The 143,517-nt window shown below is 39.3% G+C and overlaps 8 protein-coding genes and 1 long non-coding RNA gene across 10 annotated transcripts in view; 3 read left to right on the top strand and 6 right to left on the bottom strand.

The window, feature by feature from the left end:
• Positions 1-27,458: 27,458 nt before the first annotated feature.
• Positions 27,459-58,560, bottom strand: nf2a (NF2, moesin-ezrin-radixin like (MERLIN) tumor suppressor a). The gene is made up of 16 exons (XM_020636652.3): positions 57,675-58,560; positions 56,464-56,589; positions 56,195-56,317; positions 53,337-53,420; positions 45,370-45,438; positions 45,126-45,208; positions 42,874-42,949; positions 42,155-42,289; positions 40,947-41,021; positions 40,602-40,715; positions 39,722-39,844; positions 39,156-39,373; positions 37,662-37,767; positions 36,081-36,199; positions 34,695-34,854; positions 27,459-28,999 (listed from the first exon to the last, which is right to left on the bottom strand). Exons 1-16 carry the CDS (start codon positions 57,786-57,788, stop codon positions 28,949-28,951), a joined length of 1,776 nt encoding a protein of 591 aa, XP_020492308.1. The 5' UTR covers positions 57,789-58,560; the 3' UTR covers positions 27,459-28,948.
• A 184-nt stretch (positions 58,561-58,744) lies between these two features.
• Positions 58,745-65,760, top strand: fbxo21 (F-box protein 21). The gene is made up of 12 exons (XM_020636659.3): positions 58,745-59,005; positions 59,798-59,933; positions 60,240-60,349; positions 60,500-60,621; positions 61,122-61,268; positions 61,565-61,701; positions 61,804-61,940; positions 62,673-62,852; positions 63,045-63,177; positions 63,318-63,508; positions 63,609-63,766; positions 64,665-65,760. Exons 1-12 carry the CDS (start codon positions 58,782-58,784, stop codon positions 64,904-64,906), a joined length of 1,917 nt encoding a protein of 638 aa, XP_020492315.1. The 5' UTR covers positions 58,745-58,781; the 3' UTR covers positions 64,907-65,760.
• Positions 65,761-65,896: 136 nt separating this feature from the next.
• On the top strand, positions 65,897-74,470 carry tesca (tescalcin a). The gene is made up of 8 exons (XM_020636615.2): positions 65,897-66,101; positions 67,411-67,480; positions 67,930-68,010; positions 69,777-69,916; positions 71,557-71,618; positions 73,341-73,448; positions 73,546-73,593; positions 73,693-74,470. Exons 1-8 carry the CDS (start codon positions 66,041-66,043, stop codon positions 73,783-73,785), a joined length of 663 nt encoding a protein of 220 aa, XP_020492271.1. The 5' UTR covers positions 65,897-66,040; the 3' UTR covers positions 73,786-74,470.
• Positions 74,471-74,613: 143 nt separating this feature from the next.
• On the bottom strand, positions 74,614-95,932 carry fbxw8 (F-box and WD repeat domain containing 8). The gene is made up of 11 exons (XM_020636614.3): positions 95,104-95,932; positions 94,891-94,995; positions 93,571-93,735; positions 92,896-92,984; positions 88,858-89,015; positions 88,571-88,767; positions 87,961-88,182; positions 81,329-81,456; positions 76,415-76,588; positions 75,607-75,723; positions 74,614-74,995 (listed from the first exon to the last, which is right to left on the bottom strand). The coding sequence occupies exons 1-11, from the start codon at positions 95,575-95,577 to the stop codon at positions 74,830-74,832; spliced, it is 1,995 nt and encodes a 664-aa protein (XP_020492270.2). The 5' UTR covers positions 95,578-95,932; the 3' UTR covers positions 74,614-74,829.
• Positions 95,933-98,466: 2,534 nt separating this feature from the next.
• Positions 98,467-110,224, bottom strand: rnft2 (ring finger protein, transmembrane 2). 2 transcript variants are annotated; one of them, XM_065948169.1, is made up of 11 exons: positions 110,078-110,224; positions 109,844-109,921; positions 109,137-109,660; positions 108,952-109,028; positions 108,032-108,132; positions 107,549-107,702; positions 107,415-107,453; positions 102,957-103,106; positions 100,018-100,083; positions 99,770-99,871; positions 98,467-99,545 (listed from the first exon to the last, which is right to left on the bottom strand). In XM_065948169.1, the coding sequence occupies exons 2-11, from the start codon at positions 109,888-109,890 to the stop codon at positions 99,411-99,413; spliced, it is 1,395 nt and encodes a 464-aa protein (XP_065804241.1). In that variant the 5' UTR covers positions 109,891-109,921; positions 110,078-110,224; the 3' UTR covers positions 98,467-99,410. The 2 variants fall into 2 exon arrangements, with proteins under 2 accessions (XP_065804241.1, XP_065804245.1); XM_065948173.1 differs by lacking the exon at positions 107,415-107,453 and having other exon boundaries at positions 110,078-110,219.
• Positions 110,225-110,264: 40 nt separating this feature from the next.
• On the top strand, positions 110,265-115,130 carry spring1 (SREBF pathway regulator in golgi 1). Its single transcript, XM_020636613.3, has 5 exons — positions 110,265-110,929; positions 112,534-112,690; positions 112,799-112,950; positions 113,833-113,946; positions 114,583-115,130. The coding sequence occupies exons 1-5, from the start codon at positions 110,834-110,836 to the stop codon at positions 114,664-114,666; spliced, it is 603 nt and encodes a 200-aa protein (XP_020492269.1). The 5' UTR covers positions 110,265-110,833; the 3' UTR covers positions 114,667-115,130.
• A 2,407-nt stretch (positions 115,131-117,537) lies between these two features.
• On the bottom strand, positions 117,538-119,624 carry LOC109986063 (uncharacterized). Its single transcript, XM_020636597.3, has 3 exons — positions 119,494-119,624; positions 119,225-119,379; positions 117,538-118,220 (listed from the first exon to the last, which is right to left on the bottom strand). Exons 1-3 carry the CDS (start codon positions 119,582-119,584, stop codon positions 117,702-117,704), a joined length of 765 nt encoding a protein of 254 aa, XP_020492253.2. The 5' UTR covers positions 119,585-119,624; the 3' UTR covers positions 117,538-117,701.
• Positions 119,625-121,716: 2,092 nt separating this feature from the next.
• On the bottom strand, positions 121,717-126,160 carry LOC136181285 (uncharacterized). Its single transcript, XR_010667642.1, has 3 exons — positions 126,058-126,160; positions 125,526-125,659; positions 121,717-122,745 (listed from the first exon to the last, which is right to left on the bottom strand). It is a non-coding gene; the product is annotated as an uncharacterized lncRNA (long non-coding RNA).
• Positions 126,161-128,149: 1,989 nt separating this feature from the next.
• Positions 128,150-143,517, bottom strand: part of castor1 (cytosolic arginine sensor for mTORC1 subunit 1) — a 21,644-nt gene continuing 6,276 nt past the window's right edge. The window contains exons 2-9 of the mRNA XM_020636593.3: positions 140,232-140,302; positions 136,162-136,355; positions 135,465-135,600; positions 133,981-134,104; positions 133,419-133,535; positions 132,923-133,005; positions 132,169-132,263; positions 128,150-129,262 (exon numbers count right to left, since the gene is read on the bottom strand). Of these exons, the coding sequence (XP_020492249.1) occupies positions 129,191-129,262; positions 132,169-132,263; positions 132,923-133,005; positions 133,419-133,535; positions 133,981-134,104; positions 135,465-135,600; positions 136,162-136,355; positions 140,232-140,302 (892 nt within the window). The 3' untranslated portion in view covers positions 128,150-129,190. The remainder of the gene's footprint in view (positions 129,263-132,168; positions 132,264-132,922; positions 133,006-133,418; positions 133,536-133,980; positions 134,105-135,464; positions 135,601-136,161; positions 136,356-140,231; positions 140,303-143,517) is intronic.

Genomic DNA, 143,517 nt, shown 5'->3' with positions numbered 1-143,517 from the left:
ACCCAAAAAAGACATTCCAACAATTAAGTTGAATAATTAAAACCAAATGGGCAATGCTAGTCAATAATAAAAAGATTTTTCTCAAGTTATTCTGACATAGGAAACCAAAGCTACATGGAGCACGTGTTTTCCTGAACCACTCAAGCCCTAAATACCTGCGTCCTGCTCGTGCTCGCCTGCCAGAAAAAAACACCATGAAGACACAGAACCTGATCATTTTGATGACACAGTTATTGCTATAGTTTGGTTTTCCACAAAGACTTTTAACAAATACGAATGCAAGAGTTGTCTCAAATTTAGAGAAATGTTGTTAAGGCCACATTGTTTTAGGATTAGAAAGCATCTGACTGTTTATGCCTTTGTTACTTGAGGCTCATTGTGGGCAAAGTGGTACTGCTTCACTAAAGGAATGAAAAAGTGCTTGTTTTCAAACATAGGCCAAAGAACCTCTGAATAGATGCATAACTAGATGAATCTCTTCAATTCTCAAGCAGTGTCAAACGTTAGAAACCTGTCTTTTTGTCTTGACTACTTTCTCAACAGGTGCCCCCCTCCCTCCCTCCCTCTCTCTCTCTTTCTCTCTCTCTCTCCACATCTCTGCAGCCCTGCGCTAATTGTCTCTTCCACTTTCGATGTAAACAACATAATATGTAATTATGCAAATTAGCACTTATGAATGGCCTCTCCGTTCAGCAGTGTCAGGGGTTCCTGAATTCCAGCAGTCAAGAAGGAAATGCCAACAAATTCATCAACATGCAGAAGTAGCATTCAGCCTTTTCCTTTCTACTATCACAGCTCTGTCTAATTTACAAGAAGCTAAATCCCTCCCTGGCTGTAGTTTTAATGAGGTCATGGTGGAGCATCTTTGCAACTATTGACAAATAAAAATTTTATCCTTGCATGCATTTATGCGTTGCTTGGTGCACACCAAATTGCACTTTGTCAAGTTTTATAAACTTTTTAAAGCAGATAATCCGCTCCCATGCTGACAAAAAGCACTTCTTTAATTAAGTAATTTCAGTCTGTAGGTTTTTGGGCATATCTTTTAGAAAGTTTTTGAAAAAGAAACACACATACCCTCTATTAACCTCAGCTTATTTGCACTAACAGACGGTTATGACAGATATTGCAACTTGAAATAATTCTGACAAGTTGAAAATACTGTAAAATGTGTCATTTCCATAATGTAAGAGATTTAGACAAATCAGGTAAATTATTCTCAGAGTAGAAGGCCTGAAAAAAAAAACATATATTCTTATTCACAGATAAAAGAAACTATTGTTTGTCTGACAATATATGGGTCCTTGGTGTTGAAGCCAGCATAGGAGACAGGCAGGTGTCGGGACAACTCTCTGAATTATGCATCAAGCCTCCCACAGTTTATTCCACCTCAGCTTGGTAGATCTCTTCACTCCCAGTGTTTTTACTTGCTCTTCAGAGCTGTCCTTCACTTTCATGACTGCATTGTGCAATGTGTGATAGGCATTTATTTTAATCTGCTCAGTTTTAACTAAAAGAAATATCCTCAACTTCTGTAGGTATAAGTCATCTCATATTATTTCATACTTATCATGCTTTTTTCCCCCCTCTGTTTGAATCTGTTATTTCCAGATGTTAGATTGATGCAACCTTTCACCTACAATCACCTCCAGTTTTCATTACATAAGTGCTTTCACACAGAGTTCTTTAGAAACTCTAATCCACATCGAACTGGATCTCCAAACGTTCACTGCCACAGCAGTATCTTGACTCCATTCTACGCCTTAAAATAATGACATTACAAAAGGATTTAATCACAAGTCATTCCACTGATACCTCTACTTATTCTGCTCTTTATAACAAAACTAGAATTACTCTTCAGGCCTCCTGTTTAATTAAGTCTCTGCAAATTCAAAGAACAGTATCTTCCTCTGTCATATCCAGACTAAAGGCAACTCAGCTCTATTTCAGCAACACCCTGCTGCTTATTCCACAGAATCATTGATGTCTTACCTGCAGCAGCTAACAATCCAATGCTCGGTCAGACCTCTTCGCTTACTTTGATCATCTTTACATCTAATCGTACAGGACTAAGTCCTTATGTTTTTCGACCCCCCCCCCCCACACACACACACACACACACACACACACACACACTTTGCTCTTATGTAAAGTGTCTCAACATTACACTTGTTACTAATTGTCGCTTTACAAATAATGATTGATTGAATGATTAAAAAGGATAACACATGCATTAGGGACATTTTTTTTTAAACTTCTTAATATTAATTATGCAAGACATCTAAATTTATGAAGCAATATATTAAGGAAGTACTTGCTCAAAGTAATGTTTTTCAAAGAATGAGAAAAAGGACAAAAATATGAACCATACGCTCTTTTTTTTGTTGCAGAAGATTAACACCCTGTCTCTTTCTAGCCTCCTAAACAAATTTAAGACACCCACCCACACCATGCGATGACAAACATTTCAAGTATGGACACAATATGTTTGTGTGGAACAGCGGATATATTTCCCCACTGTGCCTACCTCTCATTCCTGAAAGTATTGAATAAAATATTGAACAAGTGCGGCAAAAAGAATCAATTTGACCTGACTCTCAGATTGTGGAGTCTCACAGTTCCTTTACTTGACACATTCACTTATGTGCACGCATGTTGGCATGGAAGCAATTCAAAGTGGAATTTGTTTCTGCTCCCTGGTGATAAGGTCCACGGCCTCTGTCCTCTGTCGTATGCCAGCCACACAGCAAAGTTAATGGACTATCAGTTGTAGATAATAAGGTATTGATTTTTAAAAAGGCTATCATTACGTTAGGTATCATATTTTCTTCTGCATAGATCCACAGTTTGTGGAACACCGTGTCTGCTTCAGGGTGCTTTCCCTCCCTAATACATTAATGTGTGTGTGTGTGTGTGTGTGTGTGTGTGTGTGTGTGTGTGTGTGTGTGTGTGTGTGTGTGTGTGTGTGTGTGTGTGTGTGTGTGTGTGTGTGTGTGTGTGTGTGTGTGTGTGTGTTTCCTTTATGTCTGGGGATTTGGATGGAAAATCCCCATATCTGACAGGGTAGTCCATTAAGATTCTGTACAACACACCGGTCGAGGTTTCATTCGGTGCTGGAGGGGGAATTCTCTCACTTTTTCTCCCTCATCTAAGACACACATTTAGTCTCTCTCTCTCACACACACACACACACACACACACACACACACACACACACACAAGCCCACTTGCGCACACATATTAACAGTCACCAGTCATCTCACAGCACCTCCTCTATACCTGTCTCACCTTGAGGCTGCGTTTCTACAGCCTTGCCTTCTTTATCTCCCCGTCTCTTTCTCCCTCTCTCTGCAACACACTTGTTTCCAGTCTGTCAGTTGAGCTGCAATGCTGCTGCGGCAAAGTCCACTTAGAGGAAAGTCTGCGCCTGGAGAGGAGTGTTACCCAGAAGATTCTCCTCTGGCATGACAGTGCTGAAAGGGGAGAATTGGGGGAGCGTTCACCCCAGTAATATGATATTGCATGGTGTTTATCTCTTTGTGCTGCTTCATATTCAGAGTGTGTGCAGAAGCATTTCAGATGTTTTTAGAGTTTCTATTTGCATGACAACTACACCCTTTTTCAGTTGTATATAAATGAAATATGTATCAAAGAACTTCAACACTTATCTTGGAAAGAATTACAAAAGATGACATACCGAGGTGTCATTTTAGCTGTGCTGTTACATCCTGTGTACTTGTTACACCCTAAGTGTGAAATAGAACTTTGAACCTTTTTGAACCAGTATCCTTTAAATGTGAAACCAACAAGACAACATCTGTCCATGGTTTTACCAGGAAGTGGCAAAGTGCCGATGGAAAGATAAACATGTGTTTTGTGTATTTCAGAGTCCACAAACTACACAAGTGCAATCACTGAACTGCTACAGCTTGAAAAGAACACTAACAATTAAATAAAATATAGAAACAGGATGCAATGAAAGGACAAGTTTAAGGCCTTTTTTTGTTCAAAGATACTGCTGTATGGCAATAAGATAAGAAGCTACGGCTGTTCTGTTGCTCTGTTGTGCTGGATTCATTTTCCCCACCCTGCACCAATCAGAACCGTCATGGCTCTGCTCTGGTGTGTAATCTAGACAACATACCCGTGTTGGGTGAGTAAAAGCCATGACATGTAACACTAAAATGTTGGCTTCACCCACAAACACGTTCACAGCTACTGCATGTACCATCCTGACAGCTTCTCACACTAGTGTTGATTTGGCTCTGTAACTACTGCAGCTGCTGGATTAAAGAGCAACAAGACAAAGCCCCAATTCAATCTTCGTTCGGTATGAATGCCCAATTAAGATACAACAGATATAGACCTGCCTTTAACAGGCTGTGTGAAAGAGGCTAAAGTAAGAAATGTATACGGAGTCAGGAGAGCAAACAGGTAAAAAAAAAAAAAAAAAAAAGGAGCAGTAATGTGTTCAAATAAAAACTGAGATTATAAACAGGTAGACAGAATCATGGATAGGGGCTGTGTTTTAGCTCCATTTGCACTGCATGTCGAGGTTTTCATATCCAGATAAAATCTGTATGAGTTTTATTCTGGCCTCATGTAATTCAAGGTCGCCCCTTCCTCGGACCAGATGGTGCAGGTCATGAATCTGAAGCTGTTCGATAACTGCAAAAGATACCAGACCAATTAAGCTATAGTGGTAGCTCTCATCTCTCTGCTGATCTTGTCCTGGATATGCAAAAGTATTCTCAAAAAAAGAATCCACCGCCTGCCAACTTCTAACCGTCTAACATCACTCTTTGTGAACGTTTAGCTCACGTTAGCCTACTTCTCGACAGTGATGGAACTGATCAGGGTCCAAAAAGATTCACCTTCAGCATGGTTTCAGATATGTGTCAAAATCATTGGAGTCTCTTTTTTTTGTGCGCTATCTCTCTTCTCATGTGACGGAGAAATCAACAGCTGATTTTCCGTGTATTTTAGCTGCTCTAACCAGAAAGGACAGACCTGGTGAGTGGGCTTCCCCTGACCCCCTTTTGATTCAACATGTGTCTGAAATCTGAGCAATCAGCTTTCAATGCACCTGGATGCCTCTTGGATGCATTGACATCTAGCTTTTCTGAGATCAGAAAGCTGTCCAATTTACCCAAGATGCATTTAGATGACTAAGTGTAAATCGGTTCACAGTGCAAGGTAGAGAAACCAGCAGAGGGGGAGAGCTACTAGACCATACCAGTTCATACTGGTAATGAAATGTGAAGGGACAAAATGCTGGCAGAAATTAGCTGATGCATTAAAACATGATAATCATAAATGAGGATTTAAATGACTATTTCACGTGTGCAGACTCTGCAGAGGGTGTTACAAAAGGTTTTATGACACGGTAGTTGACAGTATAATTTAGATTTTAGTTGCATTACTACATTTGCTTTTAAGTGTCCCAGAACATACATTTTTTTGTTACATGATCTGTTCTGTCTTTGTGACAATGTGGGGTATTCTTCCCAAATAACTACTTATTATGGTTGTTTATGGCCAGTTATAGGCATACATGCTCGTACTCCTGGTTATTCTAGCTGCTCTTGTTTTTTTTGTCAACACAAAAGAAGTTATTTACATGTATATTTTTTTTAGTTTATTTAGTCTTATTTTGTTCGGTTGATGGTTATAGTTCAAAGTTATTTATTAAATTGTACTTGTGGTGAAGGCAGATATTTTTGGTTAAAGTGGTGGTGGATGGCAGGAGCCGAGAACGCAGCAGGCTGAGGCACAAGACTTGAGATCCCGTAAGTGAGATTATCCTGAGAGAGGGAGAGCAAAGCTAGTTTGCAGGTCAAAAAACACAAGATCCAAAACTTCAGAATAAGAAGCGATAGCACAGTACCACAAGGTGAAGTGAACAATCAGGCGAAGACTGGTGTGTAGAGCCGGGTAGATATACTGCAGGAGCTTGATGAGTGGTTGGGTCCCATGTGTTCAGCAGGAGTGTGATTGAGTGCCACACCCAGACACAGACACATCAACACATACAGGGAGGGGTAAGGGTTAATCAAATCCCCCCAAAACATTTTAGACCATTGATTCAATAATAAACGAATTACCATGCGCCACAACCTTATGTGACCTGGAATCTGTCATTTTAAAATTCATCATCAGATCCTGCAAGTGTCATTGCCTCTACTTTTATGATGCTGGATGCTTATGAATAAGTCAAATCCCAGCTTTCCGTTTTTTGTCGACAACCTCTCACACACAAATCTCAGACTTGTGTGAGAAACAAATTCACGATCAGACAGTTTATTCCCTCCCAGGGTAATAGCGCCTCATCATTCTCAGGGACACAGTTCTTTGATATGAATGTTTCAAGTGACGACTATCCCCTTGTTGCCCCCAAGTTTTATGAAGGGAAATATTTATGACATTAGAAAGGCAGATAGAGAACTCTGGGGTGCCTGTAATTGGTACTAGTGGGTAATCGTTTAAGGGTAATTTTGTCACTGTGTGACGAGCTGCTTTGTTAGGGCCCAGGAGTCCAATTTCAGAAGATTTCCACAGGGATCAGAAGAATGGTAGTAGCTTAGATTAATAAACAAGAGGGCTTTATAATGATACATTTGAAATGGTAATGAAAACATTTAAAATTTAATAGAAAATAAAAATAATGATTCTTCCTTTTGTAAGACAATGATAATCATCCTTATCAGATAGAAATGGATTATAATACTGGAAATATTGTTTTTTGTCATTAGTTAGGCATGTGGAAATGCTTCAAAACCTATAGTCATAGTTTAAAGAAACAGTATTTGTTTCACCCTAATGACTCCAACATTATACCAAGCCACCATCTCACTCTTGTTATGACTCTGTTACTACCTCTGAATGCGGCTCAGGAGCAGAAAGACTTCGCCCCACAACTCTGCGTCTGTGCATTACACAAGACAAGGCGTAACAAGGATGTAAATACCATGCCTTAAACTGGCAATATGTAAACTGGCTTGACACAGTGTAGCGTTTGTGTGCTTTCTAACACACATATGTGTTTTCATATGTACTGTATGTACATTTACCAATGTTTACAACTATTACTCAAGGTTTCATTTTGGCTTAATCCGGGAACCCTTAGCTAAAGGGCTATGCTCTCTGTTTTTTTGGGGCTATCAATTGACCCTTCCACCTTATAAGTATATTTTATTATACAACATCACAAAGAGCATCTGTATTTCACGACTGGAGAAAGTACATGCGCCCATCAGATTTACTGTATGGTTAAACTTCACCATTCTCACCAGCTTTACAAGGGGCAAGATTACTTTTTTTTTTCCAGCAAGAAAAACAAAACAACAGTCTTGTACCGTCCCTAAATTATGAAGTTTGTAATTAGCTAAGGCGCATAGTAAAACATTTTAGCTAAAGGGTCAGGTATTTTCCTTAGAGCCTGATAGAAAATCAAAGCAGCAATTAGAGGACAGTTGCTCTTTCCATTTCTCCAGCAGCAAGAGATTCGCTGTGAATTCTTTTATTTATTTATTTATTTATTGGAACCATACTTTTTAAAGCTAGCTGCAGATTTTATTGCTCATCCTCTAATGCACATTTTTAATCTCTCCCTAGCCACCAATGTTATCCCACAAATATGGAAATCTGCCTTTGTACTTTCTTTCCTTAAAGGTGGTGACCCCACTATTTTAACTAACTACAGGCCCATCTCAAAACTGTCTGTCCTGGCCAATGTTCTGGAAACCCTTGTCAGTAATCAGCTTATGGACTTTTTAAACACTAATAACGTTTCAAACCTTCTTTCGATTTCCTCCTCTCAAGGTACGCAAATCGAGTCTGTTTCGAGCTACAGATATCTTGGCATTTTAATTGATGAGTCTCTTTTTTTTTTATTCCTCACATTCAGCAGGTGGTAAAAAGGTTAAAGCTGAAACTGGGAATCAAATCCTGCCTCTCTTTTGAGTCTAAGAAGAGGCTCGTTGCTGCCACTTTTATGTCTGTGCTGGATTACGGTGATGTTTCATACATGCACGCCTCCTCACAAAGCTTAGATGCTCTGGACACTGTGTATCACGGAGCTCTGAGGTTCATCACTTATTTTAAATCCCTCACTCATCACTGTTTGTTGTATGAACGTGTTGGATGGTGTTGGATGGTGTTAGACTTAAACATTGGCGTACTTTAATCTACAAGTCTATTTTAGGTCCGCTTCCTTCGTACCTTCTGTCCTTCATCAGTCAGAAGAGTACAGGGACTGATAATCTTCAATCTCAGAACCTTTTCTTACTGTCTGTTCCAAAAGTCTGAACTGAACTGGGGAAAAAGGCCTTTAAGTTTGCTGCTCCCTTTAATTGGAACAAATTACAAAAAGAGCTGAAACTTAATGAACTTCTCTCGTTGGATGCCTTCAAGAGGAAGTTAAATGACTTGGAGGCTGATACATCTGGCTGTAGATGTTCCTCCTGATGTATTTGAGGATGATTTTTGCTGTTCGGATTTGTTATTTGTGTCTTTTAATGTCTGATGTATTTTTTATTTGAAAGATTGGCTGCTCGTTGTCCGTGTGAAACTTTGTTAATGTTTTGCTGCCTGTCTTGGCCAGGACACTCTTGAAAAAGAGATTTTTAATCTCAATGAGTTTCTTTCCTAGTTAAATAAAGGTTAAATTAAAAAAAAAGTTTATTCTCCCAATATGCTGACAGGCCTACTGTCTAGTCAAACCAAATCAAAAAGTAGTTTGATCTGTTAGAAAGGAAATTAATTAATAGATCAGATAAATAAATTAAGTTTGATTATTTCAAGGAAGGAAAAGATAAGATTTGAATCGAAACCAGAGGGGGAAGATTAAATTAGTAGTATAAACATTTAGATTAATGTAATAATTAAGTTATGTCATTGAAAGATATTGTTTGCTAAAATTGGAAATAAACGGGTGGTAGAGAGTAGAGTTCAGTTGATAAATAAGTTTTAAAAAATCCAACCTGACCGGAAGGGATCAATCCTCACGGCACCAGAGTCATTAGAGCAAACGCACAGACAGCATGAGAAAGGAGGAGAGGCAGACCGACAGGTAGCTCGCGGAAACAAAAAGAAAACCATCCCAAAGAACTAAATTGTGTGAAATTGATCATCTACGACAAAACCAAGGAGGCAGCCGGTAAGATGCTGTATGAACTTTAAAAAGACTGTTTGCTGACGTGAAAACTGTTTTGTTTTCATCACTATCAGATGCCCCTACATGGCTAAAACATAAATTAGAATTGAGCATTGAAATAAATGTCATACATTGCCATGTCTGCAAAGAGGGCTGTGTCATGTTGCTACATGTAAAACAATGCATTATAAATCATGTTGTATCCACTTCATTGAGCAGGTAATTTGGAGCTTAAGCTTTTAGGCAGATAATCGTGGTTTCAAGGACAGCTGTTGTATAGGTGACCTTAAATATAAAACCAATTACTCATACAATTAACCATCAATGTGTGCACCTCAGAAAACAAATTACTTTTTCTTTTTATAGGGGGTGAGTCCTTCTCCAGATGTGAATGAGGTTTGATTCACGGCACACATATACCATCCCAAGAAAAAGCTTTTATCTTCTCATTCTGTCTCCTGTCAGGAGTCAATGAAAAGAAGCCTCAAGGCCACGTCTGTCTCCCCGATATCACTTTTAATGGCATCATTGTGTCTCTGCAAACATTTCATGGGCCAAATTGTTCTCAACATGTTTGTTTTTTAACGATCAGAACTCATTTGGCAGTCTGCACCGTACTCGAAAAAAGGCCTAAAGAAAGTCCCTCACATTGTTGAAATTATTTTTGCAACAGATGGTAATGGAAACAACTGCTAAGCGGTCTTTAAATGTTTTGCCTGTTTCGTGGTTGTGTTTCCAGGGGATTAATTAGCTATTCTGAATTAGCCAAAGTGACAATTAGGTTTCGAAAACCAGACAAGCTTTTTTTTACATTTTTGCCAAGTATTTACAGAATGAATGAAATGTGACTCAAGTGAATACTAAAGAAGTAAATTCCTAGAATACACCACAGGTCATTGGAGGTTTGTAATGCACCAGTAAAGTTAGTGATGATGTTGGTTTAATTAGCTTTGCCTCCTTGAGCTGGGGGTTTAACAGGAGGAGTGTGTAATAGACGCAAACACACCTTAATTCCTTTCTGATTTAATCACTGTGTTGTTGTCTTTTGTGTATGGCCAATTCACATCTCCTCTAAAACACGCACACATACAGTAAGTCTTGTTTTTGGAACTAGTTACATTTCTCAGGCAACAGTTGCCTGTTTTTGAGAGGTGTAGTGTGGAAGGACGCACAAGGACACTTTGGGCCCACTGTCCTTTTTGGAGAAAAGTCTTTGAAGTGAGGGATGTTCGTTAGTGAGAGGCATGCACGTTCAGTGGATGCTGCAGAAGAAGGCAGGTATCGCACTGACCTTATGTAAGACTCCCAGATGGCTCTGGCTGTATTTGATGGATGTGAGAGAGAGACAACTCTGGAAACAAAATGAACACAGGGCTTGTACGACTGCAGACTGTTTGCTATACTGTCACAGGAAAAAGAAAACGTAAAAGTGTAATATATTATTCAACATATTTGGTTTCTTTTTCAATTCCTCATCAAGGCTGTACAGAGGACATGTGAATGATCATGTAGTTATTCTCCTGCATCAACAAGTATACATACATTTAAACACAGCTTCCACAGAAATAAACAATTTTGACACCAGACTCAACTTCACTCCCTTTAAAAAAAAAAGGAGGCAACTTCAGGGATTTTCTGGTAAAAACACTGCTCGCCTAAGCATGAACGCAGGACAGCAGGAACTCCTTGCAAAACCCCTTTGGCTTTTTCTTCTTCACCACACTTTCTCATTCATCTCACCTTGTTTATTTTCCACTAGTTCTCGGGGTAATGGAAACAGGCAGGAGAGCCAATTGTAGACAAACCAAATGAAATTACCTCAGCAGAACAAGCAAGCGCATCGGCTCCCAGGCCAGCTTTGCCGTGGTATTGGTATCCCCCAGACAAAACTTCTTCTCAATTAAACTCACTCATGTTTAAAAACACCAAGTGTGAGCTAATACCGTCTGTTTTTAGCAGCCATACGGCACACAAGGCCAGAAGAAGGCACAAGGCAGAGTCACCCAGTGCTTTTAAAAAAAAAATTGTATTCCTTTTTTGCCCCTTAAGTTTTAATGAAAGTCTTGGCGAAATAATTGCCTTTTTGTTATTTGTGGCAAGCAGTAAGCATGACTAGAAGCCATTTTCAGGAGACGGAAACAAAAGAGACCTTAAACCACACTTGTAATATGTATTAATGATGCAATTAAAGCAGCTACGCTTGCAAGAAATGTGCCCTTTTATAAATGTGGCTTATAATGTACTTTGTGTTTGCAGACATTTTTCCATTAAGTGATGAATGGTATTTTTCTCCATGCATTTTGTTGTCATTCTTTTTGTGTTTATTATGTTTTAATGAAAATCCCACCAGATCTTTTCCTGCATTTTGGAATTGATAGTAGTTCGTCTTCACAGCCACGGCAACATTTCTCATTTTCAGATGAAAATAGTATATATTTTCATTATGCAGTTGTAATGGGTTATTAGCATAATTATTTCGAATCTGTACAAATAACTGATTGTAATCAGCCTTCTTCTCTGATATCTACATCTGAAATGCTCCTGAGACATTCATACCGGTGAAATTCATTTTAAATTAGTCCAAAGAATAATTAGTGCTCTTTTCCAGTACAATTTACACTCTTTAGCTTGAGACACTCAAATATATTTGCATAATAGCATGAGCTTATGAAAATTTATTAATTCAGCTAATTCATTAATAAGAGCACAAAGGCTTCATCCTGTAACATCTTAAATAATCTGATAGAACTTTTGTGTAGAAGAAGAATTTGGAGGAAGAAATTTAATTATCCCACTGTCTGCAACATTAGCCTGTAGCTCATTTACCAGAAATATACACACACAGAGCTGAACAGTTCAAATCTATCCATGTGTAGATGAGGAAGGTGAAGCAAAAAAAAAAAAAAAAAGAAAAGGAAAGCACCTGCAGAAGCGCTAGAGCTGACTATATGTCAGCAGACAGCTCTTGGCCCTGAGGTGTCTGTGTCTGTTGGAGATGTCAGTCACCTCCAACAGGGTTGTGAGACTCTCACCGACAGGCCAAAAGTCCTGGAGAGTTGCCCGTGGCATCAAATACATGTGGGAACTTGTAAGCACCTGCTTCGGTGCTCGGTGGGCATGAAATCGAATAGAGCAGTGGCTGACGCACTGGCCGTGTTTTTACAAAAAGTGTCGCCTGCAGAGCCTCCACGATCTTGTAACTGTGAATTCCATCTTGACGATGTGCCAGCAATGCAGCAGGACACTCCTTTACAGACTAGTGTTTTGTAAATGCATAGTTGAAGTGGATATAATATGAATGCTGTCTGTGGCTTTGCTAAATACAAATGACTCAACACTTATATCAACAGGTGCTCAGGCGTCTGCTTTTCCAAACTCGTTTTATAGTCTCTTCTCTGTTTTGTACCCACACTCCCTATCTCCTGGAGGTTAAACACATTTCAAGTCTCTTCCACCTGCTCGCAGTTTCAAGCACTCAGCATGGAGGTGTGAAAGCACAGTTACATTACAAGACTAACCAGACTCTTATTCATTTCAAAATGGAAATGCAGTAGTCTCTTAATTGGGGGATTTGTACGATGATGTCAAACCTTGCTGAGAATCCCATGCTTTCTCCTTTCTACAGCAAATAAGATCTACTTTGGAATGCCCAAATGATTAACACAAAGATTAGAAATAAATGACTTGCTGGATATGATGAGACATGGTTAAATGATATCTTGTTAAAACCAAAATTACGGGGCATATATTCAAATCAAGCACAATTATGTTACTGAATCCTACGTTCAATCAAACTCATCAAGAAGGCAGAGATCTGTAGTCGCTCAGTTTAAGAACAGGAATCCTTCGTCTGGCTCTAGAAGTCGGCAGATTTAAAAGCATCCCGGAGGAACACAGACTGTGATTTAGGAGAGGTCCAGAAATGTGTGGAGCACTGATGATGACAGGATGGAACAGTTGTTTCATGTCAAATTTTATAAACTTTCTGTCTCTAAAGCCTGGAAGAAACGTCAGGGTGGTTTAGTTTGTTAGTATTATTATTATTATTATTATTATTATTATTATTAAGTGTCTACTTTTGCTCTCTTTGTCTTAATTATGGTGCATTGTAAGCATCCTTTGGGCTGGGAATATTGTTTATGCATGACACAATCACACAAAAAAATCACATAAGACTATTTTTCATGGCTGGAAAAAATGCTGCAGAAAATCAAACTACAAATGTGTGTCTTACTTTTAGCATTCCATCAACAGAGTTACATTATTTGAGCTAACTTTGAAGATCTCTTTTATTTTCTCACAGCCTCAGCACTCTAACAAAAATGTCTTGTTACAAATCAGTAATATTAAAAGTATTTGGCCAACACACTCCTAGCCATCCTAGCACTTTAATCTTTGTGAAAACTAAAAAGCATTACTTAAGAAGTGTTGCTCCAACACATCTTAATGTCTAAAATTAGACCTAACTGGGAAATCTGAATTCAGCAAATCTTTTATGCTCAATTTTGCTTTTTATATATTGCAAGCTTGTCTAATTAATTTGGTCTTTTGTGCTTTTCCAATATGAATAGCCAGAGGAAAGCCTCCATAAATGAACAACCTCCTTATTAATAAATCAAATGTGCCACTCAGGCACTTATAAGCTGAAATATCACTTTGCCCCCTCTCTCTTTTAATTCTTTGGATGGCTGTGACTATGAGCCAGGGGGTTAATTAATTTCTCATTATATGGTTTTCTAGACTTCACAGGACCGTTATTAACTCTCTCATCACAACCATCATCATCATCATCATCATAAAACAGAGGCACCAAGGCTCTGTAGCATCAACCTGGAAACTGGAACTTATTATAATTCTTCAGCCGTGTCAGTAATGACTTTATCCCCAGACATGACACCATGAAAATAGCATGGATGGATTATTTGCTAAGGTTTGGAATTTCTTCACACTCGCTTACATTGGAGAAGTTTTAAAGGGTTGTTTTATGTTGTTATTTTTCAGCGTTTCATAAAACAAAATAAATGAGCCAAAGTGCAAAAGATTAATAAACCATCTGCTCTAAAGTAAGCTGTGAAGTTAGCATGTCAAGCTTGTTAACGCGGTTACCTAACGCAGCTTTGACTCCGAACTCTAGGCTCAGGAACATCATTAGCTAACTTTGTTAGTTTAAAAGGTCATTTTTAATTGTTTTTATAATGGGATAATTATGGTAAACAGTCCTCTTCCGATGTGTCAGATAAATGAGAGTTCATGCTAACAGTAGCTCATTTTTGAATTTGGGGAAGTTTACCCTCAAAAGCCCAGAAGACTTTACCCAAGGTCCAAAACGCCTTTCTGTTTGAAATCATTAAAAAACTAAATCCAATTGTGTGCAGATAAGTGTGGTAAAGTGAGGTAGTTGTGATGTATAACAAACAAATATGGTTCATTTTGGGGACACTTCTAAAGGGATTGAAGCAGACTTTTATAATGTCTAAGGTAAGTCGTTCTCTTAGCATGTCTTTGGTTTTCTTTGCATTGTGTTGACATGTTGCAAATAGGATTTTAGAAATACTTGAAATAGGTTATCTTTTATGTTAAACTGCTGGCGGTATCATAGATATTTCAGTGTTTTATTTACAAACCACATTTGTGACAAGTAAAAAATATATATAGTAATAGTTAAGAATAAAACTAAAAGTTCAGGGTAATATATTGTGAAACAATGCGTGTGATGATAAAAACTTATTATTTTCATTAGAAATTTTGATGATAAGTGACTAAAATCATTGTCATTTTAAAACTAAAAATCAGTCACATGTTAAAGAGCTGTTAAATATCCAAATAGTGTGTTTGATAGCTTTTGTCCCTGCCAACATAGGTATACCTCAGGGATCTGTGGTGGTTTTCTGTAATACACTATATCATCGAGTATCGCATTAGGGGTTTTGTGAATGGTTAAAGACTACATAGAAGTAGCAACATTTAGACGACAGGGTTGAGCGAGATATGAGTGAGGAGTTGGCTGGAACCTCAGTCTGGATACAATTTGATATAGAAAACCACACACACTAAATAATAAGGTGTCCTTTGTACGGAGTCAGTGCTGACAGCAAAGAGACACCCATGCAAATCAATGATGTCTGAGAGCGAAGAGGTGACAAGCCAGAAAATATTGTCGTTTCTGAACGCAAACAAATAGGTCACACAACCACAACATACAATAAGGAGGAAAGAAGATAGGCTGATGTGATTCATGGGGCAGCAAATAGAGAAAACTGATTTGTAAAATGTGGGACAGACTGTCACTGCTGAGCCTAGTGATGACCGTGACACGATTCTGAATGCTGCTGAAGAAAGATACACTTCACAATATGCAGAGTTAATGTAGTATATTTTGTCAAGGCTGGGTGAGTCATATGGCAGTTTTCCTTTTTTTTTTTCTTTATCTTTCAGGTTTTAAATAATTTCCTTTTTCAGTAGAGAGAATGAGACTGGGAGAAGAGCGAAATAGATCAGCAGAGAAGGAGAAAATACACCAAAAGAAAAGACTGAGATGACAAGAGCAAGGAGTGGGGAAAAAAAAAGATTCTCTGCACTAGTAAAGATTTTAGACAGGGGGGGAATTCTTAAAGCAGAATTGAAATGTGCTGCTTCACTGCAAGCCTTAAAATAGGGACAAGGTAGGAGAATTTCCAGTCCTGACAGTATTTAAACTTTTGTTTCTTTAGCCGTTAAGATCCAGAGAAAGGAGGACAGATAGAAAGTAGAATCCTCTGCCAAGACGGTGTGTGTGTATATGTGTGTGTTTGTGTGTGAATCCTTTACGCACAAGCAGGGATATTGGGATGTCTGCCATCAGGATGTTAAAAAGGATAGCAGCTCGAAGCGAAAGAGATGCACATGAATGAACAATGCAACTGACATCACTGTGCAGCAACACAGCCTTCTGTGCTACATTCTGCCCCAATCCCTGCTTGTTACATAACTCTGTATTACATCCAAATTCCCTAGAGTACAAATAAAACCAGGCTGGCATACTTAGATTCAGAAACAATTTCTTCCTTTTTTTTTTTTTTTTTTTTTTTGACATTTTGACTTTACACAGGACTAGCATTCAACCTTCAAGGGGTTGGTGGGCAATATTTGCATTTTTTTCTTGTCAACAAATCCAAAAATAAATCAAAATCAAAACCAACTGTAATTTTCTCAAAACTTCTTGATGCTGTTCGTGTCTCTCGGACTAAACCTCAAAAATATATTCCTGAGACAGAACATCTAAAAAACATCAGCAAGGCCTGGCACAAGTAAGATGTGCAAGCACATGTAACATACAGTAAGTATGCTTACATTGATAGTTTGAATGAGGCATTTTGTTGCTCCACAGTAACCTTATGCACACTTGTGAACAGCACAGTCAAGACAACTACAGCTATATTCCCTTTATCAGCTCCTAACCAGGCTTGGGTGTGTCTACCCTGCTATCCCGTGTCACTTAAGGGTTTGACTTTGAAGCCAAGCTGGACGCAGAGAATACGTTTTAAACCTCCTGGATTGTTGTGAAAAAAAAAAACAATGAGGCTGCATCATTTACGACCAAGCATTTGCACACCGCTTTGTTTCCCACTCATATTTGAACTGTAGAAATTGCCTTGGCCTCCCATATCCATGTCAATATCCACCTCCTTAAGTTTCATGGTAATAACCTCAGTCATGCTGTCATCAGTTATCCCTGAACATTCCACGAAATCCTCTCTGATTTCTATATTTCTCCCTGTGTTGTAACAAAACACACAATCACTCAAATATTTTCTGTTCTGTCAGTAGTACAATCTAAGATTGTGGAGTAGTATTTGGGTGACCTCACATTCATGTTGAACCTGGGATGCCAGCATTGCTATAATACCCTTTTAAATGTATCCAACTATACAAAGTACATGTGTTTCTTTTGAAGTTATTCCTGCTAATCTTTTCAGGATCGACGTCGTCAAAAAGGCAGATAGTGTCAACTATTTTGAGGAAACCGCCATTGCCATGCTCAAATCATCTATCTGTGCTACCTCGGTGGGTCAGGTTTTGCGTGGCACATTACTCTGACGAGCGTTATCAAGCACTGCAACACATTTTGCCAATGCAAAGTTTTGGCAGCCAGTTTTTTCGTTGATTCTTTTAATCTATTGTGTGTTTCAATGGCAATTTCATATCCAGGTCTTTCTATTTATGAAAATATTTTATAAGCTCAATAGACTTTTCATGGGAGATAAGGATGCTTGAGAAATTTTCCAGTCTTTACCACAGTCTTTTGCCAGAGCTGACTTTTTGTTACCTTCATTGAAGTTTTCAACAGAAAAAACACAACTTCCATGCCTACTGAATATGATATAGGTTGAACTTGGTAATTGTGTATTTTCCCCACCATTACCACAATGCTGCTCTAGGCAATTGCCTAGTTTGCCTATGGGCGCACTGGCACTATTCTCAATTTATGGTATGTTACAAAGAGGCCTCACTCTGGCTGATTAAATAATAATAATAATAATAACTTTATTTATATAGCACCTTTTAAAAACACAGGTTTACAAAGTGCTTTGACAAACAGCAAGAACAAAGCAAACTAAACCAAACACAGAAAAACATAAACAACAGTAAGAATATAACAGATGCAAAATACCAAAAATAATTAAATACAATTCAACAGAAAAGAACCCAAAGTGCAAAGTAGTAAGCCTGAAAAAAAAACAGACTTCTTGTGATTTACTTAAAATTAATGAATTAATATAATAAAATGTAAAAATGCAAGCATTGTGATGTCTGTCCAAACAACTAATGCTTGTTTCTTGAACTGAGGTTAATTCTGATCGCTTCTGATGAATTCCATTAAGTTGGGAAGTCTAAGCCCTGATTGGCTTTTGCCCAAGCAGATTGATCACTCAAGTTGAAATGTTTGATCTAGAACAGAGTTTTAGCTGCACTGGCATGCAGATATCTGTTTTAAAATATAAGTTCATCATCATCATGCAGATGAAAACTGAGAGGTCTTCATTGCAGATTGTTTTCAACTTGCTTTTGCCTGACATACAAACTGTTTTTCCTGCATAAACCAAAGACTGCTGATTTGTGATTGGTCTACAAAAATAACCAGAGCCTAAGTACAGATTATACATCTTTAAGTAGAATCTGTAAATGAGGTTAGCAAACCAGAAGTTTTTAAATGAAGGTTTGATATCAAAACACACCACATGAATAATAAAATGTATTCACTTTAAATCATCTTGAGCACACAAACAAACATATCAAACACATTTGCCATAGAAGAAGAGAGAAAACAAGACTCTTGGTTCTTCTTGGTTTCAGGGCCAGAGGTGGTCCTCTACCAGTAATTTCTTAAAGCCCACCTTCAAAGCCTGCACCAGTACTTCAAGTACAGTCTTGTCTCAAGAGATTCATGAGATACAGAAGTGGAGAGGAGAGACGTGTGTACTGTATATCTCACCATGATCCCCCAGACACTTCTATGTTGCTGCTGTTGCTGTGTTAGGTTAGACATCATAAATCGAGCAGCCAATTAAAGAATCGCCACCGGCTCGAGTTTCTGCACCACTTTGACATCGTGCAATCCATTGATTGGCGCTTGGGATTTGACCTGGTGTTGTTGGGTTCACACTTGGATGGAGTTAAAGGCTTAAGACAAACTGTTTGCAAGACAACCTCTGCATAGTTGCAATGCCTTTATGAGCTTTATCGGTCCAGTGGTTTCTATTCTGTGCTGGAAACACCTTGCAAACAAGGGAGACTCGAAGAAAGCCGTCGTTTTTTTAAGATGTGTTTTTGTATTTGTACCATTGATGAGGAGTGATTGGTCCTGAATCCAGATTAACTTGCCTGTTAAACTTGTCAACAAATAATTTCTCTAATATTTTTGAAAACTGTGGAAGCAAGGTTACTTGGAGAAAACATTTTTGTCTCCATTTTTATAAAGTGGAATCACTTTGGCTGTTTTTCATCAAATACTCCTGTTGAAAATGGATGAATGAATTATCGACAGTCCTCCATCCATCATAATGTATCATTAAAGGTGCACTATGGAGTTTTGCTAGAAAAATGTGAAAGTTGGAGAAATTTACAGATTCTTTGTAATGTTCATAACTCCATACACAAACTGTCCTCAGGAAAATGTGGTCCCTGGAACACTTTTTGAAGATAAAATGCTATGCATGACGTTATGGTGGTGGGCCTGCAAGAGTGAAACCGTAATTCTCCTGGTAGCTTGTTAGCTCCAAACAGAGTTCCAGGGACCCATTTTTTCCTTTAAATAAAGTTTGTGTATTTAGTTCAGAAAATATAGCATAGATTTTTTCTCTTCTCCAACTTTTAAAATTCACTACCAAATGTACATAGTGCAGCTTTAAATTGTTCCTCAGTAAAATCCTCACATTCATTGTTGACAAGGATGAAAACATTTATGTTTATTTCCTTGTCTTCGTTGTACTGTCCTAGTCATTTTGGTTTTGTTTGTTGGTTGTTTTTTCCTTGTCAAAGCATCTTTGAGTGTCCAGAAAAGCACTACATAAAACCAATTTATTATTTATATTTCATTTTTATTTATATTATTTATTTATTATGATATATTTTATAATCTGTGTCCTCATTTACATTTATATATGTGCCCATGTTCAGGTATATGTAACCTTTCTGTTTCCACTTTTAAATCCATCACCGTATACCCGTGACAGATGCTTTGACTACAAAAATTCATCTTCCATGAGTCATTATCTTTTTTTTAACTTTTCCAGCTCTTTCAGGTTCCTTATCATCTTAGCATAAGACCATTCTTGTCCTCTAATCCATACATTTCCATTCCAGGTCCATGTGGCTGTGATCTTTTTTTTTTTTTTGTCCTGGCCTCTCTTGTGATTTCCCCATTCTTTTTTTGTTAAATGTTCCTTTCTGTAAACATTAGTACCTTTCTTTTTTCCTTTATTAATATGTCATTCCTCTGCTTTCTGCTGATGAATCTTGATGATGATAGCTGGTTTGGATTTATTTGCCTTTCTTGGTGATGTATGACAGATATATGTTTCCCCACTTTGACTGTTTATGTTCTTACTGTGCAGATAACCCACCACTTGTTCTAGTGTCAGCAGTTCTTCCTGCGGGGCATCATCTGTTGTATTTGAGTTTGCTGTCGCTCGAGCATCTCTTTCTGTTCTTCTCTGTCAACATGGTTTTTAGTGTTTTCATTTCCTCCATCAATGCGATTGGTCGTTCTTGCTGGGATGTTAACTTTGTCAGCTCAACATTAAGAGATCTTTTAATCTCTCTCCGGTCATCTGCAGTTGTCATGTAATTGCTCCGTATTATCCTTTCTGTTCAGCATTCCTTCTTCTCCAGCCGCTAGCTGCTGGCTGGCAGCTAAACATTACGCAACGCGTTGTTGGGGTTAAATGTTCCCCTAGACTTTTGCTCAGCCCTCTGCCCTCTGCTCCACACATAGCAAGTCCTGCCAAAGTTTGTTAAAGCAGGACAGGAACATTGTTTATTCCTCCTTCTAACCCCAAGCTGTTTTAAGAATGAATGCTACCGCAGCTCAGAGACCGACTAGCTTGATGATCTGCATTTCATGAGGGATATCATGAGAGACCAATAAAGAGCAAGTTTGGGTGAGGTGCTTTAAAGCTAGTACAGAAAGTCAGCCAAAGACAGACCTCATATGCAAATCTCTCCTCCCCAAACACGTCAGATCCTAGATCTACAACACCATGACATATAGCTGCAGAAGTGGGTCAGTATAGCAGGTCTAGATGGATGAACAGGGGAGACACTTTTTTCTTAGGATCTAATAATTAATACCTCCAAGACTTTCCTGAGCTATTTTTTCCCTCCCTGCTCGTATTTGGGTTTGAGACCAGACTGACACCACCAAGCAAGCGGCCAGCGGTCAGACAATTATTCTAATCGGTAAAAAAGGCTGAGCCCCATCTGTCAAGCCACCAGGTGCAATCAGAATGGAGGCTATGTAAATTGAAGCTAATTTGGAAATAACAAGAGATAAATTGCAAGGTAAAGGTGCAATGAACAGCCCCTCGGGGTAGCTGCATGCATAATGAGCTTTTTTTAATGGAGAAGGGGCAAAATAATGAATTCACCATCCATCAAGCCTTAAATAATCACAAATATTTTTTCACAAATATATCTCTTGTTCTATTGTTATAAGTCAATTTCTTATCTATAGTCTCTAGAGGTGCCAAAGGCGCATGCATTTTTTGCCAACATAGAATAACATAAATGTGTAATAAAGACTTGTAAAAAGTAGAAGAATTGATCTGCCTGTCGGTCTCAGCTTCCCTCTTGTCTGTTTTCTCTTGATTCTACTTTTATGAAGTTTTCTTCGATTTCCATTTGGTTCATAAATGCCCAGGGTCATCTTTTACGTAGTTGTGCCATTCATTTAGGTAGAAATCAGTCTCATTGTTGGATGGGAAGCTTGAAAATACACACCTAAAAAAAAATAAGTTTTCCTCAACTGTATTTAACATTGACATGTTTTCATGCTGTAGTAGAAGTCGCATGTTTTTGTTAAAATGGTTACATTTTGTCGAGAAAGAAGAAGAACTCAAGTTTGGTTACCGTTGAACTAATTATGTAAATCAATCCATCTTATTATTATTATTATTTGTATAGCACCAATTTATAAGAAATGCTATCTCAAGACACTTAAGACAGAAAGAGCAGGTCTACACGACCTTACTGTTTGTTAATGGTATCTACAAAGACCCAACATCATGAGCACAGCATTAAGCAACATTTAGCAAAGGTACAGTGGCGAGGAAAACCTGACTTTTAATAGGCAGACACCTCGAGCAGAACAAGTAAAGTTACATGGCCTCATAACTTCATGCCTCTAATTGTCTGGATGTATTGACCTGATATATGTTATGCTGTTTAGCAGACCAACCTTCCAATATCCTCTAAGGCTGAGAAATGTGTAACAGAGAAGTGGAAAAAGGGATAATGATGATGATAACCAAGGACTCCCACAGACCCAGTAGTCCCTGAAGACTGAGAGAAAAGGGAAGCAAGGCAGATAAAGAGAAATAAATGATGCATATGAGCAAAGTAAGAGCGGATATTACTAAAGATAGATCCCTTTTATTGTGAAAGACTCAAGTAGATATTCATAATGTATGGACTGGGACAATTAGAAACACAGCTCATCGTTATCTTGAGGACAGGGTCATATTCAATTTATTCATAGCTCCTCATCAAGCTGTGGAGAGATGGTACCAAAACATGCAGGCAGCAGCCCTTCCTGGAGTCTTGACAAGCTGATTTTATTTTTTTAAGTCCAAAATACCAGACTCAATTCCCTCTTTGCTAACTATAGGCGAGATAATGAACCCAATCATGACGATTTTCCACAGGTATTTCACTCAGAGACATCTGCATCCTGGAATGAAAGAAGATACTAATTTGGCTTGAAGGACTGAGAGGGATTTCATGATTTTGTGTCTGTCAACAGTGTGGGTGCACCAATTTGAGTGAAATACTCGAACGCCAGCAAACTGATGCAGCACTGCAGAGCTTCCAAGTTTTTCAAATCTCATACATCCCCCTGTCTCTATACACCGAGACTGCAGGGAGCGAAAAAAAAATGTAATCACGCAAAACACATGTGCACGGTGAGGTGACACACTATGAAATAAATACGAGCATGAAGAGAAGCAGAAAGGAGAAATGTCATGAGGATTCGTACTGAGTCTCATGGGAATACAAAATATCCCCAAAGGAGCAGGCAGGAATCTTCACCTCACCCCCCCCACACACAGAGAACAGTGGAGGATCACATCTTTGAGGAAATGTTTCATATAAAAGATTCAATGGATTCTTCTGGCAGGACTATTTCTTCCCAACATGCTGATAAATGGTCATATTACTAAGTGTGCATGGACACACATAGTACATTTTGATGTTGTTAGCTTACTTGGTGGTCGTATTCCAAAGTAATGTGCTTATGTGACTACTTAACCCACCTGGAAATGTAAAAAAAAAATTAAAAAATATTGAGGGGGAAAACTTTAAAGTCAACTCCTACATTTAGGTATAAAGCTGCAGAGAATTCCATTTATTAAATCTGCCATGCTTCATTTTTAAGTATTTGTTTGCTATCTATGAAAACAAAGATTTACATCGCTATGGCGGACAGTTCATCTCTTTCTTAAGAAGCATGGAGAATCACTTGAAACTTGGCAAATCTGGAGAGCTAAGATCTACATATGGTATTTTTAGACCCTACTAATGCCTTAATCAGTATCCCACTTCAATTGTGAAGGGGTTTTGACTTGAAGTGCTGGGCATTCAGTACATGTTTTGGTATTCAAAGATGCCTCTCAAAGCAGAGTTCATTAGATCACTGTGGGACAATTTTACCTCAGCCTTTTATAATGACATTGAGGGTCATTCACACATCAAAGATGAGTGGTAGGAGGAGAGACACAACACAAAGGGCTGTGTTTCTTATCAACGAGGGAGAGTGTAAAAACTATACAATCAATAGGATTATGCTTTTGTTTGTTACTATATCTATTGTTTAAAAGCCTTTCAATGACTGTGCTCTAAAGTATCAAAATACAGTTTGTCCAAATGTTTTCTAAGGTAAATGTTGGGCCTGCAGGATCATTTACGGGGCACAGATCTTTACCAGAAGAACTCAAGTATGTTATGATGAATAGATTTCTCGTACCTTTGTTTTGGCCCCCAACTGGCATTATTTCTTCTCATCCAAATCCACTGACTGGACTGGACATCTCCTTTCCTGTTTTTTGCAAACTTTGTCCACATATTCCCAGCTCTCCCAGTAATGAGAGAGTTGATCGAGCTATGAACCCTCTACATCCCACTTCTCCTGGACAAACCCCAACTCTCCTTCCTCACTGATCAGCTTCTGCTGTCAAATCTGCATACCTAAGCCTTTTTCTTTCATACTCTTCCTCCACTGAGTCCTCCCAGGGAATCATCAGTTCTATCAAATTGAAAGTTCTATGAAGGCCTAATTCTCTATTCTTCCCTGGATCTGAGCCAGTCTTTTTTCAAATGTTCTTCTACCTCTTGCTTCGAAGCTATGAGTTGCCCTCATTTCTTGGGGTTGAACATTCCTTTTTAACATGTCCTAATAAAACGCTGCCCTGACTTGTTCCTTCTCCTTTCTCAACCTCCTCAGATATTCTTCCCGTCTGAGGACTGCTAACTGATTTCTTAGGGCGCACTCACACTAGGCAACCCGTACCGTGCCTAAGCACGCTTCACCCCTAAAGTCCAGTTTGTTTGACCAGTGTGAGTGCTCCGATCCTTGCTCAAGCACGGTACACTTCCTTGGTCCTTGCACGCTTTGAAGAGATGTTCCCGTCTACTGTCGTTGTTGGTGCACTGCTCTCTTAACTGTCTCCTCTCCTTAATTCATTTCTCTATTTCTTTCTGTCGTCTAGACCTACATGACGCATTCTTCTCTCCACCCTCTTTCTATCAGTAACTCCAAATCTTTCTGCACTATATGAATAAAGAATGTCTCCAATGCTCTCCAATTTATTTATCGCTTTTCCTATAAGCCCATTTAACATCATTATCAGATCCCTGTCAACGTTTCCCTCACAAATCTTCTCTGGCTGGCAGGCTGGCCTCAGTATTATCTACAACCCCTACTACTACAGTTCCCCCTCCTCCTTAGAGACAGTGTCACATATATCCTGCAAACTGTGGTTTTCTACCTTGCTGGACTTCCGTCGACCAACTTTTTAAGAAGAGCCACACATTTTGTCTTTCCCTGATGCATTCTAATGCGTTTGATTGATGTTACTTTCTATCAGCTACAAGGACAAACCTGGACTTTCCTTTCCTCCCTCTTTTCAGCTCTGTACTCCATTGATGCACTCATCCTACTCATGTGCTGTTCACTCTATGTTTATGTATGTCACCCCACCAAAATCGGCCTATATACCGCACAACATACATTATCTACCAGCAGATATCGAAACACTCATTAATTATTTAATGTGAATACATGTTGTGTTTTTCCAGTGTTACAAAAAAATAGTCAATGAAAGGATCTCTGAGCTGGCATATTTTAAGACAGGTACGGGTGGGAAGAGATTAGCACATGGGAGTAGATTTGAGGAAGCAGTCGATAAGCCCACAGGAAATAGTGAGCTCCAACATAGTGGGTGCAGATAAAACATACAATGGATGGTTTAGTGTATCCAGCTCACAAAGTCAATGGAGGACAAAGCAGATGATGCAGGCAGTAGGAAATAAAAGGAGGCGTCAGAGATGGAGTGGTTGGGTTGGAAACTTATGGTGTGATAAATGGAAGTTGTTTGCTAACAGGTTGTCTTTAAGTTGCTAATATTGAGTATTACTATCACTAAATTGTCCTTTTGTGTGCTGAGCAGAACATGATGAGTATTCTTGTTTCTTAATTCAAAATTTTTGACCCCCGGAAATTGTAATTAAGAAGAGGTCTGAGTGAATTTCCAGGTGAGTGTTGTGCATTAAATTCAGATTTTGCACGAGACATCCCTTTTATATACTATAGTGCAGACTCATTTTTACACTCTAACTGCGCATGGCTGTTAGTGTCAGTGCATGTAAAATAAGAGGTTTTTAAATACGGCCAATTTGCACAGAAAGGGGCCATTTTTTTCTCAAAAGAATAAATATATTCAAATACATGCAAAAAGCACAAAGCCCACAGAGATACTGTCTGCTCTGTGCCACTATTACTAGTGCATAAAACCCTATGTGTGTGGTGTGTGGATTAGACAATGTCTCTTTTAGATTAATTTGCACAGATTTTAGCGGGTGGATAAGCTGCACAATCTTTAGTGAATCGGGCTCAGAGAACGACTACACAAGTCACGAAGAGGCTCTCACTGTTTTGCCTTGAGAACAATTTGGCGTTGAAATCTGTAACAAGCCAGGTTAGTGACCTCGTCAATGGGCTGCTATAGCAAATAGGGTTCAGTCAAGACATGCTAGCTATAGCTATTTATTTACTAATGACTGCTTTCATCTGCTTTTTTTTAATGACTTTTTTGCATCTTGAAAAAGAAGTAGCTGTGCTGGACAAGCGGTATAGATAATAGATGGATAGATGGATGGGTAATGAACTGTTGGTGGTTTGTTCTCCTGAAAAGCAGTGTTTGTCATTTCTTGATATGATAAAACATATAATGTGATACTGTACATTTACTGGAATATTAATTCAATAGCTGATGGTTTGGTTGAATGACCCATTAATCATACTCACTGCAAGATTCCAAGTTAATTTACAATTAAACCATCAGTCATTTCCAGTTTTATGGTCCTACCTCCTTACGTCTGCAAAGTCAAACAAAAAAACATAGTAAAGTGGATTTCACTGGCTTCTGTGCTTGGCCATTTAAAATGTTCCTGTATCATTTCTTTGACGCCTGAATTGTCTCTCTGAACAAAGGCTCCCCTTGGATTATGACAGAGGGTTTTTTCTTTCAATTGTGTGTGCTCGTTCTGCATTCATGCCGCTGGCAGGTGATGTGCAGTCCCCGTCAAGTCCCCTCACCCTGCAGTAAAGTGAGAACCTTTCCCAATCTGCTGCAAGATGCCTGTTTTTGTTTTGCAGGTGTGACGTCAACTGTGATCCACTGAGAATAGATAAATGACAAAAGAGCTGATTCTTCCCACCTCTTCCTTGCTGCCTTGAGACGAGAGCTGAAATAAATGAGAATGTGTGTCTTGTCGGTTTCCCTGATAACCACTGCAGACCCTCCGCCCCGGCTCCTCTGAGATTTACGCCCCTAGGGAGATTTTTCCTCATGAAGACACCGCTTTGTCACAATGCTGACAAGCCAAGGGTGGCCATTCTCCAACTGAGCCCATAGGTGACAGAGCTGTGGAGAAGACCCCTGACCTCCTCGCCACTCACTCTGTCAGAGAGCTGTCAGTCTCGGGGACCAAACACCACAGAAGGAAATCACATTAAGAGGGTTAAATTTGTGGCACACAACAAGCACAGGCACTAAAACAAGTACACAGGGCATGCAGCACACATCACTCACCCACGCATCTGTAAGCACACACACAAAGGTCTTGTCACTCAGGCAAACAGGGTATGTGATCTGACACAAGTTGGAGGGTGCTTATGTAACACCTTCAAAGGTGTAATTGGATTTCGGTTTTGGTTGTGCGGAAAATGCTTCTGGCACCTCAATATCAAAGCTGGCATTCATGGAAGTCTGCTAAATTAATCCAAAATTATTTCCGGATGTACAGAACAACATAAAAAAATTTAAAAAAATTCAGCGCTGATGTTCATTTTAATTTGACATGAAAAAAACATACAAATCTGTCACAACGTTTCTGTAAAAAGGTATTGTCTTGAAATATAAATGCACTGTAACTTCACCCAAAGTTTCACTTTAAATACTGCTCTCAATCCAGATTAAATGCAGACAGAAAAAAGAAAAAAAATGGTTATTTTCTTCACATTCTAATCCCCCCCCAAAAAAATTGCTCTTCGTAAGAAAGAGCACATTAATTCAAAAAGACACATCATTTAGAATAGATAGCAAGTTCATGTTTAAAAAATGGTTGTCTTCATGAGAAAAAGTTAAGATATGACGTGACACGAGCTCACATTTAAAAATCACAGCACCTTCATCCAGTTTAAATTCTAAGAACCATCTGGAACAAATGAGCGTCTCTTCACTTGTAGGAACAGAGGGCAGTGCACCCGGTGGCTTCCCAAAGGGCACTCACAACCATGTGCAGAGCTGGTGTCACATGATGTATCTGAGTAGAAAGATGTAAACGCAGGTCCTGAGGCCTTGTGTACATTCATCTACATTCTTCAGTTGCATAAAAGGCACAACATTAACCAATGTTCTGAGATTACACACTAAACAAAAAAAAAAAAACACACTATACAATGAATACACATAGTTTTATGTCACACAGGTGGGTTTTTGCGCTGTGTTAAGCGTAATATCCACTACAGCCCATCAACTCCTTCTGTCAACAATAAATGGCTGTGCAAGACAAATTCATCTCCTGTTTTTGCTGCTTGATGATTTTGAATTTGCAGGAATGTGTCATTTAAAATAGAAAATAAGGGCAGCATGATGTCATTGAGTAAAAAAAAAAAAAAAAAGTATATATTGGTATTTGTTGGTACAATTGGTAGTTTCATCACATCATCAGTGTAACAGCAGAAGGCAGCCAATAACAAAATAATATATTGCCGCCCACAACAACATTATTGTTCCAAAACGTTGTACTAATACGTCTCCTGTGCATGGTCCCTTAGTGGTCTATTTCCATTTGAATTGCAAGACACTGAAGCAAACAAATGATTAAAATTGCCCCATTTGGAAACGATAATGAAACCATTCCAAATTTTACACACACTGTATCATTGGAGCTAGAGTGGTACAGAAGAAGTCACAAAAACGTTCTTTGTTCTATGATTTTGTTGTAAAATAACAAACATACTTTCACTTTAAATTATTCAAGGAGAATGTTCTGCACACTCTCACTGTAAACACACACTCCATTTTTTATGAATCCCAAGATTCAGTGCAGGAACATTATGCTTTATGAGCATTATGTTTGTTTGTGCGTTCACACGAGGCCCATAGTGTTGGTGCACATCGAGGCAGTGGTCTTTTTTTTTTTTTTCAATCCATAGCATTTCATTGCGCTTCCCCAAGAAGTACAGAATGAAGCTTTGTAGTGTCTCAAACTGGCCAGGAATGTAGTGTCATGACGTTTTGTAGGCAGTCGTGCAGTTCAAAGTTCTTCAAAGAAGGCCACCCTGGACTTGGTGCTCTGTAGTGTTAGCTGTGGAGGAGATAGCAACAGTCCTGATAAGCTTTTTGTTACCTTTTGTAAAAGTAAACAGGAACAGAATATATCGCAGCAGGCAAAACAAGTCACCAAATTGAAATCCTTGCTGAGAACAAATCTCCCTGAAATCATCCCCCTGCCCAATTCCAGCTCCCACAGCCCTTACTAACTGACTGACACACAGGCAAAACCGAGCTGATGTGGGGATGTGATTTTAAATTCATTTTAGGTGGATATGCTTGAAACCCCCAGCACCCTGGATGGGTCTCTGGAGTCTTGGCAGGCTGTGGTTACACTTCAAGACTTCCTAAATTTACTGACTTTTTCATGAGATCCTGCACTTTTTTTTATATATATATATCCCTCAGTGATTTTTTTAACTTGTTTTAAGTGGGTATGGCTCAGTTGAAGAAAAAGTGATGCCAGGGGGTTTAAACAGGTTTCATGAGTAAAATTCAAATTCCTGTGCTTCATTGTTTAATAGGATATTTAACATTTCTAAGAGATACACAGCCAGCTCTCAGATAAGACCCACAGAGTCAAGGGCGGCCTAGAACTTAAGGGTGGGTGTTCTGCGATGTATGGGTCTAATGGGCTGGGTTGAGGTGAGGGGAGCTTATTAAGGACAAGGGGCATGGGGTTTAAATATGTTTGTAAAAAGGAAAAAAAAAAACGAACTAATGTTTTCAACTGCAGTGTATACCCTAGAATTGCTTCAATAAATTAAAAAAAAAAAAAAAGTATTTCATGAAAAACGATAGATTCATTTTCATGCTTATTGTTGGGACAGGTTTGCTGCAATGATATTAGACATTAAGTATCTTAATGAAATTGTTTAGAAGGCTTACAAGAACAGCTGAATCCGCATCAAAACTGTTAAACCTGGTGATTAATAACCAGTGAAAAGTCTGATGCAGATTCAGGTCAAGATCAGAGTCTTTGTAGAGCTCTTTGAACTCAGGATGAGGAGGTGGTGGAGGCTGCTCGCTGAGCTGTTCGAAAACATGGCCGTTATGGATAGGCCTCTATCCAACAAGTTAAAGTACCAATGAGTGAGAAAGCATTGCTTATTCACATTAAAATCATTTTTCTAATAAACTGAGATAAATTTAGACTCTTGCGATGTGTTTATCAGGAGTGCTGATTAATGATGAAGCCAAAAAGGCCCTTTTTAGATCAAATAAAATGGTGATAAAGTCATGAGTTCAGATACTTTGTAAAGGCCTTTCCTCAACTGTGTGTAGGCTTTAGAGGACTCTCTTCTTGAAGTGAATATTAGTTAGGCAGCCATTATAGAAATGACCAAAGTTCTTTATCTCCATGGTTTTAAGCTCAAGTCTGTATAATGGTTGTTTTTTTAATGAATATATGTATTCACTGTTGCATGTTTAATCCACTTCTTCTTACAACAAATCCCAGAGTATAGTCTAATAAGCACAACAAATAGAAGCACATGTGATTTGACTTGCTTCCCCTGACAAAGTGATCACAAGGAGAGAATCATTTGAGAGTCAGTACACTTTAATACGTTTAGTGAACATATACCCCCATGGTTATAATTCTGCTGGTAATGAATCTCTGCTGGCATGGGAAAGCATGCCGCGTTATTGATACATCTACGACTGAAGTGAGAATCACTCTCAGGCAGAGTTTCAAACTGTCCCTCAAAGACAAAGAAATGTGTGTTTTCCAAACGGATTCACTGCAGAGACAATCAAACAAACACGGGAGAGCAGGATGAGAGAGAAGATCAATGCCAGTCAAAGAAAGCTCTGTTGTTAATTGTTTTTCTCTCCAGGTTTAAACGCGCTGGAGATGGATTAATCAAGACCACTGGCTGTGCTTGAACCCCTCGGGACAGCTTACCATTAGCTCATTTGGTACTGCGCAAGTGAGCACGACTTCCAATTGGCTGGGCAAACTTTCCCTCTCTTCAACATCTGTAGGGTAAAGGGAATTAAAGCTGGTTGCCAAAGTAAATAATAGACTGGGGATGGAGGGAGGACAGTTTGTTGGGATATCAAGGTTATTTCTGAGAAATATATGTAGATACAGGGAATTAAGCAAATCCACACAGATAATGTGTGGGAGAGGGATGGATTTGGAGGGTGATGTTTACAGATCACCTTCTTTTGTCACTGCTGACAGGCAGCCAGAACTACACCTGCGAGTGTGAGAGTGTGTGTTTATCGATGTCTTCCTCAGCAGGATTGTACACCACACTGCCCGAACCCTTAATTCAACGTCCCACGGATAAGGCTGTTTGCCAGAGGGGAGGCGAGAAGATTCATTTAGTGGATATGATTACTGACACTCACAGAAAACTTGTCGCTACTTGAATAAAATTGGAGAGCCAACGTTGCGAACAGCAACTGGGCAAATTCAGAGCAGCAAGAAATTCATCATCCAACTGATTTGCACATAGGAGCATTATTTTTCAGTATATTCACGGGGCTTTCTTTTCGTTTGAAGTGAGAATTATTTAAGATAAATATTCTCCCATATTTGTGTGTGTGTGTGTGTGTGTGTGTGTGTGTGTGTGTGTGTGTGTGTGTGTGTATATATATATATATATATATATATATATATATATAAGTTTAGGTTGCTTTGCAAAGAAACAGCCAGATGTCCTTCCTGACTGACATCAGTATAAGAGTAGAATCTCTTCTTCTACTTGAGTAAAGACTGTGTGTACTTTTGCCACCTCTGCAGGTGGGAGACCCCTTGCGTGTTGCCACTTCTCACAGTCTGAATGGACTTCCATAAAAAAAAAGAGCGTTTCCTCTCTTTGTAATTTCACACAGAATCACTGCAGCTCTCTCGAGAGCGAGATCTGCTTGCAGGAGCGGCGCTAACCAAGCAGAACCTGTGACCTGGTAAAGGTGCGAAGGCGCTGGGCCGTGTAAGGGGCTTTTCATTAATCATGCAGAGGGGAGAGGGAGGGGCGGCACAATGGGGAGGGTGTGCCTGAGGGTGAAGCTGGACCTGATACTTTTGGCTCGAAATCTCTTGCTTTTTTTCCCCACATTCCCTCAGCTCGCCTTGCATCCCGCTCTTCTGTGGTCGCCGACTTCATAGCACATTCTCAGTACTTTTCGGTGACTTAGTTTCCCTCAAACTCCTCGTCCTTTGAAGTTTTTTTTTCCCACCTCAGCCTCCCCTAAACTTCTCCACTCATTTGGTAAAGCTGACTTTATAAGAGTACCCCTTTTCCCAACTTCCCTTCCCTTCCCCTTACTAACAAGATGAATGCCAACCACCTCTGGTTCAATTAAACCAACACTCTTAACTAAGCTCCTTCTCCCCCTGAATGCCAGAGCTGCCCTCATCCATCCAGATGACTTATCACCGAGCAAAAATCAATTACCGCTCGCTTAACAAGTGTTGTTACACTGCGAGACAAGAACAGAGGAGGGCTGGGCTTTTTTCTTTCTGTGACATTATGTGCTGACAACTTGGCAAAAAATGTCATTTCACACTTTTATTGAAATAAAAGGAGATACTGGAGTGAGGAGATGAAGAGGAATGAGTCTAATCTGCCAGGTCATCAGAGGATAGTGGAAAGTTATTCTACTTTTTTATAGCTGTTTCATTGCCTCTGACCAATCAATTTAAGAATATCCCTCAAGCCGTCAATCTCTTTATCTCTTCACTTTGATGAAATATCTGTTCTTTTCCTCAGAGTGGACATCTGATGCATACAAAAACCCAGATTTTCATCCAACTTTTTTCAGCACCCCTCAAACCATAATCGCCGCTCACTTTTGGAGGTTATAGTAGAAAATGAATGATCGCTGCTCCTCCCCCGGGGTGGGGGGGGGGCTTCATCAAAGAGCAAATTGAAGGATGAAATATGAACCCGAGGCCAAGTGCTATAAAGTGATGCACAGAGAATCAATACCCCAACTTTAAATAATATGATGGTTGGGCGTGGGTGTTTTACGCGGGAGGACTATCAATTTGATAGTCCTCCCTGGAAGATAATGTAGGATCACTTTTAAAACCATATTCACACTTCAGCACATCATGAGTCTTCGTCTGATGGACGGCTGTTGAAAGGCTGAAAACTGTAAATGTAGCCAAGATGTATTAAGACCGATGGGGCTTTGGATTCCTCAGTTTTGGAAAATGTAATACAAACGTAGCCTAGAGGACCCCCGGCCCTGCCCTGCTGAGTGAATCCTGGCTAGTTAGGTTGTTTTGATTTCAATAGACTGGGCTTTGTTTTCATCCATTTTCCCCTCATAAAAACAAAGCAAACATAGGCTTCTGTATGAAACATCGCAATGCAAAGGTTGGTTCAGCGATCCCATTACAGAAGAAATAAAATAGGGGTTTCTCCCCACAGAGAAAAAACCTGTTCTCATTCACACATGGCACACCGACACATAACCTCACTGGTTTTTTTTAAATCTCTAGACACACCAAACAGAAACCGTCACAAGTTGATTTAATTAACTCTCTGTTTGCCATCAGGTACAGTTTGGCCATATCTTTATTTACTTTTCTCTGCATGCTATTGGACAGTCAGCTCATCTGCATTATTGTTTGTAATTATGTTTTGGCTCTCTTCTATGCATTAATGTTTGTATTTTTTTTTTTTTTTTTTGCACATCTTAGAAAGAGAGAGTTTGAGATGCAGATATTATTGTTGCAAAACAACTTACAGTCTTGAATCTGTTTATGCATTTGTGGATCTATTTACGCATATGCAAATGGTTTTGTATAATATGATTTAATATATATTATAATATCTCCATAGCTTGGTGTCAGTCTCGAATCTAGTCAAGCTCAAGAGGAAGAACATGGCAGACTTTGTCTCAGGGCCTCGCAGGGCTCTCATGGACATACAACCTGATAGAAAAATGATTCATTTGAGGAGTTTGCAATAGTACCTGACCAGCAGGTGGTATAACAGAAATGGCCATGTGCCAGCAAAAGAGGGGAAGAAAAAGACTGCTATCAAGTAGATATGGATGTATATCAAGCCTGGAATCTGATTTGTATGTATATTTAAATTGTTTAAATGTTATAATTTTCATATCTACAATTGATCTCATAAGGTTAGAAAGATGTACTGTATGAGTATATGAACCTGTAGTTAATCAATTCTCGTTGTCTCTAATCTAGCTGCTTCTTTTGGTAACTTCTTATGAGTCATGTAATGTTTGTGGAGATTGTATATTTTATTTTATGTGTAATAGATAAGGATTTTGTTGCACATCTTCTTAAAAAACTACAAATGTTATGCAATTTCATACAATGTTGCAGGGACCCGAAGTAGGTTTGACTTCTGGACATGAAGATAAAGCGAGACAGAGAGTCACATGTATTGAATGTTTTTTTTAACAACAACATCAGGGTCAGATTGTGGTTTTATATCGATGTGTTTGAACCTCTGGCTCCTCCCACAAGGTTACTGATATGTATCAGTTGATGATTACACACGGAGGGGTTAGAAAAACTTGAAGGGTGAGGAGTCATCAGATTTATTTTTATACTACCAGAGATTGATTGAAAAATTCTGTGCCAGTATAAATAAAAATAACCCTGAATGCTTGTCTTAAGATGCTTGAGGTATTGGGAGTTGGGATAATCCCTGAGTGCTCGGGGTATTTTAGAAGAACATACAGATGTTCTATCGCATGTATATCGTGAGCTTAATGCTAGCAGCAGTGCTAATAGCTACCTTTTTAAAGTTGCTCTGCTTGCTGGTCCCCTGCTCGGTGTTCTGGTTGTGAATGATGTCCAGAGGAGTCTCTCTCTCTTTCATCTTCAGACTCTCAATCTCTGTCTTCAGCTCGTTCAGCTGCTCCTGCAGGTGCTTGCTTTTCTCCATGTACTCCACCCTAAACAAGATCAAATGACAGATAAAGGAGACCATTTGAATAGCTTGCATTTTTCTTAACATGCACTTAAATTTTGTGAAAAGTAGGATGCGCTGAATTATTCTGCTCGTCTCCATTCAAAGTTGTGTCCATATCCCCAAACTCAAGCCCTTTATGTTGAAGTTAAATCTAACTTTAATAGCTGGTACTCAAAAAGTCATTAAGAAAAAAACACCTGGATGAACATGTACCGATTAATAAATCCTTTTTTAATACTAGCACAGACTTAAACCTTTTTTAGATTGCCGTTTCGAGCTGCGAGATTTATGTCCCTGTGACGATTCACTTTCAATCTGAATGTTGTGGAGAAGTGATGGGGGGACGAATTGATGCCCCCTCTGTACAGAATTCAGAGTTAGTAAATGAGGTGTTACAGCGGAGAGACGGTATTAGCAGAGCCAGCGGCGCAGCACTGTGTGTATGTCTGACTGTGTGTGTATGTGGAGCGTCCTCTGTGCGGTTCTTCCGCAACAACGAAACGCAATGTGAATTCACAGACCTGGACACCAATATTACTCTGTCACAGAGCTAAGTGATGGCACTTTAACGGAAAAAGCAATCTGAAAGGGCTTTAGTGATACAACATTACCTATTCCACCATAATCCCAAAGCGTTTACTATATCACACTTTAAATCAAATCATGCAAAGAGTGCAAATGTAAAAAAAAATGAATTTTGAACGACATTTCTGAAAAAGAAAATATTTTTGTTTGAAATCTTTCAAGGTTTGAGAACGATTTTTCCAGGAATTCTGGGACCAAAAAAAGGAAATAAACTATTTCAGCATCACTGTATACAAGGTTAAACTGTCTACATGGAATGATGTGGTAGGTTAGTTATTCCTGAGAACGAACATGATATGTTGCTGATCAAATATACGTAGTTGCTGTTGAAAAAGAGAGGTCGGATCTTAAAACACATGCTGGAAGTGACATCGGTGACGGCTGATGCTCAGTGTCAGTGACTCCCCTGAACTCCTGAATCAAATAGTTTATTAAAGAGTACAGTCATGCATTGGTTTAGATCTTTCTATGGCATAGTATGGGTGGATTTAAAATTACAGTAAAATGTATATCTAAATCAATCCTGGAAGCGCTACATCAGACTACACCACATAACGAGAAAATGAAAACTGAACAAGCCTCAGAATACCAGGCGGCATCGGCAGAGAAGGGCTGGCCACTCACTTCTCTTTCTCAATCTCCATGGAGAGGCGTTTCATGTCGGTATCTTTAAAGTCAAAGCTGAGGTTCTCCCTGCTGAAGCTCAGGTCTGGAGGCATGCTGTTAGGCGGCAGTCCAGGAGACTAGGAGGAGAGATAAAGGGAAGAGATTAGAGGAGAGACACCAGTGAGGAAAGGTTGTCAAGAAAAAAAAAGGTTGGCTTGATAAAGACAAGAAAAAGCTAGGAATGGAAAGTTAAACATATAAGAAGGTGGGGTTGGATAGAGGTGACAGCACATATAGGAGGGGAAGATGAGCAATGCATGTATAAGATCTCTGCAAGTAGGACACAATATGGAAGGCGAAGAAACTGGGAGGAAGCAAGACCACTTTGATGGTAACAGACCATGAACACACAGGAATAGATGCTTTTAGGTCCTGACCACATTTGTGAAATGCATTGGCCACATGCATCCTCAGGACCCGGCAGAATAAGAAGTGGACCTAATACACAATATAAATGTAAATCCACTGGTTGGCATGGGAGTCCCGACTACAGAGTGGATACATCCAACCGTCTTGACAGGCCTAAAGGGCGACTTGGAAGGAAATGGCAATTTAAAAATATTGTCTACTTGTGTATGTTTATATGTTTAGACTTCATGTTGATAGGCTGATGCGTGCATTTATTTATTGTGTTCTAGCAGCAACAATTTATTTTGTGTGTAGGAGGCAGCAGCGTGTGTGTGTCTGTGTGTGTGTGTGTGTGTAGGCTCTTCATTCTGAATTCTGAAGTCTACAAGGCAGTAGATCTCTAGCTATGGCCAGAATCTGAATATGCATCTGTGTGTGTGTGTGTGTGTGTGTGTGTGTGTGCGTGCGCACATGTGTGTAAGCAGATTCATATCTTGTGTGTGGGTTTTTAGCATGTTGGGAGCTCTTGCGTAGGCTGCCTTATGTGCTGGCTGCCTGTTCTTATGCAAGTATTTCCTTTTCAGTATGGTTCTGCAGAGGATACAATTATTTGTGTATTTCATCTAGCGAGTGTGTGTGTGTGTGTGTGTGTGTGTGTGTGTGTGTGTGTGTGTGTGTGTGTGTGCGTGTGCGTGTGCGTGTGCGTGTGTGTGTGCGCGCGTGTGTTCTCTCAGTATTCAAGCTAATATGAAACATTTTTTTCAATATCAACAGTTGCAGCTGATAATCACAGTAGGGAATGAAACACTATACTTCTGCAGGCACTGTCAAACTCTATTGGATTTTATTTGTGTTGGTAGATTTGTGTGTGAGGCACATTTTTTATAGTTAACTTTATTTAGGCTTTTATAAATGATAAAAAATAGGACACATGAAAAGCAACAGATAAAGGGAAGTAGAAGAAGAGCAGGCAGAGAGGCCATGCTTTCAATACCGATAACACATTAAGCTCAAATAAATGATCAAGGAATTGATCAATTAGCATCATTTTGGGTGCTCCATTACTTAAGCTTGTGCACACTATCTTCTTCGGCTTGTCTTCTGTCGTGTTTTGAATATACAGTAAATGTACCGTAAGTGCAAACACGTGTGTATGTGTCTGTATGTGTGTGTGGCTACTGGGCCGGTTACCGTATAGACAGCCCTGGTGGTAATCTCCAGCAGCTTGTGCTTTGCCCTGCGCTCTGACTGCCTGGCTTCCTGCAGGTCCTGTTTCAGCTGCTCAGCCTCTTTGGCTCTGAGGAAGAAAACAGACAGACAGACAGATGCAGTTTAAACTTGAATTCACTTTTACTTGAAGGTAAACAGGATCTTACATTATCGGATCATGGGAGCATAATTAAATGGGATTTTTCACTCTGTTTCCCAGTTGATCATTGAATCATCCCAGCAGACACTTATTTCTGACTCCATCGAACTTGCACACAGAGATGCAAGAATGTGATATGAACGTTCTTAAATTTATTTTTATTGTGTTCCTGAACACTCAGCAGTTCCTCATTAATGTGGGGGTCAGCCGTGTGCCTTGAGGGTTTGAGTGGACGTAGCCATTTACATGTTGAGTGGTGCCGGTTTAAATTTCTCTGCTGCAGAAAGTGCTCGTCCACAAATTGCAGTTACAAGTGGTTAATGGTGCACATTTCAAATGATTGGCTTATGAATTGTGAAGGAGAGGCCGTGTAGTGATATTTTTAGTGTCTGTGTTTTCTGTTGTATTGCAGAAATGTCCTTAGTGGGTTGCTGCTTTGGACTTGCACCTATGAAGCTGTACGGAGTGTTTGTCAAGGATCCCTCATCAAATCTCCTTCTCCATCTGACCTCAAAGAAATCAAGATGTAAAGTTGTTTATTTGAACCATTCAAGGATGAATGATAAAAAGACCAAAGCAGAGATCAAATCACAGATCAGTTTCAGCACCTTGGAGCTTCAATGAGCAGTGACAGAGACTTTCTGATCGCTACTCCTAGAATCAATCGATACTACCGCTAACAATTAACTAGCACAAATTAAACCACAGCCTCACAGAGCTGCCGAACAAAAGCGGTCTTTCTTTTGTCTCTGTCTGAAGCAGTGTGGCTGTAGACGGATGATTACCCATGTTTTCAGCTGCAGTGCAAAGAACAAAGGCTTTCAAATTAAATGATTTTAAACAAGCAAGAAGTTCTTATTCTTTGATCGAGTCATTTATATGCAGCCGTGTTACCTGGCTCTGCGCAAGGAGCATATTGACTGACTTCTGTGCTGCTGTGCAGACTGAGCTGCAGCGTTTGTGTTTGTGCACCTTGACATTAAACAGTCAAGTAACTCAGAGAACACTTGGGAGGCTCATGAGTCGAGGTTATTTGGGAACAGCTTTTTTTTTATGCTTTAAAAGAAAGCTTCCTCACTTGGAGGTATTTGAACAAATAAAGAATGAAAACTCTCGGAGGGTAAAAGAGATGTGAGAATTAGTTATTTAGATATCGAAATGCATTGCAGTTTGTGAGACGGATACTAAGACAGGAATAAAGATGATTTATATGTAAGAGACAAAACCGCACTGCAGCGAAACACCTGATCAGAATCAGAATCACTCCAGCATGGATGGCTGTCTTACATTCATCCAAACAGTCCTCCCTTCCCCACCTTCTTTCCGATTCCTCAGCCATCTTGAGGGCCAGCATCTCTGTCTCCAGCATCTTCTGCTCCATGAGCCTCCTCTCCTCCTGGCCGCGGATGGCAGTCACTTTGATGCGCTGCATCTCCGTCTCAGCCTCGGCAGCTTTCTGGGCCAGCAGCTTGGCCTCCTCCTCCGCGATCTGGGCCTTTTCAGCCAGCAGGTCCGCCGTCTGCTCTGATCGCAGCTGGTGAGGAGCATGAAGAGGAGGACAGAGGGCAAAAGCAAGAAAAAGGGGGAATAGGGGGAAGAAAAGTTGAGTATAGGAGAGAACGAGGATGAGCATAACAACATAGAGACAGAGGTGAAAATATCATGCAGAGAAAATGAGGACAGAATGAGAAGGGATAAATTAAGATGAAAATGGGAATAGGACAGAAGAAAGAGATGGACCATACAAGACATACAAAATTGAACTATGGAAAGAAAAGAAGTGAAGAGCTGGATTTTTTGTTTTGGAAACCTGGGATATATATTTGGCAAATCCCCCCTCCAAGAAATGATTTTGGGTTAAGCCATCCAGCCTGAAGCTTACCAGCGCCTCGTTGGCCATGTGAGCCTCATCCTGCAGCTGAATCAGCCTCCTCTCCAGCTCGTCCCTGGCTCTCTCGGCGTCCTCCCGCAGTTGCTTCTCTCTATGCAGACGCTGCCTCTCCATCTTAACAACAATGACAGGTGGGATGTGGAAAGAAGAAAAGAGGATGTGAAGAGACAAAATGAGTTGAAATGTGGATAAAGGAAGAAACAAAGGACGGAATATAAATGCGAATAAGACAGACAAAGCAAACCTTGGAACAGAGAGGATCACAAAACAGGTGAATCAAAAAAGGATTTAGAGGACAAACAATTAAGGGAATCCATAAACAACTAAAGTTGAATAAACACTTTAGGTGGATGGGCAGAAAGTGTTTCTGTGTATCTAAGTGCTTTCCATGCTCCTGTTTTTGAGTGCATTCTCAATTTGTTTGAGATGAACATGTTCACGTACAAATGTTCCTCCAAACATGCTTAATTCATCAAGTCTGTCAGTCTCCACTACTCGGGGGAGGCAGTAGCTCAGTCTGTAGGGACTTGGGTTGGGAACTGGAGGGTCGCCGGTAAGGATCAAATCTGGAAGTTGGTCTGGTAGCTGGAGAGGTGCCAGTTCACTTCACAGAGGTGCCCTTTAGCAAGGCACCAATGCCCGTCCCCCACATCATGCAATCCACACTGTGTCCCATCATTGCAGGTGTAACATAGACCGTTTAATAACATGAATGTGCCCTCTTCTTTACCAATGGTTTGATAACTTTCTTTTATACTGGCTTTATAGAATGTATGAAAAACAGGATATGATCGAAACATTTTGTCAAAACCTTCAGTACATTTGAACTACTACTTGAACTACAAGTACAACCTTGTCACACTTTCAGTACCTGTTTCCTGGCCCTCTCCTCTCTGGCCTGAGCCTTCATCTGCTGCACTTCGATTGAGTCGATGCGCCGCCTGCGCATGAACAGGTCATGGTTCCCTATACACAACTGGAGGATCTGTACAAGAAATCAAAAAAACGAGTGTTTGTTACAGCAACACTTCACAATACGTCGTAAATGTTGCTACCTCCAAGAACTCTTATTCACAAGTTTCTTGTATTATCTTCCATGTATACTCAGATGAACAGTTGAAAATGACAGCTCCCACGCCTTCATGAGCCGCTGGTTGAAAAAAAAAAAAAAGTATTTAGAAGCCGAAACAATTTCTACCAACTCAGCAGAACTCACCAGCTTGTTGACTCTGAGCCGTGAAGAGTTGAACTTGAAAACGTTGGTTTTCTTGTCCAGAGGCTTGATGGTGAACTAAACATGGAGAAAAATAGAAAACTCAAAATATAGAATTCAATATGTCACAAAGGGCCTATCATTAACTAGCATAAAGTGTCTTGACGCACAGCGCAAATCTTTTTTTTCCCAGTTTTCCATCTGTGCCACCGTTGTGTATATAAATATCAGTGAGATGCCCACGTTAGGGCACCATGGGTGCTTAGACTGTGGTTTTAGTCCTGTTTTCCACAAACACACCTTTGTTTAATCCAGGGACTTAATCGAACTTCTATGCGCCCTGCGCCTTATTTAAGGCCCAGATTGTGCGCTGCATAACAAGCAAAATGTAGTCAGACATCCCTATATCACTTTGTGCCTCACACTTTGGACAGGACTCTATGCCGTCAAAATATAAAAAGCTGTCATGACCTTTGAAGTTCTTAAATTGTTCAAACATAAAGTTTCTGTCAGTTTATATTATATATTCGCACAACACAGGATGTAATCCCTTAAAAAATAACGGATCCAGGTATGATTCTCAATTACAGACTATTCATATCTCTCTCTTTTTCTTTTTTTTTTTAAAATGTTTTAATAATCCTGTGTCACCACTGTTATCTGAATTAGCCATTAGGCGTCAGAGCTCTCGTAGGGTAGTCACACGAGCCTCCATCAGCGGTGATTGTCTTGTTCCAATGTACAAGACATCTCTTGTCCAGTCTGCTTTCTCTGCAAAGGGGGCAAAACATGGGAACTCTCTGCCCACTGGCATAAAATTAGAGAGCAACAGTAATGCTTTTAACAGAGGACTCAAACAATGGCTAAAATCAAAACAAACAGTGCTTACATGAATAGCTTCTGACTGGTTTATTGTTTGATCATGCTGCCTTTGCTCTACAGTTCTATTTATTTATTCTCCCATTATTGTTTTCTCTGTTTTATCGCTTTTCTCCCTATCTTAATTGTTTTCTTTTCAAAAGCCTCCTGTGGACAGGTGTTGAGAACTAGCATGCTTGCTAAAACACTTAAACAATGCATCTGGTTCATCCAATGTATCTGTGATGTCCATGCCAAATAAAGTCTACTATTATTATTATATTTAAGTTTCACCCACATTTAATAGACTCAAACTTTTTGCCATGGTGTAGTACAATCACAGATTCTTTCACCTCTTTGTCGCTGTAGGAGATGTTACGGATCTCGTTCCAAGGAAAGGAGCACTTTGGCGTCAGTCTGTTGTCCGGCTCGTAGATGTGCAGACCCAGGGCGTCTACTCCCAGAAGAAGATCTGTTCCCTTTTTATTCTGAAGCACAGCAGCCCAAAATAAAGACACACTCTTCCTCTTATTTGTCTTTTAAAGGATACTAGCAAGCGGTTGATTGAGTGCATTTCCAGCCCAAAATGTATTTGTGTTTGCTTTTGACATTGTGCGAGCTGTGCTTGGCAAAACTGTTTGTTCAATCTGAGCTGAACAATGCCCAGTTGTGAGAAGTGTATGCACTCTGGGCTTGTTTTCCTTAAAAACAACGCTACAGTGAATTACTTAAGCTGACGTTGACTTGCTGCTGGTATTTTAAAATGTCTCGGCCTTTTAGAGAACGCATTGATCAAGGCCAGAGGCACCTCAAGTAAATTCATTTTTTTGTTATGACTCACATGGGAAAGATACACTGCCACACAGAAACTGATCCTTTGCTCAAAATAACTACTTTGTTCAAAAAGAAAAAGAAAAAAAGAAGCCCAATCTTCAAATAACAAAGTCGGTTGAAGGACAGCAGAGTCAGACTGCGTCCCCTCCACTTCATTTCATTACACCATGGTGACACGCCCCCTCATCTCCCACATTGGCTAACTTTGTAAAGATATAGTGTAACAGCATTGGCTCACCCTGATTAAAAAGTAATTGACGCCGTACATGTCCAGGTCCTGAGCTATTTTTAGATACTCCATCTCAGCTTCATCCCTGGTTCAAAGACAGGCAGAGAAAAGAGGGGGAGGAGATTTAGAGGGATCCAAGGGAATGAAGAAGAGAGGTAGGGGGAGAGAAGAGGAGAGGAGGCGGAGAAAAAAGGGGATCAGACCTTGTTTCCTTGGCTTTTGTGTGTAGCATCTGTCGCGCTGTGTGATCTACAAAAACTCTGCCACATCACTCTTGCGAGGTTGAAAACAGAAGCACAGTGCTGACACGAAATGCAACCGTAGTTCGCTAACAGGCTTAAGAGGTTATGCTTGATGGAACGACTTATTTTGATGCCCTCAAGACACTTAAGAGTCACTGCAGAAACTACATCTATCAAACTCTTTTCTTCCTCTTTATGCAGCTGGGTTAGCAGATCCGCTGTGTTTCAGGTTTAACTGAACAAAAAGGAACATCAGCACACTCTGACAGAAATCAGGGCATGAATCTGAATTCACTTTTAATAACGTGCTGTTTGATACGGGTGGTGGTGGTTGGGGAAATTGATGACTTAAGCTTCATAAAAGTTTAAACGAGCAGGATACAGTCTGCCAAGGAGACAAATCTTAACTAGGTTGGACCGGGTACAGTCTGACTTGAGAGTGGGTCGAGTGAGATTTAAAAGCTAATGCTTGATTAACACTGTGGGAATGTGCAGCTTTAAAGTTGTAAATCATTTTGCACATGGCAAGCAGGTCGGTTTCTATGACGAGCTGTTAAATATCAATGTCATTCAAGTTTGTGAAATTAAGATTGACTTCATAGGAAACGGTGAATGAATAATGTTTTACCTTGAAACTATTCCATTTGAAAATGTGTCCAAAATGTGGGTTCAGATTCATAATTCTGTTTGAATTTATAGGATGCATTACTCATACCATGTCCTGCATGACTCTTTCTGTCCTGACACAGATAACTGGTCGTCTGGAAGTGCTCAGTCCAATGTCAGTGGTGAATCTTTCAAGCTGTGTGCCTCACTGTGTTGAAGACACTGGGGTCATTTTGTTAGGTTCAAAATACCGTCAGGCTCGACTGAGATAAATGTTACAACTTTGCATTTATTGAAAGTCTGAAACTTTGTTGGCGTATCAATTTAAAAATACCAAAACAACTGACACTGACGCTGCTTGCATGCAGACTGGGAAGCTCCCTGCTTCTTTCTTTGAGTAAATTAATGTCCAGACAGCTGCTCATGCATGATGTGGGAGGAGCATATAGAAGTAGACCTCTATACCTATATACACCAAACTATTTGAGTCATGACATAGTTGTTGTGCTTAAACAGCAATTTTCCCTTGACAACTTTAAATGTATGTCCAATTAAATGTAACATTAATGGAGAATAACTCAGCCAGTTCAACATCCATGACTCTTTGAGGGAGTAGTTAGGCTCCCTTGTGCTTTGGGTTTCATTCCAACATTCCCACATTCAATATAATAATTATAATGTATTTGTACTTTTCAATACATGTACTGTTTTATGTTTTTTAACAGATCTCAAGTCAACCACGTTAGTTTAGCATATCGGTGACCACATTTGCTATTAATACTTAACAATTAAGAATGATATTGATCCAACTGTTATTAGTTTTGGAGGAACACTGTCAAATGATCTTTGGAATCCATTTTTAAAAAGTGTTATTGAAACCCATCAGCTGGCCAGCGGTCTCCCCACTATACCCCCAAACTACACTGCATTACTTTCTAAACAAAATGCAAGGTGTGATAATCGGCAGCCCCATGGCTCTGCTGGAGCTGAAGAGGGGATACATCAGCAGCAGTGACTCAGTTATCACCTCTCTGGGTGCTTTGGTTTGCTTGCTTTCAGAACTCTCTCTCTCTCTCTCTCCCCAGTTCTGACTTTCCCTGCCTGCTGGAGTTTTAAGACACTCCACATCCCTAAAACCTTCTCCCAATCCCATTCTCAACCTAGTTCAGAGTAGAAGCAACTTTACTAAATGATTTTCTTTTGAAAAATGGCTACATTGATTGTCTTTACCTTGTGAAAATACATGTAATTACTCATAACTGACAACCATGGGAGGCTTGGAGTTTGTGTATTTTCTTGGCTATTTGTTAAAAAAATAACTTCCAAACAGAAACAAATGTATGCGACACTTTCTTACTGCCAAAATGATCTGCAGTATTGCAGTGTGGTACATTTTAGTGCAGCAGAGTTTACCTCGTCCGGCCCCGGTGCTCAGCATAGCACGCAGTGATCCTCTCCTCCCACATTTCTGCAGTCATCTGATACAAGTTAATCACCTGGAATGGAGAGAGAGAGGTTTAAATATGCATTTGCTTGTAGAGAATACAGTACATACTGGGATGCTCAAATAATGCAGGTACTGGCCCAGATAACTACAGTACATAAATATGTCAACATCTTGAATGAATAACAACAGGTGGAGACAGCTGTCACTCACCCTCTTAGGCAGCAGTTCCTCCTCGGCCAAGAAGCCAGGTTTGTGTACGTTTGGGTCGTAGTCTCCATACTGTAAAATAAAGCAAAAGTGCCAAAAGGATTAAAATCCCTCCAAACTAATGGCCTCTCTCCTCCTTCCATCCAATAACAGGCACGACTATTCCTTCTCCTGGGAGCTGTTCAAGATGAAAACTACAGCACCTGTTAAGAAAGAAAAAAAGGGTGTCTGTGGAATAAATGGAGGCTGGTGAGGCGTCAGGTCATTAACGTGCACTACACACCGAGTGGCCCAGTTGTTGGGAGTACGGTGTAAATTATGCTATTAGGCTATATCTCCGAGAGCCTGATCGGTTATCATCTCAGAGCCGGGATACAAATGATATCATGGATGTTTTGAGGGGCGATATGGATGGATTAGGCATGACTAAGTGGTGGTGCAGGGGAATTCCTCTGGGCTGCTGTGGAACTGGTGGTAGGATATGAATTAAACATGGTGGGCTATGACTGAAGATTTATGTAAATAGGTTAACCTGCACATTTACCTTTATCTGTGCATTGCTTTAAGCTCTGAGATTTTTTTGCAAACCCGGTGGTATATTTCTTTGGCACTGGGATTATTTTTGATTGGTTATGATGTTTTAAAAACAATATGTTACAAGAGATGATCAAGGAGGGGAATCTTGTTTCTATCTATAATCCTTTTCAGACTGCTTTTTTCACAAAAGCGCAGAAACTAAGCGCAGCCGCCATCGCTTCTTTGTACATTAATATTGATTTTTTTTGCGACAGCGTAATATTGTTGTCCCAGTTCTGTAAATCCACATTGCAGAAGCTCCACATACACAAACAGTCAGACATGCACACACACCGCGCTGCGCTCCACCCGCTGGTTCAGCTGATCTCGTATCGCTCCTGTAACAAATCGGTTACTATCTCTGAAGACGGTACAGAAGGGGAGATCACTTCCTCCCCCCATCAGCCCTCTCTGACATTCAGATTGGATCCAAAATGTCACATTGACGTCAATATTGTGAAGAGCAAACAGGTATTTAAGAGAAATGTTTGTGTATACATTATCGAGATAATGTGCACATATTATTGAAAATCCAACTCCATCAAGGGTTGTTGGTACTGATGAGACATTTCAGACTGTTAAACTTGTGATTCTAGTCTTCATTCTTCACCGCAGCTCTCATCACGATCTGATATAATGTTATTTGCATTTACAATACATGTTTGTTCATATCACAAAGCCATGTTACAATTTTGATTCAACACAAATCAGAACCCTACATCAGTATGAAATGACGTCATAGGCCTATTGAATTCTTTAATGTTAACTCGCGCAAAATATACAATATAATAAGAATGTTTTCTTACCAAACTCCCCAAGTGATATAATAAAAACTGAAACTCCATCCTTTTCATTATAAAGAAAAAAATGGAGAACTTCTGTTATTTATCAACATGGAGAGGATAAATACATGAGTCAGCATTGTTGATTCATAATTGCAGAAAAACACATTTTGTTTTTGGAATTTTTCAAGAATTTAGGACATCCATGAAATAAGTGCTTAAGCTAAAGTGTGAGAGGACTGGAGTCACAAAAGTTTTCAGAGACTCTTTGTCCTTGACTTTGAGAGGCCACTAAAGAAAAGTGGCATCTTCTCTTTCTTTCTTTCTCATGAATTTTAGGAGGCAAAAAAGCAAAAAAAAAAAAAAAAAAAAAAAAAAAAAAAAGACTCATTCCCTACAAGTAGACTGAGAGTAACAAAACAATCTAATAACACCATTGAGGTTTCACATTGCTACACACCCCACTGCTTCTCAAGTGGCTTTGCAATTTTGCTTCAATTTAATTGTAAGCAGGCCAATACCTGAAGGAATAGAAAAATACTCTCAACAAAGTGATTCCCTTTGAGAGCAAGGGAAAGGACAGCCCCAAAATCACCTATCTGACTGATAGACTGAGTCTTAAAACAAAGACAGCAGATCAAATGTAGATGTAATTGAGATAACATTGATGTTTTTTTGGTGGACTTTTGCAACCCTTGCACACAATCAATCTCTGACCACTAATGTTGCTCTACTCAACAAACTTATTCCACTCGTTTATGTGAAGATGAGGAGACGATGCACTTAGATTCATTACTGTTGATAGTTAAATGACTCACCACTGCATTCTGCTTGATAAGGTACGTTGGCTCTCTGACTGACGAAATAACTACCGGAAAGCTACCATCATATATCACCTCCTTGTTGCATTTGAACCCCGGTCCATGTTTAACTCGCTAGAGTGAGCGACTGGTTCACCAGGTTCCCCATGCCAGGACTGACCGAGGACAAACTGCTTTCAGTGTTAGTGCAGCGAACTCTTGGAATATTTTTACAACATGACCTGAAATGGAGCTCTTTTATCCCTTTTGGACACTTTGAGAATATTCTTTTTAATTGCCCAATACCTCCCTGTAACTGTTTTATTTGATTTTAATTGTTGACTAATTATTGAAGTCATTTCACGCTTTTAAAATTATTTTATTTGTATGTATTTATCCTATTTTCTGTGGTAGCTTTAACTCATTATGTTTGTCATCTATGTGTGTATTTCTCGGCATCATTGTAAATGAGGGTCATCCTCAATGATCTCTCCGAGAACTGAAGAAAAGGTTGATGATGATTTTCTTAATTCTTTCCATAATGCAAAAGTATATTCTAAACATGTTTATAAACCGTACTTTCATTTGTCTTTGATAGTTGTGTAAAGCAGTTTTACAATAATATGTATTAATTTAGAGGACAAACATGTCTGAGTGGTTTAATTTATCTTTTGATTTAAATACAGACACCATTTTCATTATAGGAAAAGAATAAATGAGTTGTGTCTATACGGGTTAGGGTTGGGTCTTTCCTATTTATTATAGTTTTGCTCAAAAAGAAAAGAAAAACCTGATGCTGATTCCCATTTAAAATGTGTCTGAATTTATAACAAGGTGTACCTTCGTACGTTTCTCCCTGAAGGTATCAATAATTAGATTTTAAAGTGGTGTTTTGTTCTGTGTCTCTGCCGTTATTGTTGGGTTTAATGGGGAGCTCTTTTTGTGCAAACTGGTCTGAAAAAAGTAATAAACAGACTTGAATTTAAAGTCTGGACCACTGGTGAAGTGGCTAACAGTGCTGAGAAGCTAAGGGCTGTGTGATGAGATCCCTTCCCTTCAGTTCCTCACCTGTTTGTTTGTGACTGCTTCGTAATTGATGACACGTAAGACTTCTAGAGTTATTATTGAGCCAGCTGGGCTTCAGCTCAGCTACAGTACGTTTTGACAGAGCCAGTGCTCGCAGATTCTTTTATCATTACACACCTTACTTCCAATTATTTTTAACCTCCCGAAAACTGACAGAAATACATTCTAGGGGGTCGATTACGTGTCCATTTTTTTTAACTTTACAATCATCACCAGCAGCAAAGCGGTGATCACTGACTAGTGGATAAGCTGTGTTCAGTTGAGCTTAGTTCTAAATTTAGGAAATGTATGATTCACATGTTGAAAGCACATCGAGGAAAATCAATTTACAGTACGATACTGAGAAAAGCAGGCTTCCAATATCTAGCCTTCATGGATGGCTATAAACCAAAGGTAAGGGTCTAATATATGTCAAAGGTCATGCCATGGCTCTTTTCTGATCCCCTGACTGGTCCTCTTGAAGCATTTCTCAGGGAAAATAACCTCAAACATTTGATGGGTTAAAATGATGGTACAGACATTTATATCCCTCTCAGGAAACATTCAATTGTGATCACTTATTTTCCATATAGTAACTATCAATTCGATTTAGTTTTATTTTTTGGTATGACTTGTTATCTTCTTCCATGTGAATCATATCAGATGATTCTTGGTATTAACGATGCATGATGACATCCTTATAGGAGCACGTACAGTAAGTACGCTGGTGTTAGTAATAAGAGTTAAAAGTGCTATCATGCTTAATTAAATGTGCTATTAACTGAAAGTGACCAACTATCACCCATTTCTCTGTAAGAACACTCTTGCAATGTATTTAATCTTCTCATGTACACTACATGGCTGCAAATTGTGACCAAATTTGAGAAGTCTCAAGGGTAGTAAAATTGTCTTCCTCCTTTTCTTTCCATCTAAACATTAGACTCACTAAAGCTGAGGTGGGCTGTAACATCATGTCAAGACAGCAGGTCAGGTGAGTGAGACACGATTTACATAATCTCAAGGCAAAGCTGACATCAAGTATCAATTAAGATATTTTTGGTTCAGAAACTGCAGACAGCAATTCGTTTTAGCTTTGTCCATTTACACGGATTATAAATCATCGTATCAGTGTCACATGCTGCGAGGTCAAAACCAGTCAGGAAAATAATCTACAAAGAGAGTCAAAGAAAGAGGTCTCGTTTATTTTTCAGAAATGTAGTGAAGATAGTGTGTCATCATTCATGCTTTATGTTTATCACATTCCTCTCCACTTTGCTAGATATGTATCTCTCGCCCTCTGTGGGGTTGTGGCAGAGAGAAATCTAAACCTCACTCCCGACTCAAACTCCATGCCAAACTAACTCCCTTTCGCCTTTTTCCGTATTGACAGCTTCCTGAAATTCCCTGCAGGTACCTTTTTGTAGCATCGCACCAACTCAGAATACAAAGCAGGAGGCACGGGAGCCTCTGTGGAAGAACGGAGGTGTGATGTCGGTTCACAGAGCAAAAAGAACACAAAAATACAGTAGAGTAGCTATGATTCTTAAAACATGACTCAGAAGATCTGAATTCATTCAGACTTTCTTATATCAAGCTAATTTGATGTCTTAAAGAGTGATGAAAAAAAATCTGAACACCTTAACAGTTAAATTCATAAAGCTTTGCTTTTTTGAAAAACATTGTTCTGCATGAAGAACTTTGAACCAGTGCAAACGCTGATCAATGAAGAGAGCATGCTAAAGTTTGATATCAGGTATAGAACACATTATTGTGTTGTTGAACAACAATCAATCAGTCAGTCCTTCGTCAAGCAAAAGTTACTCAAAAGACTCTGATTACAAACTGGATGTTTTTAAGGTTTGGCAAATGAGTAAGAAACAAGTTATTTGCCGAAAATCCAACATGTCCATTTGTCCTTTTGAAAGATTACAGATGTTTTAGAAAGAAGAACATGTTAATTTAATTTTAGAACGACTCTCATGTTCATTTCCCCCTAATAGGGGGAGGGGGGGAGGGGGGGATTAACATGTTGCAACAGCTCAAAGGACAACAACATAAATGTAATTATTTGTCATTGACATTAATTAGAAATAATGTACACCTGATTTTGTTTTGAATTATATTTAAATATATATTATATATTTAAATGCCCATAAAAGTGATTGCACAACATATAGAAAGTTATTTCATGGTATAATATACATTTATACATATGGTGCATATGCATGCATGCACTATACACATGTATATTTGATTATATACGTCTACATTTTTTATGAGTATGTGGAAATTTACGGGGGAAATCAGCTCATAATGTACAATCTGTTTATACAGACAATTCATGGTCAAGACTCGTAATCAATCAGAAAGGCAGATCAGTTTATGGTTATTAAGTGAACATAAAAAATATAGCATTATTATAAAAATATATTAAAAAATATATCACAAGAACGTAAATATGGAAGTTGGATTTAATATGGCTGATAAAGTACAGATGACTGTTCAGATTTGTGTCTGTGATGATATAGGAGCCTTAATAAGGTGATCATGTCATAGATGGTCACATGATTTATAATCACTGATTTATAAAAGTTGTTCATCTTGTGATTGACACTCTTACACCTTGCTGTGTTAGGTTACATACACAAAGGTGAATAGCTGTAAAGAAACCAGTCAGAGCAGTTTTGAAGCATCTCTGTTATTTTTACCTTTATTATTCTCTCTTTTTACAAACTGTCTGTAACATAAACAAGGAATAGTCGCTTTGATGGCTTTTTTCTGTGATTGTCACAGATTTAATGCCCCTTTTCACTCCAACTGGAAACAGATGAAAAACAGAGAATTCTAGTAAACCTCCATGTACCTGAGCAGAGCTGTGATTCACATCATTTTGAAAAAAATCCCTTCAAAGCATTGATGCCATCTTGGAGTACAAGATGGCATTCTTTCAAATTTCAGGCAGGCACTGTCATGATTAGAGATGAGCGACGTTACCAAATTTGATCCCACTGTGTTATATTCTCAACCTCATGGGTGGTTCTACAAAAAAAAAAAAAAAAAAAAAAAACAGCTCACGATGAGAGAGAAGGAGAGGGGGGAAAAAAAAAGTCTGCCAAACAGCTCTCAGCAGCTGCTAAACAAGTACCTGTCTCCCCATTACGACGACAACTACCTCATACCGGCTCTAATCAAAGAGGACCGCTGATTAAAGGACAACAGATTGTGGTCCCGTATTGTCTGGTGCTTCCAGATCGTGGGGCGCTGACAGCAGGGGGCAAAAGTCTCAAGCTCATTTGCTGACTTTTCCGTATCCTCACACCCTCTTTAAACCTATACCGGGATTAAATTGGCATGGGATATGCGAGTCTCTGAAGGCTCTTGGACAAACCTTTGAGGTAAAGCTCCGGTCTCACTAGACCTTGTCCGCCTGTCAAAAAGCTGCACCTCACTCTCCCTATTTTTTTTTTTTCTCTGTGTGGATTTCAGTGAGATGGGATCTTTCAACCAAGACGACTCAGATCGCTCTAGGTTTATTAAGGGAGCTTCTACCTGTAGAGTGATTTTCCATTGACGTCAGGTGAACATGTGAGTCAATAACTTCACAGCAGACCTTTTTGATACAGAACAATCCAGTTTGATACCGCCTGCAAAATAAGCTAATTTTAGACACTTCGACCTCAACGTCATATTTTCCTACAGTCGATATCCAGAGTTCTTTGCTAGAACTGAGGGGTTGAACATACTTGACATCATACTGACAGATAAAACAGTTTGGTGCGATGTACACTCTACTGCAGCAGTTATTGCTTTGTAGCCTTCAGGAAAACTGACAACTTTCCTTTTCTCAGCAGTTACACTTCATCCATAGACAGCATAGTTAATACAGGACATTTTCCTGATAGCTGCAGATCTGTCGGGACGCAAAGGTTTCGACCCTGAAAGGTATTTCATGCAGTGACTCTTTGATCACTCCCAGACAGATAATTCCTCTTATTTTTCCTTTATTGACATTTTTTGTTTTCACAGCAATAATGCATGCAAAGCTTAGCAGGGCATTGAGTGTGAGTGCTATCAGAAGGAATCCCCTCCCACTTGGGGAGGTTTCCTACTTCCATTGCAAAATTTGCAGATTTTGAGGCAATGCTGTGGTTTAAAGTTTATCAGCTGTTGGGGGGGGCAAACAGCACCTCTGTCCATAGTAATCAATGCAACAGTGAAGTGATTTTAAAGGACCTTTTACAAAACTAGCTTAAGACAGAACTTCAGCTGTGTTGTGTGCTGATTTGTGACGGCTTAGACGGATTAGTTCTAAACAATTGAAGTTCTATTATGTTTCCTGGATTTAGTTATTGTTTTAACTTGTTTCAAAAGTAGCTCCTCTGCTTGGATGGGACCCAAATCCTCTGAATGATGTCAAGTATCTACGTCTACACTGCTTTTCTATCAAACTATTGCACTCTTCATTGCAGTGACAGAAAGTTGATATTTGTAGCTAATGATTAACATCACTTGTGAAATGATGAGAGGCATTCAAAATAATAAGATACAATACAGTTTGATAGGATACAAAAAAAAAAAATCATGAATACATAAACAGGCCTAAGCAGTTGGAGTTTTACGGTCATTCCAGTTATTAATAAAAGTAAAATAAACTAATATACAATGCACAGAGGAGTGGATGGATGTTTGTCCTGACCTCATCTGAATATAACTGACAATAACATCATGAGTAAAAACCAGCACTTACCTTAGCATGGACGGCGTAGGAGGCCAGCAGCACAGAGGCCTCGGGTGGACAGTGAATCTCCTCCTCCAGGATCTTCCTCTTCACCTGAGGATAACCAAATATAATCATCTTTGAGGCCCGGCTATTTTTGCTATGCATGCATCCGTCTAAATAGCAGAACCCTCTTGATTGCAGCAAGCCTTTCTAACACACAAAAACAAAATCATTTCTCAATAGAAAAAAGACTGGCAAATGTATATTCTGTGTCATATCAGTATTTGTTAAATAAGTGGAGAATGGGTTTTTCTTTCCAACTGAAGAAAGATCCAGTTAGGCTGTGTTTGAGAGGAATTTATGATCACTGATATAAATCAGGAAAACTAATTTTTGTCTTCAGTTTGAGCGTCAAATCTCTTTGAATCTGATTGACAGCTGATCCCACTTGACTCAAACACAATGAAAAGAAGAGAGAAAAGTGACACCCAGCTTTGCTTCTGATATCCTGAACTTTTGGCAGCCTGTGTGTTTGTTAAAGCTCAGCATTCAGGTTCTAGCTTTTGGAAGCCACAACTTCTTGTTAATAAATAATGATAATAATAAAATACAAAATTTGGAGCGCTGTCCTTATCGTTTTTCTTTTTAAAAAAATTAAACATAAACTTCTAGCTACTTCTTAAACTGTGTGCTGGTACTTTCACTTTTCAGAGAGGTCCTGGAACTGGGCAAACTCTGCTGAATAAATACTGTTGGACTTGGGTATCATAGCCACACAGGGACCTATTAAATGCAGAGCCAGAAGCTCTACAGTAACCCAAGTCAACATTAGTTCACATGATCGTTAAGCTGCTCCATGCCTGCAAGTCAGCAGAGCATAATAACATGACAGAAATGTGTGAGACCGAGAAAAGCCCCAAATCATAATTAAAGTGGAGCGCCACCCATTCCTATATAATTCATGTTTCTTTTTCTGTACCCGCAGGACAGCTGACTCTATGTGTGTGAATCTGCGTGAGTCAGAAAGACTGACAAATTCCAGGTTTGGGCCTCCAGTTTATAGGTTTTGGAGAAAAAGGGGCTTGATGCTCAGCCAGTTGACTCAACTGTCACGGATCACAGAAATAACATGAATCCCTAAAAAGAAAGTGGCAATCCCCTTAAACAAGCTCCCTGCAGATTAAAGGGCTACGTCTCACCAGAGCTCACTCACCTGCCAAACTTGCCGAAACGACATGCAGAGCAAAACGCCAGATAGTAAGGTTAGACCGTGAAAACACGCTTACAGCCCAAGCATGGAAGAGGGCAATTTAATGTGTTATAAACTTTAGTATTTGCAAAGCCAGTCGTGCTATCTTCTCTTGTTTTGAACCAACAAAGGTGTGGAGCCAAAAGGTGACAGCCCCTAACTGTGGCGACTGCCGAGCTGCAATCAGGTTTACAAATGAGACCATGTCGCTGCCAAGATTTCAAATGAAGAAGACGTGCATGTGTGTGTTGGTGTAAGTGGGGGCTTTGTGTGTGCGTATATGTGTGTTGTGTGTGTGTGTGTGTGTGTGTGTGTGTGTATCCGGGTCGGTGATCATTTCTGATAAGCACTAATCCAGCTGTCATGCCGGTGACATTATCTGAACAGAGGCCAGCTCCAGACATTATGTGAATTAATGAGAGCAGAGTAATAAGGAGACAGGCGATGCGAGGTGCTGCACATTTGTATTCTTCTCCCCTTGTCGCTGTGTACCACTTTAACTGAGTCATTTGTCGGCCTTACTCTTCTTCTTTTTTTTTTTATAGCAAGGTTTCCTCCTGAGATGAAGAATTACTTGGACTAGTCCTAAATGGATTAGGGACACGGAGAGACTTTTTTCTAAGTATTAAGTAGATAAGTGTCTCTATCCAAATGTTGGGGTCCACTAGCTCTGTCTACAGCCATATCACTAAAGCAGCCACAATGGGACGGATGTGACAGGAGACAAGAATCCCATGGAGAATATGTCATTAACTGGGCCAATAACTGAGCCCCTTAAAGCCTAATTGGTAATTGATAAATGTGGCTTGCAGCAATGAACGATGCCAGCACACGGTAACAAATCTCATCTCTTGAGTGGTGCGGTCGCCTCGGCAAGAATTCCCCGCGGAGTATTAACCGGAGAGAAAGGGCAGCGGTAATATGTTGTGCATTGATTCCACATGGCTGCACACAATGAGGCCAGGGCACAAGTGTATTAGAGAGCGCTCTGCCTGGACAACTCGTCACAATGTCTGTGGTTGCGTGCCCCCTGTTGGCACTGGATCAGATTTGTCAGAAAGACGCAGTTGCAGCCAATCGGCCCCCACTGAGCCGCGAGCGAGGGCAATTTGGTGTTTTTAAATTCACACCGCATTTTAAAAGACTTTCAAGTAAAATATGTCAGCACATAATCGTTTTTTTTAAGCCTTAACTTTGACTCGTCTTTTTCTCGTTCATATCATGTTGCTACTCCACACATACTTAGAATTTCTTTTTTAAAGTCTTAAGAGATGCTCATCAACAAAACAGGTTTAAAATAAACAAAAAGCTGTAAATTAGCAGGAGAGTAATCTGAAGCTTCTTCAGAGAGGCATGTTGAATTTCAGGTCTACCTGCCCCCCCCCCCCCTTCAAACTTTCAACATGCAGCAGAAAGAATGTGTCAGTCAGTACGGTATAAGTGCACTTCTTAAGTTGCATATGGCATCATAGGTATAACTGAAAGAGAAGGTCAAATCTCTAGAGTTGTCCAGAGCCTAAAGAACAATCTAGAGTTGTAGATTTCAGTGGATGCAGTGATTCAAGCCTTTTAAGCTGGGAATAGAAAGAAAAAACTCTTCCATGAGCTCAGTGACAAAACAGCTGATTATTATTACCTGTAAGAAGAAGAGATGCTGTGTGATGTCTTGCACTAGCTCCTCTTCAGCATTTTCAGGGTAAAACTTGGCTAGGAAGTAAAGTGTGATTGGTTCCTCCTTCGGTACCTCCTGATCCAGAACCTGTGATAAATAAACCAAAGAAATCCACATTCATACAGCCGGAAAATGACATTTCCCTTTTCACTTCTGAATTCAACTTTTTGACATGGCTTTCACATTTTCATGACTGTTTCAAAAACAGAATATTATGAGGACCAACCACACACCTTTTTTTCCATCTTGAGCCAAGCAACCGTATCTTTGATGCTGTACTGGAGCCCGAAAAACCAAGTCTCCCTGAGTCCCAGAGTCCGGCACACTTGGTCAAAAAGGTCTTTTCCTTTCCACTTGACCTGAAACGCCAGAAATGTTTCGCTCACCATCAAAACAGAGAGCTTAATAATTCATTGTAAATCATCACTAACTGCTGATAATGTGTATAAATCTGCCAAAGATAAGCACTTTATTCTTTTTTAGGTTTAATATTAATACCCATTTATTACCTTCTTGGTCTACTGCATTCTGTCAACATTTCCAGCTTATACTCAGCCACTGCTTAAAAGCATAATGCATATTTTCCTATTGCAGCTGACGCCTATCAAACACATGTATCCAATATCTTATCATTGCCAACTTCTAGTTTAAGATTAGAGACCTTGCAAGAACTTGAGTTTCTATCTTGCACGTAAAATGACAACTAGAACCAAGCCATTTTGTCTATACAATCAAGTGCCCTTAAATGTTATTTACAAAAAAAAAAAAAACATAATTGATAACAATTACCACCCAGCACAGAAATTAGAAACCAGCATCCAACAATATGCTGCACTGTGTAATTACCACTGCAAACTTTAGAGGGTTCCTCCCCATTAAATACAGATGTGGTGTCTGCAAGGAACTGCACGCCTTTTAGTTGTGGTAAAGCATCAACCAAGTCATATACTTACCCAAACGGACTAGGAGACAGCTAAAAATACCACATGTATAATGATAACATAATACATCAGTGTGGTGTTTATAGTCTATTCACACAGCAATCGTCAAGTTCTGTAGTGTTTTCAGATGTGCCACTGATTCCACTTCAATATGAGACAGATAGAAATTATAATAGTGAAAATCTGTAGAGTAGACTAACCACACCAATAGAGTCTGTACATTGTTACCTGCTGCCATCTTGTGTAGAAAAAATGAAACTCTCACAGCCTGTCTTCTGTGCAATCTGTACTTTTCGCCTGAATAATATTTTATGCAAATATTTCAGAGATCATTGCAGATAACGATCAGTTCGTATTTGCATTACAAAGAAATGGCAATTAATGACACGTTCAATACGAGAACTCCTGCGTGCATCTGATGGTGCGTTCAAGGCCAGTGCAATTTTGAAAAACTTAATTAACAGAGATGTAAATGTGCAGTTTTCTCAGATACACATACACACCTCGCAGCTGAACTCCATGTCTGACTCCATCGTGCAGATCCTGACGTTAAAGGTCCTGGCTTGTCGTCGCAACAGTGAGTTAAATCCCATTTTTGCTGCTAAGGCACTTGCCATGGTGAATAGTGTTGTAAACTCACTTTTTTTTTTTTTTAAACCAGACAAAGTCGTCAATTCCTACAAACTGTGTGTAGCATCAAAGCATTGTGACAACTTTACCCTGTGGCGTAGATTGTGGTATAGTTTAGTTGTCAAACGAAAAAAGAAAAAGGTGCATGTGATTGCCCAGCACTGTTTACTATCGATGGACAGATGTGCAAGAGGAAGCTCCATGAAAGTTAACGAGGAGGCTAACATCTGTTTAAGGATATGTCATGCACTTAATTTATCATATGGCAGTCTTTGTAATTTTCACACAGCCACATACAGAATTAACAAATACTGAGAGCATGAGCAGATACAAAAGTGTCCTGTTGCTGGCTTCCTGCCAACGTGAACTTGCATTAAGTTAACTAGAGACTGAGTGGGCTAACAAAAACATACAGAATAACATAAACCATTGTCTGCTGTTAAAGTAATAGCATTACGTGTGTACATCGCAATATCCGTCTCCGCGTCAGGTTCCTCTAAAAGAGCTGAAAACTCTGAAGTTGTTGTACAAACACTTTCCTGAGAAAGAAACGCTTGCTAACTGGCTGCTAACCATTTGTTGCCTTGTTATCTCAACTGGGAAAGCGATGCTGCATTCACGTTCTGTCCATAAAATTGTAATAACACTATTATAAGATTAACTTTTTTTTTTTTTTTTACGATTATTGAAAAATCAAATCGTCTCCGACATAGAACTTATTTCTAGTTTCCGACTATTTTAACTGATGAAGAACCTACGGTGTACCTCTTTTGTAAAGTAATGTAACCTATACCTTAAACTATGAAGTTAAAAAAAAAAAATGTTCCCAAGAACCTGAAGGCAGCATAGCGTCCTTTCCCCTCATGACCCAACAACCAATCGCACTGCACTCCAGCTCCTTAGCCCCGCCCTCAGCTCTGCCCCCTGCGCCATAAAGGGGCGGGGCCCGAGCAATGAGGTAATCGGGGTAAACAGTAAAAATGGCGACGTCGGTAGCCGGAGAGGGGCAACCAAGTCTAAACGGAATTAATACCAACCCCCAAACTAAAAATCTAACAGACCTGCCAACCGAGTTGCTCGAACACATCTTGTGCTTCCCTGTCCTCCAACATGTCGACATTTGTAACGTGTCCTGTTGCTGCAAGCGGCTGCACGACGTGTGCCATGGAAGGGGAAAGGTCTGGGGACACCAGTACAAACTCAGGTGCTATGATTTTTCTTGTGGTATTTCGGAGTTTTGGCATCTGTGTGTTTTCGCATCACTATCAGCAAGATCGGCGTTTCTTTAAATGACTGTGGTTTATAACCCTGTGCCGCTCTATGTGTACCTAAGGGTTGGTTGGTTAAGTGCGAACGCATCGCCCTGTCAACCATTGCAATCTGCTGATGCACCAAATGCATCATTACACCAGGCCAGTGGCGAGCTTCTGCTCTGCACAGAAGTCTGAGGCTTGAAGATCTCTGCGTGTAATACATCTCTCACAGGTTGAAACTTATCCTCCAATTTACACAGGACAGCCATAAATGAATCCGGTGTGACCTTGAATGTTTCATGTAGCCTGTGAACTACAGGAGAGTGCAGCTCTTGCCAAAGCCTGAGCCCTCCTCCTGGCTTGTTTTGGCTATTTTTTTTTTTCTCTCCTGCTTACTATTAAATGTGGAAAGAGAAAACCGTCAGGATTATGGATTGTTTGATAGACATTGTTTGCATTCACAGCTCGGGGCCACAGGCTGTAAAACTAAAAGGAGTCATGTGAGGAAAAAATGGCTTGCAGCAGTTGTTGCAGAGCCGTCTTGGCATATAGATCTTTTTTTTAGAATAAAACATGTCTAGTCTGTTTGATGCACACACACTGATTTCAAACATATTTTTACTGAAAAATGTTTTTTATGCTCATTTCCAAATCATATTGCAGTGGCCATAACAGTTAAAATAATCACTGTATGTTTGCAATATGTAACTAATGTACTATTTTTTTATCGCCTTCATTAACAGATGGCCAAGACTGCAGAGGTTTTACCGCCAGAACGAGTGCTGTGACTGGCTCAGAGAATACAAAACACGCCATAGAGTTGGTATACAAATACAAAGGACTGTGGAGTCAATCTCAAAGAGATTTTTCACTGAAGTTGTAAGTAGTTGGCTAGTTGTCAAGGATATGTTGTTGTTATTGTAATAATAACCTGGACATAACATGAAATAGATGTGACAGAATAATAACATTATTGTTTAGTTATTTGAATAAGTTAAATACACATTTTCTTATAGAGATGTACCATTTGGAAAAAGAAAAAAAAAAACTATCTGTGTGGTATAACTGACCTTTTGTGTGTACTATCCTTTAATGTGTTTGTGGTCTGTGTGTGTGGGAGGGATTCAGTGCAGGAAAATGTGAGCTTTCTATGTTCCAAAACTAACCCCGAGATCTGTAAATCAGCCTTGCGTTGGCCAGGTGCTTGGAGACAGCTTTGCAGAGATTGAGTCACTCGGAATGCCGGAGCACTTCTGTGAAGACGAGCTCCTCTTCATCCTCAACTCAGATAAGAGGTGAGAGCAACATTGTGCCCACCTTGATTAAACCTCCAGTACCGGACTCTCGACGTGTTTTGCAGTCATCGACAGGTTAGTGATTATAAGAGCTCATGTTGTGTTGCACAGCAGTTAATGATTCTCTCCTCTGTTGTGTTTCATCATTAGGAAAAGCCTGACGCTGAAGTACTATGCAAAGAAAATCCTTTACTTCCTGAGACAGCAGAACATCCTGAAGAGTTTGAAGAGCTTCCTGGAGCAGCCTGTGGAGCAGCAATCTGCTTTAGGGGGTGAGAAAGGACTAGGCCTCAGGTCAAAACACTCATGTAACACTATGCTATGTTACTGCATAAAGCTCCAGCAACACTTGTAGTTGGAATAAAGTTGATCTTGGAGCACTACAAGTGCTCGAGCTTTTTAACCTCTTCAAGCCTTTCACTCTTCATGCACCTTGGTAGTTGGCGAAGTTGTGCCAGAAAAATTCCCACTCTGATACTTAATACACATCTTTTAGGTTTCAGACTGGATTTTTTTTGTACAAAGGAAGTGATTTAGAGATTTCACTTTAGCCTCTGGGAAGTTGTTACCAGCACATTTCCTCTGAAACAATACTTAGAATCATGTCAAAAAAAATCATTAAAGGGAAAGTAAGCATCAGCCCTGAACACTGTGTATTTTGTGCTCTTAAGTGTTCATTCTAATTTGTTTCTACAGTCATTTGAAATCATAAGTACATACAAGCAGGTTCATATTATGAATTCCTTTCTCTCGGTCTTGTCCACTCCTCCAGGTGCTGTTCTGGTGGATCAGTATTGTAACCCTCTGACTGATGTAACAGTGAGCAGCATATCGGCCCAGCTGGATGAGATTGCAGACAAAGTGAAGAAGATGCTGAGAATCAAGAACTCCTCTCACCCCAGCCTACGCATCGCTCAAGGTGGGCTGTCAAACCAACGAAAACCTTATTGTAAAGGTCTTCTTTTTTTTTTTTTTTTTTTTTTTTTGCATATGTTGTATTTTATTTTCTCATCTTTTAAAAAGTTTTTCTCCAAAATGCATCAGCACTACAGTAGATACTTAAAGCCAAAAGGCATGGGGTACTATTCCCAGCACAGTTTGAAAACGATCTATACTCGTACATTTTGGCCTGGATGGAAAATATGGCTCTTGTGCTGTTGACACATTGTCCCGTGCCGCGTTTCTCTGAAGTGTGATTTCTTGTGTATGACTTAGGTGACTGTTTAGTAGTGGAGGACTTTGAGCTCCAGAGGCAGGTGGTGTGTGCGCTGAACTCTGTCTTGTATGAGCAGCTTCAGTTCAAAGGCAACGAGTTTGACTACTACAACCCCCTCAATTCATACATCCACCAGGTAGATCTTCTTTAAAATTCTGTATTTAAGTCACAAACCTTTTCAATAATTTACATTATTTCTATTTCAGACATTTACCATTTATTCCTTTCTTTCATTCAGGTGCTACAACGCCGTACAGGCATTCCCATCAGCCTCTCTGTTCTCTACATGACATTAGCCATGAAGCTGGGTGTTCAGCTGGAACCTGTCAACTTCCCCAATCATTTTCTGCTGCGTTGGTGCCAAAAGCCAAGAGGGTAAAACCTTTTTTCTTAAAGTCTCTTTGGGCTGTCTTAGAGTTGAGCTGTTTTTTTCCTCATAGCTCCTCATTTCAGGAGGAGAAAAGTTCAACTTGAATTATTAGTTAGCAACTATTCCAATAATCTCACTGTTTTACGTCATTGTATCAATTTGATGCACGTTATAGATTGAGATCATAACTGACTGCTGGCATTATTAATCACACATTCAATTCAATTAAAGGTTATTTTAAAATGAAAGTTTAAGTGGCAAAAACAAAAGTATAAAGTGGAGAAATATACAACTATATACAAAAAGAGAAATATTAGTGACACTTCCACATTTACATTCTGTCTTATAAGCTCATAATGAACATTTAAAGACCATGACTCCTCCCTCCTAAGATTTAATTTTCAAGTGGTATTCAAACAAGTTCTGCTCTCAGTGTCCATTATGATGAAATCCTTTCTCTGATTGTAAAACCAAAATTGTTTCAAACTGAATGCAGGGTAGATTTTTTTGTTGCTATAACTCTTTTAATAATGTATTGAGTTTGTACTTTTGGTAAAGGATCAAAAAAGAATATTTGTATTTTACATGTTTAATTTAAATGCCCTCTGTTTGCATTGTATTTGTTTGAATTTTGATGCAGTACGCCTTATCCGGTCTTTCTCATTAAAACAGGCCAATGCGATGGATAACTGTTGAATATATTCAAATGTGACTTTAATTGAACTCTGCTCCCGCAGGAGTGAGGACATCTATGACTTTGTCTACATCGATGCCTTTGGTAAAGGCAAACAGTTGACAGCCAAGGAGTGTGAGTATCTCATTGGCCACCAGGTGACAGCAGACTACTACAGTGCCATCAGCACCTCAGAGGTGCTGCTAAGGATGGTGGGAAACCTGCTGAACATCGGCAAAAGAGGGTGAGAGATACTGCACATGTGACTCTCACAACTTACAACAGTGAATGGTTTAGGCATGGGAATGTTGTTGTGTTTTCTAAAAAATGTAATCAATAGAATTTGAATGCATTAAATGGTTGATACAATTAAATGTGTACATGAATGTAATGCTCTCTTTTAATAACATCATCTGTCCTGTTTTGTTTCTCTCAGGGAGGGGAACGAGAAATCCTACCAGCTGCTGAGAGACTCTCTGGATCTCTACCTCACTATCAATCCAGATAATGTGCAGTACCTGCTGTTGCAGGCTCGCCTCTACTTCCACCTGGGCATCTGGCCAGAAAAGGTCAGATCACACAAAGGCTTTCTTCTTGCGCTCAAATGGGATTCAATTCATAAAGACTTAATAATTACACAGTACAAGGCCCTCACTGTTCAGCCCTCTTAAATTAGCACATTGTCTGTTGATGTAATCCTCTCTCTCAGGTGTTAGACATCTTGCAGCACATCCAGGCATTGGATCCGTCCCAGCATGGGGCCGTGGGTTACCTGGTGCAGCACACGCTGGAGCACATTCAGCACAAGAAACATCCCGTCACACCTGAGGTGAAGAAGCGGAGTGTTCCAGACCACCTGGAAGTCCAGTATTCAGTGGGCCTCATCATGAAACACAAGAGGTAGGTCAGGCTAGCATGCACTACAGTGGTTCTTTTCTCAGTTAATACAACCATCCTTAAGAATCCTCATAAATCTCTCTTGTTCTGTCTCCTTCATCAGGTCAGGTTACAACTGTGTGATCTACGGCTGGGACCCAAAGTGCACCATGAGCCAGGAGTGGATCACCACCATGAGGGTCCACCAGCTGTCCAATGGGGCCAACCAGCCTTTCTACAACGTCCTCGTCCAGGACGGAACGTGTCGCTATGCAGCACAGGGTTAGTTTGATGATAATATATAAGATATCTCAATGGTTGTCGAATGTGTCTGGTTGTGTGACCACACAGTCTAAAAAAACATCCCAAATACGGGCAATCATTTATAATTGCATCCTCCAGGCACAATACTGAAATAAATCAAGATACAGAAAATTAAATAATCACTTGTCAGAGTCACAAACTTCATAATAATGTTTGCTGCAATCTCACAGAAAACTAGATACAAGTTCACAATCCTAGGAATGCTAGGAAACACTTTTATGGTGCAATAAACTTTATATGTACATTTTTGATTAACCTACATGTCGTCACTCAGGGGTAAAATCCTTCCAGTTTTCCCCATCACACTTGGTTTCGTTTACATTTGTATGTTCAAACTTTTTTTTTATTGAATACTACTTAAATATACAACATTTGATAACATTTAGTTTGGGGCTAGGGTATCACATCTTTCAAGTCAAAAAGTTTGCAATGAACTCTGGGTAAGTCCCTCTGGAAAGTCTGCAGAAATATGGACCCTCATAAAATACATAATTTGTCGTTGTAGAGTCTTCGTAAGAGCCCAGGTGTACTTGATGGTTTGGGTGGGACAGCACGAGGCGCTCACACACACTTAGTGGAAACACCTCAAACTCTGAGAGTCTGAGAGAGTTTGGAATTTGGCCTCAGTCTACTGATCCTGCTACTTCTGCTTTTATTGAACTCTAATGCATCAGTAAATAACATTTTACACATCATTATAAACTTAGCATCAGTAGTGTATGTTCAATAATAATGGCAGGGAGTGTAATGTATAAAAAAAAAAATCCCTTCTTCCTCTCCTCAGTCGAACTTATTTATGTAAACTAGACTTCATCATCTCTGATCAGTGTCACACTTCTCCATCGTTGTTCCTCAGAGAACCTGGAGCCCCACTCAGCCCCCCTGGAGATCGGCCACCCGGAGGTGGGACGTTACTTCTCAGAGTTCGCCGACACCCACTACGCTGCCAACGAAGAGCTGCAGACACGATACCCCGAGGACATGGTTGAGACTTTGGGCACGGTGCAGGAGCTTTACCACAGACTCACACCTGGCTGCGTGGACCAGGACCAGGCTTCGGCCACAGACCAAAACGACCACCAAGCCATGCCCATGTAGCAAAGCAGTTGTGCCCCAACACCCAGACTAACAAATCACTGCTCATCCATTCTCAATTCACTATCCGACTTGGCTAAGTGGCTCTGAGAGTTTTTGAGCAAATTACCCAGGAAGCAGTATTTTCCAGCAAATGAAGGAAGTATTCACAAATCACCTAAGCCGTGCTCCTGCGCAGGAGTGGAAGGATTTCATTTAATATTTCCATGCTTGGAAAAGTCCAGAAACATGCAGTAAATTTGACTACTGCATCAATATAAATACCACATTGTATTTGTTGTGAAAACAAAGCAGAAACTACGGAATGGCATAGCTAGTTGACAGTATTTTAACAACGATGCAGGACCTTCACATCCCTTCACAAAGCTGAGTTTGGAAAGTGAAACATAATTTTGAGAAGAGCAGACTGCAAGGAAAATAACAGAGAATTCCCGAATTAAAGAGTCAAGTCGAAGAGTGAGTTCAGAATGGGTGTTCAGGTGCTGTAAATCTATCTCCCTTTACCTGAAACTAACAATACCCTGCACACAGCACTAGACAAACAAGCCCCTCAGCATATAGTCCAAAACCCCTCAAATACAGTAACAGTGCCACATAAAAGACTATGATGAAAAAATCTTTGTATATTTGCTTTTATTCCTCCATCTTTTAAAGTTCCATGCACTTATAAAGTCCAGCGTTCACAGTTGTAGATAATCTTGTTTTTTTGTTTCTTTTTCTGTACATTTACAAGTGAAACATGTAGGATGTCAAAGCTCTTCAGTGTTGTTCAAGGAAAATACTGAAGAACACTGCTGACTTGAAACGGAAATGACCCTAACTTACAAAAAAAATAAAAATAAAGCGTTTCAAGTTTTTTTTTTTTTTTTTTCTAGCTTGTTTCATTACTTATGAGCGCATTGGTTCCTTATTGTGATGTAACATATTAACCACGATTTACAGCAGTTAAACCGGAGACGGAGCAGGTAATTTCTCCACAGCCTCTGTAAGGATTTAGGACCTTGAGGATGCCAGATGTTTCCAGGGACGCAGGCAGACTACAGTTGCGTCGACCTGCTGATAGGAGCGCAAGTAAGTGAAGGAAAGTAGAGCCGGTTGAACCAGATTGTGTGTCCTGACGCGCAGGCAGCAGCAGCGATGGGAGCTTCGCAGACGCGCTCCGTGCACAAGTACCAGGACCTGGTGGACAGGACGGGATGTAAGTAGGGAAAAGTAACAGGGATTTTTTTTTTTTTTTTTTTTGACTATGAGGAACCTCTTGATGTTAAATCGCTTAGTTTGGAGGCGCACGTGCGGTGGTGTGTGGAGTAGTTTAAGAGAAATGAAAGACAAACTAGAAACATTTAAATCTTTCCGGATAACACCGGAATATGTTTTTTTCCTTATGGATAATTAATTGATAATCAAGTCTGACAATAATGCAGTAATTTACAGCCACACATTTTATGAACAAGCAGCACCAAAGTTTGAGTTAACGTTATCTAATAATACTTCTTCACTTTGCGGACTGCGTGTTGAGTTTATATCTGTGCTGTGGTTTGGTCCAACTGCTGTAAACACTTTGTTGGTCGTACACTGACCATAACCCCCCCCCCCCCCCCCCCCCCCCCTCTCTATTCTGTTAACTCTTGGATGTGGAACAGTTTGATAAAGAAATGAAACAAAAGTCAGAGTGAAACAGCAGAAGGGTTTATTAAGAAGAGCAGCAGGGTCTTCATGTGAAACTTTTGTATGCAGAGTAATGCAGACAGAAATGTTTGAATCCCAGGCTGAACACAATTGTATTGATATTGTATTGGTGAGACTTTGAACTGTGTCATCACCTTTATTGTTCACTGAAGGCGCAGCGTTGACCTTATTTATCCGTAGGCGTAGTTTGAGGTTTTTTGAACATGAATGTTCTGAGGCACTCTGGTGAAATGTGTCATTGCCTTTAGACACTTTTATTGTTAGAGGAGCACAGAATCTGATGTTTTTTTTGTTGATCTGGATAATATACCTGAGTTATTTTAGTACATTTTGTATTAAATCTGTATCTGGTCCTATAACACAACAGCCCACTTGTTTCTGCATGCTTAAATCCTCCTCTGAATATTCTTGACCCCATGTTCAGCAACTGCTGTTGCTAGTGCAAACATCCACTTGGCAGCTTCTGAGAAAGGGGTAAAAATAAAAAATATACACAGCTGTTTGTGGAAACACTTGAAAATGTCAAATCTATCTTTATATGGGACCAGGAAGGACTATGATGTTTTTATCTTTCAGCACACGGTCACAAGTCTATACAGTTAGTTAATGATTTAAGGAACCCTCCTTAAATGGCATAAAAAAAAGTCAATGCTACTACTGCGCAGAGTGTGATCTTTTCCATTCAACTGCGAGCATTCATTATGTTGGGCTTCCATTATAAACAACAGGAGGAGTGCAGGAGGCCGGTTTATGGGTGTGGACTAATAACAGGTGTACACTGTATACTTTAATGTTGTTGTTTGTGTTTCGCTTCTCAGTTTCACTGGAGCAGATTAAAAACCTTCACAAAAGATTCCAGCACCTGAGTGGAAATGAAGAAACGATAAGGTAAAATATGTTTGTGTGTCAAATCTCTGCTGGACAGGTGAATGTTTGTTGTTGTTTTTTTTTCTTAAGAAAAACCATTCAGTCATTGCACTGAAGATGAAATACTCCCTGCATGCATGGTGGCTGGAGTGATGAATTGTGGGTATTTCTGGTATCTCTGGCACCGACACAAGCAAGCAACATGTGGTGACATGGGCAAATACAATATGTCGATCCACCATGCACACACGCGCACACACACACACAACTGCCAAAATGTCAAGCTGTTTGTGATCGATGATCAGTTCCTTCCCTTTAAAAAGAAACAAGGAACAAATGTTGAACATTGCACTTATTTCTTCGGGTAGTGTTACTGTTCATGTAACTTCCCATAAATAACAGTCTGTTGAACATGCTGACTCTGCACTATGTGCTGTGTACTAAAGGACACTGTTTTTTCTTCACTGCAGTAAGGAAAACTTGGACAGAATACCAGCCCTCGCCAACAATCCAATCAAAAAGCAGATAGTTTACGCTTTCTTCGATAAAAGGTGGGTATAGTTTTAATGCGCCTCATATTATCAATCAATTGGTCAATGTTTGTATAGCGCCAATTTATAACAAGTGTTATCTCGAGACGCTTTACAAAAGAGCATTATGGGATAAAATGCAGGAAGGATTTCTCCTTTGTATTCCTCGCGTTCCTGTTGTCCACACTGTCCACGCCGCTGAGGTGAAGGTCGGAGCAGGCCGTGCATGAATGACGACGGCGGTGGTTTTGGTGACGAGACGGACTCGATGGTGGTGGCTGGACGTCAGCTGTCTGTCAGTGTCAATGTTGTTCAACTGTTCAAACAAGCTGTTATAATGTAATACTAACACTTTTTTAAAACTGAGCCCTTACTATATGATTTGTCTCAAAGTATTTCCAGCATACATAATTCATCAACAGTCAGTCTGGCTTAGCAAGGACATTTCTCAACCTCAAATAGCAGGTCAATATTTATGTTTGATAGAAGATATGGACCTTAGTGTTTCTGTCGATATATCAGAGGGCTTTTTTTGTTTCCTTCTAACAGAGTCAGACTACCTGCTGCCAGTCTGAGTGCAAAGATAAGATGACTGTAATCTAGCTGTGGGTTCACCTAACTTGGTGGTTCACTTTATATTTACCTTACAGGCGGGAGCAGATCCTGACTTTTTTTTTTTTTTTTTTTTTTTTTTTTTTTAACTGCGCTGGCCCAACTGGGGCACTGATCATATCTACTTAAACTCCTAACATTGAGGTATCCCTTCAAAAAGTACCACAACAGAGTGTCAACATTTAAATCTTCTAAACTCAATTCTTTAAGGACCAAAAAAGAAGATGGTTGTCACAATTCAAGTACTGACAAAATAAAAGGCACTAGATGCATATGCAACGTGGCTAATAAACATTGGTGTAGTCATAGGGACATCACCCATTGGTTCTCTAATACTGACTCTTGAAGCCAAATGATGGTGGTCGTCATATTAAAAATGCTGGCTCAAACAAACTTTTAGTCAACTACCACTTGGCAAAAGCAAGGAGCTGAGTTGGGCCTGAAGTCTCCTGGCTACAACGCACCCTCCTGTCAGTCAACTCAGCCACGCCCCTTCTTAAGCATAACTCTCATATTCAAAACAGATAAGTTATATGAAAATTCATCCCCTGTAAACTGTGCCATTAAAGACATGAGCTATGTAGACCCAAATGTTTATGTCTGCTGTATTAAAATGCACATTTTAATTTGGGTGTGTGTGAGACTTCAGGGGCTTTTGGAGCCAGCCACCCAGGCTCCGAAACGATTCCATTTAATCACATTCATTAGAAAATTCTTGATTGCCTTTAGAAGGCTGGTAATGTGGTTTTCAGTCCATGTCCAACACAAATGCAGTGCAGTTTGTTAAAACAAAAAAAGGAAATTATCCATCATTAACTCAAGTCAATAATAGTTTAGATTTTAAAGCTTTAAAGACACTTTTTAAAAGTTGCATTTCCTCTTACTTTGGAAAGGCTTGCTTAACAGAGTTAACCACAATCAGACTTACAAGTACACTCGTCATGTACACAGTGGGAGGCTGAAGTGAAAGATCAGTAAAACATGTTATCAATGTTTTTGGGCCAAAATTTCCCTTTTCCTAAATCTACACTACAAATTGTTCAATGAAGATTCCAAGTATTGTGTAAAGCGAGGATTATGCTTTAAAATGTGTGAGGTGTAGACTGTAAAAAAAAAAAAAAAAAAAAAAAAAAGCCACATTAGCTGAACTTTGATTTCTTCTGTCTGCCATCCAGAAACCAGCATCAGGATGAGGTGGGCTCCTTCGAGGAGATCGGCTTCGAGCAGTTCCTCATGGTCATGTCCCACTTCCGCCCTCCAACCTTGAAGACGACAGAGGAAGAGAAGGAAGCTCTGAGGAAGGAGAAGCTTCGCTGTAAGACACCTTAATTAATTTTGAAACTGAAAAAGAATAGAAACAAGAGAACCAGAAATACTTGTTGGTTAAGATCAACATGCTCAGAGATCCAGCTGGGGATTTAGGACCAAGTATTTATCTTCTGTTTCTTCCTTGTTGTGTGTTTCAACAGAAAAATACCAGAAAAATATTCTGCTGATGTGAGTTTTTTTTTTTTTTCAAACCAACCCTTACATGCCACAAAGAGCAAAGCTGCTTGTATGAACACTGGATTCATTGCTACCTTAGAGAGGTTTAAAAGTGATCACTAAAAGAACAACAGCTTCACAAACCCAACAAGATAATTTCAGCCATCAATCTGGAATCTAAATTCAGTCAAAGATGGTATTGTTACGTACGATCATAAGAACCTTCAACTTAAGTTTAAGAGCTCTACCTTCTTCCGCTCAGCCTTCTTTGTGAGATTTGTTTCTTCCTACATTTCCCAGAATAACTCTTACAATCTCCAGAGAAAGAGCGCCAAATTGAGGCTGATGGAAATCTTCTGTTAGCAGGGCTGGATTTAAAACAGTATCTGTCTGGGGAATGTGTCCCCTAAGGGACCTCTTAGGTAGTTGGTAAAACAAATTCTAAGCACAAAATCATCATAAATGTATTCATAAGTAAAACTATAAAGGTCTTGGAAGGGGGCCTGCATGGCATCTTGTTCATGAGGCCTTATTGTGGAGAGGAATCTAACTCAAGACTTGTTAAGACTCTGGCCACACTGAACAACACATTTCTTGTTAGTCAAATTGAAGCATATTTACTGAAGCAGCGTGAGGCTATTGCTTCTGTTGCGTTTAGATAATATTAAGGTGTGTCCTCAGTTGTCCAATAAAAAGCTGTAGATGATATGCAAACAAGTTGGATTGCTTTGTTTTAGTCATGCAGAGAGCTTCACTGAACCTGTACAGTATAATAATATGTAAATAGTTCAGGTCTGCTCTTGAGAGCCAACAATGGACAAAAGTTATAACGGGACAAACTCCCCTCACTCCCACAGAAACAGGAAATGTGTACAAACAGGATTTTTTGCCTCTCAAATAACAAGATGTCCTCATGAATATCATTCAGCAGACTTATTAAAAACCCTCCACAATATAAGTCTCTGTTAACATAAAACACATAAATCAAATAAACACTGGTTGTGTTTTCAAGACTAGAAAATTATCATTTAAAACCTGATTAAGAGGAAATGTTTTGATTTTGAGATTTGTATGATACTAATATTTTGATATTATTTAAAGGCAATATGTATGGAGCCCGTCCTATAATGAACAATAAAAAGTGTTGCACCTGTGCAGTATTGGAGGTTTTGAAAAGCACTCTTTTCAAGCAAAAAAAGCACTTCTACCGAAGAGACCTGAAATGAAACTCGGGAATTTTTGTTCAACTACCCAATGATGTGAAATAATCCTATAATTTATAAAAGAAAAAGGATTAAGCTCTTAGGAGCCCCTAGTTATTCTACTCTTTTATCTCTGCATCTTTCTAAACATTCCTCTAATCACGACTTCCTCTGCTCCTCAGTAACATCCTGCCCTGTTTTGAAATGATGAGAGAAAGGTCCTTCGAAATCAGACCTACCACTAAAGCCTTCTGTTCTTTCTCTCTAGTCCTGTTCAACATGCACGACACAGACAATGATGGCACCATCACCCTGGAGGAGTACAGGAAGGTAGGAAAACTGTAACCATGTTATGTCTTAGATGCTGTAAATCAGACGCAGCCTTTGTGTTTGTCTGTTTCTTTTGTGGTTTTTTTTGTTCATTTATGTAAATTGTCTATTATTTTTAGTTATAGAAGAAATGTTGTGGAATGTTTGTGTAGTGTGAAAAGAATAATATATAATATGAATTTGTAAAATGTAGATTAGCTTCTCGTTAGGATCCAAATAAAACAAAACAGTAAATGAGGGGGTTTTCAGACTTCACTATACGGTGACGGTGGATAGAGATCAGGTAGAGAGATAGTAAGGAACGTCATGCGCAAAAGGAGCCACAGGTCGGATTTGAACCTGAGCCGCTCGCCTAGAGGACTGAAGTCTCTGCACATGCGCTGCGGGATTTAAACCACTAGGCCAGTGGTTCTCAACTAGTCTAGCCTCGGGACCCACCACCAACTCCTCCCTGAAAAAAAAGCGAACCAAATTTTGGATATTTTTAAACCAATCAGATTTATTTAATGCATTAATGCAAAATGGTGCAGTTTGCAGCTTCCATCAAATGTTTTTATTTATTTTTTTACCTCAGACGATGCAAAACATCTGACGGAAAGTAACACGATTTGAAAAGCGCTAGACAGAATGTCAGGTTTTTTTCAGTCACATGCTCATGACCCACTGATGACACTTCCGCAACCCCATTTTGGCCCCACCAGTTGAGAACCACTGCACTAGGCCACCAGCGCCCCGACTAGTGATTATTTTAGATGAACCTTTCTAATTGTATGATCCATATCATTTTTCATTTACACATAAACTGACCATTTGTTCTGGCCAATCTAAATTGGATCAGGATAATTTGAAAAATACTAATAAACACATGTCAATAATCTTATTGTCTTAATATAAATGCAATCTTATATACTTGACTGCTTTTCTAACTGATGATTTTGCTGAGGTTGAGGTATGCTCCAGATACAATCACAATGAGGAGGTTCATGTTGTCACACCTGAACAGGTGTAAACAGTATTTTGCACAGTGAATCAGACAGTCTGTGAACGACCATACAAAGACATCATTAGCCTAAATGAGTGCAGTGGATCTTGCCGGTGTAATTAGCTGGCAATTAAAGCACAACAACAAGCTGACAGACTGTGATTTTCTGTCTTATAAATATATAATTAGAATAAGAATATAAGCGGTGCATTTGTGAAACTAAGAACTGTTGTTAACTGCTCAACAACATCCAAAAACTAGCCTTTCAGTGTTCAGATGATCTAATGCCACTTTGTACTCACTCAGACACAGCACAGTAATTACTAGTGTGGACCTTTTATAATTTGAAATTAAGCAAAGTTGTCAAAGAATATTTGCATTTAAGGATATCTGCATCGGCAAATGGCCAAAATGAGTTGGAAAATATCTGAAGATTGGATATCATGAAATATCCAATACTGTTTAAAAAACTTGATTTCACCTTTACAAAGACCTAAAGATGAATCAAGACTTTAATTTCTAACTGATTAATTGATTTAGCACTTGCTTTGTTTGCCTGAAGTCATCAAAGAGTTGAAAAATCTGAACGTATGTACGCTGTACATGCACAGTTCACTAATACAGATATTTTTGAGTTTTGATTATTACCCCTCTTGCTGTCGACCTCCTGTAGCTGAGGTTTGACGTTTCCTCGACTCTGATCAGCGTAATAAGACTTGAATCCTTTTTCCCCGTCCAAGGTGGTGGAGGAGCTTCTGTCTAAAAGCGGCGCCATGGGCCTGGAAGCTGCCAAAGCTATAGCAGATGCTGCCATGTTGGAAGTGGCGAGCACAAACGTTCCCCACATGGTAATGGATCCAAGCAGAACTAAAACTGTTACGATAAAAAAAATTCTCACATCTCTGCTGCACAGTAACCGATGAATCCGTCTCTCTGTCGTTGCAGGCTCCAGATGATTTCTATGAAGGAATTACATTTGAGCATTTTGAGCAGGTTTGCACTTTTAACAACTTTTTGGTCGACCGCTTCAAAAAACATCAACTTTTTTTTTTCTTCATCTCTTACTTAAAACATGTTGTTCTCTTCCATTAGATCTTAAAAGGACTAGAAATGGAGTCTAGGATGCACATTCGCTTTCTGGATGTAGATACCACGACAATGCGCTGTGGGAAATCGACCTCTTGAAGGAGCTGCTCTTGTAAAAAGATGTTTATGTTGCTGCTGTTTTTAGCAGAAACTCTCCAGCCCTTAAACGGATCAAAACCAAACACTCTGATATGCACTAATATATTTTTAGATGGAGGAAAATAATCATTAATCTAATACTGTAATGGTATTTTTATACTAATAAGGGCTGTAATCTCCTCATACAGTGGAACTTTTGGCAAGATGGTGCTCAATGAAGGAGTTGGTGTCCCATGTTTCAAACACATCTGTTTCTCATTTAATCAGGTTTCAAACTAACACACTACCTCTCTGATTTCTCCTCCTTTTCTACAAAACTTAATGTGTAACCAGCTTGTTTTGTGAAAGACTCTTTATACTCTAGTGAAGAGGTTCACGATTCACATGCAGCCAGTCATCGTCAGTGGCAGCTCTGGCATTCATGGGTCATCTGTTATGGCCGACATCCAGAGTGGAGACTGGGGCGCATACCATTCCTCTGCAGCTCTAGAATAGTTGTAAGGTTTACTTCACTGTTCCTCTGAGACTCAAAACAGTCAACTGTTCTGGGAAAAAAAAAAAAAAATGTTCCTATAATTTTTCAGCACTATCGGGGAATTTAAACACACATCTTCCCTTACACTAATTTCTGTTTTGCACTGAATTGTTTAAAGTAATAAAATAAATAAACATGATTTAAAGAGCAGATGTAAGTTTTTTTTTTTTTTTCTTTTTGGTAGAAAGTCTTCACAAAGGTACGATGAATTGTCTTTTTTGGAGTCGTGGTAGGAATATGACTTTTTCTTGCTGTGCAACAGCAACACTGATTCAAATCCAAGAAGCCAAACATCATTTAAAAACGTCATCATTTTACTGTTTTGGTGCGTTGTGCATCATTTACCTTAAAAATAATTACAGAAAACATCCATACACTGACAGCGTGATTTGTTTGGAATACCAAAAGGGAAAGCAGAAAGATAAAAAAGTATACAGTTTGGAGCATGAAACCGATCGCTAGTCAACAATTTCTATTGTCCGTTCAGCTGCAGTTTGTAAACCTGCGAGTCAGTGCGATGGATGGGAGCCGGACAGACTGTCGTAAGGAACGGCCAGGCCGATGTTGTAGTTGTATCCGTGTGACTCTGTGTAGTCCGACCTGCAGATGGGTAGGACGTGATCCTGAGATAATGCCTCCTCAGAGAAGTCATAATGGCAGATTACTCCCCGATGTCTGCAGGAGAAAAACAGTATCAGCAACCAAAGAGATTTTACTTGATTCACCTTTTGAAAACTTGTCCAAATAGATGCTTGAAAAGATGGGATGATCAGTATAACCATCATCCTATTAGCAACATTACTGTAAAAACTTTGGCAAAAAAAAAACAAACATGTTATATGTTGTATTCTGATTTGTACGTTAAGAGTTCGGGGAGAAGACTTAAGCAGCTCTACTTTCAAAGTCAAAGCTCAAGTTGGTTAGCTAGAATACCTCTTAATGCCTATGTGCAAAGCTAGAGCTGACTCATCACTAATTCACATCTAGTTTGTCTTATTATTATTATTATGTGCCAAACTATTTATTTGCCAGAATGAGTGCACTGTTGAAGTTCTGGTCGGCAGATTTGGTCAGTTTTATGCTAAATTAAGATAACTATATGCTAGCTATATCTTCATATTACTTTACAGACATACTGTAAGTGGTACAGTGTTTGGGAAATTAACTTTCCCATAATAAAAAGCACATTTCCTTGAATATAAAACTTGTTCTAAGAATGCATTGAATTATAAAACCGAGAAGAGAAGAGAAGAAAAGAGGATGAGTGTGGGAGGATGATCAGTGACCTGCGGTGAGCTGTAAGGTCATCGTCTGTGATGCAGGCGCCCCGTGGTGACTTGTCATCAGGGATGTTGGCTGTTACCAGGGTGCTGGTGTTGAAGCGTACGTGGCGCACAGGATGCCTGCAGCAGAAAAAAACACCCTCAGTTTAAAAAAAATCGTACATTTTAGACATGTTTTTTTATCCCTACTTTAAACGCTTGGAAGGTTCCTGGAGAAAATGTGAAAATGTTACAAACTGCACTGAGTCTTCCCTCTAATGTTACATGGAGTTTAAGTTTTGAAATCAATGAACAACCGTAAACAGAGAAAAGTGACATTTTCCTTCATTTGGATGATGTAGATGTGAACTAAATTGGCTCCTAAACCTGTCTTTGTTGCCGTGTAACAACGTTCTTCTTTATTTGGATTATTTGCATTTTGACAAAACATTTGACAATACATTACACGCCCCCTTGGTGTGTGTAATGTATTGTCAAATGTTGAAATCAAATCAATTGTGTGTATTTCAGACAAATACACACAAAAAGCAAATTGCCCCTCTGGGATAATTAAGTTTACCTTGAATTTGGAAAAATGAGACACCAAAAATAAGAAGGAACAAATCTACAATCCCTGTCTTTGTGTTGTTGTTAGTGTTTTAATTGACTTAAATCCTAAAGGCACACTTCACAGCAATGTGTGAGAGGTTCCATTACAAAAACAGATGTAACACCTTTACAAAAAAAAAAAAAGCATGCTTCACATGTTTCCTGTGTTGCTCTGAGTTCACATTTCCTCTCAGAGGATCAGAGGGAAGAAAGAAAATCCCACCTGTTGTGCATCTCCCACAGCTTGGCTCCCATCCTCATCTCCCACACACACACCAATCCTTCGCCTCCGCCGCTCACAATCTTCCAGTCATCCGCCTGCACCGAGGTCACACCCAGGTGGTGGGCGTACAGGGACGCCACGGAAGAGCCAGCTCGTAGGTCAAACACCCGCACCCTGAATCAGAGCCAGGATGAGAATAAGATACATGTTTATATAGCTGTATCGTAAAAATGAGGAAGGTCAGTTGAGAAGTAAAGAGGCGTTGTTGTTGTGTGTGAAGGCCAGAGGTGTGTTATAAACTTAAGAAGTTATATATTTACAGTTGAGTGTGTCTAACAATCGGGTTGTAGTTCCAATAAAAGACAAGTGAACAAACTGAGTACAATAGTACTCGGTCACTTTGGATTTTTGTTCCTGTTTACAGAGGAGGAGGACTCCAAGGCCGCACAACAGAGGGAGTGCAGTCAGTCAAAGAACGCTTTCATTAGCAGACAAAAGGACACTATTCTCACATTTGCAGGAACTTATCAACATCCAAGCCAAGAGTCCAAATACGAACGGAGGCGCATGTGCTGAAAGATTTAGCTCCAGCTTTATTTGCGACGAGGATTAACCCAGACACTTCATTATGCCATCTACTGTTACCCCACAGCCACTTACAACATGATATAGCACCTTTACTTGATCATGCCCGTGTCAGATTCATACTCTTAAAACAATGGCGAGAAAAATTAAAATAATGAGCCGTGAAAATCCTGGGATCACTTACAACAACGGATCAGAGAAAGGGCCATAAAAAAAACAGTATAATAGAATTAAGAGCAGATGAACTAATGATAAACATGAAGAGGCTTAAAATGTAGACTCAGGAGAATACGGAACAAAGCTTGTATTTAGAACAACGTGTATGTAAGTTTTCTCTTTCTCTCCTCAACATACTGATCCTCCTGTTTGATCCAGTTTGTCTAATTCCATCCATACGGTTTGTAGGTTTCACTTTTAGATCCTTCTTTGTCATTTGTTTGTAAATGTGTCTAATAGAAAAAAAGACCCCAGCCAGTTGCTCCTTGTGGGATGATACAAATTGTTTGATATTATAAATGATTAAGGGCTGTCAGCTGTTAGATTTTGTTATAAGTTTCATTCTCCGTAGTTAAGTTATTGTCATAACCTTCAAACTACCAAAAGGTTCTTACTTTATTTCAAAATAAAAGCAGGGTTGAATTCAGCAAGTTAAGTATTCTCAGCTGTAAAATTAGAAAATAAAAGCCCAATTATTATTTTATTTTTTTATAAAAATAGTTGGGCTTGTTTAAAATAATCTTATTTTAAACATGCAATTAAAAAAAACAATTATACAGATTAACTATTGAAATATTGAGATTAACTGCAATTCAAAAATGTAATGGTTTAACAGCCTTTATACAACAGATATTTGGTTTAAATAAGGGCAACAAAAAAATAAAAAAAGGTTTAAAAGTTTTTTTAAGGAAAGAAAGACTGCATAACACTGAGCATATAATGTATCATATTGAGATCATTGTTCACTCCACCAGACTCCATGATTTGTTAAAACGTAGTATTTAATGAATGAATAAATGGCTCTGTGCATTTGTCTGATTTGAATTGCTCTTGCATGTTTCAATCATTTTTTCTACTCACTTTATAATTCTTCTATCATTATTATAGTCGGCAAATTATGATCATCACCATCAGTATTGTAATGATTCTCTTTATTATTATTATTATTATTATTATTATCGTAGTGTATGAATAATTTCTTTTACTGGATAAATGGCAGAATGAGCTGGTTTGTGCTCCCTGGGTTTCAGGAGCAGCAGCAGCCCAGGGGACCAGCAGCTCCATCTGTTGTCTTTGTGGCTTTATTGCAGCTGAAAGCATCCAGGACATGACTGCATCCAGCCTCAACCTTCTCCAAGACCTCATTACCATAATCAAATCCACTTTGGGGACTCAGGCAGATTCCATTTCTGCTTCCAAACTGTGCTAGTTAAATGACTAAACGGGCACTGTGGACTTGTTGTCCACAGTTACTTCTGTCTGCTTGGTGGCATTACGTGATTGAAGCACACGTTTAAACAATAAGGACTGAGCGTAAGTGGCAGATCGCAGGAAGCCATAAATCTACTACTGGAGGCAACTCTGTCTTCAGTGAGCTGTCAGTGGGCAGACTCCTCTTCATTAATCAGCAGCAGCTCAGGGAGGGAGAGGCTCCGAGAAGTGTGGCCCCCTAATGCAGGACCAGACATGAATCATTATACATGCAGGGTGATGTCTGATGAAAACCTAACTCTAGTCATACAAAGTTGTCTGGTTTCATTTTCTACCTGAACAGATAACTTCAACGTGTCGAAAACATTTAGGCTGTTTAAAGTGTTTTTCAAAACTTTGCTGCAGGTTATGAGTCCAGGAGGAGTTCATTTACAACTTGTTGAGTAAGACCACCTGTATCTTTCTCTACTCCACGATCACACGTAGATCGAGTCCAGAATGTGTCAACAAACTTAATCTAAAAAAGTTGAATCATGAGTGTAATCCAAAGGCTCATAAAAACTAAAAAAAAAAAAGCAAATAATGTGGCCAACCCACAACGTGATTGAATACAATGAAATACAAATATGACTCAATTCTCTTTAGAGATTCTGCACAAGAGGAGTTTATACAGTCTTTGTACATTCTTGCATTTTCCTCGTGTCAGCGTATTAACAAGTTTGTGACTCGTGACAGGATAATACGTTTGCAGTGGATTTCTTCTAGAGATTTAGTTTTTCTTTAATTAATAAAACACTTTATGACGTGTTTTTGACTATTTTCTTACTATAATTTTGTTTTTATGGATGAGAGCTACAAATTTGTTTGAATTTGTTTTTGTACTTTCAGGTCAGCATCCATCATACTCTGAAAAAGTTATTATTATAGCAAAACACACCAGTTCTTGATAAAAAAAAAAAAAAGAAATCATAGAGACAACAACAGTCAGTAGGTTTCATCTTCTGAGGATCACTAAACCCAAGAACATAACCTAGCCGCAGCACAAAGTTCCTGACACTCTGACCTGGTCCCTTCACACCGGAGCTCTTGTATTAAAAAAAAAAAAAAAAAAAGCTCAGCAGCGGATGCACTTTCTGCGCCGGATGAAGAGAGCACACCTCTCCCCACCTTTTCACAGAGGCGCTATAGAGAGCATCCTGACAAACTGCATCCCTGTCTGGTCCGGAGCCTCCAGTGCCTCCGACTGCAGGGGCTGGTGAGGACGGCGGAGAAGATCATCAAGACTTTACTTCCTCCCATCGAGGAGATTGCAAAAAATAAAATAAACGCTGCCTGACCAGGGCTCAGAAAATCAGCAGAGACACCTCCCACCCCCACCGTGGACTGTTCTCGCTGCTGGACTCTGGAAAGAGGTTCCGCAGCCTTCGAAGCAGAACATCCAGGTTCTGTAACAGCTTCTTCCCACAGGCCATAAGACTTTTGAACACCAAAAAATAATCCCTCCATTCCCCCATCAAACCCCAACACAGGACTACCTCACTGGACTGTACAATACAATATAACATTACAAATGTGCAATATATTTATCCTTATAGTAATTTTATACATAGCCTTTCTTTTATACCTATTACTATCTGCACCTTATTTTTCATGTAAATACTTACCCTGCACTACAACGAGCGTAATGCAACAAAATGTTGTTCTGATCTGCACTGTAAAGTAAAGTAAAGTAAAGTGGACTTGTTATTAAAGTGATCAGCAGCCACAGGTGTCTCTTCTTCCTCTTACTTTATTCACTTGGCTTTCTCCTGTTTGCACAAATGTGGCTGTCTTCCAAACTGCCCTTACCAGGAGCCCTCATTTGCTCCCTGGATCTCACAAAAAAAATCATTTGGACAAAAAAGGAAGGGATGCATTAGGCTTTGGCCTTAAGCCACCCTGTAAGAGGGCCAAGATCACCGACTGTCCCTCAGTCTCCATCATTTCCACTGGAAACTGAATGCCCTGAGCACACAGTGGCATCTCACTGAACAAAAACTACTCATCTGTCAGAGAGCAAAGAACAAAAGTAAAAAGCTGAAATGAAATTGGAACTCCCAAATGCTTTGGCAGAGAGCGAAAAAATACATCTTTCAATTCTTCAACCAAAACAAATGTTGAACATTTTTCTGCATCCACTTGACGGAACATTTCGAACAGTGAATTTTTGATGGTTGCTAACAGCGAAGTTTCTAAGAAGACAGAACCTTAACAATATGACACGGTCCATCTTTTCCCTTTTAGCCAACCACTTAACAGCCAGATGGATTTGGTGCTGAATAGAAACAGCAGGGGCAGCTTTGGACGAGGAAGCACCAGAGATTTTTGTCTCCCTGCCAGCTTGTTCTCCGCGGCAGCTGCTAACAAGTGCAGAATAGATGAGAATGGCCTCTTTTATGCTTCTTTTCCTCATCTGGAGAGCCAGGTTAGGGATGTGGCAAGCGTGTGCAAATGCATGCGTGCGTGGCCAGATGTCTTTCTTGTACAGTTTCCCAGGTAATAGAAGAGACAGACGGAAAGACATCTCCATTCAGCACAAAGAGCACCTCACATCTAAGTATTTCTTCTTCTTTCTTTTTTTTTTTTCACAACAGATTTAGCAGCTTTCTGACTGAGACTGGAACGTGTGAATAATGCACTGATTTGAATGGAGCCTGGCCTTCTTGAACACTACGTAAACACCGTTTTTTCACTTGAAGTACCTCCATCGTCAGGTGTCTCTGGAGGGAAAAAAACTTGAGCTCCTGGCTCAGTTTCAACTCTCTGCGATGTTTGAAATAATAGGCACCGACTATCCGTTTTCAGAAGATTCTCCTTTCTGTGTTTGTGTGTGTTCTCCATTGGTGTGAGGGTTTGTTCTACCTCCTATCTTTGTTTCCACAGACCAGCAGGTGAGGAGGGCTGTCTCTCAGGTTGATGCAGGAGAAATCTCCAAGTGAGTCGCCCACAGTGGCCACCAGTTTGCCCGTTTCAAGGCTGTAGACGTGGATCTGAAACGCAGTCATTGAAAACATGTATTATTCAGTCCAACTTCAATCAGCACAACACTCATCAAGAACAAATGTCGGACATCGGTAAAGGATTGCAACCACATGCAAAATGATGACTACTTCAAACTTGTCCAACTCATTTATGCTCCTAAAATAAGGTGACTGTTCTGTAAGTGAGAACTTTTTCCATCACAATCCATTTTGATGGCGAGTCACTCGAGCAAAAATGTCCAATACTCTAAGCATAGAGGGCATATTAGAAGTGGACATGTCCTCTAGTTTTAAAAAAATGATGCCAAAGCATGAGAACCTGCTAATTCTCTGCACATTACACTCGTAGCTGACTTTGCTGCACATCATGTATCATACAAAGGACAAGCTCAGCTCACTGTGATTCGTTGCCAGTTAATTAAAAGCAAAGCAACATTTAAGAGTTAAATATGAGAAGAGAGTAAATCTTGCCTTGGGGCATTCTTCAGTTTACAGACAGATATGAAGACCACTGCCTCCGGCTCCATCGCAGCACTAAACTTTCTTCACTCAACTTACAATGATGTCATTTGGAGCTGGCCTAATTGGTCAATTAGAGGCTGGTGTTTTCTCGTCCAAATGAGACTGAACAAACAGGATAACCGCCAGGCAAAATTGACTTTGAATAATTAAAACGCTAAAGAAATTAAACAGAAGGAGGGACGCGGGGAGAGCAGGAAGAGACAGAAGGTAGGAGAGAAAAGGAGAGACAGAAAGAGAGCGAGATGGAGAGACAACAGCAAAGATAAAGAAGTTTAAAGGGAGGGAGGGAGGGGGAGGCATGATGTAAGCCTTAAGGAGATGCCAGCAGTTTTGTGTGTGTCCCTTATTCTGGCCAAGCAGAGCTTTAATTGTGCACCACCCAGGGGCAAAACCTAAATCACAACGGACTTTGAAATGACAGCTTGATAGGATTTGGACAGTAGAGAAGAGGGGGGGGGGGGGGGGGGGGGGGGGAGAGAATGGAGGGATGCAGAAATGAGGTTCAGCAGGCTGTTGTCCATGAATCATTACGGTGTCAGGAAGATATTTTTTTTATTAAGCATCCTCCCACTAAAATGAAGAACTGCCGCTCAGGGAGGCAGAAGAGCTGCTTTGTGATGATATTTGGGGGCCTGTTTACAGGCTGTAGCAGTACGTTTGGAGGAAGAATAATCATGAGGATGACTATGGAAGAACTGTTAGTTTAATGCACTTGCTGGATCCCCGGTGAGGCTTGCACACACAAAAGAATCTCTAATGGCAGCTTGCACCGGGATGTTAATGTCAGTACTCTCTCTGCTTTTTAAAAAGATGACAACATTTGGCAATTATTGCTGCGTTTTTGAAAAAGTCAATTTGTGTTGCTGCTGTTGGTACAATGGGATGAATATGATGCATACAATAAATTGATTCATTATTTTGGGCAATATGATGAATATGAATATGACAAAAAGTGGTTGAAGATGGCTATCTCATGTGCCAAGAGTCTAAATGATATCTTGAATTAGCTTCTTTGTCAAACCAACAGTTCAAAGCCTGCAGCTTATTATTTTATATATCGCCTGAAGTATTTTATTTAGTGATAGATGTCCCTTCAATCGGTTTTCCTTTCCCGATATGCTAGTTGGGATTTTATTAGAGTTGAATACCATCATTCAGGAGTGAAAACCATAAAGGGTTACATGTCTCCAACCAGCAGAACCAGCCGGGTTCAATGCGTCATCAATTCAAAGGAGAAACTTGCAAATTAAATGAGGTCTGAAGTTTGAATGAAATCTGCAGATTTTGGGCTCATACTCATCCATGATTCTCCGTCTGTGTCTTACATAAACACCAACATCTGAAACAAAACTGGATTCAGAGCCACACTGGGTTTAGACACCATGTGAACAAACACAGATTAGCTCACTGGACCTGGTACAAGGGTTTGTATGTCCAGCTCATCTCACAGGACAGAACCCAGTTTAAAACCGACAGCAACATGGCTCAATCAAGAAATACTGACATCATATTATATCAGAATAAGGTTGTGTGCAATGAGAATTCAGAGCCTGAGATTAAAATAAGTCTGCAAGTTTGTTCAGGCAGAAATCTCAAACATGCTGCAACTCTCACGTGACGATTCTGTTCACTGTAAAAGTCTGTAGACATTTTAAACCAACTCTGTGTGATAACTTTAAATAAATGGTTATATTGCACGAGTCCATGATACATTGGGGGATATGTTGATGCTTGCCGTGTGTCCAGTCCTCCTGACATTAAACCTCCCTGTGTCCATTTGTTGATATCAACTATGCTGCTACTGCACTATGCTCCTGCTGAAACTCTGCTGTAATAGCTCAGATACTCTTAGTAACCTCTCCTCCATCCCAGCATCCACCTGCAGGCTTTGACTCCATATTTTCAAAGCAGGATGTCTTCTTTCCTTCAACTCTGACGTGCAGATTGTGTTACTTATCCTGTAGTATACATGTGAGTTAGATGACTGAAATCACCAACTATTCTTTCGGGTAGGGCTCGGTGATTGCAATTTTAAAGATTTTCAATAACTCAAATTGAGATTACCTCTTCAATTTTGCTCCCTCTGGGCTCCCGTAGTTCACGTCCTCCAGCCTTGTTTTCTTCCTACAGAGTAGCTGGGTGGCCCCAGGTATGTACCACCCAGTATTTTCATCTGTACTTTTACTGTACCCTAAAACTTCACAGTGAACTTTTGTCAAGCTGTTAAGACAAGTTAACAGCTTGTATTTCAAACATCAGAAGAGAAATTCAAGCGACTTTACTGATCCTGAAAGGGAAATTCAGTTTGCTTTTGTTGAATGTTATTGATAAAATAAAAGCAGAACTTTTTTATTGTCATTTCTTTGTCATTTATGGATATAATATATTTATTAGACGTGGAAATCTGTTTTTTTTTTTTGTTTTTGTTTTTTGCCATATTGTCCAGTCCTGCTTTAGTCCAGAGTAAAATGACCCTAATGAACTACTGTGTATCAATGGTCCATGAGTGTATCTACTGACTCTACATAAGAAAAGACAAAACATCACAACTTGAATTCAGCCTTTAAGCATTCGACCAGCCCTCTCAACTTAAGGCAGTGAGAGGCTGACAGGTTTTCAGACAGCACTCGCGCTCTGTGGTAGATGGACGGCAGTAGACAGATAGATTGCCAGTGGAGATGCCAGCTTGTATTAAATGCCCAGCCACGAGCTGGGTGTCTGCCTGGGTGCCCCTCAGTCCACTGGCAAGAGGGCGGCACGTAGTAATGAGGATCTGGAGACTGGCTCCGACCACACATGCATGCACGCACACACACACACACACCACTAAAAAAGACAAAGCCACCAGCTCAATAATAACGATGCCAAATGTGGCAAATTATGATAAAGAATGCCGTACAGTGGGAACAGAGCTGCTTTTGTACTTTAACTTGTCAGAGTTTGAAACAAAACATCATCAAACTCAATGATTAGCATTGAGTTTTCAGGATCAGGCATCAAGTGTAACAACGTGCTTTTTTTTTTCATGCACGTCAAGATGTTGAAAGTGAAAACGTTTCACTCTTCATGTGAAGTTAAAAGGTGTGAGACGACTTTCTCGGATGCCACCTCCATGAAATTTGACAGATTTTAATTAAGCATATGTTTTCTGGATGAAGTCTGGGAAAAAGATTGTTGCGGCCAAAATGAAGTCTTTGTCTTCCTTGCAGGCTTGAAAACTGCGGTTAGAGGAGTGACAGAAGGTTAATTCAATTTGTGAAATGTTCTAATTAGTAAGAGCGTAGTGCTAATAATAACTTTGCAAAGCCCACTTTGGAAAACAGCAACATCTTTGAGACTTTCTGTGCCGAAGTACTGAAAATAAATACATTTAAATCAAACATGCTACGCTTACACAAAACTTGACCTACAGCTTTGATCTTTTACTTTTAATTATTAGTACGCAGCTCAGACGGATTTGGATGATGTCATATGCCCTGGTTATAAATTAAACACACGCATTTATGGTACAACATCAGCAGCAATTTGCAAAGCCAGCTTTATGTAGAAAGGCTCAAAGTATTTTTGATATCAGATTTGACAGCAGAGTCAAGAAAATCTGGAATAATCGATCAATACAAAAATAAATGCCAATGATCTTTTCATCATGTTTTTTTCCAGGCATTTTTCACCTACTGTACCTACTCATTATCCCACATTTAATTACACAAGACAAAAAAATATATAATTAATTAATTACAAATAATAAGAGAAAGATGGAATGGGAAGAAGATTTTTGTTGTATTAATGATAAAATTACAAGTTTTCTATCTTTCTAGTGCCTAATTTATGAGCCATATAATACTGCACAAACTTCTATCTAACTATCTCTCTTTCTATCCATAGCCCGTTGTATCCCTCACTGCTGCTCTCCGGCTGGTCCACTATGTGGTGCTTTAGTGCTGTTACTGAATCAGTGCTTCAGTGTTTCAGTTCTTCTTTTTTTCTTTTTTTTTTAAAGTGGATGATGTCAGTGAAGAAGCTTTGCCAAAAAACTGTCAATCACAAGCAAAGTGCTGCAAACACACAATATGATCGGGTGCTGCTTGCTGTTTTAAATCGAGCAGATGTCCAGTCTCTATGGCAACTAACATCTGAGTTTTTTTAATCTAATTATAATTCGTTTTACTACAACAAACATTGATTAAAAAAAAAAAAAAAAAAAAAAAAAAAAAAAAAACAACTGAAGTGAACTTGAAAGCATATTGCCTGCTGCATATATCTGCCTCCTGATCCCAGCAGAATAGTTTGTCTCCTGGCTCGGTCTACTTTCGGAGTAAAGGCTTAAGAGTCAATTAGGAGCACAGGGTCATTAAAACACAACATTATTAGAAGCAAACAAAGGCAGCTCAGGGAACATCAGTTTATCAAAGCGCCCTTATAGGCTGGAGCAATTAGAAGCGAGGCCCAATGAGGTCTTGTGGCTATTTAAGAGAGCTATTTGTACTATAAACAAAACCCCTCCAGGTACATCACCTTCAATTCTGAGGGGAGTCAAGTGGTCTGAAGAGACACAGAGTAATAGTGATCACACTGTCCAGAGACAGAGTTTACATTTACACAGATGAGACGTAATGCCGAGAATGATCTTTGATATTCTGCAATTAAAAAACAAATCAGATTCAAGTGCAGACCAGACTTGATGTGGATAATAAACGTGTGCTTCACATTGAGAAGGTAATATTTCCTCCTAAAGAGTTTGACTCATTAAAGAGGCCGCAGAGACGACAGTGGCTGAATCCCTCTCCTCTCTCATATGGTTTACAACGCCATTTCTATAATACTCCATCTGATCAACTATATTATTTTTCCTTTCTTTTAGCTTCCAATATTCATTATGCACCTTTTGAGTGCACGTGTCCTCTAGTGGAAACCCTTTTTTTTATTCTAATCACTGATGTCTGGGATCCATTTTTAGGAGATATTATCTAAAATCAAGGAACAAAAGAAAGAGACCTTGATCCGGCTCCACCAGTCCCATTAACATGCAAACACTAAATCATTATCCCGCATGGATTTGAAGGTGCTGTCCACGTGAAGGTGGCTCTCAAACAACACTGTGTCTCTTTACAAAGATGTAGACTGACTAAGGTACCATTACAAGGCCATCATTAAAAACACTGAGAGCGTCATAATAATTGAACTGTTCCACATTTCTTTTTTGTTTTGATTGTGCTTTGTTTAATGGTTCACTCTGATTTGAAATCGTTTCGTGAACTTGTCCTGCCCTTTAAAGGTATTGACGTGTGATCAAACATCTAGATATGCTTCCTATATTGGTGATTTCATGAAAACACAAATATATCATGTGCAGCAGCCATCAAGAAAAGCACAATGACAGTTAAAGATTTCATGTATTGGTGTTTGTGTTCCAAATGAGTGGTTTATATTGTCCTGTTTAGGGTCATGGGGGGGGAGCCGATCCCAGCTGTCATTGGCCGTGAGGCTGAATACACCCTGGTCTGGTTGCCAGTCAATCACAGGGCTGACTTTTAGAGACAGACAAACTTTTTATGCTCACACCAACACCTATGGGCAATTTAGAGTCCCCAATTCACCCAAAAAGCATGTTTTCTGACTGTGGGGGGGAAGCCGGAGGAAACCCACACAAGTACGAGGGGAACATGCAAACTCCACACAGAAAGGCCCTGCTCAACGGGGGATTCAAACTAGGAACCTTTTTGCTGTGAGCAATAGCTAACCTCTGCACCACCATGCAGCCTTAGAAAAAATGTCTATAAAAATAAGAGTCCCATTCTCAAATGTTAGTATGCCAGACTCAAAAGCATAATGATTAAACATGTGCTGTTGGTTGCTTCAAGTTTCAAACACCCTGTTTGTTCTCATTTCAACAGAAAATGTCTGTAACCAGAGTGGGGTGAATTCCACGCTCATAGCTGATTTTAAATTGTATGTGTTTATTGACAGCTATTGTACAGAGACTGAACTCACCTTGTTCCCTCCATCGTGCATTGCCCATCCTGTGCGCTTCACTCCAAGTGCAACATGGGAGTCTGACGCATCCAGGCAGGTAACAGGGTGACCGTAGACCGAGTGGAGCATCTGTGGCTCCTCCTCACGGGGGTCCAACAGGTACACGGCATCTCCTGCTGAGAGGGCTGCAAGCGGGCGCTGCTGCTGCCCCCTGCCTGGTACCACGACCAGGCTTTCCACCTGTGAAGAAGCCGATATACCGACACTTTACTTTCAGAATACAGTAATGTGTAGAGTACCTTCTTCAGAGATTTAACTCCATTTAACTGTTTTTAGGTAATAGAAGAGTTAGCTGAATTTCAAATAAAAAAGCACTTAGCCCCACGTGCTATTGACCTCGACACAGCTGACCTCCCAATATTTCATTTTTCTCTTCAGCTGTCCCATCCAATAAAAGGCAAAAATAACCCCCAAAAAACTAACATTTCCAGAACCCTAACCCTAAATGTTTATATTATTATTTCACACACAAAAAGAAAGCAATGTCTGAGGGGCATCATTTATTTAAACACAACACATCAGTATGGAGCATTTCACACATATAAAGGTATCAAACATTTGAACTCACTGGCTTGGGTAGCTGAGTCCGGCAGAGTGTCCTCCAGTAGCCGTGATCATCGGCAGCATCTATCCGAACGTCAGGCCCTGCCGCCCAGCACAGGATGGGGCTGTCCGAGCTCAGGGCCAGGACCTGGATCCTCCCTGGGGTCTGGTAGTGGCGGATGGGCTCTCCGCCTGTCTCTGTGCTCCATAGGTCCACACAACCTGCAGTGAAACACAGTTTTGTAGTTTATATATAATAATACATTATTTAAACCCAAAGAATTCCCTTAGGATGTAAGGAAAAGTGCTCACCGTCTTCGTACGCAGCAGCAGCCACTGTGCTGTTGACCTGCACATGACTAACAAAAGGTCTGGGTTCAGAGTTAGCCGACAGGCTGTTGATCTTCAGGAAAGAGGCCGATGAGTCCCAGTGCAGAGTATCCCACAGCCTCACATCGCCAGACGTGTACCTGACATACAAACGAGCACAGTGCATCAAACATGAATAATTATGAATATATCAGGCCGGATGGAAAATGGCTGGACGCACTCAATGAACTTTCAGTTTTTCGAGAACACCTGACGTCACCTTCTCTCACCACTGAATCATTTTCCCTCTCACACGTTCCCGACTTGTTATTTTGTTTTCAAAAGTCTTTGTTACGTGATCGTTCCAGGATTACAGGGGTGTTGTTTGGGCGGAACGACGTGGGACATTGCATCCATAAAACTTGTCACAACAGCAGGATGTGAAGGTTATGCTACCAAAACATTCACTGTAGAGTAGAGCTCCAGGTTTAGATTACTCATACAACAGTGAAGAATCTATATATTAATTTACTCCTTTACGACAATCTATTGAGCTTTAATGTCTCTTTCAGCACTGATGTGTGGGGGGAAACAAGACATTAACACTTGTCATCTAGGACTTTGCAAAACAATAGGATTGTCTGTTTTTGCCATTTTTGGACATTTTATGGACATTGTTACGGCTGTATGTTTCCCTGTGCTGTTTGTCCCTTCTCCCCTCCTGTTGTCTTCAGCTCTGCCCAGGGGAAACTACTGATTACCTAACGAGGTGCACCTGGCTTGTATTCACACCTACCTTGTTTAGTTTGCTTGAAACAAACTAAAAGCCTGGTGCAGTTCTTTTGGGCAGGTGCGAATACAAACCATCGAACTCGGATGCGCACCAAACAGCTGAACCGAGACCAAGCCGAAGAGGTGATTTCTGTACAAATTCTGGGCCTCTTGCCAAAAGTAAAATGTGAAAACGAACCGCACCAAACCAAAAAAGAAACATTGTATTTGGTCCGGACCAAAGAACGCAAACTAAAGGACTTTCCTGGTGTGAATACACCCTAAAAGTCCAGTGCTGGCTAAAAGGAGGAGAGAGGCCACTGCTGTCAGGGATAATGTGTTTTCTTGTTGAATTAGTTTGTGAGTTGATCTTTGTGTTGGTTTTGACTTTGGTAAGGTGTATGATGCGTTTTATTGGGTCAATTTGTGGGTGGTTGTAAGCCTCATAGGGCCGCCTTATGATGGGGTGTAACAGACATAATTATTGGTTAATGAATTTATTAATAAATAGAAGTTTAATCAATGAAGAAAAAGAGTTATTTGCAGCTCTATACTAAAGAAAAAGATGACTTTTCTTAACCGTAGAAACACATTTAGACTATTTAGACTATAACCTTAGACTGTTTTTTTTTTGTGATTCAACAAACTAAAAGCTTTGCTATCTCAATGTCAAGTTTATTTATATAGCACATTTAATACGACAGGTGTAGACTCAATGAGGCCCTTCCTGTGCCTTGACAGTTAAAAAAAATCCATCCAGTGGAGAGATCACGAGAGGGTGGCAATCTCCTCAGTTGTTATTAAGTTTGCATTAACAACTACACAAATGCATAAAACCTTCTGATGAAGATGTACGGCTCTTGCTGCGCTGGTGGCCGATTGAAATTCAACTTGTGGCTCCTTTCCTGCATTTCTTTCCCCACTCTCTCTCTCTCTCTCCCATTTCAGACTCTATCCACTGTCATATCTCTCCAATAAAGGCATAAAAAGCCCCAAAACAATTCTTTAAAAAAGGTTTATGGGATCTTGAAATACAATATGTAGCACCCAAAATGTCAAGTCTAATACACCAACCATTCAGAGAGACTGCAATTGTTCCTTCTTGTGCTCTCCAACCCATTATTTTTCTTTTTAGCTCTTCACCAACGCAGCCCTGCCTTCACCTCTCATTCCCAAGTAACAACAAAGTCCCTCTCATTGGAACAAAGCTACAGCTCTGTTGACTTCACTCTTATCCCGAGTCAACGAGCTCTCACTGTGGGAGACAACAAACTGTCAGAGTTCCCACCTCCACAGATACCATCATGTCTGAGCAAGTCCTCTCCTCACAGCCAGAGTGTGTGACACAGTGACAGCAAGTGTGACAGAGGGTGTACATGTGTGCGTCCGCTTGTGTGTGTGTGTGTGTGTGCACACTACATCGCAGGGTTTGGCAGGCAATCAGTAATAGGAAAACACACTTTCAATTAGTTGGTACATCAACTCAACAGGATTATGACACTGAATGTAGTCCAAGAAATTTGTCAAAACTTTTACACGTAGGAAACTTTCCAAACTGAAACCTGCATGTGTGTGTGTCTTGACAGATTTGGCCTTTCATGTCGCTGTTTGACTCCGAGAAGTTGTTGGGTTAATGAAGCGATGTCTCATGTTGCCTTGAAACGCCAAATCTCACTCCAGCGCTTTTCTAACAAGATTTTGTGGATGCAATTGTATCACTTTCGATTTCTCTTTATGTACATTGATTCTTTTCTTGTTAACCAAATTCAAGGACTTTCGTTTACCTAAATGCTCTTTTAAGTACAAATAATGGGGAAAATATTGATGCTGTGAAATCGCTAATAGCAGTGGTAATAAAATAAGGATTTAAGAGTATTTTATTCACATTAAGAAAAGTGTTGTTTTTTTTCATGTCTGGACTGTTTTCCTTAGGCATGCCCTATATCTGCTCACCTGACTAGATAAAAACACACTGTCTTCTTCTCCGATGAGACACAGCAGGACTGAAGGGAATCTAATCACATCGCTCCCTTGAGACTCTGCACACATCCTCATGGACTGTTCAACCAGCTCCTGTGGTTCATCACAATACATCACTGTCTCAGTTATTTCAAGGCAAGATTTGTTTAGTTAAGCTGCAATTTATGTCCTCCTCCCTCATGAACTACCACCATCATTCGGTACATTGGTTTTGCAGCCAGCAGGACAGTGACATCCATCATGACACAACAATTACAGAACAGGTGTAACAAGAGACAACATAGAGGAGAGAAGGAACAACTTGATAAAAACATGATTAAAAAAAGCGCTTGAAAGTGCTCACAGTTCCACCATTCAGGGCATATAGGAGAGAGACAATATTGTATGATGATTAGTGAAGTCATCAGTAGAAGTATACAGTATATTGATTTTAAAATGTGCTGAGAATTTAAACCTCATACAAAAAAGATTCCATCATTAATGATTCCCATAAGGTACTAAATGTTGCTGATGCTATCATTTTTTAAACCGGGGACCTTCTGTTGTTTTAACTACCCGCCTGTAAGTATTGATTTGCTCATAATGTTAAAAAAAAAAAAAACTGTTGCTCGTTCCTTACCTAGCACTTCTTCTTTTGTTGACTATAATGTAGATGAAGCTTGCTTGCAAAAGCATGCATTATTTTTTAATAAAGATATATTTTTAAAAAAAAAGCATTTTGCACTGAATCATATAGACCTGACTTGAACAGATTGTACTTATTTTTAGTTCCTCTGAAGGATTAAAGTAAGTTGAGGGAGTTTTGTTCCATCTGCTAGTTACTTTCTCTCTTTATTTATTACATTGGGAGTGTGATACATTATGAGGTGCTGTGATATGACGTATGTTTGGTTTAGTGTTTGTCAACCAAATGACAATTAAACATCTTGTGTACCAAGTTTAGCGCCATTTTTTTCTATTATTTTTTCTAGATTCTGTAGGTAGCAGGTATTTCTTTCTAAAAGTAACAACTGTTGCTCTCATCACAAAGTTCTTTGTACATAATGAGGCAACGCTTGCTGCATGTGTCCCTGTTAAATAAATACAAATAAATTCAGTTAAGTTCAGATGTCCATCGCTAATCCATCAAATCAGTGATAATTAACATTCAATAACTAAATGTAATGTTTATTTTTTATGAAGCACCCAGTCATGTATCTAAATATTTGTACGAGTATGAGTCTACTTATATGAGAGGACGAACGTCTGCTGTCAGAAGTGAGCTTCATGTTTGAAGTTCTTGTAACTCACCCAGCCAAGACAAAGTTGTCACAGAAGCTGACGTCACATAGAACCTTCCCCAACTCAAACTGCAGCTGGCTGATGGATCCCACTCGGTTCTGCACAGAAAATAACATTTCTTAACTAAACACAAAATACCACAATAGAAAATGTCGACTATCTAACAGCTAAAGAAGGAGTACAATGATTTAACTATATATTACTTGGCTGTGGGTTTTTTTTCAATCATTGCCTATCTTCATTTAAACTCATATAATAATAATAAACTTTATTTTTATAGCACTTTTCAAAACAGGGTTACAAAGTGCTTAAAAAAATAAAAATAAAATAGAGAAATGTTAGCAGACAATGATTAATAATAGGAAGCAAAATAGTGAGAGGTTATACAACAGGAGTTCCACAAATTATAGAAATAAAAAGGAAATAAAACAATCTAAAACCAGTAAGGAACCACAGAAGAAACGGAAAAAGACAATGTTAAACCACAAAAAGATAAAAGATTCAAATGAAGGAAGCCGATTTAAAAGCATAAAAGTATAAAAGATCAGGGAGATAAGAGGTAAAAGAGATTAATATTACATTAGATTCAAACTATAAATTACAAGAATGATATGCAAATAAAGCCCCTCTGAATAAGAATGGTTGAAAACAAGTATTCCCCACGATGAGACAGCAGAGGCTCACCTTCCAGTTGGAGCACACAGTCTTGGCTGAGTTCCTGCAGTCTCGCAGCGTGCTCTTCCAGCAGGGGGAGTCGGACACGCTGGCCTCCTGGTGAAAACCAGCCTTTGTGCACATCCTGAACCACAAAACTGAGTCCTCTGCAAGGACTCTCCATGCCCTGCTCACCTGGGAGGAGATTGGACCGTGTTACAGCCGATTGAGTCAGCATACATTACCAGCTTGCATCACTTGATTTATCTGTGCTTGATGAGCCCGGCTGACTGCCAAATGGACATATGCACCATGTGCTGTAGTCCTGCCAAACAGAATGTAATTTACTAATCTATACCCATTTGGGTCAAATAAGGCGATAAAGCTTGCCTCAGCAGTTCTGCAAGTGGAAGGTAAGAGTAGCTGTAAGGACTTTAACCGCGAGCTGTAAAAGCTGAAATCAGCAAGCGAAGTGTGACCGCTCTACAAAAAGAATGACAAATAGAAAGACAAAAAGAATCAGCACAGGCTGCCTTACAGTTTTTTGTCTTTGTCATTTTCTCACATGCATTGAAATACTTCTAGTCAGTGACTAAGTGAGGAAGAAGGTATGCCCGCACACCCGCTCAAATGCCACAAGAAGTTAATATTCCATCAGAGAGATCCTCAGGGATTGTGATGGTATCAAAATGTTTTTGTGGCATTTGAAGTTTGCAACATACCTTCTTTCTTTCAGTCTGCTGTTTTTGCACCTACATGATGTGTGTATTACTACGACCTTTTTCTCTTGAACTAAGCGAGGACACCTACACCAGACATCCAGGCTGCAAGCTTAGGTCATCCCAGCTTATTTCTTGGTTTGTTACTAACACTAGAACTAAAGCTAAATTCAACAAAAACTAATTGACTCAGTCGGAAATTGTTGGTCTTACTTTGTTAATATCTTTTTTTTGGTTTGTGACCCCTGAGCCGTCTTTCTATAGCCTAACCTGAACAGCTTCATAAGTGATTTGTATTTAATTGAAGTGTGATTTTTCCTTTGTTGGAAAAATAACCCTATTAAGGGTAAAAATGTATATCGTTTTGTTTTTATATTTTTTATATATATTTTTCACCACACACACACACACACACACACGCACACACGCACACACGCACACACGCACACACACACACACAGGGACCCTATCTTAAGCATGCTTTAAAGACTGAGGAGGCAAGGACTGTATGTCTACAGATCTTTTTGTCCAACTCTTTCACAGGAATATCATTGCACATAAAACAAGGTCGGGTTGGAATTTATTTTTTGGCTTTTAAGGCTCAAATGGTTTGACAGCTGCAGCAGCTTACCTGTGCACATCTGCCGAGCTCAGTGCAGTTGAGGTGTTGGAATATCTTCAAGGCTAACTCGTACGGCAGTTCAATATCAAAGAAAGGAATGTCATTGACTTCATTCTGTAGAAGAAAGAACAACAACAGACTTGATATGGTGAACTCATTCAAATAAACTACAATCACCGTCGCCCCCCCCTCCTTCCCCTTCCCCCCCTTCCCCCCTCTCACCAGGTCCTGGATGAGTTGATCCACCAGCTCCCTGTCTGTCTTCAGCTTTCTCTGTGGCTGCTGCTGCTGCTGCTGCAGGGAGGTTCTGCAGCCACCAGTGATGTTGTGATACTGTCTCTTTCTCCTGCTTCTCTCCTCCTGAATCCTGTCCAGCAGCGGACTGGTCCTCCCATCAAGTAACCCGTGTGCAATGGACACATACTGAGGCTGATCCTTGGACACAGCAGCAGCTTGTCCTCCTCCTCCACCAACACGCCTCCCCTCCTCCTCTGGTTTCGAAGGACTGCTGGTTTTGTTGCGACTTTTTAAGTTTTCAAAATACCCCTTCTTTGAGTCGTCTTTGCTTGACTGACCAAGAGCATCGCAGGGAGGGAGAGGGGCAGAGTTAAGTCGCTGCTCCTCTTGTTTACCTGTCAACTCTTGTTCCCAGCTCTTCCTAAACGCAGCAAGTTCGTCCTCGGCCATATCCGCCATTCATTGTTGTCAAAATATGACCCCAAAGTGTCTTGTATTTTTTGGGGGGGGGTTATTTTAACCGGTTGAAAGGAGCCATAGCTTCAGACCACAACAAAAACAAGCATGTGTCCAACGCTATAAACAGTCCGACTACGGACAAAGTCGTGCTTTACATAGTTTCCGGGAGTTTTTTAATTCCGCAGTTGTATTTTTGATGCGGCTATCTAATGGAAGATATTAAATGTGTTGTACATTTAACTTGCATTTGTCCTGAATATACATGCAGCCGTATCGTTTCCATGGCAGTGAGGTTTTAGTGCTTGCAAATAGCTACAACATGCTTTTCACAGAGTTTAAAAAACAAGGGGGAGAACACAATGTCCCAGAAACCCCTGTGACAAAACAATCCTAAATTCAAAGCTGACAGGAGAGATTCAAGACTTAACCATTTCATGTCTCTTTTGGGAGAGGATGATGTAAACCAAACACCATGTGACACCGCAATGAATAATACAGTAGACAGAGGGGAGGGGAGGGGGGCAAAGGGGGGGGGGGGGGTAGGCAAGCAGAGTTAAGGTTTGATGACAGAAGAGAAGGAGGGTCATATATCCTCACGACTTAAAGAGAGAAGGCTGGTTTGTTCTGTCAGAGAAGATGTGCTGGCTGCCAATAGACCAGCCTTTGCTCCTGCCCGGTGACGCCACCTGCAGCGCCCGCAGACACTCGCCATGCACCGCGGCTCAGCTGCTTGCCTCGCGCCTGCGGAGGATCGGGGACGAGCTGGAGAAGAGCTGGACGGTCGGGGAGACGGACAGCGGCTTCAGCTGCGGAGGAAGCGGGACGGGGGCGGCGGCGGCGGCGGCGGCGGCGACCGGGACAGGCCACCTGAAGAGCTTCCTGCGCACAGCGTTACGCTTCACTGCGCTCGTGCTGGTCGTCACAAGGCGACACCTGTAGGGCGCGAGGCGGCACACACCAGCAACAGGTGCGATGACAGTGTCACATCACAGTGGCAGCGTTTGAGTGAAACTTTGATCTACATTCGTGATAAGAAGGGTACATATGGTTAGCTATGAGATAATGTGGGCTGTGTGGTAATGTAGGTGTGTATGCATTGTGTTAATGTAGCTCTGTTGAATAATGGTGTTATAATGTTTTATACATGAGAACTTCATGTTAATTTAAGATTTAAGTGTTGGATTAAATTAATTGGTAAGACAATGTTACTTCCACATGTATTCCTTTAGTGAACTTGTGATTTATACTTCGCTCGTCAGGTATTTTCTTTGTAGTTCATATTATTGAATGATTCAAAAAAAACATGCACAGGTGTAAAGAAAGTATGTTTCCTAGCAGGGCTGAAAAAAAACTTCATATGATTGATCTTCATGCAAGAGAACGCCACATACTTACAGTTTAGCAGCTTATCTTTTATTTGCTTGATTCTTAGAGTTATCCAATTATTATTAATACTAGTGAGGTTTTTTGTTTTTTTTTAAACACAATTTATTGTCACACATTGTAAACATTTGACCAGTTTAACTTTCATACGGGCCTATCACAAGTTGTGAATAAAAAATAAAACAATATAGGCGGAGAGTAAAAGTAGTGTTACAGTGACTTGATTCACCTTTATTTTTTCACGTGGAATAAGTGTGTATCTTTAAAAGGCATCATTATTTTCGCAATGAATCATATATTTTGAGTTTCTTAAAATACCCTTAATGTGTATCTTTCTTTGACCAGTTAATTCGCCAATTTTGACCAGGTTTCTGTTTGGAAAAAGGTAGTTCATCTCCCTGATATGACGGTTCATTCAATAGTGTTGTCATAGGTCCTATAGGTTAAAATCTTCTTCTTTGTTTTAACAGCGTTGCCATTATTCGTCTAACATTTATTATAATTCATTTTATGTGGGCCTTAACCAATTAAGATCATACATTTTATGTTATACAGGAGGTGCCTTCAGGACCATGCACGAGGAAGGGGCTCATATTATTTGCACTATGAGATGGAGATGCGGAAGAGCCGGAGGATGCGACGCAAGAGGCGGTGTGCAGCAAAGAAAGGCCGAGCGATGAGGAAGAGGAATCGGGATTAAATGCACGTTTCAGGTTCAGGACTCTACGTCTGAATAAACTTCAAGTGTCACGAAGACCAGCTCAGGCTTGATGTGGATGCACTGAGTTGCGTAAAGAGCTAACACACTGAACCCCAGCAGCCCTGCAGTCAGTCCGCTGCACGTTCTGCCCCCTGCGTGACTCTCTCATTCTGTCATCCCAGTTACAAAACGGTGATGTAATCCTCCCCTGGTAGAGTGGAGGGGAAAGCTTACTAATAGGACTGCTTTGAATTTTCACCTCCCACAATGTGAGTGCGTCAATCGCAAAGGAGTTTAAACTGATTTGACCTACAAGTGCATCCAAAATGCACTTACATAGACCCGGTTTTAAGCTTCTCAATGCACTGTACTTTTATTTTTTACATAAGCTATAGTGTACAAATGTCAATGATGGGAGGATGAATGTTTTCTAGATGTTTTCTACAGTGTTTAGATGATGTTTACACATTGTCCTGTGCTTGAGCATTCTTTGTTGGGGGCAGTGTTAAGGTGCTTTTGAAACATAAATATGATACAGGACCTGTGCATAGGAAGCTATGCTGTTAATGCTGTCTGTGATTTCTGGAAATAAGCTTTGTTTTATATATCCAGTGTAATGTGAGCCGGATTAATGCAACTGTCTTTTTTAAAGTTTGTGCTATTTATACTGATTAAATATTTCAAATGGCTTTTAGTATTTGGAATTTAAAAAAAAAACAAAAAACTTTCTGAAATAAATTATTAACAAAGAAACACACTTTTATAAAGTGAGCTGAAGTGCTTTAATTTACACTAGGTGACATCACTGCACTTTGAAGTCGTTCTTTATTAGTATGCAACCCAAAATGAAATAATTCTAAAAGAAATAATTCATGATACCCTTAATAGGAAACAAATTTAACACATTTTGCATAATTGAAGATAAGCAAATGTACGCACAGGCAAAACTAACAATTTCTGCACCAGTCATGATACAAAACTACAAAATGGGTTTTGCTTGTGGTGCCTGGATCTCACAATAAACATTATAACAGGATGTGCTGTTTACAGAATGGATGAAGTTACACACCAACTTACTTTTATCACTCAATATTTAAATCACATTATTCATTTCTAAACGACTTGTTTGCACTTTGAAAATATGTTTGGACTGATTTTTTTGACTTCCTGATATTTTGTTTGATCAACGTCAGAGTAACCCATTTTCAAATACATAAATAAAAAAAATGTTCAATACTCATTGAAAAAAAAAAAGATTATATACACAACCATGAAAATACCATAAATAATATCATACAAAGTACGGCACTTACCTCAAGGAGAGTGAATGCGGTCAGTATTTGATCATAAACTCACTTTAAGTAACTTTGTCTTAGAATGTTTCCTGTTGAATCACAGTTTACAACAGTGGCTAAGTCTACAGGTAAACAAAATGTGACTGTTGGCATGACTGTGTGTCAAGAATCTAATAGTTAAACTGACTTTAGTCCAGATTTATGTTTCCTATTCAAACGAATACCATGTTGATAATAAGGCTGTGAATGAGACCTTAAATAATGCTCCATTTGTCCACAGAGAAAAATAATGTGATTCGTTTTTCTCTTCTAATCGTTTGAAAAGCCTCTGCATAATTATGCTTAACCTTATTGAGTTACCAAACAAAGATAAACCGGAATAAATAATCCAAGATACATATAACCAGCATTAATCACATCACATCTTTCTTTGTCTGATGATTTGTTGTCAAAGCTTAGTAGATCTGGAAGTGAGCCGAGGTTGTGCCGTCTTTCCAGCATCTCAGGGTCTCAACGACGGTGGAGCGGCACAGCGGGCATGTTCTCTCCCGGTCGAACCACAAACACAGGCACTCCTCGCAGAAAACATGCTGCAGAGGGACATAATGCACGCCATCGACCGATAAGCACAGTGGAAGTGTGAAAAGGAGACACATGCTGGTTGTGATCAAAAGGTTAGGCAGACTTCAAATTGAAACAAGAGAGGGCAGCAAACACTGTTTTTCAGTCTAGAAACTCGTTAGATTAGAATCTGTTCCTTTGTAATACACACAGATTTATTAACCCTTTATAAAATAATTTGAGGAATCCTTACCTGACAGAGTAGGGCGATGGGTTCTCTGAAATCAGCCTGACAGATTGCACAAACATCCCCTGCTTCGCTGCACTGCTGACTGCCTGCTCTGACTCCATAACTCTGGAGGAGGCAGTAAAAGAGTGACATATAAAGGATATACTACTTCCCGAGATTCATTCTGAATTCTCAATGCACATATGCAAATTTGCACAAATCTGTTTGTGTTTTCAGACGTGTGAAAAAAGAAGGTTAAATCTAAATCTGACCTGGGAGCTGCAGAGCATGACCAAGGCCTTTCGTATGGCGGATACTCGTCCACAGATGTCAAAGGACTGCAACACAATGGAGAGGAAGCACATCAGTTTTTATGAGTCTAATCATGTTCCTGTATTCTGAAATGTTGTTCTCTCTAAACATTTGTTCAATAGCAGTATACATCCATGCTAGAGGCCAAGGAGTGGGGGTTCTGGGATGCAGGGTTTATCTGTTAAGCCTCACACGGGGGTCTTGACAAAATACCAATGAAGGGAGGATCTGACTTGACGACCCTGGTGATGTCCTGGCTCTTGCTGCCCATCTATCAACACGATTGGGTGGTGGGGGGCATTAGAGGCCATGTGGTAGACTAGGTAGTAGTATCAACATTGTCACTAATACCTGCCTGGCTAGCATGATAAACAGAGCCCGGTTCTGTAGAAGTTTGCAGTGCTGTTTGGGTTGTGGTGTCTGTTTATGCCCATGAGGTAAAATACAGCTCACATAAGCGGAGCGCTGGGTCTATCGAAGGGGGCCAGACTGTTTGCGTAGTGATCGCCACTAAGGGACTATGTGGTAGGTTAGGTCGGTGATTCCCAACGTGGGGGTCAGGAGGACCCCATGGGGTGTCGCCAGATGTCATCCAAATACAAATAAAGATCTGAAAATGATTTGAAATTGCATTTTTTTTTGTACCCATTATTGATAAAATACAGACAAAAGAGTAGTTACTTAGGGAATCCCTGGGTTAGGCGATGGATCTGCAGGGCATAAAGGGGGTCCCTACTGCACTCTTATTTTATGTATTAGGGCACAAGTATCTCATGTTTTATTTCAAGTCAAAAACAATTCTTTCATTAGGAATGGTCAGAATTTAAGGTGATATAATACAGTATATAGTTTCAGGTGTGGTACCACTCTGAAAGCATTTTAAGTTCTAAAATATTCTTTATATGTGGTAGTATGAAAGACTGATGTTTAGCACATTTAGCAGTGTGACCAGCATAGTAGGGTTAGGGTTAGCATGAATCAAAACAGATGACCTGATGATGACCTGGATGAAAAGCTCTTAAAAAAGACATTAATAAACTGAACCACATCAATGCCACAGCTGTGCAGACATTGACTTAAAACCACACAACCCACAGGGACACTAAATGTCAAGTCAAGGAATTAACAAAGTCGGTAGAATTAAAATAGTATGCAACATGCAACATCATTAAGCAGAACTTTATAGCGTTTTTCAAAACTCCAAAACAGCAACAGGATAGCACATTCTCAATAGAAGAGAGAAATTGCTAATGAATGGACCATCTCTGATCTCATTAATGGTTTTCTAATAAAGCATCTGGGATTGATCCTTTCCACTTGTCCCACATTCCTGATTTCGTAGAATTCACAAATGTTATCATTTCCTTTAAAGGAAAGCATGTTCCTCTCACCACCACCAGACTGTAACCGTGTTGTGACACAGCAGCATGACGTGAATCGACAACTGATGCACATCCGGCACATCAGCTGATTTCAATATTGACGCACAGCTGATATGAGCTGATCTTGGAAAACACCAGTGTGCTGCACCTCTGTACACACACACACACCCCGGAAACTGTCCAGTTAAAAGCAGTTCCTTTATCAATGGTAAGATGCGCTTACTCACCGATGTTTTAAAAGAAACTTGGGCTATATTTGTAACACGCAACACTAGTGAGTACATAATTCACCATTGCATCATTCAGACTTCTGCCAAGTTTCACTATTTTAACATCCCACTTAACGTTGTTACTAAACTACTACTTTAAAACTGACTCATGTCTCTACACATATTTATTTTAAACAACCCACAACTTCCTGTTCAAAAGTCTAACTGTCTGACTTCTGTAGAATACCACCAGCTTTACTTGAAGTGGCAGAAAAAGTGCCCAGACTTTGCTTAGCTGGTTTACCATGAACAATGGGTATTCTAAAGAGTTATACCCTTCTTTTAAAAGGAGTCTGACCTAATGCTAATGTTGCTATGCAAACATGCCAGAAGGTATCATGACTACCACCTAGTACCGTGCGATTAGGGAACAAATGAGGTTGATGGGAGGGACTTTAGTTCTGTAAAATTAACTCAATATTGGCTAGATTAAGGTTATCTAGAGGAGTCAGGAGTCAAATCAGGGACTCACTGAAGATTTTAAGGATTCATCCAGAGGGAAACATGATTTGTTTTGTACCAAATTTCATGGCAGTTCATCCAACAATTACTCATGTCATTTCGAAACAACAAAATAAATGTTAGTTTCATGGCTGTACTACAGGAAAAGTCATGGGCTCATCGTCTGGGGACCAGAAATGGCTGAGAAAAACACTATGGCTGCCCCTTCAATCGTTTCTGAGACATTTATGGTCTTGTCAGAAGTGGTAGGCCAACCAGAAGGAAGCTGATACTGCCGGTCCTTAAACACATGCTGCTACAGGTGCTAAAATTCTTAAACAAATCTTACAGCTGTAATATTTTCAGCATGGGCTCCTGCTCCCCAGTGGATGGGCCCTAATTAATGTTAAATAACCCATGGAGTTAACTCTAGCGCAAACAAGGAGCCAAAATGTTAACAGTAAAATATCTGATGTAAATGAATAATCTCTCAATAATAATATTGCTATGAAACTTTTTGCAAACATTCATGTCCCAAATAAGATATTATTTTCACCTGAATGACCCAGTGAGCTTCAGCCTAGCATCACTATCACAACAAACTTTAAAGGCCTCATAATTCCTTCAGAGCAATCATCAATAACATCATCATGATGTTGCCACTTCTATCAAACAGTTTCATATTGTAGGGTTTATATGCTATAGGGGGATTTAGACCAGTGTTTCCCCCCTAATATAATGGTAGGGGAAACACTGTAGACTATATTTGCAGATTGCTTGTTATTTTGATACTCTGGCACATGTTACCTTGCAAAGGCTGTAGATAATGATTAGAGTGGCTCCCAGGAAGTAACTGTTGGACGGGTCTTCTCCCATGATGTACTTGTACCACAGCTGGATAGGTACCAGGGCCCTGAACAGCTGGCTCAGCTCCTCGATCAGCAGGTAGAACTTTCCCTGGATAGACAAACACAATTGAGGACCACAATAGCAGAGGAGACCTGTTTAGATGCTTCAATCAAACTTTTTTTTTTTTTTTTAAATGCTTACAACACTGACTGTGAAAGTGCCTGTTAAGTACTTTCAGAGCTTAAGTAAAAGAAGGTTATTGTCATTAACACAACAATGATATCATTCATTCCCAAGCTCCTGCAACAGTGCTTGAACATTAGGTCATTAAGGACTCACAAAAAAAAACCACAAAATAATTTAAATACCAAAATATTCATATTTGCAAAGATCAACAAAACAAAAAGCAATGATACCACTCTTAAGAAAAAAACAGCTTTGAGGAACTTTATGCGTTGATTTTGGAAGCCCCAACAATACTGACTTGGTGGCGGTGGCATCTATATGAAAAAAGTCCATCTTCTTCACATTGGTCCCGTTTCTTTTGTATGTCATATAGAGGCATCAGTATAATTTGTTTTTCATAACCAGTCAAAACAAAATAAAGATTTCTAAATTAAGACTGTATTCTGTCTTTGATCGAATAACTTACTGTCCAAAAAGCAGAAAGAGCTTGACGGCTTCAGGGGACTCTTCTATCTAGTCAAGAGCATTGCGGTATTAAAAGCTTAAACCAGCATGCCTCCAGCCCAAACATGGCTGCCATCCAGAGCTCCACAGTTTCACAGCAGTACAGGCAATTTCCCCACACTGCAAGGGAAACTGGCAGCGGCTCTTTCCACCTGCTACCCAGTGCCCACATTAAACCCAGCCCTGCGGGGGCTTACTAGCTGCTTTTAACCCCCCCCCCCCCCCCCTCCTCTCTCATCACAGAGAAGAAATGAACTTCTGAGTTCCCACTGTCACAAAAAGCGTAAAGTGAATTGGGGATGGCTAAAAACAGAGGTGACCAAAATGGAGGCAGACTTGATTCCCTGATGGCCCCAATGGCATCCCAGCTTGCATAATGACTTCCTGGATGTTGGCTGACAAAGATTGATGACTGTGGATAAAGAGCCTCGAGCATCCAGGTTGGTAGGGGAGGAAGACCTCTGCTAGTGGCTAATTCATCTTCCTTATTGTCCCCACAGCCTCATATCCCACAGTGCCCATCACGCCCACGCAAAAACTGTCAAATTTAAAGTTTGGACAGAAGCCAACGACTTTGAGTAAGCTCTACTGCAGGCCTTGTTGGAGTAGTTTCCTGCTTGGTTTCATTACTTTGTCTGATCTCTTTATCGACTCAAGGACTCCACACACAAGCAGAAACACACATACATAACTTTACATGTTAATCTGCAAGACTGTTATTAGTGCAACTTTATTTATTTTCCTTGGGGGGGGAGGGGGGGTAACTGTAAGGATACATTTGTTTTACTTTGGACATTTAAATCGTTTTCTGCTGCATTATCCCAAAACTAGCTGTGATCCAAACCACATCACATCTATTTTACTGGACAATCTTTAAAAGGTTGGAAGAGACGTTTTGTTGTCGACAAACAAAAGTTATGTATAGTTACTCCTACAAAAGATTACAAAAGAAATCTCACTGCTAGGTTTGTTTGTGCTTGACCTACTGCTTATCTGGGGAACTAACATTAAGATATGAAATGTGATGCGTCCTGCTCCTTCACTACTGTTTATCTAGGTTCCATTTATTGTCTGATCGATATTGACCAATTAGCAAAACAAAAGAAGTGAAGAAGTTTATTGATGTTGATTTTAGTTCATCTATCTAAAACAGATATTTATGTATTAATGTGATAACATTTGAGTTGTACATCATGTCATTTCTATAATCCAACTCCGTTTTTGCATGTAAAGTTGAAAGTCAGACCGGCCCAGATATCTGTAGCTAGTTATCCTGATATCCACTGGCCCTTCCAGAAGCCAAGAAACATACTATAGCAAGAGGTTGAGGACCAAATGTGTTCTGAGATGGTCCATATTCAAAACAAATCCTTCAATTCTGATAATATTAGAAATTAACATGACTGTTGTGATGCAAATGATCAGTTTAGTATGCATGATCATGATTTGTTCCATAATCTCTGTTTGTTTTGAATATATATATATATATATATATATATATATATATATATATATATGTATATGTTGTATATGTATAATATATATGTTTTGGATGGTTGTTAAACAAAACTGCAAATTTAAAGATAAAACATTAAACTCTCAAAACATGTGAGAGCCATTTTTCACTTTTTTGATATTTTTGGAACAATTATCAGGTTTAACAATCACAGTGCCTTTAAACCCTGTTCAAGGCCAAAGTTAAAAAAAAAAAAGAAAAAAAACACAAAGAGCAACATCAACAGAACAATGAATACACCAGAGATCAATTTGACCAAATTGAGGAACTACTGCAGGTGTCAAAAGACTCAGATGCTTGCAAAACTACAATGACAATACTCACAGGTAACTTGTGACAGGCATCACACAAATGCACAAGCAGTTATTATGATCTTTCTTCAAACATGCTGCCATTGAACCTCTGTATGTGACCCTGCTATCGCTTGTGCAGACTTGCACTGATTATGTAGGCTCATTAGTGTGTCTGCCATTGGAGGCTTTAACGAAGTGCACAAGCTGATGATATGACTTCATAGGAGTTCAGAATAGATATGACTGTTAGGCCTAAATGAAACAAGTGAAAGATAGCAATGATTCAATCTGAGAGTGTGTAAACTCAACATGTGTCCCATCAAAGCTGTCAAACCCTGCATGTTGGTTTAGTTTCTGTGTGTGTATGTTTGCGTGGATGAGCGGAGGTTGCAGGTAATGGTTCAGCTCCAGGGAAGGATGACCTCACTCTTGTAAACCCCTCGAGGGCAAATGAGCTCAGTTGCTGTCCGCCGTGGTTCTGACAGGCCTGTAGGTCTGTTTATCAGTGGAAAATGTAATCCTAATACTTTGTAACCCCCCCCCCCACCTCTCTAGACACACAAGCACACATACACGCACACACCAGGAATACTAGCTTAAAACTGCACCTGTATTGAAATCAAACTCTATCTGTGTTGTGTGTGTGTGTGTGTGTGTGTGTGTGTGTGTGTGTGTGTGTGTGTGTGTGTGTGTGTGTGTGTGTGTGTTTTTGCAGTCATATTCTGTAGCCTCAGGCGAGACTGAGCTTCCACACAGACTCCCAAATGCACAGGCTCACGTAAGGAGGACCATTTAAAACCTTATGAATACAAAACAGTTTCACACTGTGACCCTTTAGCGCTTTCTTCACCCAGTGAAGTATTTCATCATAGTTTAGCATAGCTTCTTTTTTTTTTTTTTTTTCAACAAAGTTTCCCAACTTTGACAGTGAACTTCCTCCAACCTAATCACTGTCGTTGCCACGTTATGGATACACGTGAATGTGGTAGAGAACAATAAGCTTAAACTCAGTTTCAAAGCAATTTCAGGTAAGCCAATATTAGATTTTCCTGGTCTACACATTCAGTAACATGTTTAAAATCATCTTTATGTGTTTTGATAGCGTTACTGTGAAGCAGCTGCAAGAAGTAGAAGAGTTATAGCCACATGAGAAAATCTTATTTAGATCAAACTTTATTTTGGCACGATTAGACAGGAACTGTATGTGCAAAAAGCCACAATCATCATTGTAGTTTGGAAACATAAATGTATTAAATTAACAACAATCTTTATTATGAATTAAGATGATTGATATTATTTGGATGTTGTTATTTTTTTCAAGATTTATTCTTTTAGCTTTTAGCCTTCATTTGAAAGGACAAAGTGGATAGAGGATGAAATCAGAGACAGAGTGGGGAAGACCCATGCCGGACCTGAACCCGGGTTTCCCACTTGAAGGACTACAGCCTCCTTACATGGGGCACAACCTAACCGCTAGGCCATCTGCGGCCCGTTCATTTGGATGTTTTAAAGGTTATAATTAAAGTGCCAATAAAATGACAGACATCACAAGAGCACTAAGTGATGTTCGGGGCTCTGGGTTTTGTAGAAGCTCAGTTATGAGCTTAGAAAATAACTCACAGAAAAGTGTGTTTATTTGTATGTTACTATAAAACAAAAGATATCTGGATATCGTCCAATTCGGGGAGCTAGAACCGGATATTATCTTTGAACCAAGTGGCTCACAAAAAAACTTCATTAGGATCTCTCTTTAATATTCCCTTGTAAAGGCTTGGGAATTTGTATATTTGGTTTAATATATATATATATATATATACACACAACACTTTGTTACAATGTGATAAAAGTAATATAAGTGAAATTATTATTAATATTTTGAATGGTGGTATTATTGAGTTGTTTAAAAAAGGAACTTACTGAGCAATCTTTGTAGCCCGACACACATTCAATGAATGTCTAATGTGTGTGAAAGAGATTGAAAATGGAAATATTGAAGGTTACATCTTCTTTATGTGTATTAAGGCTCACAGGAATTACTGTTGATCTCTTACCCTGGATTTGAAGGCAAGGAGAATCTTGGGAAGAAAGAGAACCAAACATTTCAGGCCGATGGTGAAGTACTTCAGGACAAAGTCAGTGATGCCCACGGCCCAGATCAGATCAAAGAAGTCAAAGCTGTTAAGGTTGGGCTTGGCAAACATGAGGCTAGAAGAAGGAAATAAGAACAGTGGATGACTTATTATTGGCAGGTTTGCTTCTTTCTCTCTCTCTCTCAGGATGATAGAACCACAAGCAATGCAAATGATTTCAGGACAATGTAACAAACAAAATAATGAAATGAACACAAAATACTCACAGGACAAAACCAAACAAGAACAGGAGCGCTCCCTAAAAGAAAATTAATGTAAAAATGAAAGGGCTTACACACACGTTCAAAAATAATGGGGAAAAAAATACATGAAGGTAACCATAAATCAAAGATGGCAGGCAAAGAAACACACGGCTACAACAAGAATTACGTGTTTGTACACTACCTGTTGTGTAGCTCCTCTTGACTAAAAGTGAAGTAAATGTAAACTATATTCCCCGTGAGGAACATCAGGATCCACAGAGCAACAAATACAGAACGTTCCTCCTGGTAAAAAACAAAACAACAACTATTAAGACAAAGACAGCAAAGTCAGCAACAGTACAATACATATGTACCCAAAATTATACTTAATACCATTGTGTTGCCCTCAATTCTTATTAGTCTTAATTAACTCAAGCCTCAAAGACGTAAGCCTTAGAGCCCTATTCAAACAATCAACGGGTAGGTGCGAGGTACAAAATGTTTTTTTTAGAATGTATGAATTAAACCAATCACAGTGTAAACTCAGAACCACAAGATTGGCTTGGGCAGGAGTTTTTGGTTAGAGCAGGGCAATAGTAGGAGATAGTTCACTGTCTCCTATTCCTCTATCCCATCAACAACCCAACCTGAAAATGCACCCATTTTTAACTGAGGTGTAGGAGAAGTGCGGCATAGCCCTGTATTTAACAGTGGACACTGTATGAATAATGAGGCCTTTAAATATAATTAAAATAATACACCTTTAACTTAGACCATGCTTTTATTGGTCAGTGATATTATCTCCTCAGAATGGCACTGCATTGCCAATGCAACTATCTACACTTTATTTGAAGACCTAAACATCCTTTGGGGCAAAGATGGGCACAAGTACATCAGCTAAACACAAAAAAAAGTCGTTTCTAAGTGAGAAATGGAATATTCACTGTTGAGAAACTGGCTAATACAGTTGCTTGGATGTGATATAGGGCTCTTACTGTGTATAAGCATACGCCTGGGTTTGAGCAAACATTTGAAATGTTCAAAATGTGTCATTTATTTCAAAACCTGAGCACAGTATTTAATACAGTCTAGGTTTTTTTTTTGTTTGTTTTGTTTTTTTACCCGTAGCGAAACCTGGTGCCTGAATGTTGAATTGGCATAGGCAAATGTGCTGGCCATGCCAACACACACAGCAATCCCTGCAGAACAGAGGTTAAAACACAATCACTATACCAGGCCTCATCATGCTTGTAATATTTTTGTGTAAATATTTACCATGAACACTATGACTCTACAAGCTGGCATACCTAGCTTATGCTGAAAGCAGACTTTAGCCAGCAGAATGAGGATGAAGGGGAAGCCTCTCTGCAGCCATGTTACCACTGCCTTTAACTCAGACAGGGCCGGAGCAGGGTTTGACGGGTCCTCCTGGGTCTCCTCCCTGGAGCTGTGCCTCTCTGAGGCGGCCCCTGTGGTGGCCTGCTGGAGCAGTGAGGAGGTCCTGTGCTGAAGGGGCTGGTGGTGGAAGTGGTGGTGATGTTGATGATGATGGTGGTGGTGTGGGGGCGGTCGAGGAAGAAAAGGTCCACCCTCTGTACGATGAGGGCCACCTTCTTCCCTGGACGATGCAGTCATCTGGATAAAAACTTCAGGGGGAGAGCCCAGAACTAAGCCAGCTGCCTGGAACTGGGCAGAGGAGACTGAGCTGGAGGGGACACCTACCAGGCCTGAGAACATCTGCTGGGGTGAAGCGGGCGAGTCGGGCTTCAGGCAGTCGAACACGCCACCCTCATCCAGACTGCTCTCTGATCCCAAAGTTTGGCTTCGGCTCCTGAGTTGGGAAAAGGAGGGAGATTGTTTAATTTACAGTAGAGCTGCAGCTTTCTTTCCCATGAAAAACAATCCAACAGACTGTGCTGTTGCCTTTGTTCCTTTGGGCAGGGTACCCACCTACTTTGGGCAATTTGTTGTGAGAAGGCAGTAAAAACGCTTATTTAAGAGCTTATTTTCTCACCTGTCAGAGGGCATGCCATCCGTGTTGCTACTGTGTCTCCTCTGCATGGCATACCGCTCCTCACCACATGGTTCAACCCTGCTAATGCAAATAAGCGTTAGCATTGAGAGCCTGGCACAGAGGCCAGCTTACGGTATATCTTATCTTCAGCTACGTTTTGGTCGCGTTTCATGTTTATTTTATTATTATTTTTTTTTTTTAAGTTAAGCTGGATAACAATTTATAATAATGTACCTGAACACGTCCTGTGAATTGCCCTGCAGGCTTTGCCATTATTTGGTTGCAGCTGATGTTGCTTGCAAAAGATGCTCCGACGGTCCGCGGTAAGCAGCAGGTAGGAAGGGAAAAACTTCCTGTATGACGTCACCGAGAGCTGCCTATCCACCAACCAGCGTCCTCCGTCCAACCCCACCACATCCGTGTTGGATATTTGTTTTGCTTGTGCTGGATGTCAGGTTTGGTAGGATTAATTAACAAATTTGCTGCTGTTTTTTTTCCTCGTTATTTAAGCAGTTTCTTTAACGACGACGTCCCGTGTGACTATAATGTGTTACTACACTGCAGTAGAGTAAACGAGTATTTTTATCCAGCTTATCCTAGACAGAAAGCTAAGGCTAGGCTAACAAAGCAGACAAAATATCGATAGCCTGCATGTCCACTGGTTTACCGTCTTTAGCTGTGGTGGACCGCAATTGTTTTTTGGGTTTTTTTTTTTTGCAGCCAGTGCTGGATAAGCATATTTGTGAGTAAAATAAATCTGCAGGATGGGTTAACTTGGCTCTGAATTCTGCACGGAAAGCTCCTGCTTGGTGTAATTGTGACATCTCTTAATAAAGCTTAGTTAAAGTCAAACATACGGTTTGCATTGTAATCTCCAAAACAAACAAAAAAAATACACAAATCATTAGATATTTCCTGAAATCGATGTGCGTGGAGGTTTGATGTGTTGGACCGTCGCTGTGAGCGGAGCCTCCCACAGAGAGTCATGTTATGATGGTGCTGCGCAGGTTACTGAGGAAGCGCTGGGTGCTGGGAGTCGTCTTCGGACTGTCTCTCATCTACTTCCTCACCAGCACACTCAAACAGGTACAGCACACTCACACCGCAAAGACATCTTTACTCTCTAAACCAAGCAAAAAAACACTTTTAAGAGATTATGTTTTAAAATATCATGAAATTTGGCACCTGAACAAGTCGTGGTGGACCTTCTAGGTCAGGGGGGGGGGGGGCATCTTTTGGTCACAGCATGGGGGCCACATTCGTTTAATTGTCACTGCCAGAGGGGCCAAATTGTAGAATACAAAAAACGATTACAGTCGATTATGTCTCAAATTTATCTTAACATATACTCAGTTGGCGAATATTATTCTGGACATATTTCTGATTTTCGTGATTTCATGGCAGGTTTTGTCATGTTTTCTAAATGTTTCCAATTAATTGGTATGTAAAAAAAATGACCTGAGGGCCACGTTTAAGGGTTGATGCAGTTGCCCACCCCTGTTCTAGGTGCATAAAATCCAGTTGACCCATTTTTGCACTTAAGTAACCCTGTCCATTAGTTTGCAATATTGCCCTCAATGGCTCAATATATAAAATGATTAAAGACAGGTTAATATAAATTGTAAAAACCCTTGTTATTGAAAAATCTCCAGTTAAGGGAGAAATATTCAACAGGCTGAAATAGTGTTGGCATTTAGTGGATAAATAATCTATATCACTTGTTGGAGCCTGATCTTAGTGCTGCAGATAAAGATTTTTGTTACTGAATAGCTATGGGAAGCGTTAGGTGATGTTCTCTACATTTATAAATGGCACTGTGTAATCAACGTTATTTAAACCCTTTTACACCCAGTCACAAAAATCCCAAATTGATACCGATGCTTGCCAAGTATATTGAAGGGACTTATAAGATTAGGATTTTGGTCCCGTAAAAGCCACAGCTCCCATTAATCCTAAATTAGACAGTTAAAATGCTTAAAAAATGTGAAGCCTAAAACACTACTTAGACAAATTCTTGTACAGTTGAGACAACATTTAACATGCAAGAGCTTATACTTCATTAAAGGCTGAGATAAAAGATTAGTTGTATTGTCAATTGAGCTGGGTTATTTTTTGTTTTATAATGGAAAAGTTCTTTGATCTAGAAATGGAAAGAAATTGTAAAGAAAAACGTTAAAACCTAACCCTTTCCCAAAGGCCAAGATTGCTTTCTTAAATGTGTTGTAGAAAAATGTTTTTCTATCACCCAAAAAATATTCAGACAACCATCATTGAAATGTAAAGCAACCAAATACATTTCACACTAAATGTAATCAATGGAATCAGCTATTTTCACCTTTTTTAACTCTAAATTACTCAAAACACTATATCACTGTTTTAATCTATATCAATGATTAAAACTGATGCCAATCAATTTAACTGAGGACAAATACTGTTTTGTTGCAGCTCTAATATTTTGTATGCAATGAAAAGGGTTGTGAGGCGAATTGTATAACTTCTGGAAACACTTCTGTTTCAACAATAGAGTTTCAGTTTTGTAAGTTTCAGAATTATAATGTGTACCAAAAAAAAAAATCACTTTTTTAAGGCCATACATATCGCTTGATTTAAGAGTAAAGTATGTCTGCATTATATCGTCTGAATGAAGTCATAATTGGTTTTAATTCATGACCTTCCATGTGATTCTGCAGGAGGAGCGGACCATACGGGACCGCACACTCTTGGAGGCCAAAGATTCAGACCACCGCATCCCCTGGAAAGTCCGTTTTAACCTGGGCAACAGCAGCCGGCAGATGACTCAGTGCAGAAACTCCATTCAGGGCAAGACGCTGCTCACAGACGAACTGGGTAAGAGACGAAGCGATTACTCAGAGCTGTACAGTGATGATGACAGGTTAGCTCTGAGTTGCCTTTTAATCAACGCTGCACAAGCTTATCTGTGCTAATGTTTTACAGGTTATGTCTGTGACAGAAAAGACTTGCTGATTAACGGCTGCTGTAACGTCAACGCTCCCAGCACCAGACAGTACATCTGTAAGAGCTGCCTAGCCAACGGCTGCTGTAGCATCTATGAGTACTGCGTGTCTTGCTGCCTCCAGCCCGATAAGGTAATGTGTCACATCAAGGATGTTCTGGGGCTTGGTTTATTGCTTTCAGTAGAAACAGCTTGACCGGGAATATCAAGGTCATTATTGTAAATTAAAACTAAAGAGAAAACTAAATAAGCAAGAATATCACATTTATAATATTTAAATGAACACGGGTAACGCATGCTGTTTTTATAATAGCATAATAAAAAATTATATCCTGATTATTTTTTTGGCATGTTTGTTGAAAACCAATACATCTTTTTCACAGAACACTGTCATTTTCATTCTGTTGAAGAAATCCCCCCTTTTTTTAGATGATCTAGATGGATTATTATCTGTTTAAATGTTGATTGCGGGGGAGAAAGAGAGATCACTGCTGGTGGGGCTACGCTGTGCGAAATGCAACACACTGCGCTCTCTGTTCATGAGCTTGTCTCAACAGAAACACTGTGTAATATATATATTTGTATCATTGTATGAAGTTTGTTTTTTCTGGCCCTTTTGGCTCTTGCCCTGACAAGTATCCCATTTAAAAAAAACAACAACAAAAAAAACAACTAAACTAAAGGTATGCATTTTCACAAAATGATAAAACAGCATTAAAATCTAATTAAAACTAAACTGAATTTAAAAACAAAAAGGCCAAACCAAATAAAAACTGATGCAAAATCACAACCTACTGTAACCTTATTATGCTGCACCTGTCAAGGTCATGGCATACATTTTGAAAACTGACCTTTTAATGCAGTAGGTCAGAGACTACAGGTCTCATAGTTGAACAGTGGTTTTGCATTTCATGTAAAAGTGATCGAAGAGGACAAGAAAAAAGTTCAAAAGATTGAAATCTATACTTGTGTGTTGAGCAATCTCTGAGCCTCTTATCTGTGTTCTTCTCCTCAGCAACTTTTACTTGAGCGCTTCCTGAATCGTGCAGCCGAAGGCTTCCAGAATCTCTTCACTGCTGTGGAGGATCATTTTGAGCTGTGCCTGGCCAAATGTAGGACATCTTCACAAGTATGTATGAGATTCAAAAAAGAAAAAAAAAGTCTAACCGTCACCTCTGATGGACCACAATCACAACTTTCCCAACAGATAATTCTCAAACGTAACCATAACTAATGTCATTTCTAAACTTTATCTTGGTTGATGAAAATGCTTTTCTCACAGATTCACAACCTCACATCCTGCCCTTTGTTCACCATTGAACTTGACTCAGCAGTGAAAGCCAGATAGATGATATGCGCTTATTGGCTAATAAACTGTAAAGTGGCCCTTCTGTTAATGATTATTATTATTTGAGTTTTATTCTCTTAGACTGACTCTCTAGACCTGAAAAGAGACATTAACACTAATTCTGCATTGTCTCGACCTTTGCTCAAAACTCAAAAATTGGTCATACAAATGAGAGATTTTACCTTAGTGTGAGTTGTTTTCTAGGCTGAAGGATTATTTCAATTTATAACATTGCTGCTTCTTGTTTAACTCGATTACAATCAAGTCCACGAGTGTTTTGGTTTTCTACTTGATAAACTTTTTATAGGTTAATTTCAATGTAGCAGCAATTTTCTTTTATATATATATATATATATATATATATATATATATATACACTATAAATTGTTAACCTGGTTATCTTCCACTTTCATGCAGAGCGTTCAACACGAGAACACGTACAGAAATCCTCAAGCAAAGTACTGCTACGGAGAGAGTCCTCCAGAGCTCCTTCCTGTGTGAGTGTCGGCCTTCATTCTCTGAATAAGGAAGAACAGGAACAACAGTGGGACAATAAAGCATCCCTCTTTGGACACAAATGGTGCTTGGAGAAGAGATTCTCAAAAAAAAACGGTTATTTTGGACATGTTTGCATTATAGTGGCAAAGATATTTAGATAACCAGGATCAAACTCAAACTGGACAAATGCTGTACCTGATTTGATTATTTTACACTTCATAAGTGCATTGACGCGTCATACATTCATCCCTGATGATCATCAGGTCTACATAGCTGGCAGCTCAACCCCAAGAACTTACTTCAAACCAGTCCAAGTCATGGCTTCATCCACAGTAAAGGAAGGAAACAGCTATTGTATGTTTAATGTGACATTTTTAAAAGCCGCTAAGAATGTGTCATTACTTCTTTGTCTTAGTGCATGTCTGTGAAACTATTTAATACAAAATAAACGTGACTGTGAAATGATATTGATTGATTACATATGTTATGAATGTTGATTCATGTTTGTATTTTCTATCAAATTTGTTGTCTTATTGGTGTAATGGGAAATTCAATTCTGCTGTATGTGTTGGGTATTTAAAGGGTCTGGAAGCCTAACAATTGTTAAAGGCAGGGTTGGTAATTTTCAAAAACTAGCATGATTTTGAAAGTAGCATTCCCTCAGTGCTGTGTCTACACCCAACCCCTCCCCTCCACGCCCCCTCACTTCCATGCACGAGCGTCATTGCTCCAGAAGCTGACCTCAGCTCATCTCTTGCATTGTGTAGAAACTACGACGTCTCATTCAGCGTTAAGTAAACACTAAACTTTATCAAAACAAAAAAAGTGACTTTTTCACTACTCAGGGCCAATGAAAAACTCACAGTATAAACTCTGTCAGCGCGAAGGGTAGTACAAGCAGGGAGACAGGAGGCCTGATTGGTTCATCAGATTGGTACCTGTGGCAGACAGTTTTTACATCCTTACAACTGCTACAGCTGATGGATTTTCTTTGTTTCCTTGTTCAACATGAGTTATTAATTTCTGTCAGGACCTAAAGACAATTTCAACCAAAATCTTAAAAAGTCTATCCTGAGAAAATACCAACCTTGCCTTTAAGGGATGACAAATAACTTGATTTAATGGTTGTTGAAAAGTTACAGCTTTGATGTGCTACAGAAGAAGATAACGCCGCATGATCAAGCCAAACCATACAGAAGAGGAAATTAATATATTTTTTTACAATATAAAAATACAATCAAACGGTACGAAAAGCTGTGTTTTGTTTAAAACAAGGAAAGACATTTGAGTGAAGATTTTCCCCGTCTCACAACTCCTGTCATAGATGTGTAGCAAATGAAGACAATTTCAGGAAAACATCTGTGATCTCAAAAGTTTGTGAAATTTCAGACATTTTTGCGGATTTTCTTTAACATTGTGCCTCATTTAAAACTTTCCGATCCATTGCACAAAACTTGAATTGTATTTAATTGATCACATAATTTGAGAAGGACAAGGCTCTCATTAATCTTTTTCACAGTGTTGTTCTCCTGTATGTCTTTGATGGGAGTTTGACACATATCTGCCTCCGTGCACTGTCCATCTGTCCACAAATTGACTGTGGAGTACAGTGATTGGAGTCCAGTCCTGGTGGTGGCTCTCTGAATGTGATTTTTATCAGCTTCTTTTACTACCTCAGGCGATGGAGCCTGCTCACAAGGGATGGATGGCCAGAGTAAACAATTAATCATTGTGAAGGCTGAGCAAACAAACTATCGTAATTAAGAAATGTATTAGAGCCCCTTTTCATTGCCGCTTTGGCAGGTTGATTAATTACTGTCACATGGGAACCATATCAGCTGGTGGAAAGTAGCACATTTAATGAACATAGTAATATTTTTATGCAGTCTAGAGGGTTGGTTTGATGTTTTTTTTTTGTCTCAAAGCCTTGCAAAATCTGCTTGAAATAGTAAAAATGTGTACTCAAGTGTGGAATCTCATTAAGTATCTCATAAAACTGAAGAAATGTGAATAACTGTTAAGAAACCTAGCTCAAATAACAGTTTTGACGTTAACACAGTAGATGAAGACCGCATATTTTGAAGCCCTAAGCGGTATCTTAAGACCTTGGAGTCAAAATCAGGGGAGACAGTAGAAGCTTTCTCATCCTTGTTTCACTTGGTCACTAATGGTGTTTTTCAAATGGCTTAGCTTTCCATTTCATATTACCCATTAACATACACGTTACATACACTAGTTGCTGTTGACAATAACCTGAGAAACTTGCACTGATGTGAACAGTCGACAACAGTGAAAATATCAAAGCTAAGCACGCAAATATCAAGAATACTCATAGAAACTTAAATTACATTATTTCCAATTGGTTTTGAAGCTCATTTCTAATAACTTCAGCTGCTTATTATAACGTATGTAGGGCTCTTAATTATATAGTTTTAAAGCTGAAGTGGTTTTGGATTTCCAGTGGCTTTAGCATCGATATGAAGCTAGCTTGTTAGCCTGCCTAACTTAATAGCCAGACTGGACTCGGTTTAACATTTTAAAAAGGCCATCTATAATATTATTTATTGAATCAATCAAAAACTGGATAGTTTTACTAGCTGTTTTTTTAACTAATGGGATATGACTTGTGAGTTAATACACTTTGGGAGAATATTTCATTAAGCTTGAATTTGTAAGTTTTTGTACGGCATTAGGTTACTGTCTCCATACTTTATGCTAATCTATGCTTAAAGCTAAGCAGCTGCTAGCTGTAGCCATACATGTAAAGACATCAGAGTGGGACATAGGCTATTGGCAGCAGGATCATAGTTTCTTATACCAACCAATCAGAAATGTTGTTGTGCTTATCATCTGAAATTGAACAAGCAAACCAAATGTATTCTTGTATTTTATTTTAAAAAGGTAAACATTTTCATAGCTCCATTTCCTCAGTATGATGCATGTCAACAAATAATACATCTTATAAAAAATATGTTCTTTTAAAACAGCTGCCATAATTCGTAACAAATTTTGCAATCCAAACTGAGATCAAGGGGAAACTACAAGAGGTATCCACTCCCCTCCAAGTAGTCCTGACGGGTTCCCTCAGCAACTTTACGTCTCATCTTGTACTTTCCTTTGATTGTTGCTCTGGTATGTAGATGTTTAATCTTCTTTTTCTCGTTGACTGTTGAAATGTGCACCTCAATCTTATCCTCAAGCCAGTCCAGATAGTCCTTGGCAGTCTTCAGCAGAGTGTGACTCCACTGCTTCCTCGCATACACATGCTTGGGCATTACGGGCAGGGGTGGAACCGGGAAGCACTCTCCTCCGAGGGTTTGGTTCATACACACTGCAAGCATGTTGACCCTGGAGATGGTTTCTCTGAGCTTCTTGTGAAGTGGACTATCTTCAGGATTCAGGTTGCTCTTTTGGTCCTCCAGGACTTTCTCCATCCCTTGAGCAATGAATATGAGGCTGCACTGAACCTTTGGACCATGGAGAAAAGAGTTTATATTGACCTGTAGCTCAGGGAAGCCCGGAGACCAAGTGCCGAGGTGCTTCCCATTGGCTTCGTCCTGAGAGAGAGAGAGAGAGAATACAAACTGAGTGAAATATAAAATCTGAAATGCCTGTAAATTCAATAAAAAAAAACAAGTTTGAAATGAAAATGTCACAATAGCTTGAATTGAAAAGCTTGTTTCATTGAATATTTATTTGTGCATTGATTTGAAATAGTAGGAGCTCTGTTCTCAGCTTTGTTCTAATTAGACTTACATCTTAAATAAAATATAGACACAAATAGTTATTTTCTAAATTTCTTATATTAATTGTATTACAACTTAGCCTTTAACAATACAATAAATTAACTCATAGTTCACAGTTTGTCAGTAATTAAAAAACAGACATTTGCACCAGTGTTTCCAGGAACATGAGGAATACCTTGTGTCACTTATTGTGGGCTGAATGATACATTTTTCTTTACAGCTATACAATTATTTACATTTAAAATGTTTATAACATCTCAGTCAAAGCTGTTAAAGAGATGTATTTCTATAGAAAACATCTATTCCAGTCCATATCTTATTTTCTGTCTGTAACATAAAGTGGATTCAGTTTTATGACAAATTCCCAAAACTGCAACATAATTATACAGACTATTTTATTGAATCAGTTTGAGGCTTTACTAGTGTTATTTACTAAATATCCTATTTAACACTGACATGAGCCATTCTTCATAATACTACTTGTACTTTTGAGACTTAAATATGTCATCAAGTATTACTAAACACACATTTTAAAGCAGAAGTAATACTGTAAACTTCTGTAATACAATTGTGATATTGTCACTTTTATGTAGGTAAAAAGTATTTATAACCCTTCTTACTATTCTTCTTTAGCCTGCAAATCGATTGAGAAACGTCACACAGAACGAGCTTTAAAAAATACTTAATACATGCTTATCATTGTGCAAACTTGAGGTAAAAATGTCAGGGTCCTGAATGTGTTGTACTGATTCAGGCTGTGACAAATGAATCACTTTGAAACAGCCTGTCGAACAGCACAGTTAAACATTACTTACAAAACGTTTCAAGCTCTCTTCCATTACAGCCTTGGTAAGGGCAGTCATTGCTTTCGGCATGCATGGAACTCCTGCAGGAAGTTCCTTTTGTGCATGTCCTGCATCCAAGCCGTGCATCAAAACCAACAACCAGGCGAACACAACTTTCAGAAAACCTGCAAATCAAATTGCAAAAAACATATGAAGTTCAAAGTTGGACAGAGTTTCCTCTCTGATATTCTTGAATGACCAAAAAAAAGAAGAAAAGTAAGCTACATAGCATACTTTACCTGTTCTATAGATCATTCTGACTCCTCTCAAGTTTTCAAATGAGATGAGCAGTGACTCCGTTAGTAATGTAACACAATAACACAAGAGCATTATTACATTTGCTCAACTCTCATCAGAGGCGTGTGAAAGCAAAGAAGATAAACTCGCCTTATCTCCAACTTCAGCAATAAGTTTTGATGAAGAAAAAATGAAGTGCAAATCTGATCAAGATAAGGGTTCATTTGACAAGTCATCACCTTGTGCTGTGCTCTCTGTCACTTCCAGCTGAGAAAATGCTGCAAATGCTAAAGATAAGAGCGACAAAGTAGACTTTTTATTAAACACCGCTGTCCTGAAGGTTTACAAGAACAAAAACAGTGATCGTTCTGCAAAAGAATGACATTTAGGTGAAAATATAATGTAAATATCGAACGCTAGGGGTTATTTAGCATTCACAATGTACATAAACTGTGACTTAAATGAATAAATAAACTTTCATTATTTCTATTGACTCACTGCCAAAAAAAAAACCCCACTGTACTCTTGACATCTTTTCATTTTAAACTCTTAATCTGAACAATTTGAATGTACGTCAGCTGTTCATCACATCATTTTGACCACACATACCTACGTTATACGCTGAGTCATTCCTCTCAGATCCCTCTCACACATTTACTTTCTCTGCGTAAATGTGACACTAACCACAACTCAACAATATCCTTTGATGTCAGCCCAGTTCAGTGTGTGACCTTTCAACTAATTTCATGTCCCTATAAGAGTGGTTGAGAATGTGTTTTCTGTTCATATTGTCTGGATACGATTGATATTAAATGGTCTGATCATTGACATAAAAGTTATATAAAGTTACATAATTTATTAATCCCTGAGGGAAAGCCAGGTTTACACTCTGTTATGGAGAGACATGCTTCTCACACACATAGGCCCGAAATAAACACATGGACAAACAGGACCTGTGGACATGCATTAGTGGAGAGATGTCAGAGTGGGGCTGCTACACACTGCTATGCAGGGGGCGCACCAGAGCTGTTAGAGACTTGGTGCCTTGCTCAAGGGCACTTCAGCAGTGCTGGGGACGTGACCTGGCACCTCTCCAGCTATACCAGACCAACTTTCATATTTTTTGGACCGGCGACCCTCCGGTTCCCTACAGACTGAGCTGCATGCCACCCCAAAAGAATAATCATAATCAAGTCCAGTCCAGTCATTATTTGTAAAGTACATTTCATTCACAGGGCTACACAATGTGATTTATATAAAATAAAAACATTTAATCCCAGTAGTGGTAAGTGTAATTGCAGAAATTCAACAGGTTTATTGACAATTTTTCAAAAAGTCATTATAGACAAGGCAAGATTATTTATAGAGCACCATTCATACTTAGAGCAGTCCAAAGTGCTTTACACAGTTAAAATGCAAAGAAAGAAAGAAATAGGACATCAACGATTTAAATACCAGACACCTGACAACAGTCTTACCTTCCCGATAGACACACATTTACCTAATTGGTCTTGCCTAATTTAAATGGATTCTGTAAAAACAACCCACCCCAAAAAAAAGTCATCACGATGATTTGGGCTCACAGTTTGCTCTGTCTGTGCTGGATACAGTATGAAGCTGCCCCGGAAACCCCCCGCAGGGCTGCTGTGATGGCGAAACCAATTCATAGTCTCTATAATAACTTATTTTTTTCAAGGTTTCAATACATTTTATTTGAAAAAATGTAAGGTCAATTAAAAAATATATATAGGAGTCACACAATTCAAGTTATTCAAGTTATTATGGTAATCCTCAGAGTACTGTTTTTCTCCTGGAGTTGTATACTAATGAAATTATTGTTGTATTTAAAAATATTTTTTGTACTTGTGATGTCTATGCATAGGTCATTTGGCCCTTTAAATATGAAGGTTTTGCATAGCTTACATTGTATGTTGATGTTGGTTTTGGTGACCTTGGGGGTTGTGTGTATATATATATATGTGTGAAGGTGTGTCCATTTCACTTGTTCATGTTGGATGAAGTGTGAGGGCCTGAAAAGTTACAGGTGGTCATTTTTCTATTAAATTAAATCTAATTGGAGCAGCTCCTGGTGTGCGGACTATTTTTTCTACTTTTGGATGTTTTTCTGTTCAGCACCTAGTCCTTTAGTTTTCGGATGTGCATGCTGTTTGATGTGCTGTATAGCATTGAATAACTTCAGTCAGTCTTCAGCAGTCAGGAGTCAGTATAAAACGTACATTTATTACACAATAAAAAGGAATGCAACAAGCAAAAATGATCACCAGAATGCAAAATAAAACACACATTGAAAACAGCATTCCTTTTACATACTTTGATGTATTTACACTTGTACTTTTACTGTTCCCTGCCAAGTCTATTAAAGTGAATATTCTGTTATTAAATTAAACTTAACATTGTCCATATAAAGTGCTGTGTTCAGTCATAATAATATAAATACAAAAAAAATATGAAATATTAAATAGTATTATCAATACTTAACCTCAAGAAAAGTGTAGGTATTAAATAAATATATCATATATATATATATAACAGTCTTTTTCACAAAGATTTAATACACAATACACAACATTTTATGTTTAAAAAATCCATACTTCGTGGTTTATAAATGTATATAAAAATGGTAAATGTGTATTTTACTATTGTGCAAAAGTAGCCTATTCATTCCAATGTGCAGAGTAGCTGCACTAGCTATACAGATGGCTTCCTATGCTCTGCTTTTCCACCACGTTTAGCATCTTAAGCTTTGCAGAGTACACCAGAGAGGAAGGGGAAACCAGGTGACATCATCAGGGTTATTCAAAAATCCCAGCTGATTACTCGTAACATACTTCCTTTCCCATGTCAAGTACCTGAGCCACCTGTGAAAGCCAGTACTTTACTCTGTCTATAACATGCCAGCCATACTTTTTCTTTTCATAGTCTTGATCATGGTCAAACGTCAAAGCCGTTGGTTTTGCCGGCAAAGGAGTGTCTGGGTGCAGCGTTGTGAGACTATGCTGTAATCTTTTCGAAAGGTCAGTGAGTCTGTCCTTGAAACGTGGCAGGAGCTTATTAATAGGTTTTTCATTTCTAAAAAGGTCCTGCACATATTCATCTACCTTCAAAAAGTGCAAAGAAAAAAGTTCGCTCTTGATGTAGATGTCCTGAAGCTTCTCATAGAACTTCATACCGGATAATGTGGAATCAATGACAGCGTCTGGAGTTGAATCACTAAAGGGCTCAGGATATTCCATCTAGAAGAAAGAATATGTTTTAAATACATTTTCCACAATTATACATTGAAGTAAAGGCAAAGATTTTTAGCTCATACAACTTCACGAAGATCACACTCGTTTGTTTTTGAGAAGAAAAAAGATAAAGTTTTTTTATTTTAACGCAGCAATTCATCTCTGGATTAAAATCCATTCTTAAACCCTCCGGTAGGTAGAGATAAAGGGAAGTAAGGACAGGTGTAATGTGGTCTTTTTACTTGCTATGAGTTTAAAGCCTGACAGCAGCATTTTTGAACGTGATGCTTGCTAATTCCTGAGTAGAGTGCATTGAAATAATCGAGTCTGGAAGAGATGAATGCACAGATCACTTTTTTTAAGTCAGGAGGAAGAAGGAATGAAATTATTTTGGTATACTGTCTCAGTTGAGCAAAGCAGCATAACTTTGGTCACCTGGGTATCAAAAGGTAGGTCTGAATCAAGAATGACCCCTTGGTTGCAGGTCTATCTACAAACATTACTGTAATACAATTGGATAGATATTACCAATATAGCTAGTACTGGGGCCTGAGGGAGTAATAACAAGCACCTTGGATTTTGAGTAGTTGATAATAGTGCAGTTTATGTAGAGCAGTAACCAGGGGTGTGACAAAATCAGAAACCAATCAAGAAAGATAAGGTTTATGGGGCGCTGGTGGCGCAATGGTTAGTGCGTGCGTCCCATATATTGAGGCTATAGTCCTCAACGCGGGCGTCCCAGGTTCAAATCCAATCTGTGGCTCCTTTCCCGCATGTCAATCCCCACTCTCTCTCTCCCTGATTTCCATCTCTGTCCACTGTCCTATCTCTCCAATAAAGGCACAAACAGCTCAAAAATCAAAATCAAAAGGAAAGAAAGATAAGGTTTATGACTTCAGCATTTGGTGAAGCTTTAACTTTTCTTTCATAGAAATGAGGTGAAATATTTTTGGATTAAGAGGAATTTACACATTTTTCTGATTTAGCAGGAATTGAATGTACTGCCATTTTAGTACACGAGCAACTGCTCTGGAGTCTCATTTATAACCATTGCCTACGCACAAAACGGGGTCTGAAACTGGCGCACGCCTTTTCCCACGCAAAGTTTGTGATCTATAAAAACAAACCTGACGGTAAAATGTGCGCACCGGTAAGCAAACTCTGACCCAGGCGTACGTTCATTTTGGAGGCAGGGGAAATTGGCGACACAGACGGCGAAGTGGTGAATTGAAGCCTGCAGATACATATTGATGTCCACATTTTATTTCACTAAATATCAAACTTTACTGACAGATCCACGTCATCATGATCATTCAAACCGATGGTTTTATTTAGGCTATAATCGCGCATGTAGTGAGCCGTTTCCGATAAGTAACTTTCATTATGACAATATATAAACAAATAAAAACAAAAAATAAAAGTCCGTCACATGCATATTTCATCAGCGCCGTCTCGCCTTCATCATCCCAGACGGACCTCAGAGGACCGGACTTGTACACTAATGTAATCACTGATTACAGTTAAACATTAGACTAACAAAGACCATAGAGCCACCAGTTTTCATTAATATCTTTCAATATCGTGCATTTATCATCAAGTGTGGTTTTTAGTTTTAATAAAGATACCTGCGTCAAGACGCACAGAGCGCACAGAGACAGAGCGCACCTCCTCCAGACTCAGCACATCTTCATCAGCTGCACGTATTTATTCTGTAAATAATTCTAGTGTGGACATTAAGTCGGGGCATCTCTGAAACGATCATTAGGTCTATATATCCTCATAATCAGTCACAGTGCAGACGGAGATGCCCACGAAAATATGTGGCCAACAATCAAACGTTTTTGTTCGTTGATCAAACCTTTGATTAATAATATTAAACAGTGAGGGAGACTGCTGACTGACGTGACCTCTCTGCCACTATATGAAGAAGTCAGTGTGGGTCCCGTAAACATGTAAACATTGCAGAAATACTCGTGCGTAATAATGAACGGTGGATGTTTTGGCACATAGGACAGGGTGAATGCAGCAGCGACGTGGTGTCATTCTCGGATTTTTCTTCAGCTTGTGATCCTCCTGCTGCAGCAAACTACCGATATGTCCATTTTAACCTTCACTTCATTCACAAACTCCTCTGTTTCTGGGTCAGAAAGTTTCGTTTCTTTGTCTAAACTTTCGGGTTTCGCCGCGATCCAGCGCTGGAAACCTTTGCTCCGCCCCCTCGTTTGTATGCATTTTCATTCAGGAGCTGCTTTGCATTGACCGTTTATGGTTGGTAGAGGGCGGAACATGGGACTAAGTTACGTGCGCACATTTCCAGGTGGATCGTGATTTATAAAGGGAACATTGCGTGCAGGCGTGCGTATGAACGGTTTTATAAATCTGAATCATTTTGTGCGCACGCCATTTCCGGGGTTTTGGCGCACGCACATTGTCAAACATTTCATTGCCGGAATTACTAAAGCCCCTCAAGTCACATTCAAAATCTATGGAAGCCATCACGAAACGCAATTCACATAAAGACAACCTCTGAATTAACTCTGATTTTAGACTTCAGATCTTACTGTACACTGAAATCTGTGCAAGGAACCTAAGATCATAAATAAGGTTTTGATCAAGAAACTTACTGATCAAAGACCAGTGGATACATTTGAAAGTTTTGCACCAGCTACAGAAAGTCCATCTAAAATGTGTGCATGGTTACAGTAACAATCCGAAAGGCAAAAATACCAAACTTGGAAAACCTGCATGACAAAATCACTGTACTGTACTTACAGTACATAGCTTACCAGTAGATTTGTTGCTTCCAATTCCAATAGTTCTGCAAAAGACTTCAAGTTGTCCAGGTCTTCATAACATCTTGAGTTAAGTGGAGCTGGAAACACTGGCCTCCAGTGGACCTCCAGCAGTATCAAGGCCAGAACTAAGAAACGGTCATGAGGATACAGGTGACTCAATGTGTAACAGAGCATAAAAAGAATTCTGTGTTTTTAAGGGTGATTTAGCTTTTTCAATTATTTTTGTTAAGGAGAGACATTAGCTCGTTTTTAAGGTGAACAAGTAGATAAACTGAAGAGCCTTAAGAGCCTATGCCTCATAGTTGGTTCTTTAACACAAATAAATTCCAACCATCCCACTACACATGAAATCATCGTGAATACTTCTTTGAACACGGCTACAGTACAATAAACTATATATTTTACACACTGTAATATGATTAACCCAAGCACTGGATTAATCCACAGCCTTGTTACAAGATGTAACCATGTTTTAATTTGAACATTTTTAACGTATAAGATTAAATATTTTAAATATACTTACTATAGTGACTTAAGAGTCCATTGAGTTTTGAATCCATAGTCAAAGTTGTCAGTAATTCACCTTATCCTCTGTTGTTGTTTATAATACATCCACGTTAAAACAGCAAGGTGTTATATTACAAGACTTTTCATCACTTCTCTGGCCTATATATACAGCATTAAACCCACCCACACTTACACACACTACATGGAATGACAATTTCCATGATGACATGACAGAGGTGTGACTTGAATAGTTTTATGTGCTCCTAAGATATGATCTTGCAAACAGGCTTGTCACTTCAAATGACAAAATATCAGCAGATCAAATGAGACACCATTTTTAGGTATTTGAGTGTGAACCGAGAAACTCCCCCGTCGGAGTAATAACCCAGACTAAATTGATTCCACAAAAAAAAGGTTATAGGACGAATTGAATAGATCATGATGAAGTTAATGGAATACGTAAGAAACCAAACTGCACAAATGGGCTTCTATGATTCAAATCATGCTTTATATTTTGGTATATGTGACTTTTCTATAATCATGGCTGTTTTGTTGTCAAAATGGCATTCTATTATTCCTAAGCACTTGTAAGAGAAGTTCAAATTTAACTAGCTGAAAAGAGGAAATCAAATATAGGTTTAAAAATACTTATATTATCCTGGGACAAGGTGTCAGAATAAAACATTGCTTTATTTTTTTTAGTGGAAATAAGTAACCTGGTTATGAAACACTGAAAGTAAAATGTATGCCCCTGGAAGGCCTAGAAAAGCAAGCAAGACCATCAGCAACAGACTGATTAGTTATAGTTACACTTGTAACAACTGCTGCAGAGTTAAAGGACACTTCAGAAACAGACTGTTGACATTTTTTTCCAATAATAACTAATAAAAGCTGTACAGGACAAGATAAGCAAAGAGAAAATGGTTCCCTTTTAGTCATTCTACATTCTGTTTTCTCATCTTTCCAACCAGAGTTGCGATCATTTGCATTCTACTGTTGAAGGTTTAATGTATGTAGTTGGGCCCAATTAGTACCCACGACACCTAGAGTTTCAGATGACAGACACGATAAGTCGTTCTTCAGTTTCTCCTTGACACTTGTTTTCCATATATTCCACTCAGAGTATTTAATCATTCATCTTATGTGTATCAATCATACTGTGGTCTTTCATTCACAGCTCCCTACAGTTTGTATCACCATACTTTTTCTATTTTTAAATGTCTTACCTGAATTAAACAACCAACAGGACTTAAAATGTATGCAGCAAGGTTTCAAAGCTCTGGTCCGACAGGGGCTTTTGCATGGTCTCCTCTGCATGTGTTGGTTCCCTCCAGGTACTCGCACTTCCTCCCATAGACCAAAGACATACTCGATAGATTAATTGTGCACTCTTAATTGCCTATAGGTGACTTGTTTTTTATTTTTTTAAATTTTGTGCCAGCACTGTGATTGATTGGCGTCCTGTCCAGAATGTACTCCACCTCTCGCTCAATGACAGCTGGGATCAGCTCCGGTGTAAGTCATTTTAATTTACACTTGGTTTGCTGGTGTTATGCTCTGGATCCTGTTTTATTTGCCTTGTTAACAAAACAAAAAATCATGAGTTTAGAAGTACAATCTATCTCTAAATAAATGACGTTTAGGTTACATTTTATTAGAGCTAGAGTATCAAAACACTGTGTTATATAATAGGTTTTAGCTTTTTACTACCTCGTCAAGTAACCTTTATACTTGTTTTTACCATTTAAAAAGCTACTCTGAGCACCATGGTACAATCAAGAGTTATTAGGAGTTTCTTTAATGCAAGGCTTGATAGACCTTACCTCAGTCTCAAAACCACAAGGATTACACCTTTGAGATGGTGTTGCAAGATTTCCCTTAAAAACTGGGACGATGTGAGCATCACAAGAAGTTCCCTATACGTCACCCCTTTTATCATTATAAACTCCTCACTCACTTCCATTCCTGTAAAAGCAAAAATAACTCTTTATTTTAACTTCATCTGACTCAGAAGTTGAGAATGCACTTTCTGTCATAAAGACTGAGTCAAAAATTGTTTGTACATCCCTCAAGATTTCAACTGGATAGTTCCAAGCAGTCAACAACAATTATTTTTCAATACTATTTATTTAATGAAGCAGCACACACAAAAAAATAATTGTACAGAATAATTTGACTTCAAATTGTACAAAATGTGGATGTACCAAGAAATACGAGTGACCTTGACTAAATGAAAGTTTATTGTGCAAATAACAAAAAATAATACATAGTGTTATTGACCTTGAGTAATACTATGGTTAAGAAATGACCTCTCTCTCTCAAACAACAAACAAACACTGACTAAGCTTGCTTAACTGATTCACAGCATTTGTACTAGTCCTAATACATAATAACTAACTACCGATAACTCTTCTCAAACCAAAATGAGTGAGCCCTCTAGTCAAAAAACAGAAATTCTGTTTTCTTTTCATGAAAATTTTTGCCACATCAATGATTTAACAACAGCCTTGCATTTCAAGCGTCACACTTTCAGTTCCACAAAAAATTGCAGTAAAAATTGCACTTCTTGAAAGTGGCCGCTGATAAAAATGAATTTAAAAATAGAAAAAAGAAAAAACTGTTGTTTTGAACCATGGCATCATCAAATAAACATTACTGGAAGACTAAGTTTTGTGTTTATCACTTCATAGCGCTAGTGAAATGTATGCAAGAATATGAACAATTTAACTTCCAGAGTCCTATGTTAGAGGCAAAAAGACTCTGTCACACTGTTCACATGTCTTACTTTGTGCTTTTATTCTGTATGTTCAAGTGTGTGTGTGTGTGTGTGTGTGTGTGCGTGTGGATATGTTGATGTTTTAGGATTATTGTGCATGTTGATGTGCCTATGTGAGCTTGTGGGCCTCCTGGGACTCAGTGCATCCTGCCTCAGATAGGTAAGACAGGAGGCCTCACAGACAAACTGTGCAAGAAGCGCTTCCGGTGGTCTTGGCAAGTCCGTAGTTATTAATACTGCTGGTGAAGCAGTGCTAGTCTAGGCACAGTTTAGCCTCCATCTCCTGCTGGTCTGCCACCTCAGGCCACTGGAGCTGGAGTGAAGGATGGCATACTGAGCTGGCATGATTCAGCTCAGACTGGACTTCAGAAAATCAACTTGTTGCTTGTTCTTTCCTCTGATACTGGAGCATGTCCTTCACGCTCATGATGTCCTCCTCAGGGACCTACAAAAAAAAAGTCAAGTTAAAGCGGTATTAGTTCTTTTTTTGCCCAGGCCACTTAGAGGTAGCAGAAAAAAATCTTTATGCAGGGTATTTACCGCAATACAACTTCTTGTAAAAATTGATAAAATGTTAGCAAGTATATTGCAATTTATATGTGTGTGTGTGTGTGTGTGTGTGTATATATATATATATGCAAAATAACCAGTATATTCAAGACCAAAAAGGATTTGTCCTTGCGCTAAACCAAAGGGAACAGAAAGTAATCGGTGTGCCATATGGAACAAAAAAAAACAGAGTAAACCCTTTTAAATGTATTTAAATTTACCTTAATCATATATTTTGTCTTATTTGAACAGATGTTAAAACAGATGCAACATAAAACAACCAAATGTAAAACTGAATTAAGAAAAATAGATAAGAAGGGTTTTGCTATCTTGCCAACAAGAGGCTTCACTTTTTACCATCCCTAGCAAGGTTTCAGTTCCTTGGTCGAAGGGAGCGTATTTTTGTATTCCCCATGGTTGGCCTTGTCATTTGTGGACAACTTATTCAAATCACCAAACTCCAAGCAAATTAAATTCTGACTTATCTCTGAGATTCTCACTTTAAACACAATCTTGCATGTATGCGTGTGTTGACAGGACAATATTTGCTACATCCAGGAGTTTCCATAAAATTCATTAGAATTAACTGGAATTTCCCTGGGTCTTTATTAAAAGACAGAATGATCCTGACTACTCCCATCAAGTATGAGCCAAAGAGTGTCCTGCCCATCAGCCCGTACTGTATGCACACTCTCTGTCTCGTGTTAGTGACTTTGCTTTGGAAAATGTCCTCAACAAATTCTGTTATTGCGACTTCTTGATCAACAGCTCTCTAAATGACCCTCCATCATTTTCACAATTCCACTTCACAAAAATGATGCTGTTAAATTTCCTAATAAATTCGGGATGATGAAAAGAGCCCAAATCACAACCCCTCTGATTAATGAATCATTGTCTGCTGATAGACAGTCTCATCACCTATCATTGCTAAAAAGAGACTAATGAATCTAAGAAAAAAAAAAACAGCAACAAAATAATGTTTAGATTTGTATTATAAAGTTCTTAAAGTATTTGTGTTTCATTCCACTAACGTCAATGAAACATCTCCTCTGCAGTTTTGATGACACGGAAAACATTTTAATTATTATTATTATGACTTATAAAAGGAAGTGGTGAATTCCTTCCGATTCGTCTTCTCCACTGCATAATAAAATCACCAGACGACCATGGTTGCAAAGCATTTATCAGAAACACACGAACGGAAGCAGTGAGTGATGCAATAGCCGTTTAGTTGAATGGAGTTTGCTATTGTTAGGCCAGCTTGTGGTTTTACTTGAGTCCCACTCAAGTTTACAATGTTTATGTCGAAATAGATTCTATGAGCAAGACTGCGTGCAATGGATTTCTATGACACCTTCAGAGCTATATTCAGCCCGGTGACATGCATCGTGTGCATAATACAGCTGTTTCAGTCATTTATACACTCATCTCCAAAACATGTTTAAAGTAGGACTGAAAAGAATGAACGCTTGAATACAGTACTTGTGGAATACCCTGAGATCATGACAGTGCTCACCTTTTTTTTTTTTTTTTATATCCTCCTCTTGGCTCACCTTTGGAAGAATTTGGTGACTAGGTGTAATTATCTCAGATGAAAGATTGTACAAATGTATTGTGATGCAAAGACTTGTGAAATACTCACCAGTGCATACTTGCTACTGAAGAATTTTATGTTTTATTCCAACCCTATTTCTTTAGGGAAGCCCTTTCCCATTAGTCTTTATCTGTTAAATGTTAGGAGATTGCTTCTAGAAAAAGGGACAACGCCATATGTTTAGGGCTTTGAGAGCAGATTACAACCATATTAACAAGTCAAGGTGAAAAACAACTCTTCATTAGTATCATCTGGCAGAGATGAGTGTGTGGAAAACGTTGTAAGAACTTTATAGAGGAGTGAGTAAGAGTGCCGCTTAGCTTCTTTAAAATTGCTCTGAACCTACAGGATGTGCATTTAACCACCCTTCTTTAAGAAGCCAGAGTGAAACCAAAGAAATAGTCTCAATGACCAGTATTTCTGATCATCTGAAGAGATTACATTCTTGTCCATTAATGCGTCTGAACAATTCATGGATCACACTGATGTAGGAGGGAGATCAGGCTTGTCTGATTAACTAGCTGAGTCACACTCTTTAAGATAAGTTTCTGTGTAAAAGCAAACACTGAGATAATATCTTTCTTCTTGGTAATTTGGTGCCATTGAACTCAACCATCCATTTAAGAAGTTAAATGAGAAGACCACACCAATACTGGGTTCAGAAAATCACACAGCAACTGATAGAAGTTACACATATTAAGGCCTGTGAATTTATGCATTGTTTACAAAAACACTGTTTCACATTGATCTAGAATGTCTTTGCTTAGACTCTAGGTTCAGACTATAAACACACTTTTAAGAAAGAAAGGAAAAAAAAGGAACGATTTTTAAAAAGTCGTTTTTTTTTATGACTTTGTCAGCCAAATAGAACTCATCAACTATTCTATATTTTAACAAACAAATTAAACTTCAAATTGCTTCATTATTAAAATGTCTTCCACACTTATATGGCTGTAATTTGATGGTTATACAAGTTCATAAATTTGGTTTGGTCAGCAAAAACTCCCACAAACGGACAAACAGGTGTGAAATAAACTGCAGAGATGAGACGTATGTTTGGTGACGTCTGTTTACGCCCTTTACCCAGACCTGAAATCTTTCATATCTGACCTCAAATTAAGCGTTAGTGAGTCTCATATGTAATGACTGTCAAGCTTGGAAAAACAATTGCATTGGCCTTACTAATGATGCAGAACTATTTGACTCACCAGAGCATGGTCGAAGCTGAAGGTGCTTATGTAATAGGCAGAAATGTCGCTGTCAGCCAGAGGCTGAGATATCTGGGCAACTATACCACATTCATCTAAAACAACAGAAAGACAGACAAAATGAGAAAAAAATCCACAAATATTACCATAAAAAATCTGAACATTTGCTGCTCTTTTACTGTATAAACATTTACATCAGACAGTAAGTTGCTGCTCTTTTGTATTGAGTCTGTTCTTTATTTATTCATATAGAGCAGTTAACATGAATTGTACAACACGCTGCAGAGCATCCTAATTGTCCGATTCACATGTTTTTTTTTACAAAAGCTTCTCAATCCCTTAAATAATTGAAGCTCAGTTTAGAGAGTAATATTTATCACGATGACAACTCAGCAAGAAGAAAACAAACACATTTGAGAGTTGGCATCAATATAATGAATGTAAATACAATTGCAATTAAGTTCTGAAAAGGAAAAATCCCCTAAAAAAATTTTTTTTTCCAGTGTTACAGTCACTCTGAGTTATTTCTACAGTTTCATAGAGCCGGCTGTCACAGGCTATCTTCACTGTTTCACGAGAAGACGCTGCATTACAAAACATTTAGACGTTGCTATCCTCAGTGTGCTTTGTCTGATAACAAGCAGTCTTTATCAAGATTTAAAACAAAAATCAGACGACTATTGAGCTTTAAACTTGATTTGAACTACATTCATACAATCAAATGTACGGCCATTTAAAAGTAGGGTGTCCTTACCAAAGCCCAGCGGTTGTCCCCCTATCCGAACCATTCTCCACAGCTCCCCAGAGGAGCTGGTGAAGAGTAGATCAGCAGGAAACCTGCAGCACAAAGATCATGCACTGAGTTCTACCAGGCAACCAGACCATTTCAAAGATGGACAGGGAAAGACCCACTTAAGAGATGTTGACAAATAAATGCATAGAAAAAAACAGACAGGACAACTCCCATAAAGTAATTAACCAGCAACAACAGAGAAAGGAATGAGGTGAGTTAAAGTAAGTGCCTGTATAAGGGCTAAAATTAAATGGTTCAATAAAGCAGAATGAAATTAAAAGGCTGTTGTGGATCAATGCAAAATGTTTTAATCTTCCAGTTAAAATGAATCATCTAATATACATATACATAATATACATATATATTTAAACGTATCATGTAAATAAATTGTTTATGAAGCTCTAATGTGTAAGCATCTCCAGTGTTTAATGATGTAGACTGTAGAGTGTAGTCTTACTGTCTCTGAGCCTCAGTGTCCATCACCAGTGAGATGTAGCCATCAATGAGGGAGAACGAGAAGAACTTGATACAGTCCATGTCCTGGCTGGGAGAGGACTGTGCGTCCCCTTTTGGACTAAAGAGGAGACACATGTGTGAGACATTAGATCATTACATGAAGTCAGCAGAAAGTAATTAAAAAAAAAAAATCATATATAAAATAAATAATACATAATTAGTTACCTGTCAGAAAAAACAGAAGATAAAATAAAGTCATCAGTTATTCCAAACGAGTAAAAACAATTTATTTTTACTAATTTGGTATAATGTGGAAGTTACTGAACTTCATAATAGTACACATTATGCTTATGTTACCTAAGATGCAATAAAAATGACTTAGTGGTTGGTGAAGTCTGGTTTGCATCATGTGCTGCCACCTTGTGTTTCACAAAGGTACTAAAGTAAACTACGGCTGTATTTTCAATGCACATTTCATTCACTGAGGTAAATAAATCTGCTTTCTAGACTAATGAAATGTAACGAACAACACCGATTTTCATTATGAGTTCACATTATCTCACCTGCTGGAATAAAATAGCACGTCAATGAGCGTGGTGGCGATGGACGGCAGTGTGTCTGGGTCCAGAGACATGACACAGAACTGGTTCTGGGGGATCAGCACTGGGTGAACTGTAGGCTGGATGGCTGGAAGAAAGCAATGACAGGATTTGGATGTAACAAGGAAATAGCAACAGATCCACTGTAATATTCTTTCATACAAAACCCCTTTGACACTTGAGACACTGAGACATGTTTTTCCTGATTTAGATGGAAGTCTGTTTCAAATGAATTTATTCTGCTTTAAATCATGGTAGAGAAACTTCAGAGAACCACAAAGGGGAGGGGGATCCAGGTTTTCTGAACAATTTGTAAATTTCAATAAATCATCTGGCATTTTTCCCATTCAATTCAAATTTTATACAAATTTCTAGTTTTACCAAAGTGTAAGCATAGAAAATATCATGGCTGAAAAAAGCTTAAAAATGTCAATCTTCTGCTGGATCAGAGGTTCAAAAGACTGAAACTCTGTCTAACATCAGGGTTATCTAAGTTCATATATCCTTTGCATTTTGGCAAATTAGCCCCGACTGAGTTAAGTCCCTTTTTGTTTTCACCTGAACGCACATATTCAGTTCACCCTATGCAGTATATTTGCACCATTCAATTCCCCACCAGACCCCCTGCTGAGGAACGAATTTGAATTCTAGTTCATACTGTATGAACTAGTGTTGACACCAAGTCGAGTTCCTCTCTAATGCAAGAACATTTTTCTATCTCCTCTTTCCATCATGCAGATTAAAGTAGGGAAGTCAGAGCTGCGTTCAGGTCATTACAGTGAGTCGGAGTAACTTCCAAGCAAAGCATTGCTGGTTGGTGAAAAGTGTCTTTATTAAAGTGTTGAGTTGAAAAAAAGAAAACAACGCAAAGAAATAAAAGAATGTGAAACGGGTGGACACATTTTACAGAATATTCTGCCCTCACCGTACAGCATGTCCTGTTATGGTTACAGTAAAAAATAACTTCCTGTATAGGACACAGTAAGTCAACATAGTTGAAACGTTCCTTTATGTTTGATACGTCGTGCGGAACCAGCCTGTTTGCACTGTTGCATTCTATAACGTCGTACAGCATGCTGTTTGCTGAAGTGGAAGAGAAGTTTGGAACAAAATGTGTCTTTGAACAGCACGTTCTGTGTGATGTAAATAAATTTTTTCCCTTTCAGCCTTTACTGGCACAATTGAGTGAGTTAATGGAAAAAGCCGGCCTTGAACACGATTCATCACCTGTCATGATCTCTTCTTTCTGGAACTCAATTTACCGTGCATTATTCAAATCCGACCCCCCCCCCCCCCCCCCCCCCGGATTTGTGACCCGTTTGTCTCAAGATAATCTCTATGTGATAACTACTGTATGTCTCTCTTCTTCCCATGAAGAACCAAAGGGTGATGCTAGAGGAACGTATCTTCAGAATTCATACTGAAGTGGACAGGACTGTGACCTCTACCTTCTTTGCCGTTCTTCTGGAGGCCGTTGGACACATCCTGACAGTGCATAGGGACAGACTCTCCTCCCACCTCCTTGTAGATATTGAACTCCTCCTCCAGAGTAGTGATGACTACAGCCAGGTCTTTCTCTCTCACCTTACACAACGCAGATGTGGAGACATAAATATTGATGGTTGAACACCCTGTGAAACATGTGTTCGCACTTGACATTACGACTTTGTATTTATAGTCTGCAATGAGCTCATTAGCGGCACAAGGCCAGTATGTCATGTTGTGAAAGGGAGAAAGCACACGCTCAGTAAGTGGACCATTCATATATTTGCTGACACAAACGTCTCCGTGTTATCTATTTTTGCCCACTTTACACTTTCTCATGTAATACATCAACTAACTTTTCAATGCTCTCAGCTCTGTCGGGAATTCATTCCTTAACTGCAGGACTTGTCGAGCGGACAAAACTCGAGACGCCGTGGCTTTCTTTTGTCTGGCAGAGCTCAGTAGGTGAAAGGCATCACTACAAGATAAGACGCCTGGAGTTTTAGTACATTAAAGAGTTTGAAAAATTGCCCCAGACGTTGCTGAATTATACAACAGAGAACAGCTTAGAGTGCCTCTTTCATTTGAACAAGATACTAGTGAGTGCTGATGAAACTGGAGGGGGCTAAAGCGAGAGCAGAAGTAGAAGTAGAGACTCACCAGGATGAAGTCCGTCTGATAGGTTGAGAGCATGAAGACGGAGACGTGCTGTTGGGCCAGAGGGGCGATGACCGACTTGGCGATCTTTGTAACGCCGACTGCCTGCGAGCTGCTGGAGGCGTTTCCATTGGAGACAACGTTGAGAGGCAGCCAGATGGAGCTTTCTATCTTGAGATGCTCTGACGGCTGGAGCTCTGAGCGGGGGTCAAAAGGACAAAAGTTAGCCTCGTGGGCAGTGGGAACGCATACAGGATTCATGACTTGATGCTGACGTACTTTATAAAACATGCACCGTTAAAAGTGACTTGTTTATTTACAGAGCACAAGATGTCTTCATAAAGATAGCGGCTAAATCGGATGAAAAACTTGGTTCGATATGGGACGGCTTGAAAGAGTCCGTAGTCTATTAACTGGAACGTCGGGGGGGTTCGATCCCCAGCTCCTGCAGCCACATGTTCTTGAGCAAGACATTTAACCCTGAGTTGAACCCGCTCCTTCATCAGCGGTGTATGAATGTGTACGAATGGGATAAGTTACATCTGATGGTCACTTTAGACAGCAACCTCTGCCATCAGTGTGAATGTGTAGGTGTGACCTGCGGTGTAAAGCGCTGTACAAGCTCAAGTCCACTTACCATTTAACCATATGGTTTCAACAGCATTTCAATGACTGTATTTCAATGACAGGTCCTAACTTCACTTTAAAAATAAATCATCAAGATGCCACAGATGTTTTACACATCAAGCTCAGTATCCTTAAGATAGAGATACTCATAGTAAAGACTAAAAATAAGTCACAGTAATAAAGCCTTTTCAGCACCAATGAAGACTATTGTGTTTTTTTTCTGACTCTTACTTGTCCACATTGTAATGAAAGTGCTCTACTATTAATTTTAAGGACACCTTTTACTTTGAAGTGTAGATTCTTTTATCACACCAAATTGGTGTTTACTGAGTTGATTTATTCCTTTCTCCTTTCTTTACCACAGAAAGGCCGGTTTGATTACACTTTAAGAAAAATAAACCCCTGAGGAGGAAGGTAAAGGTGTAACTCCAGCCATTATAAGAAAAGTAACAATTACAAAAAGTTCCCATGAGAAGGAGTATTCGCTGCTGGTACAGAGTAGAACTTCCTAAATTGTGTGACTGATCAATTGAGACTGGTCAACACAGGAACAGAGAAAGATCCTTTACAGAAGCAATACAATGCTTTTGTTCTCCAGTGTAAACAAGGTTAGTATGAGCTGGAAGGTTGGAAAAATTGTTGGTGTGAGTGTGCAGGAGTTGGCCTGCTTTTGGTAATAAAAAAAATCAAGAAATGACCCAATATTGGGTGTCTAGGAGTATTTTTGTAGAATGGTCTGAATTTGACTAGCATCTAAGTTTAAATTATGTTATTGTAATCTACGGAGTCCCTGAAGGTTGAGTTAACATGAAACATTAAAAGCCGTTTGTTATCAGGCATGTTTTCGTAAACGGTACATACGACTTTGCATGGATTTTCAATGCAAATCCAAGCGCACAGTTTGCCAAACTGTCGTAAAGTTTACAAATCCAAGCTTTCATTAAGTATTTTATTTTATTCTTACATAAACATTCTTGGGGATCAGTACTAACCAGCTGTGCTCTATGGCTCTGTATTTAAAACCAAACAAGACAATGGGAGCTCTGTAGAGGATGAACCAGCAGCAGGATAATCAATGGTAAATAAATGAAGATAAAACAAACCACTCAGGTGTGACAGAGGAACTTTATACAGTCTATCAGGACTGGACTGACACCAACATTTCTACATCAAATACAATGTTGTCAATTCATTACAAAGCCTCCTTTCTCAGAAAGGGTTTTATTGCACCATTGGCAACTTGTTACAACTTTCAAGCTTCCATGTACATGAAGTGGTAAAATATGATGCAGCTTTAAGTAACAACTTCCTCTTCTAATCTGCTGGGTGCTAACGTACACTTCCTCTCCCCCCACCTTGTGTCTCTTTCTCCACCATGGGGACCAAAACAGACGCTATTTATATAGCACAGCACAGCACAGCACAGCACAGCGGCACCTTCACCACCACAACAAAGTTTGAGCATAGAGTGTGACCTGATACTAATGCATTTGTCAGACCTCCAGCTTGGCCTAGGTGGTAAAGAAAGGGTCAAAAGTCTACAAGGGTGATCCCTCGGATGTAGCTGGAACAACATGAGTCACAAAGCCAAAAAGGGAAAAGCAGGAAATTTCACTCTCTGTACCTAAACAAGACACAAGTGGAAGCTGGCAGCTACCTGGGAAACAGATGTCTATCCAGGAAGTAAACAAGAAGAAAGAGATACAGGGGTGATAGCTTAGGGAGATGTGCAGCTGTAACTTTTTTGTGTCACAGAGAGAGAGTAAGGAATACACCATGACAAAAAGAAAAAGTCTAAAATGTGACACAACTAATAATAAAAACACTTTTGTCTTAAGTCTAAGACTAAGGCTAAATAGCTGCCAAAATGAACACTGTCTTGTAGCAAATACTATTTTTTCCTTTCTCTTTACTCCCCTTCAAAGCACCAAAGTTCTGGTTTGCAAAATTCACTGATGTCCCCTTGTGGCTTCGCTTCACCAGCTTTCACCTCTTAAAATAGGCACTCAGTCAGGAGGAGAGTAAAAGAGACGGGGAGAGAAACAGGGCACCCAGAGGCGATATATGCCTTTAACAAGTACATCTGTGTAAGAGAGGACCAGACAAAAGGAGATGAGGAGGACATGGTCACGTAAAGAGAATGTTTTACTGCAGACTCTGTGCCAACAGTGTAATCAGACATGAGAGCAAATTCTAGAGGTAAACTCTGAATATTAAAAAAACACATTCAACAATGGAAAACATTTGAAAATGTGTTCTTATTTATTAATCATCAACCCAAAAAGTTGTGATGTTTGCTGTGATTTGCTTCCATTGTTTTTAAAGTGTTTTTTTTTTTTTTTAATGTTTTGAAGTTATCTGTCCAAGTGGACACAAGTCTTGATAAATATTAACCAACCCAAATTCCATCTTGAACCTTTTAGAAATCAGAGCAATGCTATTTTCCGTGATTGCACTTTTCCCGTTTAGGTTGGAGGCCACAAATAGCGGCAACAGCTTGACTGCATCATTATGGATCATATTTGTCACGAGGCTATACGTGATGCTTCATACCCTCAAAGTAAAACAGGGGAAACTTGTCAGACAATGGGGATGCCAGTCCTTTTAAGAAAACTCTCACTGGAGATATTTTAAACTTTTACAAACTCAGAGAAAACATCTAACACAGGAAGTTAAGTTTGAGGCTAGTCAACAGTTTGTAGTTTAAACGCACAAACTGTTGACTCTCTTTCATTTAAGAAGGTGAGAACAGATTGGGCAATGCAGGCTAACTCACGATAACAATACAAGATACGCAGCCCATGATAATTTCACAAGACAGAGATTCTGCCATAAATGATATACTGCAAGCCAATCAGATTAGTTCATGTTACATTTATTCATGTCCTGACTATCATGAGGAGTCATGAAGTGGGGGTGTGGTGTTGAGTCAAACTGGCAGGGAAATCTCTTTAGAAAGTCACATTTTCTTTCAATTTAAATTTAGATATATGGCATTAGCATGAGTGAGGCCAACGTTGTATTGATGTATTGACATTGTAAACCACTAGTAGACAACAGTAGTGACACTATTATTATTATAACAAAATTTAAGTACTTAAAATTCTGCTTTCTTTACAACTGTTCTCACAGGATTAAGAGTACTAGTGAAATAATCTTGAAGAGTACAAATGGTGGAGTTCCCCATTGGGTTTACAAATTTGAAAGTGGCAGTAACTTCCCTTCATGTCAGTAGTTGCATGGGTGATGAACATCTGTGCGTGTCTTGCATCATTTTCTGTTAATACAAAATCTTAAGCCAAGGTGCATTGATATTTTGTACTGTAGCAACTAAACACTTGTCAAAACATAGTGTGAACAGTCAATAAATTATTTTTTCAGCATGCCTGAGGACACTCCATGTCTCATAAAAGTGATGAAGGATGTGTGCGCAGTCAGCGTTTCACCTTTGAATCCTTCCTCGTCAAGGACGACTGTGTAGTTCTCTGGTGTCTCCGTCAGACTGAAAAACTTGCATCTGAAACAGGACAGAAAGTACAAGTTGAGGGAGCATGTGGTTAGAAAAATTGAGACAACATAAAAGGAAGGAGATAAGCAGGAGAGGGGAAGGGAGAGAGGGAGAGGAAGAACAGTGTTATTCGTCTTCAAACAACAAAAGGAAGTTCCGATTTCCATAATAAAAGCTACCAGGAATCCTGTAAATGGATTTCTACGAAATTTGTTCCGGTTTCAGGACCGGCTGTCACTCAATTAGCGCAAGCACAAACACACTATTATGCCAGCAACGCTCCTTTGTCTACAGAAAATGATGGGTAACACACCAAACTGGGGCAATTGTTCAGTTTGCAACTGCTGCGATCAGGGAGACACTACAAAACCAAATTATGAAATATGACAATGTGTTGATTACTGAATTATTGGATTGCATGTAGATTTGCTTTAAAAACGTATTATATAATCATCTAAAATGTCTATGCGTCAAAACACTCAGGTCTGCTTTTTTTCTAAGCTTTGGGTCAACCTACTAATGTTTGAAAGTTTCTATTGCTGCCTTCCATCTTGTTCTAAAAAAAGAACCCCTGTGGTTAAATATTTGAAAGGACTGTGCCATTTGCCAACTGATACAGCCCATTGTAGTTGGGTCAGTGACAAATAAGGGTTGTTCAGATGACCAATTCAAAAATCTTATAAATCTTATAAAAACACAATTTGAAAGCACGCATCAGGTTCATTAAAATGTGAGATTTGTATTCATGTTGGTTTTGTGTTATTTAAAATGACATTTAAACCTTTTTTTTCAAAAGGTAAGACTAAATGGACCTAAAAATGTCAAGTGGTGTAACCACTGAAAAATTAAGAATATTGAATATTTTATACATCTAGAGTATATGTAAGCGTACTCATGATTGTAATTACTTCATTTTAAAATAGCACAAGAAAATAGATTTTATTAGGATTATCCCTAAATTTATAAGTTATGCCTTTTTTCAATACTGAGCGGGACACAAAGCTGAAAACACCTCTGTTTTCTAATTTATTTTTGGCAAATTATGTGAAAATTGTTAAAAAAAACATGTTATTTCACTGCAATAGAGGACTACTTTTATTCAAATTTAATTGTCCTGTATTTTATTATATTTTTTACAAGAAATACTGGTTACACCAATTGACGCAAACCAGTTACACCAACTGACCATACTGCTTCTACAGTCAAAGGTCATTGTTTCTTGAAGAAATTGTTGTTAGCTTCCTCCATTTAATGTTTGCTCCACCTTCCAAAGTGCACAGAATACCAGTATGCTGAAGACAGTAATGTAGCACATTTGTCTTAAACACAGAATAGCATAAAACTGAAGTGAACAGATCGGCCTTTTGGATGGGTCTCATAGACCGGCAAATTCTTACTGATACCTGATCTAGCTGTCTTAGTCAGGATCGGTGCACCCTTAATTAATTAGTAAATTACAACATCTGACCAAAATCTTCAGGGGGAATTCATTTCTTCAGTATTTGGAATAAACTCAAGGCACTTGTGCCCTAATCAAAGGATAACATACCCACAGGCAACACTTTACATCTCTCCTTCTTTACATCACGGCCATCACAGCACAAACAGCATTGCCACCTTCTATAGTACCAGACTTTGGCAGGCAAGCTCCAGGTAGTGACACGCTGATACTACCTACCCTACCACATGGCCCCTAATAGCCGACACATCTAAAATGCAACTCCTGGTGCCAATATTACAGCATACATACACATATTAGATCATAAATGTTTAAAGGTGCACTATGTAGATTTGGTGGTGAAATTTGAAAGTTGGAGAAGTGAAACAATTCTTTGATATATTTTCTGAACTGAATACACAAACTTTATTACAAGTATAAAATGGGTCCCTGGAACTCTGTTTGGAGATATAAAGCTACCAGGAGAGTTACGCTTTCACTGTTGCGGGCCCACCACCATAACTTCTCCAGTAGCATTTTATCTTCAAACAGTGTCACAGGGACCAAATTTTCATCTGAGGACAGTTTGTGTTTAGAGTTATGATGGACATATAACACATAATCTGTAAATTTATCCAACTTTCACACTTCTCTACCAAAACCACATAGTGCACCTTTATAAATGTAAGTAAATGGAACACAAATATGCAATTTGAAGCTAAACATTTACAAAATGCCAGGGTATTCTGTCCTAGACTCTTGATAATAAGGTTGTGGATGGATAACCACTTTAATCAACATAAAAAATACTGATATTTGACAAAAGTGGCCTCTAACAGAAAGGCTTGTCATAAATGTCAAATAGTGTAACCGGTTACACCATTTGACATTTCCACTTCAAATCAAATTTGACAGGTATTTTCATTGAGACCTATGTAAGCACATTTCCTGGTGTGAACATTTCAAATCTAATTTTCGAAGTGAATACAAATTTTTATAATTATCATAAATTGTTAATGTTTTTCTGAGGTCATACCATTTGACATACCTGACCACGCCCTTAAAATGTCCAATTATCTCATGTTTAAAAGAGAGTTGCTAAACATGGCGTGCAGCAGTTAGGACCATCAGGGGTTCTTCTTTGTGATATCATTTGTTGTCACACAGATATGATGAATATATTAACAAAATGGCTCCTTCAATGGTGGCTACACCATGTTGACAATTTCGTACTTGACTGGGTGACACGATTTCCCTAAAATAATTATAATAATAAGAACAATGGTGTTCCATTACTTTTATTTACTATTGAACAGTTCTATTGTAAGATTATGCCAGGCTAGTTCATAGGGTGTTATATGAAAATGTAACCTTTTTAAATCAAGTTTAATTCTTTGGTACAAAGTTTCAACGGTTACACCACTTTGACATTTTGGCCTATACACAGTCTCTAAAAATGTATAATAAATATAAATTTTAGACTAGGTCCTCAAAACAAAGGATGAAAGCATGTCATCTGTGCATTTATTTTTAGATTTTAAGCCTTTAAAAGTTAACTAAACCTTATGGACACAAAAAAATGAGCGTCACGTCATTGACCCAGTTACAAATTCACCAAAAATAGACAGGAATTAAAAAGCCTACCAGACATCATGCCAACGTCTTTTGAGTTCTCTGTAATGCTCCGTAATAAACCTTTAATTTCCTTCATTACAATTCACACGACTTCCTCTCCCTACTCTGGTATTTTGTGTCCTCATCAGGATCGGGGCCAAAAACATTTGCT

This window comes from Labrus bergylta, chromosome 2, assembly GCF_963930695.1.
Source record: "Labrus bergylta chromosome 2, fLabBer1.1, whole genome shotgun sequence".
NCBI classification, from domain to species: domain Eukaryota; kingdom Metazoa; phylum Chordata; class Actinopteri; order Labriformes; family Labridae; genus Labrus; species Labrus bergylta.
The sequence above is the reverse complement of the archived record's forward strand: the minus strand, read 5'-3'. Positions and strand labels throughout refer to the sequence as shown.

What these genes read in the sequence shown, in the direction of transcription:
- tesca (XM_020636615.2), top strand. Translation starts at nt 66,041, where the DNA reads ATGGGAGCTTCGCAGACGCGCTCCGTGCACAAGTACCAGGACCTGGTG. An exon ending in CCTGGTGGACAGGACGGGAT is followed by an intron (nt 66,102 to 67,410) that starts GTAAGTAGGGAA and finishes TTCGCTTCTCAG; the next exon opens with TTTCACTGGAGCAGATTAAA. An exon ending in GAGGAAGGAGAAGCTTCGCT is followed by an intron (nt 69,917 to 71,556) that starts GTAAGACACCTT and finishes CTTTCTCTCTAG; the next exon opens with TCCTGTTCAACATGCACGAC.
- rnft2 (XM_065948169.1), bottom strand. Translation starts at nt 109,890, where the DNA reads ATGCAGAGGAGACACAGTAGCAACACGGATGGCATGCCCTCTGACAG. An exon ending in GGCACCAGGTTTCGCTACGG is followed by an intron (nt 108,133 to 108,951) that starts GTAAAAAAACAA and finishes GTTTTTTACCAG; the next exon opens with GAGGAACGTTCTGTATTTGT. An exon ending in CAAGAGGAGCTACACAACAG is followed by an intron (nt 107,703 to 108,031) that starts GTAGTGTACAAA and finishes TCCTTCTTCTAG; the next exon opens with CCTCATGTTTGCCAAGCCCA.
- fbxw8 (XM_020636614.3), bottom strand. Translation starts at nt 95,577, where the DNA reads ATGGCGGATATGGCCGAGGACGAACTTGCTGCGTTTAGGAAGAGCTGG. An exon ending in GGACTCAGCTACCCAAGCCA is followed by an intron (nt 88,183 to 88,570) that starts GTGAGTTCAAAT and finishes GCTTCTTCACAG; the next exon opens with GTGGAAAGCCTGGTCGTGGT. An exon ending in TGTGGAAACAAAGATAGGAG is followed by an intron (nt 76,589 to 81,328) that starts GTAGAACAAACC and finishes GCTCTGATTCAG; the next exon opens with GGTGCGGGTGTTTGACCTAC.
- fbxo21 (XM_020636659.3), top strand. Translation starts at nt 58,782, where the DNA reads ATGGCGACGTCGGTAGCCGGAGAGGGGCAACCAAGTCTAAACGGAATT. An exon ending in TCAATTCATACATCCACCAG is followed by an intron (nt 61,702 to 61,803) that starts GTAGATCTTCTT and finishes TCTTTCATTCAG; the next exon opens with GTGCTACAACGCCGTACAGG. An exon ending in GTGTCGCTATGCAGCACAGG is followed by an intron (nt 63,767 to 64,664) that starts GTTAGTTTGATG and finishes GTTGTTCCTCAG; the next exon opens with AGAACCTGGAGCCCCACTCA.
- LOC109986063 (XM_020636597.3), bottom strand. Translation starts at nt 119,584, where the DNA reads ATGCTCTTGTGTTATTGTGTTACATTACTAACGGAGTCACTGCTCATC. An exon ending in CAGAATGATCTATAGAACAG is followed by an intron (nt 119,380 to 119,493) that starts GTAAAGTATGCT and finishes TTTGATTTGCAG; the next exon opens with GTTTTCTGAAAGTTGTGTTC. An exon ending in AAGAGAGCTTGAAACGTTTT is followed by an intron (nt 118,221 to 119,224) that starts GTAAGTAATGTT and finishes TCTCTCTCTCAG; the next exon opens with GACGAAGCCAATGGGAAGCA.
- nf2a (XM_020636652.3), bottom strand. Translation starts at nt 57,788, where the DNA reads ATGGCAAGTGCCTTAGCAGCAAAAATGGGATTTAACTCACTGTTGCGA. An exon ending in ACATGGAGTTCAGCTGCGAG is followed by an intron (nt 56,590 to 57,674) that starts GTGTGTATGTGT and finishes CTGGCGTTTCAG; the next exon opens with GTCAAGTGGAAAGGAAAAGA. An exon ending in CCTACGCCGTCCATGCTAAG is followed by an intron (nt 45,439 to 53,336) that starts GTAAGTGCTGGT and finishes TTTATTTTACAG; the next exon opens with TATGGAGACTACGACCCAAA.
- spring1 (XM_020636613.3), top strand. Translation starts at nt 110,834, where the DNA reads ATGATGGTGCTGCGCAGGTTACTGAGGAAGCGCTGGGTGCTGGGAGTC. An exon ending in TCACCAGCACACTCAAACAG is followed by an intron (nt 110,930 to 112,533) that starts GTACAGCACACT and finishes GTGATTCTGCAG; the next exon opens with GAGGAGCGGACCATACGGGA. An exon ending in AATGTAGGACATCTTCACAA is followed by an intron (nt 113,947 to 114,582) that starts GTATGTATGAGA and finishes ACTTTCATGCAG; the next exon opens with AGCGTTCAACACGAGAACAC.